General features: G+C 51.3%; 1 protein-coding gene across 2 annotated transcripts; it reads right to left on the bottom strand.

Annotated features, from left to right (window-relative positions):
- Positions 1-22,011: 22,011 nt before the first annotated feature.
- Positions 22,012-84,349, bottom strand: SKI (SKI proto-oncogene). Of its 2 annotated transcripts, XM_080921880.1 has the most exons (7): positions 83,143-84,349; positions 28,538-28,660; positions 28,279-28,394; positions 27,599-27,861; positions 27,193-27,485; positions 25,809-26,039; positions 22,012-25,282 (listed from the first exon to the last, which is right to left on the bottom strand). In XM_080921880.1, the coding sequence occupies exons 1-7, from the start codon at positions 84,109-84,111 to the stop codon at positions 25,094-25,096; spliced, it is 2,184 nt and encodes a 727-aa protein (XP_080778006.1). In that variant the 5' UTR covers positions 84,112-84,349; the 3' UTR covers positions 22,012-25,093. The 2 variants fall into 2 exon arrangements, with proteins under 2 accessions (XP_080778006.1, XP_080778007.1); XM_080921881.1 differs by lacking the exon at positions 28,538-28,660.
- Positions 84,350-103,633: the final 19,284 nt, after the last annotated feature.

Here is a 103,633-nt window from a genome sequence, read left to right on the forward strand (position 1 = left end):
GAACTGACAAGCCTTTGATGCCCCTTAAAAGGCGGCAATGGGGGAGAGCCTCGTACAGCAGGAGACATGTCCCGTGCTGCTCTGAGTCAGGGTCTGCGAATCAACCACGGAGCATGTTTGTACAACAGCCAAAGCTGATTTAAAAATATAACCAAGATCTGGCTAGCACCGAGCTGCCATCGGCCCCGTGTTTCCTCCCAGAGAGGATATGAGAGCTGACAGAGAGCACCAGGGTCATTTACGCTGGCCCTCAAGGCCCAGCATGCTCCGTCTGACCCTCCTCCAAAAAAGATGGAAGGTAGCCAGGCCGTTTTCCCACCCACCGCCCACTACAGAACTCGAAGGTGTCTGCAATTAAATGACCACAGAATAAGGTTCCTGGACCCCAAGAAGCGGCTGAGTCAGTGTGCAAACTCAAAATGGCCCACGCGTTCGGTGTGTGCTTGTGACCCTGCTTTGCCTGCTTCCTGCCTTTCCTCCAGCATCAGAGTGTTCCTGGCTTCAGGCAGCTGTCAGACTCCACCTTCCACTACTGAGATTAAGGTCATTCTTCTGGGCTCCTCGCCTCTGAACAGCTGGTCTCCTGTTTCCAGAGCATAGAAACACCAGGGAGAACTTTAAATTTTTTTTATTTGTTTATTTTTTGAGATAGGATCTAATGTAGTCCAGGCTGGCTGAAGGTTGCTGAGGGTGACCTTGAACTTCAAATCCTCCTGCCTCCTCCCACTGCTAAGTGTAAGGATTACAGACCCATATTACCACACCTGGCTTATATAGCACTAGGCATGGAACCCTGTGTTTATGCATAACAGGCAAGCAGTCTACCAACCGAGCTACATCCCAGGGCCACCATGTGGCTAGGTCAGCTGTCATCTATACGCAAACCCTGGCCTCACAAAGTTCCCCAGCCACCTCAGTACCATGTTCTCAGGGCCGTGAGGTCTCTTGTCTCTTCTGACTTGGCTACCCTTACCAGGCAAATGCTGTCCTCCGGGAATGCTCACCTCAAGACATTGTCCAGGGCTTCTCAGTTCACCCTCCCACAAACCCCCAAATCTCTCATGAGTGTTTGACCCTTTCCATAAGAAAGAATGTGGGAGCCTTGGCCAGGGTCTGTCCCTTCTTTGTCCCCAGCACCTGTGGCAATCCTCTTCCTGCTGTTTGGGTAGCAGCAGGTCCTTAAGTCCCTTGACCAAAAGAGCTGACCTTCAAGGATCTTTTCCAGAAGCATTGCCTGGCCCTGCAAACCAGGAGTGCTGCGGTATCTTGGTTTGCATTTAAGAGCCCAGTAGCATCATGGGAGTGTACTTCTGGCCTGAACCCCTCACCTGGGCAGGGCATCCTTGAGAGGCTTAGGATAGGTAAGAGGAAGAGCAAAGGCCACTCGCTGCCACTCTGGATGAGGAGCCTGGCTGCTGAGCCTTTGTTGGACCACAGAAGGTAGCACTCTTGAGTCCTGAGATAAGAGTCATAAAGACTCGAGCCTTGCCAACAAAGACCAGATCTGGAGCTTCCCCGCCCCCAGTGCTCAGAGAGCTCCAACTCAAATGCTCCTCGGTTCTGTCATGTTGGCACCACATCACCTCTGACCTCAAAGCATACAATTGACCACTCAGACCTATCATGGGGCCCCAACCCCACCTGGTTCTGCCTGTTGGCCTACTACTGCCCAGCTACCGGGAACACCTTGAGGATCTGTGACCCAGCATTTGCCACCCTTTGTGTCAGACTGTTCTTACCACTCCCAACCACACAGAGACACAGCCACTGAGTCACAACTGTCCCGAGCAAACCCTTGGTCTGGCTCTTCCAGAGGGCTCCAAGAGGGCCTAGCTGTGATCATTTGTGTCCCTAGCTTTCTAGTTGGCCTCTAGAAAGATAGGACCATGGGGCTACACCCCCTGTCCCTGGCCAACCGAGCTGGACTGACTGCCACACCTGGGTCATAGCTCATAGCCTTTCCTCTCTCCTGGAAAAGGCTGGGATCTGAGGCCAAGATGCCAAGGAGGAAACAATTTCAGTCAGCTCAGGTAAGCACATAAGATCACTACAGCTTTCAGGTATTACCACCACAGCCTGCCAGGCATGAGGAGAAGCCCCTCACGTTTGCTGGAAGATGATGACTGAACTGGAAGCTGCTCCAGCCCACCCCACCGCCAGCATAGAAACATGGACCCCAGTGGCTCAGCTGAGGATATCAACCATCAGTCAGTGCTGGACAGAAGTTACTGGGGTGGGGGGTAGGGGGTGATGGATTGTAGCCTCTGGGTGTTTAGCAGAAAACCCAGGAGGCTCACAGTTGAGGCTTGTAGGTGGAGAAGCTGAGAAGTTCAGGTAACTGCCTTCCCACTAAGAGTGACCCAAGAGTGATCCTGTTGATGGCTGGTCCAGGACATGCTGGGACTGTATCTTTGAGGACACGCCTGTCCCTCAAACTACACTCTCCTGGTTAGGGTTTCTGTTGCTGTTATGAAATGTCATAACTCTGGGGAGGAAAGGGTCAGCTTACACTTCCTCACCACAGCACCGTTCATCTCTGAAGGAAGTCAGGACAGGAACTCAAATAGGGCAGGAACCTGGAGGCAGGAGCTGATGCAGAGACCATGGAGAGGTGCTGCTTACTAGCTTGGTCATCTTGGCTCACTCAGCCTGCTTTGTCTGCTTTATTTTTCAAGACAGAGTTTCTCTGTGTATTCCTGGCTGACACAGAACTTGCTCTGTAGACCAGGCTAGCCACAAACCCAGAGATCTGCCTGCCTCTGCCTCCTGAGTGCTAGGGACTAAAGGTGTGTGCCACCATGCATGGCCTCAGCCCGCTTTCTTATAGAAAGAACCCAGGACCATTGGCTCAGGGGTGGCACCACCTACAAAGGGCTTTCCTCCACCAATCACCAATTAAGAAAGTGCCCTACAGCTGGGTCTTATGGAGGCATCTTCTCAACTGAGGTTCCCTTCTTCCAGATGACTCTGTCTTATGTCAAGTTGACATAAAACCAGCAGCTTGTACCCACATCCTTTTGGCCTGCACAAAATATTCTGGGTGCTGGGGAGAGACTGGCCCTGGCCACCAGCCGGTGACTCTTGAAACCTCAGCCAGCCTCGTTGATTAGATTTGCCTGAGTCAGACTCAGCAGTCACTGCTGTTATCCGGAGGCCTCAGACAAAAGGCAGGAGTGAGGAAGGAGCTCTCCCCCTTCGCAAAGATCGAGAGAGTGACATGCCACCCTGTAATTTCAGCACAGGACAGGAGAGCCAGGGGTCTGATTTACATAAGATACAGCTCTTGGAGATCCTGCCTGCCTCTTACAACTGGATGCAAGCATCCTTCTGGAGCATCTCATCTGAATACAGAAATTTCCCTTTGTGCTCCCTAAAAAACAGGCGCTTTGGTAGGGTCGAGGAGGCATAAGATCTCAACAACACTAAGCTTAGCATGAATAAGGTCCTGTGCGCACAGGTTGGTGCCTGCCTCACTCCTCTGGCCTTCAGCAGTCTCAGTGCCTGTGGGAAGCTTCCCAGGCCTCGTCACCTGTGTACACAGCAGTGGAGACCAGCAAGTCCACAGCCTGATCCCTGAGTGCGAGGAGCTCTTGACCTCCAGACTCCACTGACGGTGTTGTTACTGCTGAGGTTGGCGCTAGGCCTGGAAGGGCTGGATGGTGGGGAGAAGTGGGGTCCTAGGTGGAGTTCCTGGGCTCTGGGAAAAGTAGGTTTTTCATGTTTTCAAAACCTGGTCTCTGCCTTAATTCATGGCCACCCAAAGCCAGGCCAACACTGTTACAAAGAAGGAAAGGGATTGTAGGTAGGTACACCCACCCCAGCTCCAGGGCTAGGCAGGCAGTAGAGACTGGCCCTGCAGGCACCTTCTGCAGGCTTTCCTGGGAGTGAACATGTTTCCATCCAGGGGCCCCTTGCTGCATTCCTACAGAGACATTCCGGGCATGTTTGGGAATTTCACGACATGACAAAGGGCCCCGTCAGTCCCTGCACGATATGAAGTCGTGTCAGCTGCAAAGGACGGACTTGATTTAATAAGTGTGGCTGCGAATTTGTCCAGCCACACATGAGCATTCCACAGAACAGGGGAAGGGCTCCAGTTACACTTCCCCCCAGAAACTCTAATTGCATGCCTTGTGATGGAAAGAATTCATCTGCCTGCAACTCCACAAGTGAGGGGGCTGAGAGAGACACATCCAGCCACTCAGTAACATATACGGGAAGTTCTGGCAGACGACCTTGGACCTGATTGCACATTGGGTCTCTCACCCACTCACCCAATGCCTGACACATGCTTGGAGACCGTCAGAGCCCCTCCTCCCTCCTCAGCACCAAGGGAAATGGTTCTAATTAAGACTTCCATGATTAGTCATTTAATCAGTCATTAGGCCAACACAGATGGAGTCAATTAATTTTTTTTATATACTTGAAAAGATAGTGGATGACAGGCAGCCCTCTGAGCTTGCTGTAGGTGGCCACTGTGTACCTAACACTGGACTCTTGTCCCCACTAAAGAAGCAGCAAGCACTCATGATAGGGAGATGCTGGAATCCTAGGCTCGGACCTGCCCTGAACCCGGGGCTTCTAATGTGCCACTGGCAAGACTGCCTCACAGCAAGCCTATGAGTAGCCTCAAGCCATAGCACAACAGCACCAGGACCTTTTGGGCAAGAACCCACTGGCTTGGAGCCTGAAACAGTATGGTGCAGAGGTGGCATTGAGCCCTGGACATATTCTGACACTCTAAGGCCCCATGTATCCCACAGCCAACAGATATACCACACCCAGGCCCATAGCCCAGTAGACTCACAGCCTCAGAGGCACCCAGCCAGTGTGTATAGGACTCAGCAAAGGAGGCCACCAGGCTGTTGGGTGGGGAGAAAGCACAGGGAAGTGGTCTCATAGCTCCTCACTGTCCCCTTTCAGTCCCTACTTGCCAGATCACCCAGCCAATTGATGCCCTGACACTACAGACACGGCTCACCCTGGGGCTTATTCCGAATGTGCTTTCGGGCACCCCGTTCCCCTCTGCTTCCCATACAAGCCATGCTGGGGAACTCTGGGGAAAATGCTTTTTAATGATCTCTTAATAGACCCAGACACTCACAAGATGTGGTTGTGACAACACAGGCACCCACCTGGTCACTTCCCCAGCTCTTGGCAGTTCACCTGTGCCCTCCTACCTTCTGTCTGCAGGGCATATGCTTTGTGGCTGATAAAAAGCAACGGACCTTGAATTAGCCCCAGATCGAGGTCTCCATAGCATAGCTGCAGGGAGCATGGGGGTGCTATGACCAGGTCTGTCCCAGGAGGAAGATCAGTACTCCAGAGATAAGGAACTGGGCATCCCTGTGTGAGGCCCTTATGTAGGCACCAGAGTGAAGGCACAAGACAAAGTAGGAGTTAGGTCATGTGATTATGAGGCGCTTGCTGCCTTGGCCCATATGGCCCTCTATCACCCAGCTGCCTACCTGAGCAGTGGGTGTTTCATCCTGCAGGAAGTCCTGGGGAAACAAGGAGAAATGAAGGGATTCCTAGCTCTCTCCTTCCTTTAGGACATTTATTTTTTTAAAGTGTGTGTGGGCATGCGTGTAAACGTGTGAAGTTGCTGGCACAGCCCAAAAGAGGGTGTAAGATCCTCTGGAGCTAGAGTTAGTAGATGGTCATGAGGCACCTGATGTGGATGCTGGGAACCAAGATTCTGGTCCTCTGCAAGAGCAGCAGGTGCATTTAACTGTTGAGCCATCTTTCCAGCTTCCTCTAAAAAGTTTTAAGAACTGAAAATCGAGCCCTCTCCTGTTCAAGAAGGAGTAACAAACTGAAACAGGTGTGAGGGCTGGGTATGAGCAGCTGGTCCGTGGATGTGCCTTAGTCCTGGCTCCTGGTACCCTAATCTCCCCACACAGCAGGCTGTTTCCTGCTGGCCCGTGCTGGTGCTGGGATAATAATCCAGGCAGAAGGAGACACAGGAGAGTAACTTTAACCCCTCACGTGCCACTGTCAAGGGCCTCCTTCCCAGCTGAACACGTATCCCCTCCAAACTAAGTGAATGAACTGGGCTTCCCACCTGGGATAGGGTGCAGGAGGGTGAAGTCATTAAGCCCCTGTTCAATGGTCTGGGAAGCATGCGTCCATGGCTGTCCAGAGTCTCGGATGAGCCCTCTGTTTTCGGGGCCTCACAGGAGTGGCACATGGCCAGCATGGCCTGTGTCCAGAAGGGATCATTGGAATCAGCACCCTGCCTGTGGGAGCACAGATGTCATGGACCAAGCACTCAAACCTCCATTCCTCTCCTTACAGACCCAGAAAACAGCTTCAGCATACGTGTGCATGTGTGCCTGCGTGTATGCATGTGTGCCTGTGTGTGTGACACACAACTCTGGCTGATGGTTCTAATTTGGGAACTGTAGTTTGGAGTCCCAGGGGTTTATAGAAGCCCTGGGGCTCATACCCACTGTAGCCTGGGCTGTATCTTTGAAAAGCTGCCTTTTTGGCATCATGGTTTGTTAGTGTAGGCTGCATTCAACTGTTAAGGACCCTAGGACAGAAGCATCTACTCAGGCTCTTGACCTGGAAGTTCAGATGGGTTATTCAGAGACCTGGAACTTGTACCTTTTCACCCCTGTGGCAACTTCTAGTCTGGGGGACCTTGTGCTCAATGGGCTCAGTCCCTACTTCAGATCCCCTACCTAGGCCAGACTAGGCACCAGGAGGATGGTGAGTATCTGTCTTTATAAGCTGGACTACCACAAGCAAAAACAAACAAACAAACAAACAAAGGGGCAAGCAAGACCCACTGCAGCAGGGCATATGAAACCTGATCTGTAGCCAACCCCTGAAGCTAGGGGTAGAAAGGTGTTGGGGCTCTAGCTGAAGCTCTGTTACCTGTACTCCCTTTTTCTGTTTCCACCCCTCTGTGAGATCTGACCATACAGGCCCACTACACAAGGCCACAGCTGCTTAGCTCTCCAGTGAGCCACAGAGCCCTGAAATGTCCTTCACAAACATACCTTGGTACTGAGGCTAAAAGATGCTGCAGGAAGCAGGAGTGTTTCCCTGTTGACCCAATGGTAGCTAGATCTGAGAACCCTCATGAGGGCCCAGGTGTACCTCAGGTTGTTGGGACAAGGGACAACAGGGGAGGGAGGGCATGGAGGAGGCTCTGCTGAGTGTCTAGTCAACTTGAGACCCACCTCCTGCCATGCCTCAGGCTGACAGCCTCCACGCACCTCTGATGCCTGTGTTCTCCAGCAGAGCCCACACAGTCTTGAAGGGAAAGAGAGGCCTCTTGCCCAGGGGAACAATACTAGTCACCTTGCTCCATAGAGGCCCCATAGGCCCTGGATCTGTGACCTTCTGTAACTTGGAACAGGCTTCTCCAGAGCCGACTCTGTCTGGCTGATGGTAGAATTCTGGGCAAGCATAAGCGTGCCCGTTCAGTGACCTCTGGGGATGAGTATCGGAGCTTCTCTCTTTGCTGAGAAGCACCTGCCCTCAGACTTGTACCCTTGGACCATGTCAGGTGATGGGGCAGTGCCCATGCCTGGACTTCTCTGAAATCTGACACCTGTCCCATCTGCAGGACTCTCAGAGATGAGTTGGTATTGGCTGGGCTCCCTCATCTGGTGCCAGCCCATAGTGATGGGAACATATATTTTTGCTTCCAGCAAACATGGGATATGTGGGATTGGACTTGTCAAAAATAAAAAAAAGAAAGAAGCAGTTGGAAACCAGAGAGAGAGAGAGAGAGAGAGAAAGAGAGAGAGAGAGAGAGAGAGAGAGAGAGAGAGAGAGAGAGAGAGAGAGAGATGAGCACCAGTCAGTCAGGGAAGGGTAGGGAGCCCTAAGGGGTGAAAACAATCAAGGAGAGTCTCCGGGCTGCAGGACTTGGAAAGAGAATCCAGGCAAGTTAGGGCATCTCCTGAGGGGAGGAGATGGAGCTAGGAGCCTGTGAAAAAAAGCAAAGAGTGAGCCCCAAGGCTGGGCATGGTGGCACCCACCTTTTAATCCCAGCACAAGGGAGGCAGAGGCAGGCAGATCTGAGTCTGAATCCAGCCTGGCCTACAGAGGGAGTTCCAAGACAGCCAGGGCCACACAGAGAAACCCTGTCTGGAAAAACTGAAAAGGAAAGATGAGCCTTGGAGCCTTGGTCAGTCAGCGGAGCCGAGGTCAGTGTGCACAGGCCCCAGGACAGAGCCACTTGTGTACAGGGTGGAAAACACCCAGCCAGAGACCTGGAAACACACAGGGTACTTGGCAGAGTTCCCTTAGTAGTTCAGAATAATCAACCTGAACTTAGATGACACCCAACAAGCCCTGAAAGCAAAACCAAGATGGAAGGCACCATCTCGATGTGACTGAATGTCAAGAACATTTCAGTGGGCACAGAAGGACCTCAGTCGGTACTGGGTGTCATCTGAAGGAAGACTGGAAAGGTTCTGAGGGTGCAAGGAGTATCAGCTTAGCACCCTGGAGGCCATAGGCTCTGTCACAGCACCACTGCATAAGTCAGCAATCCAGCAAAAGATACAGAGAAACACAGCCCACGAGTCCATCAAAAACAAAGAAATGACATGAGAGAGAGAGCGAAAGAGACGAGCCACCAAGGAGCAAGGGGACAGCCGCAATTGGACTCCATGCTTACGGGGAAGCTGAGGGGCAGGCAGAAGCCCCAAGTCAACCCAGCAGGAGCCCGAGGAGCTCAGTTCAGCCAAGAACACAGACCCAGCATGTGCAAGGCCTCCCACCACCCCCATACCACACTCGCCCACAGGGATGAAACAGACCCATTCAGAGTGAGGCCTAGGAATGGCTGACCTGAAGGTGGTTTCCGAATCATTGCAGGAACCGAGACGGAGAGGAGACAGACAGGCAGAACAACTCAGGGAGCTAAAGACCCCAGAAGGGGAGAGAAGTGCAGGAAAATGCTAGGAAATGTTTTGTTGTTTTGTCGGCCTACCTTTAACATATTTTTATATCACTATTTTCCTGCCGTATTTTGTACGTCGATACAGTTGTGAGAATGTGAGTACACACCTCAGCCTGAGCGAGGAGGTCAAAGGGCAAGTTTGAGGAGTCAGTCTTCTCTTTCATCATAAAGTCAAAGGGTCTCCAGCCCGTGTAGCAAATGCCTTCACCCACTACCAGCCTTGCTTCTTAGAGGTTCAGATTGCCCAGGCTGGTTTTGAACTCCTAATCCTCTGGCCTTCACCTCACAAAGGCTTGGGATTCAAACTTCCAAATTAGGGCAAGCGTCTCAAATTTTTTTTTTTTTTTGGTGGAAATTTTTATACCACCAAAGTCCCAATCAGAACAAAGCAGGATGGAGCAAGCATTCCTGAGGTCCCAGCGTTCCAGGCCAGGGTGGGCAACACAGACCTCATTTCAAGACAGAGCATTGAAGTCATCTCCGTTGGCAGTATGCTTGCCTAGCATGGACATAGGTTCAATGCTCAGCACCCCACAGACTGGCCATGCTGGTGTACACATGTCACCTCAGCACTCTGGAGGTTGGGAGGGGGGAGTTCAGAACCCATCCTTGGCTATATAGACAGTTCAAAGCCAGCCTGGGGTATATGAGACCCCGGCCCCTGTCTCAGAAAGAATGAGGGGGAAAGTGTTGTATGTGATGTGGGGGGGAGAGTTGGAGAAACTCTTAGAAAAGGTCATGTAGTATGCCAAGCTTACTCAAGAATACCAGCTCAGTTTATGGGCTCCTCCCTGCCCAGTGCTGGCAACTGTCTCCTCAGCTGGGCTGCTAGAAATGTCTCTCAGGATCTCTGTTCTGATCCGCCTACCAAGAGCCCGTGGTGTGCATACCGTTTCCACCTGAAGCTCTCCTTCACTTGGCTACCCAGCACCACAGAATGGCCCTCTTCTCTCAAAACTCTCAGGTCTCCTGGAGACCTGGCCTCAGGCCTGACCGCATGCCCCCCTTCTCTGCCCAGTTAACCACCACCAGCTCTGAGGGCCCCTTACTCAAGACGCCAGCTCCTGCCTGCCTCTGTCTGGCCTCCTCAAAGCCCTAGGGGTCTCTAAAATCTCTCAGAACTCTCAGGGTTCTTGTAACCACCCATCCTTTATTTTTCTTAAAGCTGTCAGCCTGATAGACTCTAGTTATTCCTGCTGCTAAATTATTTATCTCTTCCCCTTTAAGGTGACTCCTGGGGCCCAGTCAAGGCCCGTTTTTCCTACTTAAAATGAAGTCATTTAAAAATCTTTTGTCTTTAATTTTTTATCACCCAAACCAGGAATGTGGTCTTTTAAGTTTGTCAAGGGATCAGAACCCGCTGGCTTAAGCCCTACCTGGACAGGGACCCTCTGCACTGCCCCTAGCTCTGCACTGGCTATAGGCCACCTTGAGCCACTGATGACAGGAAATCAGCTGTGGCGGGTGGAGGGCCAGGGTCAGGGAGGAGGCCCAACGGCTGTAGTTTTGAGGCTCCTCCCCGTCCATAGAGACCCATCCTTCTCAGCACACAGCTCAGCTCCACCATCTGGGATTGAGGCCAGCTGTCTACATGGGGCCAGCCCCCTCACCCCCCCACCCCCAAACCTGCTCCCCTCCCAGTCAGGAAACGAGAGAGGCTCTACAAACGTGATTCAGAGACCTAAACCCAGGATGTGCCAGAGGGCCCCAGATTGCCACGTGTACCGGCCACATTCAGCAGGCCCTTGCCAGGTCCTCCTCAGATGACCCAACCCTGGGCAGCTGGTCCTTCTTTGGGGTGTGTCTCTAAAGCTGGACCAGCCCTCATTGGCTGTTTTCAAAGCCCAAGGGTGTATGGGGCTCGGGCTTCAGTCTGAAGACTGTGTCAGACGAGGTTTGCACCTACCTTGGGAAAACCACAGGGTTCTCGTGGATCCTGTGGGCAGCCGTGAGGGTCCATCTCTCAGACATGGGAGCCAGACGAGAGCGTCTGGATAGGGGTTCCAGAGTCAGGCCTCTCTCCTCCCTGTCTTCCTCTGTCCCTTTACTTCTCCCAGTCAGGAGTCTCCCAGGTGACACTTGCATTTTGTTCATTGGAAGGGTCACATGGATGCCTCACCCTCAAGCCACATTTCTCTCTCTCTCTCTCTCTCTCTCTCTCTCACTCTCTCTCTCTCTCTCTCTCTCTGTGTGTGTGTGTGTGTGTGGACACTAAGGTGTCTGATATCTGGGGTACCAGCATTTGCACCAGAACTATTGGCCTAGGTTCGGGTGGAATAAATACCCAGAGAGGACTACCAGAATACTCAGGTTCTCTCCTTTGCTCCCCACAGGCCTGATGGGACCACAGCAGAGCCATTAACAGCTGCATATCTAGGTGGGTATTTAGATGTGGACCATGAAGGAACCCATCAGTGTTTACAGAGGCAAACAGTGTCTGGGAGGATGGGTCTATGGGTGCTTATGGTGTTCCAGGGAAGGCATGTGCTAAGGTACCCCAAAGGTAGATGGAGGTGTGTGGGTTGCAGGTAGGAGGAACATCACAAGCTACTTCCAGACCTGTATGAAAGGGGGATGAGGTTGTGATAAGAATGTTCCAGAAAGGATAGAGCAGAGTTGGGTAGTGACAGAAGGCTTGGTAAGTGTGGGGGGCAGCGGGGGCGGATATGGGCTTTCCTTACCATCTCAGGAGGGTAGCAGCTGAATTATCAAAGGACCAGATCACAGCGAGGTCATCAGCAGCTGAACCTGAAGGGTGTGGGAACCACCACGTGGCCATGAGTCTCAGACCCTCAGATGCCCCAGTACGGCATCCCTGCATACTGGTATACCTGACCCTCCTGTGGACAATAAGAACTATCTGTGGGCTCTCGGGTCTCAGCCACAGAGCCCAAAGTTTGGGGAAGGAATCATTGTTCCAGGGCTTTTTCAGAGTTGCCGCAGTGTCGAAGATGGGTCTGGGTGTGAGGCCTTTGGGCTAAAGCCCCTGTTGTGAAGTTACCCTCAGTCCTGGGGAAGCAGCCAAGCCTGGGTCCTTCCCACCAAGCTAGAGAGGCCCCAGTCCCAGAGAGCCAAGGAGGCCAAGGCTTTGACTTCATCAGAGCACAGGACAGAAATGAATTCTCTAGATGAAGTTCCCTCCTCTAGAAGGGCCCAGACCTGGGCAGCTGATATAGGTCCAAAGAAGGGTAGAAGATGCTTGTCTGCCTAGCCCCAAAAAATCAGCTCTGTTCCACCATCTCTAAAATCCTGGTGCAAGGCCATTAGGCTGTGAGACCAATCTCACATAGGATCACAGGAAGCCTAAAAAATCAGCCCCTCTCAGCTCTGGCAGGGCCTTGAGGTCAGGGTGAGCCTGGGCCCACCTCTGCTGGTGTCTCTTCTAGAAAGAGCCTGGAACAGGGGGGCAGGGTGGGATGGAACATTCCCACCCACACCTATTGCTGAGTCTTTAGATTGGCCCTGGGGGAAGCCCCTGTAACTTCTGGACAGTGAGAAGAATCTTTCAGCTCCAGGATTGAGGGTACCATACAGGATAAAGCCAGGGAGCAAGAGCTGGAGCTGGCCTGGGGGACAGGATTGGAGCTCACAGCTGAGCAATGTGGTGTCCAGGCCTCCAGTGCAGCCACCAGTCTTGTGCATCTGATCGGGGACAGGCCCCAAGAAAAAGGGTCAGACCAGGCCTATGGCCTGGCTCAGCAGCCATGGCCGTGAGCTCACACTGGCTCCCCAGGCCAGCACCCTTGGCCCAGCCTGGTGCAGCTGCATGTTCCTGGGAACGCCTAGAGATGGGCTGCTTGGGAACACTGTGGCTGCGTCGCTATGTAGGGCTTTCCTCCAGCTGCCAGAGAGGCTGGCTGGCCGGCTGCCGGTGCTTTACTGATGCAGTGTGTCCCCCGCCCCAAGTACCCCAGTCCCAGTTGATGGGCCTCCTAGAGCCAGTTTCTCTGAAGAAACTGACCCAAGGCCAAGCAAATCCCTCTAGCCCCCAGGCCCACTCTCATCCTGTCCAGGAAGGCACAGCCCTTAGCCAGAATGGAGGGTAACCACTTGCTCAGTGGCTGGAATGTCACTCGGCTGGGCTCTGCTGTGCTTGGTGGTGGGAGCCTGCCCCAACCCAGTTTCAGCTGCGGCCACATTCCTGGTGTGAGTCTGGGCCAGCCAAGGAGCTTTTTCCACACTCTGGTGCCAGCCCCAGCGGGCTCAGGGGAGGGAGAGAGGGCTGTTTCTATGGCAACTTCCCTTTTTGTTATTTCTTATTTTCTTTTTTATGGTTTCTCCAACTTTGAAGCTCTCCAGACAGTTTACAGACTGTGGAAAGGAAAAGTGCCTTCCCTCCCCTGCCCCCCCCAGGCCTTCTTTTCCCCCAGTCCCCCAGGCTTTCCCTCCTCTACCCCCCCAGGCCTTCCCTCCTCTGCCCCCCAAGCCTTCCCTTCCCCCATTCCCCCAACCCTTCCCTCCCCTGCCCCCAGGCTTTCTCTCCTCAGCCCTCTAGCCCCCCCCCAAACCTTTTCTCCTCCTAACCCCCCAAGCCTTTTCTCCCCCAGCCCCCGAGGCTTTCTCTCCCCTCCAGTGCCTCAGGACCCCACCAGACATTTCCAGCTTTCAGAGGCCCAGCTATTTCTCAGATATTTAGAGAAAATTAATGTGTTTCCTCCAAAATCAATGTAGTCACGTATTTACAAAAAGACTCAGCCGAGTGGCCTAATTAGCAGCTGGGAGTAGGGGTCTCAGTGGCTCCACCCTGAGGGCTGTCCATTCATCACCTGCCCTCTCTCCCCACACTTGCTTACTTCAGATCCAGGGTGGATCTGAAAAGCCAGCTGCTTTGCCCAAATGCTTGCTAACCACACGCCCAGCCTCAGGATGGCAGCCTGTGGCAGGCAGAGATGACAGGGCTGAGGTACCCAAGAAAGGGTGAAGAGCCTGGACTCTAGTGGACACTAGCCTGAGGGAGACCTCTGCCTGTTCCTCACAGGTGAGTATGTGCTCATGGTCTCTGATGTGACCACCCCTCCATTCCTGGGTCACAGACTGCCCACCACCTTCAAACACCTGCGGATCTTGGCCAAGGGGGACGCCCAGTGGTCCCATGTCCCTGAAGATCACCCAGAAGCTCTAGGCTAGAGACCACTCTTGGCCGTTGAACATAAAGGAGTCAGCAATACCCTCAAGGGAAGGCCATCCTTCCCCGAACGGAGGTTCATGCTGCTTTCCCCCAGGGACCACATTCTCTATTTCTAAACACTCTGAGGGTTGGGCCTGGCCCACGTGAACCCCAGAGCTACTGACTTCAATAAAACTCTAAATACCAACCCCGAGTAGCACCTTTGTGGGGCTCCTTCTTAGCAGGCTCTTGGCCTTAGCACTGAATTGGGTTGGAATCCTATGGGACACAGGTAAGGGCTCAGTGTCCCAGTGCCCTCTTGAGGACCCTCATATCTGCCCCACCAACACTATGCCCAGGCCCATGGAGATTTCTGTGAAGGCAAGGACTGTGGGCAGAACTCAAGCCCAGCATGAGCAGCCTCAAAATCACGTTCCCTGGCACTGTGCAGTGAAGAGGACCTTCTTACCTGGTCACCCCCAGCACTGGTAAGGTAGGGTCACTGGGGGAAAATCTCATAACTGCCACCGAAGAGGCACATTGGCTGCTGAGGAGGCCCAGTTCTGACTTTGTCCCAACCCCCTGGGTCAGCCACAAGCATGTTTTCACCAGGTCACAGGAGGCCTCTGGACCCGCCCTCTACCATTATCTCCCACACTGCCTCTGAGCCTCACTTCCCAAGTCTGCCCTCCAGACACAGTACAGCATTCTGTAGCTTCCTCCTGCTCCTCCTCCTCAAGAGGAAACCACATTTCTGTCAAAAGAAAAACAAAGAAAACGATGTTTCAATTTAGGAAGGAAAATGGCTGGGAGTGAGCAGCCGCAGCTGCCGTTTTCCAGCCAATCCTTAGGCAGCCTCTGGTATTTAATTCCCCAAAAGCCTGCTGAGCTTTCAGTCAGGAAACTTGTAGTCACTGCTCCACGTGGATAGGCGGGGCTTGGGCCACAGTGGCTTCTCTGCTGACATCAGGTTTGTCCTGGCAAGGGAGGCCAGGTGGGGCTGCTTTCCATCACAGAACCTCTGCAGACACCTCGCCACCGACAGTCATCAGCAAACCTACCAGCTGATCAGGGTCTAGTGGTCTAGGCAAGACCCCGGCTTCCTGCTCTAGCTTCCCAAATTGGCCAAAGAGGTTCTGAGGTGACACTGGCTTTTTATCCTTGTCTTAGGACATTAGGGGTAGCCATAACATCCAGACAGACACTGCCTCTTCTGGCTAAGGGTATCTGCACCAGTAACTGCTGGTCTTCTGGGAGCTGTGCTCGCTGGGGCTGGCCTGGCCCTTCACGTGGCCATGACAGGAACAGGTGCAGATGCTCTTGTCTGTAACTCCTCCCCTGCCCAATGCCCTGCTGCCAAGAGGTCCAAGCATATGAAATTTGAACACCCAAAGAAGAGTTCTAGAGCCAGGCCTGGTAATGTGTAATCCCAGCCCTTGAGAGGATCATTGGCCATTCAAGTTCAGTCTTGGTTATGTAGACAGACCCTATCTTAAAACAAGAAGAGCAGAGATGAAATTCAGGATAAAGGAGATGCTCAGTTGGTAATGCACTTGTCTTGCAAGCAGGAGGACCTGAGTTCATTTTCCAGAGCTCACATAAAAAAATAAGCACCTGCTGGGCTGTGGTGGTGCACACCTTTAGTCCCAGCACTCAGGAGGCAGAGTTTGGTCAGCCTGGTCTACAGAATGAGTTCCAGGACAGCCAGAGCTACACAGAGAAGCCCTGTCTCAATCAATCAATCAATCAATCAATAAACAAATAGCTCCCCAAAAGGAAAAGAAAGGGGTGCTGCGGTGGTGCACACTTGTAATCCCAGTCAGCTCTGAAAGGTGGAGATGGGGGAATCTCTGGGGCTCCCTGGCAAGTCAGGCTAGCCTATTCAGCACATTTTAGGCCACTGAGAGATTAATGCCTACAAATGAATGAATTAATAAATAAAACATAGTAGGTGGCATCTGAGGAATAGCACATTAGGAATGATACTCAAGATTTTCCTCTTCCCTCCACACATACATACACATATATATACGTGCACATACACGTACATATGTATGCCTGAACATACATGCACATATGTATACCTGCACATATATGCACACATACAGAGTTCACTGGGGCAGGTCTTGGGTGTAATTTGCTTGAGGTAAATCCTAGGTGAGGAGATTGGGCATCCAGCCTAGCCCAGTGCAAGAGCTGCAGAGCGTACTGCCTACAACCATAGAAGTGATTGCTCTCCAGCCCACAGGCAGTACTGAAGCCCGGGGGTCCCTCACTATCCTGGGCTTGGGTGGGCTCATTTCAAAAGGCGATCAAGGGAACGGTACGGTTTCCAGGTCTCAGGCATTGCCAGCCAGTAACCCTCACTCCAGGTTTGTCCATTCCCTGTGGGATCCCCTCTTCTACAATGGTCAGAACTAGGGTGGAGACCCAACAGGAGCACATGCCCAGGGGGTAACTTCACCCCAGCTGCCCTCTCTGTCTTAGTCTGGGTACCAAGTTTCCATTGGGAAACTTCAGCCTCTGGCCAAGATGAATGAATACAGATCTGGCCACAGCTCCCAGAATGAGGTGGCCTCACTCTGTCCAGAGGCGGGTGCCTAGCACAGTAACAGCCATAACTTCTGTCCTGCCTGGGTAGGCTTCCTTCTGTGGGTGGGAGGGACTAGGTGGTTGGATTTCATTGATTTAGATCGCCGGCAGTGCCTGACAGGAACTGTTCGGAGTCAGCCATCGGCTGACCATAGGTGAGCATGACAGAAATCTCTGAACTGCCTGGAGACCTGGTGGGAGTACCTCCTCTGGGAACTAGTAGGTCTCAGATCTCAAGCCACAACTCCAAACATGCTGACCCCACTTGGGGACTTCAGGGTTGAGAAAGAGAATGAGGTTGGACAAGTTAGAGGGCGTTGACCAGCCTCCCTACTCCAGTCCAGAGTGAAGCTACAACTCCAGACAAAGCCTTTCTCTCCTATGCTACCTTCTAACCTCTGACCCCTCTAGGGAGGAGGCTACTGGGCTGCCTGTCATTCACTTAACAGATAATAAGAAACTGAGTGTCAAGGCAGGGCACTGTCACCTGGGCTTGTGTGAGATACAAAGATAGACTGGGATGGGAGGTGGGAGAGACATTCAAGGAAGGAAGACAGGAGTCAAGGAGACAGAAACTGAGAGAAAGGTAGGAGAAAGACCCAAAAGAAGACCTGCCTGCCCTTCAAGGTCTAGGCATCCAGAGGCACCTCAGAGAGCTGGCTCACCAGGCCACCTGGGACACATCTGGGGTCAACAGAGGACAACATGACCAGGACACAGCCTGGAACCAGGCTGGACTGCCTGATCTGTGCCACCCTCTCCCTGGGCCTGTTTGGCACAGATGGCTATAGCTCCTCCCAGCCTCTCCCACTGGTCAGGCTGGTCACTCAGGATACTACCGGGGAGGCCTCCCCAAGCCCTGTCTACAGCCCGGGCAGGTTGCCTGGTCTTGATGCCAGGCTGGGTGTGAGGCCAGCTGTGTTGCGCCTGGGCCCCTCCCAGCCAGGGCTTCCTGGAGGTTCCAGGGCCAAGCCTGCCAGACCGGTTCCTACAGCCTGGCTAGCCCTGCCAGTTCACTGGGAGCCCTAGATCCTGGATAGCGTTAGGGCAGCCCACAGGCCTATCCTGGCAAGACCACTACAGAGGAGACATTTTTTAGTGGTGGCTGGCAGGCCTGCCCCTTTCTGCTCAGGAAGGGGTTCCTGGGCTATGGCCCAAGGGCCTAGTGTCTTCATGTTGGGGTGAAGGTGGAGTGGGGGTGGGGCTAGACCAACTCAGGACCTCTGGTTCTGTCAGCCCGAAGTGTTCCTAGGATAAACTTCAGGAATCACACCTTAACTCAGTCGCTGCCCCACACTCCCGTCCAAGGACCCAAACACCTCCCAGGACCCCAGCAAACCTCCCTAGAGACCTCAGCAACTGGAGGCACATCTGGTCCTCCGAGAGTTTCATGATTCATGAGACTATTATTTGTGAGTACTTGTAAAGGACCAATTTCCCTGGGGATAGTCAGGTGCTGGGCAAAAGCCCTGCAGGTTTGGCCTGGGGTCTCAGAGCTTGCTTCCAACAAGTGGTCTCTGGCCCTGGGATGGGGACAGGGGTTTGGCTCGGTAGAGCTCTACACACTTCGATCCCAGTGTGGGGGTGTTACACACACTGCCCAGGGGACAGATGGGACTTCATATTCACCGGTCCCATGGCTTGTGCTGGGGTGGATTCTGATGACAGAGTGCACTGCGGTTTCCAGTTGCGGGATCCTGTTGGGCTTTGAGAAGGACATCCACTGGGGCACCAGTGAAGTGACTAGGGACCGAAGCAGAGAGTTGCTTAAGGCGATCAGATCCCTTTTTAGATAACACAAAGGCTGCATCTCGCGGCAGGGCTGGCGAGAACCTTCCAAAAAGGGCGCGCGACCCTTCCGCACAGACTACGAACGCTGGCTCTGAGGCCGATCCTGAGGACTCTGGCCCGGGGTCCCTGGGGCCCGACGCCGCAGGAAGTCGGGTTGCGCGCGGGGCGGCGCCGGGCTGGTCCCGCAGGGCCGAGCTCCCTCCTTGCAGCCGGAAGCCCCGGGCCCAGCCCGTCGGAATCCGCGGCGGGCGGGGGAAGGGAAGCGCACGCGGGCAGCAGGGTGAGGCGGAGGCCCCGCGGCCCGTGGGCGGGGCATGCCCTGCCGGAGCCGCGGGGCCCCAGGCTTTGGGAGCTGCGGGGACTTGGGGTCCAGGAATGATTCCGCAGGCTGGGACCGCGGTCGGATCGCAGGAAGGCCTGCGCGGTCGCGCTTCCTCGCAGCAGAGGCCGCCGGGGTCCGCTCATCCCCGGCCAGCGGGAGCCTAGCAGAGCTGCGGGGACCATGGCCGCCCCCGCCCGACGGAAGGAGCGGGAATGTGGGAAGTTGAAGGGCGCGGCGGTTCCAGGGCGTCTCTGTGCCGCGCCCTTCCCTCCTCCTGGAGGAGTGTTGCGGGCGGCCGCGCGAAGCCAGAAGCCTGTTTGGTGGGTGAACACCGCACTGGAGAGGCCATGGATCCAACCGGGTTTTCTGTCCTTGATGCCCGGGTGGAAGACAACCCCTTGTCTGTCAGACGTTGGGCTGCAAGCTCTGGCCTTACAGCCAGTTGTATCCTGACTGAGGCCACCAAGCATTATAAATGGGGAATTCTAGCGGAGCTGCCCTCAGCCTTTGGGAGCCCTGGTGATCTGGGCCACAAGGGAAACTTGTGGGTAAGGCTGATGGTGGGCAGCTCCTCAGTACAGAATATTTCCACCTCCACTACTTGATCGGACAACTTCCTCAACAACCACCACAGTTTCTCACTGAAGTGGTTACTTCGTAGAAAAAGGAAACAGAGAGATGTGGACTACTTGTCCATACCGAGTAGACAGCAACATGAGGTTGGACCCCAAGATCTTACTGCAGTGATTCATGAACCCTGGCTCAAGTAGGAGCCCCATCCTGTGTCCAAAACCAGAATGTGGCACAGTAAGCACACAGGACCTGAGTCCCACATCCTGGTCTTCCCTGATGTGCCTGACACAGGTCAAATTCTTCTGGCTCTGGGCCTCTCCCCAAGGGAAGGGGATTAGCACAAAGGACTGCCCTAGGGCCTGCCCCTCCCCTTGGTCCGGTCTCCGACATACAGCCTTTCACACACACACACACAGTACACACAAGTACACGGGCTAGAACAGACATACAGGTGTCTCAAGGACAATCTGTACTACCACATTTAAGGTACCTAGATTTGGCTGTCCCCACAGCCATGTCTCTGGACCATCTCATTTTGGTAGTATCAGTGGCAGGCAGGGCTAGGGTGAAGAAGGTTCCCCTTATTTCCCCTCTCTGGTGGGACTCGCCACTTCCTCTGGTTTCTCAAGAACTGGGACAGCTAGCTCCCTCCCAGCTCGCTAGGCATCTGGGGGACATACATTTTCCTTTGATAGCCAGTGTGAACTAGTCCCCTGAGGAGCAGCTGCTGCATTAGGGACCACTTGCAGGAGAGAGATCAGTTGAGGATAGACTCATGTGTTGGGGACAGACCATGGCCATAGGTAATTGAAATCCTCAGGTTCAGGACTGGGTTGACAGAGTGTGAACAATGAACCACCTGGCATTTTGCAAGGGCCATAATGGGGCTCAGAACGCATGGGAAGCCTTGGCTTGCCTATGTATGGGCTTGGGCTAGCAGCTTGGGTCTGGCTACCTTAGCCAGTTCTTTAGCTGTAGAGCCAAGCACATTGGAGAGGTGTCATGGAGCAGATATGGGGGCCTGGGGGGTAAGTCTCTGCTGGAGACTGTGGTAAGGGTTCCCATGTTGAGTTTTCTGTTTTCCTTGGATGTACTGTTTGCCCAAGCCGGCCTTTGTATATGGAGATCAATTTAAGCCAGTGCCTGGACCCAACTTCCTGCCAGTCAAGGCTACTTGGTCCATACCAGGAAGAAGGTCTGTGCCACACCAGCCGGACACCTGGCCCAGTACAGGATGCTATGAAGACGTTAGGCTAGCCAACTCCTCTTGCCTGTGCACACCTGCAGTGGACCACCTGTTCCACAGCTTGGTGCCCCTGAAGTCAACATACCCACCAACCTGGCACAGGCCTGATCACAGATGGTCTTATGCGTCACCAGGACCATGGGGTGGCAGGGATGGATGGGCATCCGGGCTTCAAAAACATGCATCCTCACTCCATCTCCAGGGTCACCTGGCTGGCAGGGGAAAACTCCAGTTTTGGCCATATGCTGGGTGTGAGGAGGTCTGGGAGGCCAGTAAAAAGCCTCCCACGTCCAGCATCTTAAGCCACAACACTGCCTTTGTTTTTGGAGTCTCCTCCATGTAGGTGATGGGCTCTGGGAATTCCCACACCCAGGCCACCAAACACAGGCGCAAAACTCCCACAGAGCACAGTCCTCTTAATTCAGGCTGGCATGGTGGGGCTGGTTCTACCTCATACTAGCCTACAAGAAGTCTGACCCCAGGACAGGCAGAGGCTCTTCAGAGCAGGTGCCAGAAAGGCATAAGGAAGGTGGTATGCCTAGGCCAGGATCTGGGCTGGGCTGCCTAAAGGGAGGAATGATTCTCCTCTAAGGCAGTATTTGAAGACTTAGGATGGTCTGGAGGCATGGAAACATATACAAAGGTATAGGCTTATCACCACAGCAGGAATGAACAGGGCTGGCTAGACCAGCTGTTTCAGAACAACAGGACACGGGTCTTCTTCCCATGGATGAAGCCTGGAATCTGTCTTTCCATAATAGGTGGGTAGGTGGATAGATATAGACAGGTAGATAGAGGCTTGTCTGCTTGGCCTAGGGCCAGCCCACTTGACTCTCTTGTGGTAGGTAGGAGCCAGGAGACAAATAGGCAAAGCTGAGCTGAGGTGGGCAAGGCAGAGTGTGAATACTGGTGACTGAGTAGACATGAAAATGGGGTTGGGGGTCACAGGACAGGGACCCGGACCACCTGGGAGCCGACAGCTCTACTTAGGGAGTCTCCAGGTCTTGGGAAACTTGGAAGCAGGTACCAGCCAAGAAGTGGGGTTTCAAGAGCCGTAGCTGTGTATAAAGGGGGTTTCTCCACCCAGGTCTCCTATTTACCCTTTTCACATTTTTGGAACCCAGGAGTTTTGATCCATCAGACCCTTGTGGAAGCCCTGCCAGGAAGGGCTATGCCCCTACATCTGTCCAGCACTGCTGAGTCCTGTCCAAAAGGTTACTGAGGTCAGAGTTCCTGGTAACACAGCTGAGTGACAGAAAGCCCCAGGTCTATCCTGTGGAGATACCTTTCCCCTTTCCTGAGGACCTGACTGCATGCATGGGGGCTGCAGGCACCCATGGTACTCCCAAAGTCCTTTATTGTACAATGTCATGTTTCCAGGGGGTGGGGGAGGGGGGACAAAAGGACTAACAGGTACACGAAGAAATAGATAAATATGGCAAGCTTTTTCTTTGTTTCCTTTTTTTTTTTAAATCAGGCATTTATAAACAAGAAAGCATACATTAATTACATAAAAATAGTTCTCGAGTAGCAGAGTAAGCCGTCGTATTGTCATTAGCAGCAGCGTAGGACTGAGGGGCGCAGGGGTTTGGGCAGTTATGAAGGTTGAGGTGGGTTTTGATCCCCCCACTTTAATTGATGAGCATGTCATTTGAGACTTCTGACTTAAAGCAAGAGCCCCTCCCCCTCAGCCCTGGGGTAGGCATGTGGGGAGAAACCACAGGGGATAACCTGCGTAGGAACTGGGCGAGTGGGTGCCATGGAGGCCACCACATGGGAAATGCCACAAGACGCTTTTCTGTCCCCTCTGGCAAATGAGCAATATTTTTTTTTCTTCAGTTAAAAACAACCCAGGAAACAAGACAACCAGCAGGTAAGAAAAAGTTTCTGGAAAAGGAGTCACCATATGCATGTATAATACAACGGTATGAAATGGAAAAAAGTATTTACATGTGAGTTGTCTTTACATTGGCTAGTTCTGTATGAAAAGCAGGGTGTCGTGTGTACCAGTTAGCTGCTCACCAATGAGTGAGTTAGCTGCTCACCAGTGACTTATTGCTGTTGGTTTTTCCCTTTGTTAAAAATCTTCCAGGATAGAAACGAGTAAACTGGTCAAGGGTTTAACACACAGGGAGAGTCAACAGCCAACATGATGGAAACCTCTCCTCCCTTTCTCTGAAATGTGCAGCCTTCCTCATAAGGAGACAGGCATGCAGTGCCTGCTGCCCTTAGTCCACCTCAGACCCTGCAGTGAGCAGGGTCACCTTCCACGGCAGCCGCACAAGATGCCCAGTGCTCTGCCAACTACACCCAGGACTGGGGCCCGGGTATCTGGTGAAGCAGCAGGAAGACCTAGACGCCGGGTCCCAGAGGTCCCGGGTCACAGGAGGCAGGGGGAGGAGAGACTGAGGAGGAACAACTAACACGATGACACGCCCTTCCCAGACCCGAGTCATTCTGGCTTATGGAGAAGAGTCCCTACTGCACACACAGCACTTCCTGGGGCCTGTGCGGGACCATGGAGACCAGGGAACTGATGGTGACTAGGGCTGTGGCAAGGAGAGGCTCTGCTGAGAAGAGTAAGTGCCCTGGAGCCAACGGCTCGGAGGGGACCAATCACTGTGAACTCCTACTAGGCAACAGGGACAGCTACACAGAAGCACACCAACACACTTAAAGCTTTGCTCCAACTAAATCATTTAGTTTTCCTTGAAGAAATGACTGAAAAACACAACTCTAGAAAAACAAGGCTGAGACAGCATTCTTCGTGTTGCGTAACAAAACCGACCCTTTAGGAGACACGGTCAATAATGCCCATGGCGGGTCTAGCTATGGAGATGTGAAATCCATGCATACAAGTTTCATAACTGAAAGAGGAAAAAAAGCCAAAGGAAAAACTCCAAATAAACGCTGCGTATACATGATGTCCCTTTTGCATTGCACGTCAGAAGGGGGGTGGGGCCAGCAGCAGCCCAGCCCCCCTCAGTAAACCAAGGGCAAAACCCTGCAGACACCTCGGCAGTCGTCAGGGCTTAGCAGTCTCCAGTTGCAGGCCACAGTCCTTGAGGTCATCTGTACCTGCACAATCCATCTCCACCTCCCCTCACGGCTCACGGCTGCCCTGCTAGGACTAGAGCGGGGGCGGGGAGGGGGGCTTTTGTATGATCTTCTCATGTAAATAAACACAATTGGAGGATGGGTGAGGGGCCTCTTGTCTACTGGGAAGTCATTTTTCAAGCTTGGGCGTAAGAAACCTTATACAATTTGCATAAACAGTTAAGAGTAAACGAGATTATTTGGAATAAATGCAAGTAACGTATTTTGTCGGTGGCAGATTCAGTCGCTACTGAAGACGATATTTTGGGGGTAAGAAGACAAGTCAGGGTTTGCTGTACAAGATGCTGGAAGGCACAGAACCCCCAAGTCCAGTCTCGGCTTTTTCATTGTCTCGTGATTCCCTTGTTCAACCAAGCACCAGAGGGGATGTGTGAGCGCTCGAGCACTTAGGGTTTGAACTGCTCTAGGGACCGGTAAAAACCTCAGTGAACCAGGGAGTAAGGAGTAAGGGAAGATCTGACAAAGTGCAGCTCTAAATGCATGTTTAAATGAACAACAACAAAAAGGAAGAAAAAAAGAAAAAGTGATATAATGCTGTTTTGTTCCAATGCTGCAGCCTCCGTCCACGATGCAGGAGTGATGTCTGCCGCACTGAAAAGGGGTTGCTGTGGTCAAGCAGCGCATGGGTGGCTGGGTGGCGTGTGTGAGAACAACACAACATGACACTGGACCATGGCCACTGCCTAACACAGGTCAGCCCCTCAAGGTATAGGTGGGCAGGGGCACCCAGGGGCCCGAGCAAACTGTGGCTCAGGCCTCCTGGTGCCCGCAGGGCAGGGTTAGTGGTGATGGTGATGGGCGGGGCGGTGGCGGTAAGGCGGGCAGTGTTGGGGCTCATCTCGCACGCGGCGCTCTCCCTGCTCTTCCTGGCAGCAGCAGGAAGACTGGGGTCCTTGTTGCTGAAAAAATAGACTCTGAAGAAAACCCTTGCTGTCCTCTTGTAGCCGCGGGCACAGATGAGCGGTGATGGCTTCCCAGGACGGCGGTGGGTGGGTGGGTGCCACCCCCACCAGAGTGGGTGTCCAGATGGCGTCACGTGTAGGGGCCTTTTACAGTTAGTCATTAAAAAACATGTTGATTTTCTGAATATCAAGTCTCCTTACTGGTTTTAAATAGCTTATAACAAAAGTGTAAATGTTAGAATGTTCTAGCAAGCAGAGGACCAGCTACAAGCCACAGAGCCAGTCTCAACTCTGGTTGCAGCTGGGGGACATGGCTTGCTCACTTGAACTTGGCCAGTAGAAAATTTTGCAGTGGATTCCAAAAGTATGTGGTTACAAACACTCGCTTGGTAATAGGCACAGTAGAGACGTTGTGCTGTGTGGCTGCAGAGGCATGGGTCGGGCCTGCAAAGCCACGCACCCGCCGCCCTCTGCGCACGCATAGAGGTCCACGTGGCAGTGGCAATCACTGCCCAGGCTAGGGATCCAGCTCGGCGTTGCTCTCACCTCCAGAATTCTCGGGCCGTGGCCGAGGCCACAGCTGCTCCTGAAGCTCCTTCACCACCTTCTCCAGGTGCTCACGGGCCTCCCGTTCCCGCAGCAGGTCAGCTCGAAGCTGCTCACGGTCAGCCTCCGCATGCTGCAGCTTTGCTTGCAGGTCCTCAATCTGAAAGGGACACCGAGAGGTCAGTAGTGCCTGACATCAGCACTTACTAACCAAGAGCCCAGCATGGGTGCCATGTCTGTTCCTCTTCCACCTGAAGGCTCACATAAAAGGGCCCCGATACCCACGCCTGGGAGAGCCTCATTTACACCAGAGCAGGAACTGGCTTCACTTCTACCCTGCTCTTCTGAAGTACCTGAGAGGAAACCAAATAGCACTAAAAATATGGAAGACCTTCTTCCTTAAGGGCTCGCTGGAACCCTAAGCTCCTGATCCTAGTTTAGAGCTTGCTTCCCAAGCCAGTAGTAGGGAGAAAAGCCTATATTCTGGGGCCATAATGGTCCTAGTCGGGTGGACTTCCACTCATGGCCATGGACCAGGCCCAGGTCTGCTGGACACACCGCAGAGCCTCCAGGCATGGCACACTATCACCTCAGATCCAGCTGGGAATGGGTAAACTGAGGACCTTAGATTGGTGACAGCAGCTATCTCTGTACATGCAGTGTCACCAGCCAACCCACTGTAGTACCTGGGCTGAGTACTTGGCACGCAGGCGCCCGGCCTCGCAGCCCTTGTCACACACCCGGACCTGCCGTGCCTGCTCCAGCTCTCGCTTCAGGCGCACCCGGGACTCGTTGGCCTCTTTCATCTTCTTCTCATTTTCAGCTCGGAGCCGCTCAATCTCTTTCCTCAAACTGCGCTTGGCCTCTGTGGCTTCTCGCAGTTTCTCCTTCTTGGCCACACGCAAGAATTCTAGCTCCTGGGAGGACACGGAGCCAACAGGTTGAAGGTACCGCCAGCCTGGAATCTCCCACCCATCCTGTCAACCGACAGGCTATTCCCCGGACTGCCAGTGTCCTTCCCTACAAGGCTCAGCTGAGAGCTGTGACTAGCTGTTGTCTGCTCCAGAGCCTCCTCACACCTCCCCCTCCAAGGGTACCTGCCTTGACTCAGTGAAAAGGGAGGACAGCACCAGCACAGTCTCAGGCGCTGCACCTGAGGCCTGGAGCCGCCCCCAGCCAGATGGAGCCATCTACTTTGGTACTTCTCATGTCTTCCCCTACTTGCTGGCATGCTGTATGACCCCTGACCCCAACAAATATTCATGTGGAGAATCACACCTCCACCCAGAGTGGGGGCAAGGAAGGATGAGGGAATGACTAAGATTCACTCTGAGGAGAACTCTGAAATCCTGCAGCCCCGAGGATTGACAGGGTTGTGTTGTGTTAAAGCCCACACATGTGAAGCTGCCCCCAGAACTGCCAGACTCAGGCTGAGGTGTGAATTCAGCTGAGGTTGAGCCTGCAGCAAAGCCTTAATGCTGAGCCTTGGTGGAGAACATCGGCTGAGCTCCTCGCTCTCCCTAGGCTGTCTGAGAACTGGGCTGCCCTTGTGTCAGATAAACAAAACAGCGTGAAAAGAAGGTGCAGGAGGAAAGGCTTCAGTGGAGAAAAGAGGTAAGACAGAGGAGCAACCAGAAAGCATCGAACAGGCATGCACACCTCCTAAGCACGTGTTCCCAGATGCCGTAGCTCTTTCTCCAAGGCCTGCTTGCTAACTCCCTTTTGGAGAGGGCTTCAGAAGCCATCCCTGCACCACTGCTGGGGGATAAACCAACTCCTCACAGGTCGAGAGACAGCACTATAGCCACTCCTCCCTCACACTCTGGCCCTTGTCATGGCTGAGAAAACACTCCAGTTCTTTAGTGAGGCCCACACACAGGGAGAGCTGAGGCTGGGACCACTATGGGAGTCCTCCTGGAAGCACAGAAGGACTCTGGATGTCAAAATGCTTCACAGGGCTGTGCCCTTCAGAGGACTGGGGAAGAACCCCAAGGGTTCTCAAGAGGGCGTGGTCAGCCATGAAGGAGGCTGTCTGCTGTATTTCATGGGCCTCCTTACTGCCCACCTTACCTGATGCAGGCTGCGTTTAGCCTGCAGGGCTGCTGTCAGCTTCTCCTCTTGCTTAACTCGCATTTTGACCACCTCATGCAGGAACTTTTCTTTGGCTTCCTTGGTATCCAGGCCGCCCTCCAGGGCTTGCCGCAGGTGCTCCAACTCTGCTTCCAGCCCACTTGGGGCATCAGCATGGGCTGCAGCATCAGGGGCAGCCACGGGTGGAGCATGCATGCCCGGGGAGCTTAGATCCTTGGCAGAGCTGGACGAGGTAAAGGACGGAGAGGACAGCGAGGACAAGGAGGAGGTGACTGAGGACAGAGAAACCAAAGCATTAGGTACTCTGGGGTACGCTGGCTTGGTCATACCTAATGCACCCCCTTACCCCATCTCCCAAGGGGAGCAGAGTCCGGTCCACACTTACATTCCTCTCTGCTTTCAACTTCAACCTCAGCCTCAGAGTCCTTGTCTTCCTCTACAGCAGCCACAGGTGTTAGCATGTCTGGGGCTCCTGGTGCGTCCATTGTTAGCTTCCGCTTTCGTGGCTGGATACAAGTAGTAAGAGGTTCTGGTGCCCGGGAGACCACGGTGGTGCATGGTGGACTGTTCACAACCTTTTGCTGGGTTGGTGGTGCTAGAGCCACATTGGGGGCCACGGCTGTCTCAAAGCTCTTGTAGGAGTAGAAGCTATAGGAAACAGATGCTTAGCTGGGGTGTATCTGCTTCTCAAATCCCTACTGCAGAGTAGCTTCTCTCCCCACTCTAACTCACGAGGTCAAGATCCAAATGACTGAGAACCACAAATTTCCCTTCAGGTTGGGTTAGTACGGCACACAACTAGGCCCTCATGTTTTCAGAGGTACAATCTTTATGCAAGCCTAGCCAGCTTGAAATTTGCTATTAGTTCCAGACTGGCCTGAAACTCAGAGACTCATTTGCCTCTGCCTCCTGAATGATGGAGGCGAACTCTTAAAACTGTCTACGAACTCAGCATCTTCACCCAAGACTTCAAAGTTTTAGGCAGTTTCTTCTAGGACTAAGGGCACCAACGCTATCGAAACCCGCTAAACCAGAATTCGGTTCTCCTGTCCATTCCCCACTCACCTGTCTCGAATCAAGGCTGGGAGGTGTGGGGAGGTCTCCTTCTCACTTGCAGACACTGCAGGGGACCAGGGCCGGAAAGCAGAAAGGCGCTGGCGAGGGTGAGTGCAGCCAAGGCTCTGTCAAGAAAAATCTATGTAAGTGGCTACGGAAAAACGGGCCACTTTGTGTCCCTGAGGCTGAGTGAGTAGAGCCACAGAGTTGGCTCTAAAAAGGGCCTTGTACCCTCCCCAAAGACCCCAGACAGGTTCCCACATAGCACCTTATTGGAGGAACCAGCCAAGGTCCGCAGCCAAGTGGACTGCTTGTCCTTCTCAGAAGACGCAGGGGACTGTGAGGAAGTGTCGTCTGTTTTGGGTCTTATGGAAGCTGGGGGCTCTGAGACCTGTGATCAATACAAAAGGCCCTGTTGGGATCCCTGGGCCCAGGCAGGGTCTGGTCTTCCTACCAGCCCCATAGCAGCAAGCTCCCCATTGAACCAGCATCATAACTTCACAGCTATGAAGAAGCCCTGGGGACTGAAAATGTACAGAGCCACAAACACAGTGCGCCCTTGGCCCTGTGCAGAAAGGTAAGCCTGATGTGCCTGTTAAGGGACGAGGGTGCCACATGAGATGAGAAATACTGTGCTGCTGTGGGCTATGAAGTGACCTCACTCACAGCTGCAGCAGCCTCTGTGTGGATCTCCACGGTGGTGACCCTAGGTTCTCTGCCTTCAGTCCACACTTCTTCTTTAGAACACAGGTAGGATGCTGGGAGGGCTGGACAGGACCAGTCCCACTGTGGCCATATTAGGAATGGGCTAAATGACCCAGCAGCAGTGACTTTGGACTCAAGTGTGAAGCAACAACCAGCTGTACTAAAAAGCCTGTAGCCTGGGAGGGCTGCCCTCTGGGTGGCCTTTATCACTGCTTCACTAGAAATCATTTCAGTCACCCCTCCCCAGAGGAAGTAAATACTCAATTTGAAGGACCATGACACACCTCACAAAACAGCTTTATCAGGTGTCCCCACACTGCCTTTGCTGTCAGCTTACTGAAGCCACACAGTACGCCAGCTTCTCGGGCACCAGCCGAGGTCTACTTTGACATCCAGTATTAAGTGGAACACACCTGAGCCATCCAGTGACCCTCTACCTAAATTCAACATGTCACATACACCCCGACATTCCACCTGCAGAACAATCACAGTATGGGCCTCTCCCGGAGCAGATAATCCTATAGAAGCTAAGCTTGTCCCCCAGTTAGGGTCTAAGTAGATGACACAGACCTCAAGACAGACATACCAGGGTTTACACCTTGGTCCCATGAACAGCCTCCTTTTTGAGGAGGAGTTACCTTGGATGTAATGGGAAGGATGCAGCCAAAGTGAGCCTCTGACCTCCAGCCAGGGGCGCTCGGGTCTACAAAACAACAGGGCACGTCTCTAGCCTACTTGGGGAAACACCTTATCACAGAACTGGCTTTGCCTTTCTTGAAGAGGCAATGAGAAAGAAGGCAGCCAAGGTTACCAGCTTGATAGGTTTCCTATCATGAAACCTGGAGAGGAGCCTGGAGATCAGCCCCATTGGTGGCCTTTACATTAGGCCCAGGTAGTGTGCAGTGCATGTGCTGGGTCCCCTGGAGTGCTTGTGCCTGGAAGGCTTGCTGCCAGCAGGACAAGTAAGGACCTCTGTACTCAGGGGACTGTGTTAGGGAAGCCACTGGAGGAGGGATGACACTGGTGGTGTTCCCACGGCACTTTCAGAGACAAACCCACTCTCTCCTGGGGTATATAACTGCTCAAGAAAAAAAGACACCAAAACCACCTTTCTAGAGGGAATAACTCTTAGTGTCAGCTGTCACTTAGCAGAGGCTCTGTCAGCAGAGCTCCCTGCAGGGGTAGATATCCAGGATACTGGCTGGGGCAGAAGAACCCACTTCCGGAACTGCAAGGAACCCTCCCACAATGAAGGCAGAAGGGGGGTGTTGCACACCAGGGTGGAGTTTCCTGTCTGTGCAGACACTGGAACAGGTGCAAAAAATGAGCTCTATTTTCTCACAGAGAAAGCCACAAGTCTAGTCTGGGACACCTCTCAGACAGCCTCAAAACTGTGACCCAGCAGAAAATGCAGGAGAATGGGACCACTGGGTGAGCCTACTTCCTGTTCAGAAGGGCCATGGGGGAGTGGGGGGTATGCTAGACTACTGTACTGGGGTCAAAGGCTCCTAAGGCAACCCAGCTGTTCCCCACACTGGATGGGGAAGCCCCTGGAGCTAGGGGAGGAGCCTTAAGGCAACTGGGACAACTCTCCCGAGTTCTCATAGAAAGTCCAAGGGCAACCGAAACTCTTCCAGCACAAGGAAGTGTTAGTGCTAGACAGTGCCAGGAATCCCTTCAATACCAAGCTAGCTGCACACTCGAGGGTGGAGCTGAAGGGCATTTGTTAAGCAGCAGGACCCTGAAGAAGGGTCACCTGGCAGAAGGTGCATAGAGAACATCAGGCCTGGGATATCACCGTCCACAGCAATGGATACTAGGGGTCCTAGGAGTCAGGTTAGGAACAAAACTGTACCTTAGTGAGTTCCCTCTAGGAGAATCAGTGAGGTCCAATCAGTTACCTTTGGTTCCTGACCTTTCTTAGGGCCTCAAAACCAGCCCAGTGTCTACAAGGCAGGAGGGGAGCTCTGGGCCCACATGCTACAGCCAGGACCTAACAGGTTGACAAGAAAGAGGCAACTCTGCCCCCAAAAGTCCAATACCAAAAGCTATTATCAGGCTGTATCAGGGAGGAGCCAGCTGAGCTGGCCACTGCAATGTCCTGTGGCCACTTCCTCTCTGGGGCTTCAGACAGTGGTGTTTATTTCCCCCGAATTCCAGGGGCAAAGACACTGAGAACAGGTGTCACTGAGCGTGACCTCTGACCTGTGCAGGAAGGGCAGGGCCAGGCGGGGCTGTGGATAGTATGCAGATCACAAAGCAGGTGAAGAACCAGCTGTGTATGCCCTGCCCACCCCACCCCACCTTCCACTGTGGAGTCTGTGTACTCTGACCTATGGGGAACCTAAGAATTCGTTGCCTCCACCTCCAAACTTCTACCTCAGAGAGAGAACTTGAGACATGTATGCTGCCTGCCCAAGGACAGAAACAGGGCAGGGCCGTATGGGCCTGTGGGTAACAGTGCGGCCTGGTGTCCCGATGAGCTGTGGCCAATGTGGCTGCTGTGTCTAGCACTTGCCTCTACCTCAGACAGTACAGAGAACTGCCAGGCAGTGCCTCAGGGATTTGTGGCCATTGGGAGCCGTAAGCACAAGCTGGGGGCTTGAGCCAGACAAAGAGTGTGCCCTGTGGATGTCTGTGCCCAGTAAGCAAAGACAATAGTAGCGGGAGAAGCCCTCACAAGGCACAGCACTTGCCCAAGGCAGTGGTGCTTTTGGCTAATACTGTGGAGGCAGTGGGTTTGGGGTTCTAAGAGAGGCCTGCACATTGCTAACATGGTAACTAGATACCCACAGAAGAAACTGAGAACCCCTAGGGGCCCCGGCAGAGCATCTGCTCACCTCATACACTATGGAATCCTGACCGTGTCGACTCATTCCCAGGCCTGAGAGAACAAGCTCACTGCCATTCTTCATCCCAAGATAACCCTGACTGTTTAGAACTTCTTCAGTCAGAGTCAGGGTGATGGGGACACATGCACTTTTAACACCAGCACTGGAAAGGCAGAGGCAGGCAGACAGGTATCTGGGAGTCCAAGGCCAGAGTAGTCTACATAGCAAGTTCCTGGACAGCCAGAGCTACATAATAAAGAGACCCTGTCCCCAACACAAAACTTTAAAAAAAAAAAAAAAAAAGAGTCTGCCTCAGAAACTGTCCCCATGTCCTGCACTGTCATCCTTCCAGACACATCCAGTTTCTTGTCCTTGATTATATGTTCATGCATCTGTGTGTGTGTGTGTGTGTGTGTGTGTGTGTGTGTGTGTGTGTGTGTGTGTGTGCGCGTGCGCGCGCGGCCATGTGGTGGTGGTGGTGGTGGTGGTGATCATCTCAAATGCTGGCTGATGGCACCACGTAAGCTCAGGGTCACATCAGGTTGTGATCAAAACATGCAGCTAACTTCCTATAGTGCTCTGATCATCACCCCAGACGCCAACCATCTTTAAGTGACCACCATACGGCCACGGGAGAATAGTGATTCTGCTTACGTCCCTGGCTGTGCAGACAGTACCCATACCACAGGGCAGAGCCCAGGCAGGCTTCCTAGTGACAGAGGCAGGAAAGGCCAACAGAAGGAACAAGTGTCAGGAAATGAAGCTGGCCTGATTCCAGCCAGGCTCTCAGCCTATCTAGTGCCAGGGTTTCTTGTCACTTAGGCCCTTAAACACACAAATACGACAGGATGGATTATGAGGGAACACCCAAACTCAACAGCTGCCAACAGCAGTAAGGCAGGCTGGGCCCCACTCTCTGTGCCATGCAAAGGGCATTCCGAAGAAGTCTATGATGTCTCAGTGCCTCACTCCTGAGCATTCCCTGTGAAATACGGGCCAAGCCTGAGGACTAAACAGCAACAATGGGAAGGAACTTGGAATTTGGCTTGTGTTAGGAACCGTTTTCCCAGGTGTGAACCAGCTCTGCTGCGGGGACATTATGTAATAACCACCTGTTTAGAAGCTCTCAGAAATACTGACTATGCATGCCTTGAGTCTAGAGAGATGGCTCAGTGGGCAAAAGCTCTGGCTGTTCTTCCAGAAGACTTGGATTTGGTTCCCAGCACCCATAAGGTGACTCACAACCATCTCTAACTCCAGTTTCAGTTTGCCATCTTCTGGCCTTCATGGGTACCAGTTGTACATATGGTATTGATTGATACATACATACATACATACATACATACATACATACATACATACATATAGCTCAGCGGTTAAGAGCATTCACTGCTTTTGCAGAAGACTTAGGTTTTATTCTCAGGACCCACAGAGTCGGTAGCAACTATCTACCTGTAACTCAGATTCCTCTTCTGACTTCTTCCAGCACCAGGAATGCACACGGTATGTGGACATATGGGTAGGCAAAGCATTCAAACACATAAAACAAACTATATTGGGGGGGTGTTATGTGCATAGTTTTTTGTTGTGTTTTTTTTTCCCCCCAAACTGGGTTTCTCTGTATAGCCTTGGCTGCCCTGGAACTCACTGACCCCCTGCCTCTGCCTCCGGCTTGCTGAGGTTAAAGGTGAGCTACACCAGCACTTGGCTATGAATGTTTAGTCTGCACGCATGTGTATTATGTATGTATCTGTTGGAGCCTCTGCAACTGGAGTTATGGACAGTTGCAAACCACATGTGGGTACTGAAAACAGAATCCAGGTCTTCTGCAAGAGCGAAAGAGGTGTTCTTAATCCTTAAGCAATCTTTCCAGGTCCCTTCCCAAACTGGAAAGGTGGGAGGAAATGAGGAAGAGTGGGAGCGAGGGAAAGTGAGCTGCATCTCTCAAGACTCTGGCTCACGATGGACAAAGTGCTAACTGTTCTCTCCCAGACTCTAGAGCCAGATACAAGGAGATGCCAACACCCCAGAGCAAAAGGAGGTTTCACCTTGTCTGCCCTGGTAGGAGCTGCCACACATATAAAAGATTCACCAGATGCCAAGACCCAACTAAGTATCATGGCACAGGTAGTCTCTGCCTGAGGGTATCATGGCCTGGCAGTTTACACACAGACAGACAGGCCCAGCTGACAGTCTGCTAGGTGCATGAAGACCTTCAGGGGTTAAATTAGCAATCTACCCGTGATGGTCCCTCTGGTTGAGACCTTCTGCCAGTGTGATGTTCATGACTACCACAAACCTCCTGTCCACTAGGGTTTGCCATCTATACAAAAACAGTCTATACCCAGACCCAAAGAGAGTCCATGTGTGAGTCCATGATCTCCTCAGTGTGGGGCAAACCTTTAACAGGGTATTTTGGTGTTACCTCAATTCTGGAACCAGAGATGATGACATCAAGCAATCTTACCAAAGTCGGGGGGCAATACACTTGGGTTGGAACCTCCATGGTATACCAGGGTTTCCTTGGAAGTCACACAACAACAAGGTCACATAGCTTGTTAGACAGGGCTAACCTATGTTTGTGTCCAAGAACATGCAGTTCCTGCAAATTCCAGGTAAGTTGCCTTGGTCCACAACACTTTCCTTACAGAAAGTGGTAAGGCTAATCCAGGCATGCTTTATGAACAAGCCCCTCCTAGGCCTGAAAGGTTTGCAAGGTCTGGTGGGGTGAGCCTTGGGAAACTCTAGTTTTGACCCTGACATGGACCCCAAGGATAATATCAAATGGCAACACCAGAAAACAGCTCTCAGGATAGGTAACACCATTTGTGTCTGGCACGACTCAGCAAAGAGCCACTGGGAAGGTGGCAAACACAGGAATACCCTCATCCTTTGATGGATGTTTCTGAAGCATGTGCTTGGAGAGGAAGATGGTGGGCAGCAGCTGGGGTGACACACCAGGGCCATCAGCCCCACAAAGGTCCCAGGGACAGTAAGTAAGATGCTATGTCTTACCCAACATCCTACCCAGAGGTCGAGGTTCTGGGCATAGTTCACATGCACCTGAGGTTCATGCACCTAAAGACAGAGCCAGAATGGAGTCTGTGTGCCAAGGAAACTACAAGTGCCCACAGGGCAGATGGCTTATAGTCAGTCTCCGTTCTGAGCATGTGAATGTTCAAACACTAATGTCTATCTACAGACCTCTCACATGTATTGAAATAAGGGTCCAGTGTAGAGCTCTCTCAACAATGATGCTTCGACCTCTTTGATAGTTCATGTTGTGGTGACCCTGAACAATACAATTATTTTCATTACTTCATAACCTTTATTTTGCTACTGTTTCAGGGTAGGTCTGTGTAGCAGCCAAGCTTAGTGCCAACTATTTCCAAATGTTTGCACTTTGCCTGAAGGGTTACCTGCTGAGCTCTCAGACGCTAAGTCCCACAGCGTGGCTTCAGTCAAAGGACACTCTGTGGCAAACACAGCCTAGGCAGCATGTCTATTTTCCTCCTATTCCAGGTAGCTATAGAAGGCTGCTGAGAAAGTCTGGGCAGCTGAAGCCAGCCACAGCCTAACCACCCCTGAATGAGAAGGGCCAGCCTTGCACACAGGGACAATGCCTGTTCTTAAGGAGAGAACGCAATAGACCCTCTAGCCAAGAACCTAGCCAACTGGACAAGTATTTTTCCTGCTAAGTCACAGCCCTGGGTCTTGCCAGTCTCATGAAGGTTCTGGGGAGGGCTAGCCCCGGGTAGTACCCTCATGTGTGGACAGTCACACAGGGAGGGGCTCACACTGTCCTCATCAGTTTGGCTCCAGGCTTACAGCAGGACCTTATTGGCTTGAACACATATCCTGCAGATCACCGTGTAAGATCCACAGAGAACACGTTTCATCCGCCTTGTGTGCCTATGGCTATCCTGCACATGTGTACATGAAAATTTCTCCAAATTAACCTACTTCCAGCAAGCACTGAAGATGTTCTGCCTGGTTAAAGGAGAAGCCAGACACAACAAGATACCATCTCATGCCCACCAGGACGGCCAGGATGAAGACCACAGCCAACAGGCAGGAGACAGGATGTGTCGGTATAAAGCCCTGTGTTTGTTCCCCAGCACCAAACCCCAAAACACTTCAGAAACCAATAAAGAAACAAGAGGCGCCAAATGACTAGCAATCTCATGCTTGAACTTGTCCTGTACTGCTTCGAGGCGCTGCCATGGAGAGTCCCAGGTCTACACGGAATCTGCACTGTTTCTCACAAATGTCTCAGGATGCACAGTCAAGTGGTACACGTTCCTACATGCATGGCTTTGAAGACCTGGACAATACAAGTATTAGCAATGATGTAGAGACGTGTGCTGCTGGTGGGAATGAGACGTCAAAGCCGTACAACAGCCACACACACACACACACACACACACACACACACACACACACACATACACCCCACACGCACGCACACACCCCCAAATCACATGACCCAGCAATCCCACTCCAGCTCTGTCTCCCAGGACCACGGATGGGAAACAGAATCCACTACAGATGCACAGGCATGTTCACGGCACCAATGTTTGAAACAGCCAAGAAATAGGAACAAAAATAGATGAACAAACAGTGGTGTGTCCACAGCCCGGGACCCCACTCAGCCCTCAAGGAAACCACGACGCACATGACCTTTGAAAACATCTTGCTAAAACTAGCTAAAAGCTAGTTACAGGGGGGGGGAGGAACCAAACCAAAACACCCTTTATATTTCATATTCCATGATTCTCTTCGCACAAAAATGTCTCTGACAGCAACATCCAGAGATGACTTAGATCAGGGGTGGCTGGAGGGCTGGGGTGGGGGCATCTACAGAATGACAGCTAATGACACCAGAGTTCATGTCAGAGTGATGAAAATGTTCTAAATTAGAGAGTGGTGGTGGCATACGGTTAAAGCCACAACTTCGTGAGAGATGATGCTGTAATTTTTTTAAAAAGGTGCTAAAAAAATGGCAATGACTCTTTGGTGTAAAACCAAAGCCTGAGGCTGAGGTTTACAGAATTGCAGTCTTCAGAGTTCAACACAGGTGTGGCAATGGAGAACAGCACAGGTGCCTCAGAGGCTGCTACACGAGAACATACCACAGTCTAGGTCCACCAAGGGTGCCTTATAGACTAGACTAGAATATTCAGAATGAACATCCAGGCAAGTTAATAACTGCAGCTCTCTTTGCAAGGTCTTTAAAGCACAACGCTCGAGAGAGGACCCTCAGAGCAGGTGGCCTGAGCTCTCATGAGCATCCAGTCCTTGTCATGAGGCATGTGTACACCACAGGGTACTGGGTGCCATGCCATAAAGAGGGCATCCCAGCACTGTTGTGAAGCAAGTGAAGACTAGACCCCAGGGTGGACTCCTGTCCTACCACAAGCATCCGCCTTCTGTAGACAAAGCCTTGAGGGCAGAGCTATGTTCATACATACCATAAATAAAATGGCTGTCCAGGGGCTCCAGGTATGCCACGTGTCCCTCTTGTAAGGGGTTGTCCAATACCCACCTCTCACAGCTCAAATTCCACCATCCTGGGTAGCAAACTCACTCTTAGCACCCACAGCAACCAGAGACAAGAACAGACCCATTAACAGAGACCACCATTGCTCACATCATGGCTCAAGGACAGAACTATGCCACTGTCTGCTCTTCATTCAAACCTGACTGCCATGCCCCAGTGTTCCAAGAACCCCTCTCCAGTCAGCTTTCTCCCAGGACAGCCTTTTCTCCTTTCTGCCCTACCTGAACACCAGACCAGCACCCTAGGGACCCCACACTGCACCACCACTGGAACTTCTGTGGCCCACCATGTATTATGAACCACAAGAAAACTCCAACCTGGAACCAGCATAGGGAAGTCTTAGAAAGTTATAGACGTTCTTGACACACAGGCAAACATAGACCTAAGGATGATTTAGTACTTTGAAGCAGCCCAGGTTGGCCAGGGATTCATGTATACCACCATATCTAGCTCACTTAGAAACCTTATTAAAAACCCCTATTTCCTAGTAATGGTTCAACTTAAATTTGTTCTTTTCATTTTTAAAGTATTTCTTTTTAATTATGTATATATTTATATCTATATGTTTATATCTATATGGTGACTATGTACATGGGGGTGCAAGTGCCCAAAGAAGCCAGAAGTGTCTAATGTTTTGGTGCTGGGAACCAAACCTGGGTCCTCTGTAAAAGCAGCAAGCATCTTAACCACCGAGCCATGTCTCCAGTCCTCCTTTTCCCATATAAGGTAGAATTCACAATAGACTTCAAACCAGTAATTCCTTCAAATTCACCCAAAGGTTCTGTTATAAGAATATTTTCATTTGAAAATTCTTCCCATCAACCTCTGAGATTTCCCAATCTCACAATGAAGGTACGGAACTGTCACGTATGTACACGTGGCCATGGTTTCCACATGTATGTAATGACTACTGAGCGGAAGGCACACAGGGTCAAGACTACTATCAGGGGTGTGGGGTTTCTGGGGACAGCTGCACATCTTGTAACAACCTCACCCTCTGTCACTTGCAGGAGGCCCTTCATAAAATCAGCGCAACTGTCATCTACCTTGTGATTTTCTCTTGTCTAGAGGGTAAAACAGATGGAAACTATTCATAGTATGCTACTTTGAACAAGGAAGATACTGGACTTTCAAAATAGTCCGTTCTTAAAATTCTACATCCTGTTATCAACTGCCCCAATAGTCATTTCATATCCTGGCTGTCTGGAAGCTGCACTGGGGGTGGGGGTGAGAGTAAAACTGCAAAAGCAACCCAACATGCTGGGCTCTCCTAAGGTCTTCAACATGCATCACACCTCAGAATGTCAAATGGTGTCCTTTACCTCAGAGATCCATTCCACAGTCAGCATAGACACACACTGCTTGCTCCAAATCCATGACACTAACAGGACCACAGTGACCCACTCCGAACTTGGGTCCTCTATAAGAGCAGCAAGCATTCCTAACCTCCGACTTGTCTCTCCAGGCTTCTTCTCTCCTCTCTTAAAGCAGAATTTACCACAAGCCTTCAAAGCAGCAACACCTTCAAGTTGGAATCACTAATTCACCCAAAGGTTCTGTGAGAATCTTTTAAATGTTTATTTGGAAAATTTTTCACCGGAATCTCAAAGGGAACACAAGCCTCACCATGCCTGGGATACAGGACAGACTCAAGATGTGCACACAAAAAGGGAAGCCCTAATCACTGAGCGGCTCAACAGAGGAGCACTAGATAGGAACACGGGAAAAGAACAAAAAAAATTTCCAGAAAGACTGGGCATGTCAACAGAAAACATTAGTTTTCCAGGTAATATCCTGATGTAAAGAGAGGAAACGGAGTAAGCCACGGACACAGCAGCAGAGAGTGATGTCCACGTGCAGAGGACCCATGATTTCAGAGGAAAATGGGGCAAGCCCTAGGCTTAAGATATGGTGTCTCCTGGCTCTTCCCTTCCGAAGTAGGTCAGTGGGTCTTCAACAGCCTCCCAGGCCGGCATTACAAGACTCCCTTGCCATTGCCAGTCTGCAGCTCAATGGTTCTGACTACCCTATATTGGACACTGCCACAGATTTACTCTAATGTAATGAGGAGAAACTGATCGGTGTCAGACACAGAAGCAAAAGGTCCTTATCCTTGTTCCACTTAGAGTCCTAAGTCCGCGCTGAGCCCTAAGCCTGCTCCAACTAGGTTCGAGATCATTGCTGTATCTTACAGGCCCTATCAACATCTGCTCCTCTATGGCTGGGACCTGCCTGACTCTTGCCACTGCATAGTCCAGAGTCCTTCCTTTCCTTATACTTCAGACAAGACTCCTGTCGGACAGCCAACTGGGGCTGTGGAGATGACTCAGTGGGTAAAGCGCTTGCTGTTCATGAACAAGGACCTGACTTTGGATTCCTAACACCTACACAAGCTGAGCGTGGTACTGAGCATCCGTAAACCCGAAGCTGTAGGGTGGAGACAGGTGGATCCTGGAAGCTCACTGGACAGCTAGTCTAGTGGGGGTGAGCTCTAGGTTTAAAAAGTCAGGTGTTGTGGAGCATACCCACATGACCAAGGGCCGCCTGGAGTAGCCTTAGTATTAGGAGGCCAGACTGCAGCCAGGGAACCTCAGAGAACAGTGGCCCATGGCTGGCAGGGGCAGCCCAGAGTTCCAAATGCTCACAGCCAACCCACAGACCCCAGTCTAGCCACAGCAGGTCCCTAATGAGCATTCAGTGAGTAGAGAATCATCATGTCCCATTCATCTTTCATAGGGCAGACCAGAGCCAGAACAATGTAGCCACTCAACTTATAGTGAGTGAGCCCTTGGCTCCTTTAGGCAAAACTACTAAGACATGGGCAACCCCGAGCCGGATACTATACTTACAGCAAATGCTTTCTACAGAGCTAGGATCTCCACAGCAGGGCTTGTTAAGGTCATTTACTGTCCTCTACAGGCAAACCCTATGTTGCCTCACTCTGGAACTGGCTGTTTGAGCTTTGGGTCTTTTCTGGAGAGTCCGCAGCTCTAGAAGCTGCAAAGCTATTTCTGTCATTGCCATCAGTATTTTACACATCATAAGTCACATTCTCATCATGCTCAAATTAACCTACTTTCTCACTTCTGTGCTACCAAGGAGGCAGACTGGATTTCTAAGACAACCCAACCCCCAAATGAAGCAAAAGCACCAGTTTCAAATACTGACTTTTTTTTTAAGTAGGTCATTTCTCTATTTGCTCCAATACTGTTCACAACTGAAATGGAGTCAGCAAGAGCCTGTCTTCTCCCTCCTGGGAGGACCCACTGAACAATCCTTCCCCTCCTAGATTCCCACTGAGCATCTGTGAGCCGCTCAGTTCTCTAAAAGGAGCCCTGGGAGTTGGGTATGACAATAAGCTCCTTCCATGAACCTGTGCCTGTTAAAATGGCAAGAACCCACCCTTGGGATGGGATTCCTTCCATGGGTTGGTTAGGGAGATAGGTAGGGAATGGCCAAGTCCTAGTGTGCCGGCCAAGCCTGCAGAGAAGAGCTAGGGCCCAAGACCCCAAACTGAAAGCAGTAGTTGAACATACGTCCTGGTCTTATAAGGATACAGCTCAAGGGCTCACTCTGGAACTGCACTAATGCCTCCTCACAAACCTGTTTCAGAAGCAAAGAATAATGAAGTTCCCAAACAGATATGGATGTTCCCTAGATGACAACTAGAAAGTAACTGTTAAAAACGTAAGATGCAAAGACCAGAGTACTGAAGACAGCCAGCTACTGGTACACCAGCAGTCTATGATGTGGGCGTGCCCCAGCCTGGGAGCTCTGCTCCGGGTGGGGGCAGGGCAAAAGGCCTATTCTTTCCCAGCGTCCCTCAGCTGCTCCCAGCAGACATTCCATCAAGATGACTCTCGCTAAGGGCGGGGCAGCCTGTAATGGCTGCTTGGCCAGCTGCCACCCCTTCACCAGAGATTGATAAAGATAAACAGGCCTTCCCATCTAGGGGTGGAGGAATGGCTGAAGGCTGCAGTGAAGACGACACGAAGTGAGGGAGGTGCATGCTGCTGCAGGCACTGTTCTCTGAAGATGGGCTCACTAGAACCAGAACCATGCTTAGCTAAGAGTTTCTCCGGGCCAGCAAGGGGGCTTGACTTCCACCTCCCAAACTTCCTACAGCTCAGCAACAAGCACAGAGTAGGGCAAACGGGCCTCAAGGCCTAACCAACTTGGTCCCAAACAGCCCATTCAGGCCTTCCTCTCTCCAACATCTGGAAGTAGCAGACTGGTTTTGATCCATCTCATGTAACCAGAAACATATACAACATGCATCACTGAGGAACAGTGGCCTGAGAAAGGACCAGGATGACCCAAGTCCTTCTCTAACTTTTAAGTGTCAAGACTAAGCCCAGCTCAGTCAATACCCAGACTGAGCCTCAATGTGTGAGGCCAGTGGTTCTGTGAGCTACATCTTGAAGCCAGCTGTCTCCTGCCACTTACAAGCCAGCCCCAGCCCTTCTCCCAGGAACCCATCTCTAAGCTCACAGACTCTGTCCCAGCATGCACTCTCACTGTAACAGACAGGGTTAGTGACAGGGAAGAACCTCCACTTTGCACAGTCCCCTGGATCTCCTGAGGTGTGGGGGGGGGGACACTGCTGAGTTGGGAGATGGGAGGGAACATCTCAAACCCCAGTGAGCAATGATGTCTGCCCCTCCCTCACAGCCAAGACTCCCCCACTTCTGCAGGGGTGTGGAATGGACAGCAATGCACAGCCCAGGTTGGCCAGCCAGTGAATACCGTGACAGGAAAGCTAGACAGCAGCTGGCAGAAAAAAGACAGCTAGCCTGGTTAGTCCCAAAGCCACAGGAATTATGGCTATGCTGGAGAAAGAGCTTGCTCGGGACCACATGCAGGCCCCTCTAGGACCCATGGCTTCTGGCTTTCCTGCCACATTCCAGGAACTAGAGTTCATGTGAGCCAAGGAGCAGAGAAGCAAGCAAAACCACAGCATCTTATGGCTCAGAAGGGGTCCTAGTCTGTGTGCCGATGGACTCTTCAGGACAAGACCTCACTTCAGAGGATACCTACTTCTGTTCCTTGGCCCCCGAAATTCCCTTACTGCTCAAGGGAAGGGCAACTGTAGCCTACCAGGTTTCCATACAAAGTACAGACTATGCTTAACTTCCCTATCTTTCTCAAAACAAATCCCAGGTAGATGCTGGTGATTGGTTTAGTGACATGTGGGACACAGAGTCCAGCAGAGGTGACAGGAGAGTATCCTGTGGGTATTAAAGGTTAGCTCTGAGTCAGACTTGCTGTCACCTCACAATCCCCTGAGGCCAAACTCAGAGAGTGGGGCCTTCCTACATAGCTGCCTGCTTTGTGGGCAGCACTCACAGAGGTTGTGGGCCTGATGTGAGAACAGGATCTAAGGCGAAACTGTCGGCACCTACCGAGGGTCTTCCTCCCTCCCTCCCACCCACCTCAGCAGTCACCAGGGCCACTTGGATGGTGTGGTGACCCTCTCATGGACTAGTGACAGCCCTACCTCCAGACTCAGCATAGATTTAGGAAGTGAGGAAAGAGCCACTGTCATCACAGTGGTGAGAACATACAGGAGGAATACATGGGGTACGCATCCACGCATGTACAGTCACGTGTGTACAGAAATGAACACATGCATACACAGACAGACAGGAACAACTGAAGGCGACTGTGCATTATTCCCACAGGAGAAAGCTGCTTTTACAAATGCAGCTGACCCTAAAAGTGAGACTGACTGAATCTGCACCTGTAAAGCACTGAGCCACGGGTGATGGCAGGCGACCCTCAGGGCTGAAGAGGTGGCACTCCGAGAGGATAGGTTTTAAGAATGGCGGTTTTGAGCCCAGCCTTGACTACTCAAGTGAGGACTCCAGGGACCCTGTCTCCAGAATCGTGTTTTCTGTTTTGCTTTTGCAAAGCTGGGGTTCAATCTAGGGCCTCACACACACACTTTGCCCTGCACTTTTTCCTTTTCATAATTAATTAACTAATAAATTAATTGTTTATTTTTGGTGGGGGAGGCTGCATTTGAGGCAGCTCTCACTATGTAGACCTGGCTGTGCTAGAATGCACCGAAATCTACCTGCCTCCGCCTTCCAAGAGCTGGGATTAAAGATATGTGCCATCACACCTGGCTTTTTATAATTTTTAAAATTAGACAGGTAGTAGTGACATACACCCTCAATTGCAACAGTCTTGAGGCAGAGGCAGGTGGATCTCCAAGCTCAGGCCTAGCTTGGTTTACAAAGTGAGTTCCAGGGTCACGAGGGTCACACAGAGAAACCCCGTCTCAAGCCCCACTCCTGTAGATTTTTCCTTTATATTTTCAATACTTTCTTCTCTGGTCTCCTAACATTATCTTCTCTGGTTCTGCTCTGTCTCAAACTGTCACCAAATGTCTTCTCTTCTGACGCTACACTCTTCTGTCTTCCAGAACCTCCTCAGTGCCACCCCGGAGTCCTAATCCCAACTCTCAGCCTCTGATGGCTTTTATATCCTCTCCCAGAACTCTAAGAGGCACTTAACACTGAAGGGCAGAGGGTCCTTTAAAGGAACAGGCATATAAAATAAATCCTACTACACACTCCCATCTCAAATGAGATTTACTCGTTTTATGTTATGTTGTGTGTGTTTAGCCTGCATGAATATCTACTGTCTGTGAACCACGTACACGCCTGCTGCAGTGGTCAGAAGATGGCTTCAGATCACCTGAAACTGGAGTTAGGAATGGTTGTTGGAGCTGGGAGTTGAACCCCAGTCCTCTTCAAGAGCAGTAAATGCTCTTAACCACTAGTCACATCTGTAGCCCTTTACAGAAGCAGCGTTACAACAGTCTGAGGGCTGAGGACCAGTGTCTCCACCTTGAGGAAGGTCCAGCTATCCAGGAAAGTCATTTATTAAGGATATAGCTAAAGACCCTGTAAGAAGGAACCTGGGTGGGCAGCTCTCAAAAAGACGTGGCCTGACCTCTGCACTGGCGGTCCCATGAGAATACATGGCAAGGTCTACTGCCCAGCAAGCCCGTCTCGCTGGCAAGATGCTCCTGTGGATAGAGACAGCTTGAGGGGGAAATGTCAGCTGAAAGACTTTCTTGTAGGGCCAGACCCAGACCTTTGACAACACACATCCAGATGAGGTAGACCCTTGTCCAAAGCCCAGCACCATGTACACAGGTTCTATACCACTCACACTGATGCCCCCTTCCTAGAGTGAAATGTTTGGAGATTTTCCTTTCCCTCTAAATTGGAAATTTTCTTGCCCAGAGAAAACATATGGCCACATTTCCTGTCCAGGGCCAACACCTTCCTGTCTTCAAAGACTAAATAAAAACACCCTGATGGGGCCTTGCCTCTCTCTCTGCACCGGAAGCAAGCGGAACAGGGTAGGGCTGGAGTCTGCACGGCCATGCAAGGAGCCCTGCGGCCTGGAGCGTAGACCAATTACCACAGCCCTAGGCATCTACAGAACCTCCTGAAGCAGATGGGTTGGGGGTGGGGGGCACTGTTCTAACACCTGCCCCAGACACAAGCTTGGTGCCTGGGTCTGAGAAGAGAACAGGCCTCTGCAACTGCCTTTAGTTTAGTGGTGGGCACCTTGTAAGGAAAAGATGACGGGGCACCAATGAATGAAAGTAAAAGTCACGGGGCACCAATGTTGTGAAAAGATGACGTCCCAGGTTCTGGCACCAATGCTAGGAGAAGAATGAAGAGAGTGGGGGGCATATGGCCCATGGAGGTGCGGCGAGGCCTGGGGGCAAGGGAGATGCCTCTGGGAGGGTCCATGTTGGGACTCAACTCTAGAACAGCCATTACACATATTCATACTGCCTGCCATCCAAAGCCACTGTGTGCTGAGCATCCATGGCATGGGGGTCCAGCAAGAGCCAGAGGGGGTTGAGGTCTCACCTCATAAGCATTTCAACATCTTCAAGGCCAGACTTCTTCAAACAGACTGTAGGATAAACAAACCATGAAGGCCCACAACACCTGTCCCAGGCGACTTTCCAGACTTACTCAGGTCCTGCCCTTCTGCCCATTTAAATTACAAATAAAAATAGTCTGATTTATCATAAAAATGGCCCAAGCCTTTCTACACTGGCGCCTGAGAAACAAGTCGTTAGAACTACTATACAGACTGGTCCCTCGCCAGGGCCTTAGTGTGGGTCTGTGGCCAAAGATACACACGATCCGTCCAAAGCGGATGGCTGTGTCCACTCACCTCTCCCAAGTCTCACTGGGTCAATGGGGACAGTGGGCACACCAGCATCTGCCCAATTCAATGTAAAGTACACAAATCTCTTTCAGAAGATCTTTACTTGACAAAGAGAAGCAAAGCCCCACACTTCTGTCAAAACAGGACAAGCATAAAACCACTGTCACAGGCTACCTAGGCCCAAGGGGGAGGGTAGTCTTCCAGAGTCCCCTGTGAACCCACAGCCAGGGTTAGTGAGGCTTCTGTGTCTGGACCTGCATTTATGGAACCCAAAGCTGCCAGCCTTCTTTAGAAAGAGTTGCACTCCCAAGATGGGGGATGGAGGGTAAAAAGCCCATAGACCTAAGCCCCTGTGCCAGTGGGAAGTCTCTCTCAGTCTCAGTCTCTCTCTCTCTCTCACACACACACACACACACACACACACACACACACACACACACAGCATTTAGCCTGGACCCGAGCAACAGGCCTGTGGACAGCAGTTCTCAAGTCCCTTTCCTGCCTCCCCAGGAAGAAAGAACAGCTAGTACCACCCACACCCAGTCTGCTTTGCTTCCTCGGCCTCCTCCCTCCCTCCCCCCAACTGACGCCCACGTTGTTTTTTCTCCATAGAAACAGACACAATACAGGGCAATGGGCCTCAGGACTGAGCAGCTCAGAGCTGTTGTGGCAGCTGTTCAGCTTCTTTTTTAAAATATATATTTAAAACATGCACTGGTGTTTTGCCTGCATATATGCCTGTAAATGGTGGGCATGCAGTGCCTGTGGCGGATAGACGGCAGTTAGAGCCCCTTAGATTGGAGTTATAAACTGTTGTTAGCCACCATATGGGTGTTGGGATACAAACGCAGGTCCCACTGGAAGAGCAGCCTGCGTTCTTAACCTTCAAGACGTTTCTCCAGTTCCTCAACTTTTTGCTGGTGGGGTATCAAGTCAGGACCCTAACCCCACACTGGGTTGAATACCATGTGTGTCTCCATCTTCAGGACACATTCATAGAAAGCCATGAATGTGTCCTGAAGATGGAGATGCCTAGGCCAGGCCCTTTAAGGGTGCTCTATCACACCCAGAAAGAGAAGGCCACTAGGCATTCCAGAACAGCAATGGATTGTCCAAGTAAACTGGGAAACTTGTTCTGAAACACACACACACACACACACACACACACACACACACACACTCCAAAGAGGCCTAGTCGTGCAGGCTGAGATTCAAAGTTACTGCCCTTGGGATGGGCAGTTCCTCTGCTCAGATGATGATATGCACGCCATGGTCATCCCCTGGAGCGGGGTGGGGGGGGGGCGGGGGGGGGTGGGGGGGTGGCGTTTTACTGTTGTCCCTGACGGGCTGACAGCACTGCTGGCTAGCAATAAGACTAATAAGACTCAATCTGCTGTAAACAGACTCATTTGAAACATTCAGAGTGGTCTTGCTTAGGTTTGCAAACCAACAAGGACCAGTACAGGTTCCAATTCTCCCTCACACGGCATCTGCAAGGGTCCAAAATTAGTTGAGAGAATCTGGGAGCTAAGCTGTCGTGTGCCTGGTATGAGAGAGAGAGAAAAAGACACCTGCCCAAGTGCCCAAGTCACCTCCTTGTCTCCCCTTTCCTGCTTTCTTTTGCTTGTCCCTCCCCCAAAGCTGGAGTATGGTCATAGGAAAGGAGACACTTCCTGTGTCCCCCCCCCCCCACACTCCACCCCCTAACTCCCCAGAATCCTTGGAAATCCCAAAGAGAGGCAAATTAAAAATCAAGGAGAGAACCATCAGGAACTGGGCTGGGAAGGAAGTGGAGGTAAGAAAGGATCAGATAGACAGACAGAAGGGACATACATCACAGATAAAAGGTGGCCTCTGCCAAGAAGGCAAGAAGGGTTCTCTCCCAAAGCATTTTCTATCCTGGTTTCTCTCCCTTGAGGAATAAATATACCAGGCTACCAACTTCCCTTAAGAAGCCTAGAGATAGAAAGGCTGGGGCAGGGTTTTTTGTTTTTGTTGTTGTTTTGTATGATGGAGAAATCCTTCCTCTAAGGCACACCAGAGGCCACAGGTTTCCAAAGTGATCATTGCAGTCAAGGCAAAGATCACAAAGCGGGGTACCTTTTGGGGCTGGCTAGTCACTGACTACTCACTGCCCAAAGACTGGCTACATCTTCCCTATGTAGCTCGTGGTGGAAGAATGAACCAGGGCTGCCACTGGTGGGGCAGAGAGCACACCCACCACTCTGCATTACACACACACACACACACACACACACACACACCACTCGCACAGGCTCCTCAAGCTCAAGCCTCCAGAACCATCGGAAAAAAAGTTCTCAGCTGCTTCTAACAGAGCTTTCCTCATCTGAGTCAGGAGTAAGTTCAATGGCCAAGACACCTGACTCCACAGTATGCTGGTCTGCAGGGCAACTCAAGGGGTTCAGCAAAGCCAGAAGCAATGTTTCTTATTTTCCCTTTCCAACTCTCATTGGGGTGGGGAGAAATTTCTGGAAGGCTGATAGGCAGAGGTCATCCTGGCTCAAAATGAATGAGCTCCTATCAAGAGGACTTGGCTACTTTATTAGACTTTTCTTGTTGCTGTGACAAAGACACCCTAATAAAGCAACTTCAGAGGTTACCTGCCCCCTGTCCCCTTTTCCCCTAGAAAGGCCTGGGAATGTCTCTTGTGTACTGCCCATGGCCGGCACTCACCCGTAAGCCTCAGAGACAAACCCAGGTGAAGAGTAGCAAGAGATTTTAAGTTCTTACTCCAAAGTCAGTTCAGACCATAGGCAAGCAATCTACATGTGACAGCCCTGGACACACAGGCTAAAGAGTAGATTTCAACAGACTAGGAGGCTGTCCCACGGAACCCAACGGTAAAGTACACTGCTCTGAAGGCTCAGAGCTCTTCGGGATCCTAACTCCAGGCTTTTCCAAGATGGCAAATGACAGACTGGCCTTCTGACAATGTAGGACAGCTCAAGTTTATCTGAGGCCTTTACCCCAAGATCCTTCCCCTTAGTTCACTTTCCTTCTAATATACTCGGGGACTGAGCAGAAGGATGCAGGATGCTTTCCTGTCTGCTAAGATTTCCTGAGAAGAAAGCGCCTTCAGTTGGGTCTGGAACCACAGATTTGATCTTACATCTCATAAAAGCTCCTAGTCTGCCCCCAAGGCCTACTTCAGTGCTAACCCCACCCCATTACTAAGGACAGGAGGAATGGCTGACCCAGCAGCACACCTTGCTCACATTAGTGATGCCCAATTACTTCCCTCACAACACAGCCATGTGATATTGCCTCCCCTACAAAGACTTCCTCCAGCCTAGACAAAGAGACAGCTGGGGTAGCCACTTCAGGCCTTGCTGGAGCTCCTGATGGCAAGACCGCTGCCAGCCCCACCAAACGTTTCTTCCTCTAGACTTTATTTACCCAACCAAGAAACAAGCACCCATCTGGCCCAGGAAGGCCCCAAGTGTACACTCGAGTGGCTGTTTCCTAATCCCACCAGGCTCAGCAATCACTGCTTCCTAAAAACCATCTTGGAGGCCACCTGACAGTGGTGACAGAGGTCCCAGGGCCCAAACAGATCAAATTTAGATTTATTTAGTAGGCCTTCTTGAAATATGCAGTCCTGGGACAAGAATCCTATCAACACACCCAATCCTCATAGGAGACAGCTCACGGCTGAGAAACTCACTGCAAATACAGTAGGGGTTACTGGGACTCAAAAACCAAAAGGAAGCCATCCAGGGACCACCCCGGCCATTAAGACAGAAGCACCTTACATCTTCAGGGGACAGTGAGGACATGAACAGAAATTCAGTTTTGAGTATGAGGCATGCAATCCAAGTCCCCAAGCATGATGGGTAAGCATTCTACCACTGAGCTATGACTCTGACTCGCAAGCTGTTAAAAGGTATAAAGGTGGGCTGTTGGATGAGGTAGTGGTTAAAGGCATTTGCTGGCAAGCCTAACAACCTAAATTCAATACCCAGAACCCAGATGGCAGAGAACAGACTCCCATAGCCTGTCCTTGACCTCTGCTGACCTGTACTTTCAAAGTTTTCCTGGATTACCTCTCTGGAGCATTTTCAGACCACATGAAATAAACAAATGTAACTAAAGAGTTTTTCAAGTTTTGAGACTTATTTACCTTTTTTAAAAAAATGTGTGTTTTGCTACATACATGTATGTATGTATGTATGTATGTATGTATGTATGTATGTATGTGCAGAGGCCAGAAGAAGGCACTGGATCTCCTGGAACTAGAGTTAGGGATGAGCCTCCATGTGGTGCTGGGAACTAAATCCAGGTCCTTTGCAAGAGCAAAAATTGTTCTTAATCACCTACACATCTCTCCAACTCAACTTGGAATAAGTTTTAAATCACAAAAGGAAAGGAGGTAGCTTCAGAGGGCACCACACTCAGGTGTTCTAGCAGGTGACGCCTCTCCAAGACTTTCTCAGTAGGACAAATGGGCCCATCTGGGTAAAGGCATGTCCATGAGTACCACGATCTTCTTACAAAACTAAAAGGTTCAGACAAGCATATTTGCAGGGTCTAAAAATACTCCAGGGAGGTCGTCCAAGAAAACTTTCAAAGTACAGTGATCCACCCTAGGACTAGGTCTGTGGGCCTAGGACAAGAGCAGCTGAAGGTTCAGTTCTTGGACTACCTAGGATGTGGCTTGTGGGTTGCCTGGGGTAGTCCTCCTCTTAAGCACTTGGTCCTAGTCCTTCTAATATCTCACATCTCAAATAAATTCTGATTACTGATTCTCTGAGAGTGGGGCAGCCTGGTTGTGCAGGGTAATTCCTTCCTCAGGACAGAGCATGTGCCTGTCAGACTATGAGCAAGGCGTCTGCCCTAGCTCACCACAGGTTCTTCAGTGCAGATTTCACAGCCTAGTATCTCCTCTCTAGGAAGGGTGGGGGAGAGGGGGAGATACCTTGAAAGAGCAAAAGGAAACAACATAGACCTACAGTACTGAAAAACAACCTAGGCTCAGCCCCAGCCTCCCTGCAAGCTCCCCCTGGCTTGCTCAGCCTGCTTTCTTATAGAACCCAGGTCTACCAGCCCAGGGATGGCATCACCCACAATGGGTTGGGCCCTCCCCCCTTGATCACTAGTTGAGAAAATGCCTTACAGCTGGATCTCATGAATTTCCTCAACAGAGGCTCCTTTCTCTGTGATAACTCCAGCTTGTGTCAGGTTGACACAAAACCAGCTGGTACACCATCTACTCCAGGCCACCTGCCCCAGGACACTGCTCTGAATCTTCAGGGGCTCAAAGGTCCTTTGAGAGCAGACCAAAGCCATCATTCCCCAAGTCAAGCATGATCACTTGAGGGCCTTCTCACAAGTGTAGAGAAAGGGAATAGGGCTCACAAGCCAAGCCTCCCCTGTCATGACCCAAGTGGGATGAGGTACAGACTACAGAGTTACTAAGGAAGATCGTTACAGAAACCAGAGGACAGCCAAGATACTAGACAACTGGGATCCTGTGCTCGGCTCACAGTGAGTCAGAAATGGGACAGATGTTATCATGCACCAATCACAGACAGTGGAGAGCTGGATCAGCCACATGAAGAGCTGACTGCCTCATGTCTGAGAGGATCCTCACAGCTTCTCACTTGGGTACTCCCCATCACCATCTCTGTTCTCCTGGGGTTCAGCAATGGGGTCATGGCAATCCTGAGGCTTCTTCAAGTTTGACAGACAGACTACCATGAGACCGGCTAGCACAATGACCCATCATGCCTTGAGAGCCCAACCTGGAATCTCACTTCTATAACACGCTAGAACAGCAGCTCTCACCTTCCTAACCCTGCAGTTCCTCAATACAGTTCCTTATGCTGTGGTGACCCAACAGTAAATTCTTTGTTGCTACTTCATAACTGTAATTTTGCTACACACAATATACATTTATATATACACACATTATAAATCATAATGTAAATTCTGTATTTTCCAATGCCAGCCCCTGTGAAAGGGTTATTCAATCCCCAGGTCGAGAGCCACTGTGCTACAGGAAGATCTAAAACTAGTCACCACCAAAACAGCTGGCTGCGGCAGGAATGAACCCAAGAGCTTCCAGGAGGACTGACCGTCATCTACACAGCAAAATATGCTTGGCTATGATCTGAGAAACTGGACCTCAGGATGCTGCAAATGCTGAGTGTGCGGGAGTCGGTGTCCAGCTTCCAAGTCTACATACAATTGATCTCCCTAAACCTGACAAGAAAGTGAGCAAAGCCACAAAATTGCTCAGTCGTAGGATGGGGTCTGGCGGCAAGACCTTGGTACACACCATGAGCACAAGAGAAATGGGGAGCCTATGGTGGGACATGACCTACCATGGTGTCCACTGGCAGCAGCTTCCGAACCAGAGCTATCTCCTCATTTTCCAGGGGGCTTTAACACTGTCGCAAAGATCCCTCAGAACTGAAGAGTAGGAAAGGTTCATCTTGAAAGGGAAAAGCATTTACCATCCCATGGACCTTGGCCATCCCTTTCCCAGTTCCTCTACAAGATTCCGTGGGGGTTGTCAGATTCACATGATTTTTGGGTCAACAATACCTCCAAGACCTGAAACGGTTAAAAATTCAAAGACTTTTATGTGTTTTTATTTACTCAATAAAAATCTGCAAAGAAGGAAATGGGCAACGATGAAACAACTCAAAGAACAAATCCAGCCTCCCCACAAAAATGCCAGACTTGGCAAACATCAGTTAGCATGGCGGCACAAACCTGCCAAGAGATAGCAAGCAGGAGGGTCAGCAGTTCAAGGCCATCCTCTGTTACACCTAGAATTGTAGGCCAGCCTTGGGTTAAAGGAAACCCTGGGGGTAGGGTGAGGTGGGGGAAAAACAAACAAACAAACAAACAATAAACAGGGCAGGGAAATGGGAGATCGGGAAGAAAGGTCAGAAAGTATTTTTCCCAACCACACAACTCCCAGGTAGAACGTGTACTTATTCATAGATGGCCTTGGGTTAACCTATCAGCCTCCAGCACTAAGTGTTGGTGCTCACTGTGACCATGTCCCAAAGCTACCACAGGACAGAATATGCTAGCCCTTCCCTTCATAGGGCTCAAACTGCAGCACCATGGTCCCCAAGACTTTCCACAGACAGTTTCTCTGTGTAACCCAGGCTGTCCTGGAACTCACTCTGTAGACCAGGCTGGCCTCAAACTTAGAGATCCACCTGCTTCTGCCTCCACAGTGCTGGGATTAAAGGCATGCAGCCCCACGCCTGGCAACCTCAGGTTCTTTATAGAAAAGTTACCACAACTCCCTTACTGGCCCACTGTAGGCGCCTACCAAAAGCCAAGAAAAGGTCATGGGTCAAGATCCTACCTCTAGGATCACATCCTTAAAATAACTACTGTCCATGACTTAGGGACCCAGTTCTTCTCTTGCCCTAGGTTCTGGGCAAGACCATGTTAAGGGCTACTGTAACTTACACCCACACAAAGTCTCACAAAGGGTTGAGACTTCCCATTTTCAGGCAGATGAAAGAAAGAGCAAAGAGCTACTTCACAGCCTTTTACTGCCTTCTCTGCCTGAGCAAGCCTTCCCCAGGCTGAGAGAGCACTGAGGTTCCCAGGCAGGCCTTGGAAGAGATCCACTTCCTATGAGGCCCACCCACTAAAGAATTAAAGCTAGTGGGACAGATCTCTCCCCCACCCCCTACCCTCCCTTCCTCTTTCTCTCCCCCCCCCCCACACACTGCCCTCCCTCTCTCCCCATCTCTCTCAGCAATCCACTGACCTGAGGATTGTGGGCAAGGCCTAGAGGCCCCAGCCAGTTCCTGCTGCTAAAATGGGCAGAGCTGAAGTCAGACACTCCAGTGCACCCCTGGGGCCAGCTGAAGAACCCTCTTCATCTGTCACCAGGACAAAAGGCCAAATGGTTTCAGGGGTCACCTCAGGAAGAGTGCCTACGACATTTGCACTCTGAATTGGTGGCAGCCTAACAAATGTCTGTGCTTTCAGGTGTCCTCCTGGTTATTTAATTACTTTTACTACCACCACGGCAGTTTCGTTTAACAGGCCCCCAGGAGCCTCAGGGCAGCAGGACACAAAGAAGACCCAGACACAATACTTCCACGACGCAAGGAAAAGGCTCTGGTCACGATAGAACATTTCCCTTAAGGGCAATATTTGTGATGCCACACGTAAGAAGCTCGGGACAAGTCACTCTTCGTTCCAGTTGCTCCAAGAACAGCCATGCCCAGTGGATAGAGCGAGCAAAGGCAGCCTTGCTAAGACTGATGACTCTCACTTCTACAATCGGACTCAGACGTCTTAGAAGGTGGTACAGCCTCCAGCACCTCCACCTCTGCTGTTAGTGTTCAGTAGTTTGCTCAAGTTTTTAAACACCCCCCCCCCACACACACACACACTCATACACACTCACACGGAAGTCAGTCTTCCCAGAATGCTGGTGAGTACCTACAGACATCAGCCTTGGTCAGAGGTACCTCTCTCTACCCATTGCACCATCTTGCTGAACCATTTGCTTATTTTTAACATCAGTTCTAGGCTACTGCAACACTTAACCTTGGTGGCTTAAGAGTCAGACCATTCAGTGGATTTTTAATCCTCAGAAGGCTCAGCCCTGTCAAAGGTCCGTTCCCCATGGTCTGTGCAAAGGGCAAAGGGTCGTGAGAACTTAAGATGCACAATAAAAATCAGGGCAGTGACCTTTTGAACCGGACTCTTTACAGGGTGAAGGCCTGCAGAGAACAGTGGCTGGGGCACTCGGGGCCTCAACCTCTCTCCAGAGTTTGGCTGCCTCTGCACCTGCCCAGGAGGGAGGACGGGAAGTAGGAGGGAGGCAAGTCCTCTCCCCAGAGAAGGACCAGAGCAAACAGATGCTTTCCTCCTAGTCCCAGGGTTGTTGCTTGTTTTGTGGACCAGGTGTGTCTTAAAAACCACTCTCTGGAAACACTGCCAGACCTCCCTAGGGTGCCAGCCTCTAGAGCCATCAGCACATATGTTTTCAGAAACTGCCATGTCCCTCAGTAACTGGCCTGGATATCAGGGAAGGGGGCCAGGAACGGAAAAGGACACTCAATGGACAAAGGCTTCTGCAGGGAAAGAGCAGACCAACCTAAAAGCTAGCAGCAGGGCCCATGCTTGGCAGGTGAAGATGAAGAGTTTGGGCCTAGGCCAAGGTAGCCTTTAGTGCCAGCCTTCAGGAATCTGAGTTAGAGGCCAACCTAGTCTACATAGTGAGTTTCAAGTCAGCCAAGGCTACTTAGGAAATGTTTGTCTTATGAAAATATGAGGAGGAGGAAGAGGAGGAGGTGACAATGAAATAACTTCTGGGGATGAAGAAATGACTTTTAAGGGAGCTTCCTGTTCTTTCAAGACTCAGTTCTCAGTACCCTTACTGGGTGGCTCACAACACCTATAGTCCCTCACACACAGGACACACACATACAATAAGACCCCCCACCAAAATTAACATTCATTGAATAATAAGTATAATTGAAGGAAGAAAAAAGGCAGAACCTCTGGAGACAATCCCATGGAGATCCCTGCCTCTGGTGATGAGGCTCCCTCCTGCAGCACCCACCAGAGCTGTTTGCACCCTCATGCCTATACCTTTGCAGACCTCCTGTGTCCCTGCATGTCCTCATGGGGGTGCTTTTGCAGTTAAGTTTATGCTTGGGCCAGACAGTGTGGTCTTGATATCTCGTCACTGCTAGGTTTCCCCACGGTGGCTTAAGAGTACAACCCCAAAAGGCAAGCTGTCCACGTTAAGATTTGGAGTTCTCACCATCTGTGAGTCTGCCCAGGGTTCTTCCACTCTGTGGGTCTCCCTTGGGGGTTCTGGGAGACGCTAGTTACACCATCCTGATGCTAGGGGCTGGAATAGCCCTGGGATGGTGCGGTCTCAGATGCAGCCCTAGTAACCTGAGCGGCCTCTGCTGGTCCCTGGAGGGTGGGAGGTGTGGCCACAGGCTTTGTTCTGTTTATGGGAGGTCAGGCGGCCACTTGGGGGAGGGAGGGCTGTGGCCCCTGGGGGCTGCCATCTGGCAATTGTAAAAGGGGCAATCCACATTTTTGGAAGGGGGATGGTAGGGAACAAATTGCAGACCAGTCAGGAGGGCCCTCCACCCCTGTGCCTCCCAGGCAGACACCTCCATGCCCTTTCTTCCAGTGTCTGTGCCCAAGGTGAAAAGTTCAGGCTGTCCAGTCCCAGAGGGGATGAAGGTGGTGCAGTCCTGTTTCACCTCCTGTTCCTTGAAGGCCAGGGTGGGTCAGCCTCTGGAAGTTATAGCCAGTACTTGTGATAGCATGGAGCAGATGAATTCACACCCACCCGCTCTGAACTCAGTGATCCAGACCTCCGGCCTCCTTGGGCTGTAGTGAGGATGTGCAGGGCCCGCTGGGTTGAGCACATACCACCATTTGTGGGTCCTTCAGAGACTCACCTCCTCAACAATCAGCCCGCCCTCCTTGCTTGCCTTGCTTCCCAGAAGTCTGTAGGAAACTGTCTCTGATCCCGTTGTAAGCACGTACTGTAGTTCAAAATGCCCTCCCACCTCCACCATCTGTTTCTCTTTCCGAATGACAGGAACGTAGCACCGGCTAGCCTTCATATCCCTCCCCCTTTAACAGGACAGGGTCTCACTATGTAGCCCTCCCATCATGGAACTTGCTATGAAGACCAGGCATGTACCACCACACCCTGTAATCCCAGAGATTATTTCCACCACCAAACCACGGCACAGCTCGTGGGCAATGGCTCCCTTCTTCCACTCCTCTCGATGGTGACAAACCTGATCATGTCACAAGAAGCACATGCTCCTAAGACTCTTTAACAAAGACACCCCAACCCCAGCTCATGGATCAACTCTATTTCAAGGAATGACTCAGGCAAACTGCCTCAGAGGCGTTAGCTGGCCTGTGTGAGACCTCGCTGGACCCACCTCTAACTGTGCTGCCTCTCATGGCTGGAAACTCAGTATTATCCCAAGCAGACTCCTTTGGCTTATCTTGTCTAACCACCGACAATCAAACCCTTCCCTTCTGTACCTAATTGAAGAAAGAAATCAAAACACACAGGGCCGCACAGCCCGTTCTCGTCCTCTCTCTGTTGTGGTCTCTCCCTCGTCTGTGCCAGGTCCCTTACCCTACAGCCCTCAGGAGCCCAGAGGAAGCTGAAAAATGATGTAAAATTCTCCATACTGCCGGAGAGGGGAATACAATCTACAAACCAGGCAAGACCTACCACAAGCCCCGAACAATCCACGGCTGCCCTGTAGTAAGCTGCACTGTTTACAAAGTGAGGCGCAAAAATCCCCTATGCACTAGCGATGTAGCTCCCACACATCCGTGGAGCCAGGACATAGGCTGCAAAGTCCCCTTGGGGGCTGTATGTCCTGTGGTCACCTATTCAGAAGGGTGCACACCTCTTGTTCATCAAGGAATAAATAGGCTGCCATACACACAGCATCGTATTCTACACTAAGGTGTGTTCTGTGGGCCACACCTAGCTAGACAGAGCATCCAGCTGACTCCAAGGACAGCACAGATAAGACAGGAGACAGGCAGGGCCTGAGAGCAAAGTCAGCTCGAAGTACCATGAGCTTCATGGGACAGAGATTCCAAGAGAGCTGCTGAGCTTGGAGGTATACAACTTTAATCCTAATACTCTAAAGGCAGAGATGAACAGATAGATTTCCGTGAATTTAGAGGGCAAGCCTGGTCTACATAGTGAATGAATTTCAGTAAAGCCAGGGGAGAAAAGACATACCCCCCAAAAAAGAGGTGGAAGGGAAGGAAGAAGGGGAGAGGAATATAGTTTAAAAAAAAAAAGCTGTAAAAATAGCTTAGTCAGGAACCCCACAACACCAAGGACTACGCCTGATAACCAACAGAACCTAGGACATCACTCACTTGGGATAACCAGACCCATGTATGACTAGAACCTACAACACCCACTGGACAGGACATAAGCAGAGACCGAGAACCATGTCCTGCTCTGAGCATCTTCAGGGCGGCTGGAGACTGCTGGACAAGATACTATCTTGATCTGCCCTGCAGCTAAAGGATCCTGACCCTTGACCCAGAGTTACCTTCTGTGAGAGGCTAAGATATGTCGCACGGGTGAGCAGCATGGAGCGAGGAGCTTCAGACCGCAGATGGCCCTCAGCATAATAAAATATAACTTTAGTTATGGCCACTATGTGTCTCTACCGTCTTCAGTAGAGATCCTAAGAGTGAGAGGCTTCCACAGAGGACCACAACAGGTACAGGAGTGATCCAGCTGCAAGGCCTTCAATTAGGGTCCAAGTAGCACAAGGTCCATAATAGCCCAGGGTAACAGAACCTGACTTAGATCCTTACAGCCTCGATGAGCTCCAGCCCCCCACCACAGATGGCCCCAGACTCAACTAGGAAATGGAACCAAACTGCTTCTCTGAAAGGTTTGCAGGCAACTTAGGGTGTGTGTGTTATTGGAGAACAAACTCATTGACACTGAACAGTGTTCTAGAGCAGTCTGGAAGCAGAAAGGCCACATCAACCCCTCACTTCTGAACGCTCAGGTCACTAGCGTTCCCTGACAGTCAACCACAAGCCCTGGCCACAGAAGCAGTTTAAGTAGAACTGCGTATTCAGCACTTTGTTAGAACAAGATCGTTCTGGTACTAAAGCTGCTGCCCCTAAAGCTTGAGTGCCCTCAAAACGCTTCATAAAACATCACTACCCTCAGGCCTAGACAAATCCTGAAGCCCTTTTACTCTGAAAAGGGCTGTGATGAATGTAGTATGTGAATACAGAAGTCCATCCCCAATGACACGCCATGGGTGGGCCGGGCCTTCCTGCAGCCTATACAGCACAGATGTACCCCTGCTTCACCCTGAAAGGGACTGGGGTGCCTGGAATTATCTGCAAACAATTTTTTAAAATCTATTTCATCTCTGCTCAAGCAGAATTTCGAATGGCCCTCGGTGATCACCCTCCCTGGCCGTCGGCCCCTCCACCATCAGCATCGCCTGCTTTAGCAGATGTTGCTGGACCCCGTGCTTGTTTAAAAGACAGCAGAGCGCTGCCTCAATGTAGTTGTTAGGCTGAATAGTCAAAATCATGGCACTTTGTTCATAATCAATCTCGACTAAAACTGAAAAGGCAGTAATGAAGATGTTAACAAAACGAATTTAATGCAGCCAAAATTATTGCAAAAGGAAAACATCCACTCAGAATGGATGTGCCAGTCAGCGCAATTCAGGCCCTTTTTTTTTCTTTTTGAAACCTGCTACTGCAGAGCCTGGCTTGCCTACCTTTGCCACGTTACATGAACATACCCAAGGGCCTATCTTTCCAAACCCTCAGGTTATTTCTGGGTTCTATAGTCTTTAGTCCTAGAGTAACCAGCCAACTTTCTCAAAACATTGTTAGGCCTAGAGAGCGGCTGCAGATGTCTGAACCAGGCGTGATGTCAGCAATGAGAAAGGAATGCTGACTAGAGAGCTGAAAGTCACACCCGGATGAGGTGACAACCACACTGGGATGACAACAGCTAATGGGGCTGTAGGGCCTGTCACCCTCTCACCTCAACAGTCTGCTCCGGGCGGGGAGGGGGGAGGGGGGCAATAAACTAGAACAAGGAATTCAACTGGCAGGGCTCAGAGGACACCAGGTTACGCTGGAGTTGAAGGTCCCAGAGATCAGCGGCATCATGGGACCGAGCACAAAGTGAGCCATCAGGGTCCCAGGTCTGCAGTGTACTCTTGAATTCAACAAAACCCAGTTCAGTGTGTACAGGCATTGTGGAGGGCCCAGGGCTCACACTGGCTGAAGTGCTCTATCCCCAAGCAGAAAACAGAAAACTCAAGTTCACAGGGTCTTGTTCCTCTGGAAGGTCTCCATGGTAACGGGAAGAACAGTACTAAGCCCACACTCAGACTCACCTGAAACAAAACTCATGAAGCCCAAACCAAAAAGACCCAAGTACCTCCAAATATTTGCATTCCAAGACAAACTCAAGAGGATTTATAGAAGGAAGAGATGTTCTGCATGCAAATAGGTAAATTTAAAATCCTAGCATCCAAGAAGAAGGAGGTCGTAAGCTGTAATGAGAAAAACAGTCCAGAGCCAGCAGAGTGGCCAAGAGGCAGACAGCACTGAACTGTGCTTCTGGCTGAGTTCTGTCTAAGTGCCAGTGAGTGACTAAGAGTAAATCTCCAAAATTCAAACTTCTGGAGATGAAATTAGCACCAGAGGACGGCAGAAAAGGAGCCCCGAGATTCTGTGCCCATAGCAACAGAACCACTCAACCAACAGAGGAGGCTCTAAAAGACAAGCATTGCTCTAACACAGCCCAACGAACAGCCAACTGCCAGTGCACAGAAAATACAATCTGTAGAAACAGGATCCAAAAACTTTCCAGACTTAACCTATCTTATAAATCCCAAACATACAACCTGAGGAGCACTCACAGAGGAAGTCATGCTCAGAGCTCTTGTTGGCTCAGAGCAGGCTGTAAGGAGGAGTTGGGTACCAGGGACGAGAGGAGGTGAGAGGAGGCAAGTTGTCAGATACACAAAAAGACCAAGTCTGCAGGTTCTCCTGGGTGCACAGTCCACTTGCTAAAATAACCAACCTCAAGGCGCAAGACAAAAAGCCTTAAACAGTCAAAGGGATCTGGATCAGACAAAATATGCTATCTGACCATAGGGAATTCAGTTAGCAATTAGTAACAAGTATCACTGGAAACCTCAAATACCTAGAAACTAAACCACACACTCTCAGCAGCCCACATACAAAACAGGGGACCAGAAGAGCACTTGTCTAATGCTGCACTGAGGGACCAACGTGACTCAGTGTTCAACTTAAAAAACTGAAAAAAGGTCAGGTTCAACCCAAAGTCAGACAAAGAAACAATAGCAAAGTTAAAAATGTGAACGGAGGAAGCAGAAAAATTAAAGACAGTCGATAAAAGCAAAGACCTTTGGGGAGATCCTTGGTGGCGATAGAATTTAGGACAGGCTGGCAAGACAGGGAGAGATTAGCACAAGAGTAAAAGCTGTATCCACTCCACAGTGGTCAAAGCAGAATCAGTGCGCAGTGAGCTCCAGGTCAGTGAGAAATTATCTCAAAAGACAAGGTAGGTAGGTGTGCGTGTGTGTGTGTGCGCACGTATGAGAGTGTGTGCGAGTGTGTGAAGTCCAAGTGTGGCAACTCTTGTTGTGACCACATTACCATCTACTATATATACTTAACCCTCCCATAAGAACAGGAAGCCTGCAGAAGCTCTACGTTTTCTGAAAGAACACAGAAGATGCTGCCTGCAACCAGAAACTAAGACGCCCAGCTGGGAAACTAGCCACAAGGTCAAATGAAAAATTAGGGGAGAATGGAAGGAATGAGTATCTCCGGCAGGGAGAATGTCTGTGGGGTACAAATGTGGGTGTGGTTAAGATCCCACCAAGGAAATCAGCAGAGAACAGAGCCCAGGCCAAGCAAACGACCAAGGTAATAAACACCTCAAAGATGCTGCAATAACAGTAAGACATTCACAGTGGCACCAGAGTCACTGGATCCAGGGAAATGCAAGTGATCGTCAAGTACAGTAAGAATTGGGAGTGAACAGTGTGGCTGCAGGAGCTGAGTTGTGAGGGTTTGGCCACCCCACAAATCCCCAAGATGCTCAGCTCACCCAAAGCTGCAAGCATCTGGGTGTAGTGGTCCACGCCTGCAATCTCCAAGGGAAATAACTGCACATGCAAGGCCTTGTCCTCTAAAAATGAACAAGAGATAAGTGGACTCAAACTGTACCAACAGGGGAATAAGTTAAAAATGGACACACATATCCGAAAACAGAATGCTAGAGGAGCCATGGATAAGTCCCATTGATATATTCCACAGTGTTTCAAAATGTCTCAAAAAATAAAATGTTACACTAAAAACCATATGACAAAACTCCATTACTATATGGATGCACTTTGCACAGAGCAGGAGGGAGGCAAACTCCTGCAATGGTAGTGGTGAAAGGTCTTGGTGAATTTGGGAGTCACAGGGGCACATGGGGTCCAGGTACTAGATGGTTGTCTCATGCTATTCACTGCTTGATTCATTCCGTGTGTGGTGCATAGTGGGTACACGTTGCAAGAGCTGAAGATGAGGCTCAGTAAGTGTAGTGCTTGCCTAACATGCATGAGACCCTGGGTTGAGCCCCATTATCATACTAACCAGTATATTGGGCTGTGCCTGTAATGCCAGGTAGCAGCAACAGACTCGTAAGTTCTAGCACAGAATCATGAGTTCTAGGTCAGTCTATATTCAGAATTCAAGAACAGCCTGAGTATAGCAGACACCATGAGTTAATAAATAAATGAACTGCAGATTCTTACATGGTAATTACACTTCAAAAACCCACTTGAAGTAATTATGCAGCCATTCCTCAAGCTGGACCCTTCGTGGACAGATTTTTACTTGTTCTGTAGCTTTAATCACTTTCCACAGGTTAAGACCCTGTAACATAGCAACAGAAGGCCAACATTTCCTCTATAAACAGTAATGACAAATATATTCTTTCCCACCTTAATACATTTCAGGACAGCAAGGCAGCATACTGCCGCAGTCACATCTTTCTGTGATCACTGTGAAGGGCAAATCAGTATGTGTGACTCTGGGGACATGTGCTCTGACTCACAGCTCCTAGTCTGCTGTGGTATAACGAAAACAGCCACAGACAGCACAGGGGGAGCAGGCAGCGCCTGGGCTTCTGAAATCTGTTTACCTAAGCAGGAAGGGCTACTGTGGCCCACACTGCTGCAGTTACCATTACCACATTTCCTGGAGACTCGTCAGAAATACACAATTTTTCAGGTCCTACCTCCAATAATGACAAGACAACAACAAAATCAGAAACATTTCACCTGAAGTTACCTTGTGACTTCAAAGCTCACACTTGCACCTTTGGTCCAGAAAACCATCAAAATAAACTGATCCAGACCCAGAATGACCCTCGGAATTCTGCCTGCTAGAGGCTGCACTAGGCCTTGGGTACTCAGCTCTGCACCCAAGAATTCAGAGGTAAGCACTTTCCCGCTGTGTCAGGACTCGGTTCCATCATCCGAAAACAAGAAGAAAGAAAAAAGGAACCCAAATTTCCCTGTGACCCATGCTAAATGGCAGCTCCTGGTTCTCATCACGGAGCTGTGCTGGGGATGGGATCTCACAAAGCCCAAGTGCCTGACCGTTGCCATTTTTCTTAATCCTGTATCATAAACAACAGCATCTACCGCTTAGATCTGCTCTGGAGACTGTACGTCTTAAGAGCCTCGGTGGGCCCACTGGAGTCATTCCTCAAAACACCATCAAGAAAGACTGTATATGCTACCAACACTGATGTCAGGATATACAGAAGTCCAGATAATCTGAGCACTTCTGCTTAAAGTCACAAATAAACGGTATGAATGTGTTTTCCATTTTACAGCTCCAACTCCTCCTCCAATACTCCAATACCTTGGCCAGTGAGAGAGCTCAGGCACCTGTTGGCAGGCATGTCAGACAAGCAAATTACTCCCAGTCCAACCAACCCTGAATGCAAAATTAAATATCCAGCTATGGGCCAAGCATGGCAGGACCAGTGTTCCTGAGGCAGAGGCAGGTGGATCTCTGTGAATTCAAGGCCAGCCTGGGGGGAAAACCCAGGCTCCTACTTGCACAGCATGCTGTGGTCACTCAGACTCCAGGAGCACCACATCAGAAGAGACACAGATACACACAGAAAAGGCATGAGAACAGCAACTAGCAGCAGACAGGAGGATGCAGGCCATCCATAAAGTTACCATACCACACAAAGAGAACTGCTCAAAGGCTGGGGATAGCACTGCACAACAGAGGAGGTAGCCAGACTTCTGAGAGAACCTAGTTTATGTAAAAAGTAGAGACAATTGACTCCAGGAACACACCACACAAAGTAGAGAGGAAATGAGGTCAGACATGCAACTTCAGGGCAGACATTGGCCCAGACAGGAAGTGAGGTCAGGCAAAAGAATGGCCCAGACAGGAAGTGAGGTGAAGACAGACTACCCTGAAACCGAGGTTTTGGGGAAGTGGTCCTCTGAGTCCACGGTGGTTTATTTAGGTGGTAAAAACTGATTAGGAGAAGAAATTTAGTTGGAAGGGGGACAGGAGGCGGGCCCTGAAGGATTGTTTACACTTTCCTGGTCCCTCCGTCTTGCTTCCTGGCCGCTCATGGTCAGTGGCATCCCTCTGCCGTGCTACTTCTGCGTTGTTTCAGGTTTATCAAAGACTCTGAAACCATGGGCGGAAGTAAACCTGTAAACTATTTTTGTCACCTCACTGAAAAGCTGTGGTTTTGTGGTGACTGCCTGGGACTGCCCAGTAGCTGTATGATTGGGAGTAATGGACTAGCCCCTACATGCTACATGCCCCTTCGGTCACTTCCTGCTTTTGAGTTTGCTGTGCCAAGTACAGGTCTTCTGTTTATATTTTACCATTAGCCACAGAATCTTACGTGCCCTAGTTCCTTGGTGTCGATGGTCAAGTCATGACGTTCACGACTCTGTTTGGTGCTACTTGGCCACAGGCAAGCTGGTCTACCCCCCCCCCCCCCGCTTCCCGTCCTATCAAGGTCTCACTGTGTGGGTCTGGCTGGCCTCACACCCTGCCAGGTCAGCACTTGCCACTGAGCGAGGTGCTGCTAACCCTGCTCAGCTGTGTAGACTGGGCTCATTACTTGCCTCATACATCTGCTGCCACTGAACGTAATTACGTTGGGATGAATATGCCCCTCTGTATTTCAAAGTGCCAGCACATCTTGGTGACTCCATCATTTGCTTTTGATGTCATTTTGTCCTAACCTCATTCCCTACTCTGGATACTGACGTTCTGTCCTGACTTCATTTCCTGCCTGGGACACTCTGAGTTCTAAGTACAGTACTTTGAAACCTGGTTCCAGAACCCACAAGCCACACAGCAAAGGAGCCACAGTCAGACACTACAGGAGGTTCTAAGGGCTTTGCTATTCTGCCAGCAAACTCCCAAGTGACCCAGGCACAACTGATCACTGCAGTGATCGAGAGTCACCGCCCCCTGCAATCAATCTCACTCAGATCCAGGAGCAGAAGCAGAGCGGCACTGAGTCCGTCAGGGCACAGGATGAGTGATGGATGGCCATGAGCTGTGCTCATGCCGAAAAGATTCAACTGGAAGAAAAAGTCTAGTAAACACCCAGATAAGATCCTGAGCGGTAGAGCTCGGTGATTCCTGGAATGGGGTGACAGCGTCACACAGCTGCTTACTTCAGAAACAAACTGGAGGCCATAGCTGGGCTGAGGTCTCCGAAATGCCTGCCTGTCTACTACCCCCAACAGGAGGATTCGGGCTAGGGCCACGGCCCACAAAGCCAGGCTGCAGCCCCTCTGCCGCAGCCTTCCACCCTCCTCAGCATCGTGTCTGAGGATAACAAAGCAATGTGTTAAACCTGCATCAATCAGTGCTGTGTCGGTTCTCTCCACAGCAAGAGCCCACCTGGAACACACACGGTTACAACCACAGCTAACATACATGGTAACAACCACAGCTAATACACACGGTAACAACCACCGATAACTAAGCACTAGAAACTACAGCTAGGGCAACCTGAGTGCCTGCCACAACACATGTTCACACACCCAGATCCACTCCCACCAAATTCAAGTTTCTGGGACTTCGTCCATTCCTACAGCCTGGCTCAGTGTGGTCACCTCCAGCTATTAGGGCAAGACCATAGTCATAGTAAGATGGCTGCCCATGGTTTTTCGGTTTCTGTTTGGTCTTAATTCTTTTTAGTTGTTTGGGGGTGGTGTGGGAGAACCTCTCTCTGTAGCTCAGGCTGACCTTGAACTCACTTCAATCTTTGGAGCACTGGGATTATAGGTGTGAACCATCATGCTTGGCTCAATTTTAATTTTGTTTCGAAAAGTTTTTTGAGGCCATGCGGGTATGGTGGGTGGCACATGCCTTTAATCTCAACACTCGGGAGGCAGAGGCTCAAGCCTGGCACAGTGTTGCTCAGAGCCTGAAGCAGGCAGGTGTCTGGTCTCAGGACAGACGGAGTTACATGGCGACACCCTGTGTCAAAGACAATAAAAAAGCAGAGGCTCAAGACTCCTGTGTCCTTTGGAGCTTCCTGGTTTCTTCAGTAATGCCCTTTATTCAGTGTGGCAGTTGGTGCTAGAGCCAGCAATGGCAACCTTTGTCTGGGTGATGTGGTCAGTGTGGCACACACCACAAACTGAAGCAGAGTCAACCAAATCACATCATAAAATAATGTAAAACTTCGGCCTTTCCTCTCCCCTTCTTCCAATTCTGACCTCTTCTGGGGAGCTGGAGCCACCAAACGCTCTAAGACCAGAGGATCTGAGCATGAGCACCAGCTGGGCCCTGGAGGAGGAGCCCAGACTGTACAGGGAAGGTCCAAGAGCACCCAAACCATGTTGAATGGATGCTTTCTCTCTCTCTCTTTAGAGAACACGTATCACTGAGTTGTCTGATTCTGTCTAGTGTTGTATTGTGCAGCTCCAAGTGATGAACCCTTGACACACAATAAAATGAGTAACTCACTGGTCAGGGTCTACAAGCTCTCTGCTAGGAGTCCTACAGAAGCCAGTGGACCCCCAACCATGCTCCTGACTTAGGAAGCAGAAATACACTCACAACTTTCTTAGCTTTCCTAGAGGAACGAAGAGCAAGCCGAATTTATACTTAAAACACTTTTCAAACTTTTAATGCAAGAAAAATTTAATCGTGTTGTTACTGTGACAACACTGTGGAGAAAGAGACCACACATGCTGTAGTGTGCAAGTGGCAGTCAGGGGACAAACTTGCAGAAGACGGTGCTCTCTGCCCCGTTGTGGGGTCCAGAAACTGAACTCAGGTTGTCAGCTTGGTGACAAGCACCTTTGCCACTTTACCCGATGAGCCATCATGAAAGCTCCAAGTGACATAAATTTTATTTTAAAAACTAAATAAATTATCTTGGATAGCAAAGTTGATAGTAAGAACTATGGGTAGTTGTCTGTGGTCATCCTGGGCTGGAGAGATGGCTCGGTAGTCAGAGTGTTTGCTGCTCTGGCAGAAGACCAGACCTCGATTCCGAACACCCACATCAACCAGCTTATAAACACCTGTATCTCCAGCTCTAGGGAACCCAACACCTCCCCTGGTCTCCTCGGTCACATGGCAGTAATGCATATATACACAGAGACACAAATTCACACATAACTTTTTTTAAAAATCTGAAAAAGGGGGGTGGGTTTTGAAATCCACAGCACCCAAGCACCCTTCTCACATCCGTTTACCCCCATCCACACGCACCTTCCTCAAGACCCCAGGGTACCCTGTGTGGTGTGCAGAGACACACCAGAGAAGAGGAGGACTCCTGTCTGCATGGGTGGACACTTCGGAGACAGTATTAGAAAGGTAAGTCATAGCTTGGCCATACCGATAGACAAGGCACAGGGGAAGCACAGAGAGAGGAAGCCCATGGTTCTCACCAACAAGACAACTCGGAAGACAACCAACACAAGCAGACCAGGTATTTCCCAGAAGATTCTGCAGGAGGCGGCCATTTGATGCAACCCAAACTTAGTGGTGGAGACTTGGGAATCTGTGGGATAACTGAGCTTCACCAGTAATGCAACGGCCTATCATTAGCGACCATGGGCGGCAGCACCGGTGCAAGGGCTCCACTGGAAGGTCAGTGGGGCTGAGCCTCAAACAGTGGAATCTGGCAGTCACCCAGTTAAAAGAAAGCAAACAACACGTTGTGGGCCAAGACGGTATATGGGGCAGCGGGGACCGTGTGTGGGCTAGTTCTCTAGAAATAGCAAAACAACCGGTAACCAGGGACAGACAACACAGACAGCAAAATGGCCACCATATGGTAACAGAAAGATGGGGTAACCAACACAGCAGAAAGCTATGCCTCAAAGGCTGCAGCATAACTGGGCCAGGCGGGATCACAACAAGGGCCCCGCACCCACTGGAGCAAAGTTCATGAGGACAGGAGACCAAGGGCTGAAAGTCTTCTCCTTGGTTACTTAGTAACCACGGATGGGAAAGGCTCCCTAAGTCGAGTACAAACACCCATAACACCTCAAGTGCTATCAAGTCCCTAATTACCTGGCTTAGCAAGGCTCAGGAGCAATGTGATGGCCAGAGTAGGGCTACTCAGCCACCACTGCCTGAACATCCTCACCACTGTCACCCAAAAACTAAAAAAAAGGAAAAGGGGGAAGGCGCAGAGAATGGTAGCACACACCTTTGATCTCATTGCTCAGGAGGCAATAGGTAGGTTTCTGAGTTCAAGACCATCCTGGTCTACGCAGTGAAGCCCTGTCTTTCAAAGCAACTACAAAATGATCCTCTAGGACAGTGGTTCTCAACCTGTGAGTTGTGACCTTTTTGACAAAAGTATTTACATGGTGATTCATAACAGCAAAATTACAGTTATGAAGTAGAAACAAAAATAATGTGATGGTTGGGGGTCAGCACAGCATGAGGAACTGTATTAAAGGGTCCCAGCATTAGGAAGGTTGAGAACCACAGCATTAAGGAACCAAGTGAGGCAGAGCACAGGCAAACAGAGGCCCACCACCCAGTTTTCCTAACAGTTTGAAGATTCTTCAAAACAATGTCTTAAACCAAAGACAGGCAAACTTACGAACAGGACAGTCCCCTCCCCCTGGCCTCAGAGGCAGCACACATAGAACAGCAGAAATATCAGGACGGAGAGGAACCCTAGCATGACCCTTGCCACATGAGCCACGTTCAGAAAACCATATTCATGGTTTCTTCTCTGAATCAGGCAGAGGCAACAGATCTAGAATAACATCCAACTGCAAAAATCCCAAAATCTCAACTTTAACAAACCCCAGCTGAAGTCAGAACTAAATTCCGGCCCAGCAAGAGATGAACAGACACTGTACTGGAACCTGCACAGACGGGGCAGGAGGGTGGGACACCAGAGCCCACTTAGGAACTTGATGTGGGGCTCTTCCCACTGGTTCCTCTCTCTCAGATCTCAGCCAGGGCAGAAACAGACCTGTGCTGTCCACACTGCCTTCCTGGACAAAAGTTTTTCCAGAAAACTCCCCAAGATCAAGCAAATATCATTCGTTCCGAGGTCATATCTATACCACGGTCAGCCTGGAAATGCCTAGACAGTCCCTGCTCTGAAACTAATGGGTACCGTGTGAACTCAGAGACATGACTTCCTTTACCAGACGCAGCAGGCAGCTGCAACTACCCACAGTCACCTAGGCCTCAGAGCTCACATTATCTTCAACCTGAGTCTCCCAGACCAGCAGGTGTCCCACCAAGATCCCAATCAGATGAGCCTAACAAAAGGCAAACACTTAGGAAGGCCCTGGCAATCAATACCAATCAGGCCCGGTGTAGGCACAAATGGGCAGACAGGAGGGATCCTGGCCTGGTAGCTTTCTGGAAGGCCCAGTGGACTGTGTCTCCTGGTGCCTCAGAATCGGCACTGACAAGGTGCCTGGCTGGTGACTTGTGCTCGGGTCACTGTGGCTTCTGAGACTGTGTAAAGAACACAGCTGGCTCGCCCCAAAAAAGGGCCAAGAGCACTGAAAGTCCTCAAGGCGCTGCCTCCCTGTCTGTTCGTAGGGTGTTCTAGTGCTTCTATTCAGAAATTCATGACCCGGGACCACAGACTGATCCCAAACCCAGCCATGCCTTTGGCTCTCACACCCCTGACCACTACACAGATCTGCCTCTCTCTAAATTCCAAGAAACCGACACTTAAGCCAAAGGCACAAAATGCAGCTGCACTACTCCTCACAGGAAAGGAGAAGGTGAGAACCTCAGCTCCACAACACCAAGAAATGACTTTCACTTCATCATGGGCCAATCACCAGTGGGGCTGGTGAAAAACTGGCTGGATGGTCTGCCAACTCTCCCTTTTTTTAAAGCCAAACACAAAGAACCACCTTCCCTGCGGCTACAGGTCAAAGGCTACTTACTAGCCCCAGCTCTAGGCACCAGGGTTGCCTTTGGAATCCCACAAGTACCACCACCCCCACTACTAGCAGGGGATCCTGACATAATCTGCAAAACAAAAGGCAAGGGCCCAGTTTTCAAGACCCCGCCCCTGGCCTATCCCCCACTAGCCTCCCTCATTAACATTCAACAATTTCGACCAAGCCTGAGGAAACTGTCCGGGTCACCTCGGCCACACTGCCAGGCTGACCAGGCCGAGAGACACTTACAAACCAATGCTGAGAAGGGCACCTGGCCTGGCAAAGTAATCAGTCAGGACACTGAGGCCCCAGAGGATACTCCCAGGTTCTGGACCAGCTGCTACCTGCTCCAGGAAAGAAACAAAGGGGCTCGTATGGGATGTGCAGGAGCTACTGTGGCTCACAGCAGACTCTCTGCAGTGTGAGGCACTGCAGCCCAACAGTAGACACAACCTAGCAGGGCAACCCATCACCAGTCACCCACAGGCTCCCTACAAACACCAAACCAGTCTAGCATGGCCCAAGAAGAGGCCAAGACGGAGCAATCCTGATGAGGTGAGAAGTATATAGAGGCACAGGAGACTTCGGCAGCGAGGGGCAGGCTCTGGCCAGTTCTTTCCCAAAGGCAAACTGGACAGATGAACGGGAAGGTGAGACAACACATCTCAATTCAGAGGTGAGGCCCTAAACTCCTCTTCCATTTCTTTTTTCATGTACTTATTTATTTATTTCTCTTACAACTTTATTTTTAAAAAAGAGGGATACATATACAGATTTATAAGGGATTTTGGCATAACACTATATAAATATATTTGTCAGTACTTAATTCTTTTAGAGGTTTGATAGCATGCATTGAAATCGGACTAGTTACCATAAACATGAAGTACATGTAGGACAGAACATGACATGGAAACAGTTTTCTTGGTGAGTATAGATTAAGCATAATGATCGTTGAACACCAAAAATTGTTACAACACTATATTTTTAGCTCTTGGATTATTAATAATTTAAGGTCCAGGTGTACCTACCACACTCTGAGAGTCCTAAGAAGGACCGAGGCTTTCATTTTTTGGCCTTTGTTTTTCTTGAGCACCATATGGCCTGTGAGTTGTTTCTGGGGTGTTCAGAGCTTTCTGGGGTTAGTATCCAACTATCAGTGACTGCATAACCCAGATGTCCTTCAGTAGATGAATGGATACAAAAATTGTGGTATATTTACACAATGGAGTACTACTCAGCTATTAGAAACAATGACTATGAAATTCCTAAGAAAACATGCATCTAGAGAATATCATCCTGAGTGAGGTAACCCAGTCACAAAAGAACAGACATATCCTCTTCCATTTCTTAGAAAACGGAGGTTGAGCCAGGGTGGTCCCTACCAAGAAGGAATGAATGACCTGTGTATAGTGATGAATGTGCATCAGAACATCATCTTCTTTCTTCAGAATGCAGCAAGACAGGCCCTTATAGCCTGAAGCATCTCCTTCTGTAGCTACAGGCTGAGTACATAGGAAGTGCTCCATAGAGCGGCACCTACTTTTAGGCCTACCTGCCACTGCTTGTTATTCAAGGCCATGTCCCCAACCTGTCACAGGACAGGCTACTACCAGCTCCACATCTAACAGGAAAGCTTTCCATATTCCCTGCCATCCCCAGGCACAGCCCTCACAGGCACTGAGGATACAGTTCAGAGATGATCCCATCTGCTAGTACAAAAAGGACAACTGGAAGGCCACTAGACAACCCGTGGTTTGTGGTTCAGCCATAGGCAAAACAATAGAAAGTAATACAAAATAGGTGAAAACTGAAACTGAACAAAACAGACAAGTGGGGGTTGTCTAGGGATGAAGAGCACGGACTGTTCCTGTAGAGGAAGGAGCTCATTTTCCAGGACCCACATCAGATGGCCCACAACCAACTGCCTGAAACTCTAGTTCTAAGGGATCCAAGCCAACACCCTCTTCTGGTCTCCATGGTCACCCACATATGTAGCATATTCACTCTCTCTCTCTCTCTCTCTCTCTCTCTCTCTCTCTCTCTCTCTCTCTCTCACTCACACACACACACACACACACACACACAGAGTAATATTCATAAAAACAAGAGGCCACCTCAGTCACATGGACAAAGGGACTAGGGACACATGACAGGCTGCTGCTGAACATCACCAGCTACCACAGAGGTGCAGATCAAACCACCGAGAAAGGAAAGAAAGGAGGCAGGCAGGCAGGCAGGTAGATTGGTTGATACATATGAATAAACCCTGAAGATGCTGTGCTCAGTGAACAAACCAGAAAGCAAATCCTAACTTGCTGTACTAAAGGTTCCTAGAGTCACTGGGCTGACAGAAGCTGACTTTCAATGGGAAGTGGGTTGGGGCTAAAAGGAGAAGTCAGTGTTTAACAGGACACAACCTCAGTACAGGACAACTGAAGAAGTCAACTAGAGGACAGTGGTGGCAACGTGCTTGATGCCCACAACTGCCTACCTACAAAGGTAAGGTGGTGCTGCCCGCCCACTGTATGCCTTTAATCCCAGTATTGTGGGAGGGCAGCCTGGGCTACAGCATAAGTTCCAAGACAGCCAGGGCTACACAGAGAAACATATCTCCAAAACCAAAACAAGACAGATGTGCCAAGCATGGCAGCACACACCTAGAACCACACACTGAGATGTAAGAGGAGGACTGGAAATAAAATGGCTGCAGCTATAGAACAAGTTCAAGGCCAGGGACCAGAGTAAGGCCAGCAGGTTTGGCAGCGATAAACTTTTCCTGATGGGCCATCTCATGGTCTCTCTCTTTTTTTTCTTTTTAAACTGCACATAATACTTTTAGGCCTTGTCCTACATGCATTGTAGAAGAGCCATCGTGACGACACAGAACACCACCATCGGGAAGTGCAGTGTGTGATCCCATGGCCGAGCTCAGCAGTAGAACGAGCCAGTGTTCAGTCTCTAGAACGAGGAAGAAATGCAGTATTACACCCTGGCACTTCCCACCCATGTGCCATTTTGTTCCCACCTCCAGCTCGTGAGGGTAGAGGGTGGTTGGTCACTTTAGCGCCAGCAATGTTGTTCTTAAGGCACTCCTGTCTCACCGGTAGACGCAATGTCACTGCTGTGTGGCTTTGTTGTGTCCCTGTTCTTGTGTTTATGTGTATTTGGGGTCTTGAGACAAGAATACAGAATTTAGTTGGGTGTGTCTTCATGTAGCTTGGGCATGAGCTGCAGGTAAAACTGGGGCAGGCCCAGGGTGGAATGGATAAGTACTCCCCCCAACCCCATCCCCGTCCCACTGGAGTGCACAGGGTCTCTGAGTTCCTTACACTCTGGACGGGGGGAGGGAGAACGGTCAAGAAGCTCTGCTCTTCAGAATCTCCAAATCTTTATAAGCTGAAGTGGAAAGCAATGGAGGCGGAGGAGGGGGGCAACCTTGGGAGACTTGCATTTGCTACCTGAAGGAGTTCCCATGCCAATGGCCATCCAGAGCACGCAACATACTGCAGGGTCTGCGTACAGGCAACAAAGTTCAAGCTACAGAACTCCTGCTCTAGGGAGAGTTGTACAGGGCTTCGTTTCAAGCACTGAGGCGAGAGGCCAAAGGAAGATCATCCATCCCAGTGGAGAAGAAGGGACCTAGGACATGCTGAAGAACCTCCACCCTTTACCTTTAAGTGTGAAGGACAGGGCCCTGCGCTTCTTCCTGGCATATTACTACTATGGTCTGCTGCGGGAACATGAGTGGCCCCAACTAGATAATGTGCCCCTCACATGTCCTTCTTATACTACTATAGTAGTCTACCACCTTGCTAACAAAGAAAAAGAACTTCACCTCTATATAACACCTGCATTTCTTTCTGCACTGGACAGTCATTTTGAGCTAAAGACACTCCCATCTTAAAATCCGTAGACTTCGTACTATGGGTCTTGATGGAGTTGGAAGTCCTGCCCATGGGCCAGCTCTGCATGTCCTCTCTCTTCCCCAGAAGGAGCATCTTCTCAGGTTCAGGAGCCAGGTGCCCCCTTCTCCAGTTCCTCCTCACTCACTGACACTGGCTTTTGGAAATTATCACAGACACGCGATAGCCAGAAGGACTCGAACCTGAGGACAGACGGCAGCGGTGCTTCATGTTGCAGGGCCACCCTGGTGTGTCTTGGCCCACCATCCTCAGCCCACACTCTCTACAGAGAAAAAGATCACTTTCTCCATTCAGAGTCAGTTAAATTACCCAACCCCCCCCCAACCCAATCCAAATTAAGTATTTAGACAGACCTCAAGTCCGTGCCTCAGTAACAGGCCACTCGAACAAAAGTGGTCCCACAAGGTAATAATGGAGCTCAAAACTCCCTACCACCTAGTATTCCTCCCTCCTTCCCACACCCTCTTTTCCTCCTTCCAGCCACAGAGACAGAGCCTTGATATGTAGCCCAAGCCAGCTTCAAAGCTGCCGGCCTCATGCCTCAGCTTCCTGGATGCTGAGCAAGGCTCCAGGCCTCTGCCATCATCAGCTCCATCTAGCTACATTTTTACTACACTTTATGCTTGCTTAGATACACTGAGATGCTGGAGAACTCATCCACGACTCTCTCACTGCCTCCACAATTCAGTACAAGTAAACCTTGCACAGGCCTGTAGCAGGCACACTGGGCCATAACCGAATCCAAGAACACGATCAGCTACACTGCTTGAATCTATGTAAGCACACTTCTTACAAAACAATGTGCTCCGGGGAATACATCTGCATATCGGGCAACATAGTAAATCTGGGGATTATCTGAAAGATATTGTAGACCAGAGAGGAAACCCTCTTTTCCCCACAACAGAAATGAATTTCATAGCAACAGGCAAATTAGAGTAAATTCTAAATCTGACCAAAAGAACCATTCACAACTACCCACTACACCATCCTGGTAGGGTAGGTAGGAGGGACTCGAACCACAGTAATCCTAGGCATGACCAGACTATATCTGGACCCAGGTGTCAGGCAAACCTCTCCCCAGCTCAGCAGAATCTGAGCAAAGGCTCCTGGTCTGAAGGCTTTGCCTCTCTTAAATGAGAGAGTAAACAGCAAGACTCTGAGAACAGTGTCTAGGGATGGCCAACTGCATCAGATACCTCATTTAACAGGATGGATGCCCACCCACATAGCTCCTGACTTCCAGCCCAGGCACCCAGCTGTTCTTGGGTAGGATGCATGCGCTCCATCAGGCACCAGACCCAAGCTGGAGCTTCTCCCCATCATCCACCAGGGAAGCCCAGGGAGTCACCCTGCCAGCCTGTGCCAGGAAAACAGGGAGTATGACCTAACTAACTGAGCTGTGGGGAGACAACGTACAAGGTCCACCTTGTTTTCACAGTTTAAAGAGCTTCATAAATCGAGACAAACCCACTAGGGTCAGGCAAGCTGGGCGACACTTATTGCATAGAAGGATGTTTAAAAAAAAAATCACAGTTTTGATAGTTCTGCAAAAAAAAACTTAGCAAATTTACAACAAAACTGTCAAGTAATTAAAGCAAGGCACTTCACACATGAACTTAAACTGCTAATTAAAATCCCCTCGCTTAATTGACTACATTTGCATATCATTCAACTTGGGAGTATAATTCTTTTAATGGTTTGGGCAACACCGTTGTAACACCAGGAAGCAGGAGGCAGCAGGTGAAGCAGGAAAAGAAAAAAAAGACAGCCAACACCATCAAACACCAGGTGGCAGCCCCAGCAGTGTGACAGGGAAGGTCACCACAAGCATCCAGAAAAGACTTCACCTCAGAGCATTATACCAGCTGTAGGGATCCAGGCATCTCCAACCAGAAAGAGCCAAGAAAGAGCCAAATGAGCCACGATAGGTTCTCAAGTAACACACCCCAGAACAGAGGACACCACAGCAACGGGAAGGGGTAGCAGGACTTCCTGAGGCTGCACTTCGGCCTGGCCCATGGATGCACAAGTTCTCACACACCTCACTTAGTTCCTGAGTAAACCCTTAACATCACTCATGGAACAAGGGTCTGTACGCAGGTCCTTATGGTGTGGCCCAGCTGTCCCTCACCTGCCAGCCTGGTCCACCTCCTGCTAGAACAAGGTCGAAATTCAGACCCTGCATTCACCTTCAACAAACAAGCCCGCCAGCTGGTGTGGTGGTACATACCTGTAATCTCAACTCAAAAGACAAGGCAGAGGATCACAAGTCCACAACTGCCTGGACCAAATAGCAAGATCCTGCCCCTCCTCCCAAAAGAGCAAGGAAGGCCTCTTCTCTTCCAGAGGAAGGTGCCCTGATATTTGCCCTTCGAGCTGTCATCTTCAGGTGCCAGGGATGGATAAGATGGAAGAAGGAGGGCACCCGAGCCCAACAACCTAACAACTGGGTTACAGGACAGGGTTCTGAAACCAAGACTGGCTTGTGTAGCATGAGAGGTCCGGAGGTGCCAGTCCTTCAGGATGGCAGGGTGTGGCACCACATCCCAGTCACTGGCCCAATGCCACCTGGTCAACTATAGAACCACAAGGTGCCAGAGGGACTGCAGGCCAGTGGCGAGGGCACAGGACACACAGAAGGAAAGCACAGACTAATTGCCTTGTTCTCTCCTCACAGGCCCACCAACTTCAGTATTTCTCTGGAGTGTACACTACTTTGGGTTACTAAATAAACTGAAAGGGGAGGAGAAGGGTCTCTGAGAGAGTTCTACATCGTCTACCCACAACTTCTCAGAGATGGGACCAAGATACGACACTCCCAGGCTACACCAGGAAGGGACCATCGTCAACAGACTGTGCGGACACTGGGACAGCAGTGTTGTCCTGCAGGCAAATCAGTTTCCCTAAGTGCCCAACTCCTGCAGGTCACACACCTTCTAGGGCTGAAGATGTTCATGAATGAGGGCCTCACACTTCCTGGAGGCCTGGCTCACCGTATCTACACCTCGAGGAAGGCCACCCCAGCAAGGCAACTGAGACTTCCTCAGCCTCATCTCTAAAGACAGACAGCAAGGTCCAGAGAGAAGGTGAGGCAGGCTAAGCACTTGTTGCCCAAACGTGAGACCTGAGTGCAGAGCCTCCGCACCCATGCTCACAGCACCTGTAACCCCAGCACTGGGTGGAAGAGATATAAGCAGACCCCTGTGCCCACTAGCCAGCTAGCTAGTCTGGCCAAAGCAGCAAACTCCAGATTCAGAGATAATCTCAAAACGTGGTGGGGAAAGACAGGACACCAAACATCAACTTCTGGCTGCACACGCAGGGCATGCGGATTCATGTGCACACATACACTGTGCACACACCAAAATAAAAAAAAAAAAAACGAACAGGCGCTAAGAACCTCTGTCGACTAGCAAAGGGCCACATCCCACAGTCAAAACAAAAACAGTCCAATGTTACTTTCAGTGTGGAACCAGCGAGCTCTGCTGGCAGCCGCCCACTCCAGCCTTCCCAGCATCGAGGCCAGCAACGCCTACCATAGGCTGAGGGGTCTGCAAGGGCAACCGCCACTTCCTCCTCCCTCTGGTTACTTCCAGGCTTACTTGTAGACAGAGGACACTACACTTGGAAACAATCTGTCCGCTGACAATGGTTTTTCCTCACGTGATGGAATGAGTTGATACCAACAGGGACTATCAGGGAAGAGTGCACAGGACCATCAAATCACACATAACAGAATCAGGGAGGTACCACATGACACCAGCTGTATCTGAGGCCACAACTCCTCACTAAACTGGAAAACCCACTCTGGGAAATTTCAATGTGAGATCTCTCGAGCGAGTGCACGAGCACGCACAAGCACACACACACACACACCCTCCCCAATACTGTCACCTGTCACATGGTGGATGGCCCTTCCTCACACCCAAACTCAGGAGAAGTCAGGAAGGGGAAGGGTCACATCAGAGCCCAATTATCACCCTAGCCCTCAGGTCAGCTCCACTTGCCAGCACACCATCGCCTCCACCAGGTCCTAGTGTAAAGCCAGTTCCCAACACCCATGCCAGGCCAAAGCCTTTCCCGGAAACTAGCTAACACAGTGGGAGCTACAGGAAGCTGTTTCCAACAAGAGCTGCTTCTTTCACAGGGACCAGCGGACGTTCCAGAGGAAGCCACAGTCGGCTAAGAGAGGGCTGGGAAGAACATCAATGCTCACAGCTCCAGCCAAGGGAAACATTCTAGGGCTTTCCAAGTGGAAGCAGGGTGCAGGTATCCCCCATGTCATGTGTGCCTTCTTCAGAGTACTCGGTGAAGTGGATGGATAAGCAGAGAACCGTCCAACCTTCCCTCCCTTCCCCTCTGCAGCCATGGAGATCTGGGCACTCAGGCGCGCCTGCAGTGACTGCTTGCTTCCACTGAATCATCCCTCCACCCCCACTACCCAGAGACCCAGCTGTGATCAGCCCCCACTCATTCCCAGAAGCCAGAAAGCAAAGCACGCCATACCAGCACAGACAGCAGACGGCTCCCACAGTGCACCAGAGCCTGGGTGGGTATGGTGTGGCACCTCATCCCCTGTTACGGCAGATCTTGGGTGACTCTGGGCTCTTGCCAAGATCCCTTTAGCTGTTTCCACACAAACAGGTCAGTGACTCAAAGGAGTGCACAGGCAAGCATAGCCAAATGGTAGTGTCGCTGTCACCAGGTGCACATGTCCCTAGAGGGCCACAGGCTCCTGCCCCGACTTTACTGTCATTTCCACGTCCATATCGTGGTTCTCCATTTCAGAAATGAGGATGCTAGCAGCTCTGAGTCTAGAACCCAGGGATCTCTATGCCTCAACACAAAAGGCTTGGCGGCAGGGCCTTATGTGCAGAGAGGGCAGCTCTATGAGCAATTGTTTACTAGGCTATGGCCCTGGTGACATGGTGCTTCCAGAAAGTGATCCAGGATAACCTCTCAAAGTGCCTCAAAAGGCAGCAAGATCATTGATGCACAAAGGGACCAGACTCCACAGGGTCACAAGAGAAGGTGGGAAACACGCTTGATGGAGTGTGTAAGCAAGTTAGCATGATAGGACCCATGAGGCGTCATCAGTGGCTACAGCGGACCAAAGCCTGTTCCTGACCACACAGGGCAACAGGGGGAAAACACCCCTCAGCCAATGATCCCAAGCCCCCATCTGCAAAACATCTAGCTCCCAAACCCACAATTCTTTCCCCTTCGCTGGCAGCCAGGGAGAAGGTAAGAGAGGCTCCCCTGGCTGTCCAGCTCTCCTAGATCTCACAGAAGTAATCTAGCCTGTGTTTTGATTCAAAACAAAGAAACTTTTAAAAAACATTTCAGTTGAAACTTGCATAATTTTTCTAAAGGAGAAACCTTCCCTCAACTTTCGCAATCCTTAGAAAGAGACTCTGTTGCAGAATCCAGTCCCAGCCATGGCCACCTCACCTCCCGCCAGACAGCAGGGCAGGCAAGCCCCTCAACCGCAGCCTCCCTTCTGGGGCTGCAAAGACAGCAGCTCAGACCTGGGGTGTTGTGGGGAGGCTCTGCTCCAGGGCAGGGCTGGGTTCACACTTGGCCCAGACTTCCTCACCCTCTACATCCTGTCTGCCCTTAAACACTTCAGACAGACATTACACAAACCAGCTGCAGGGAAGGTTGAGAAACGGCTGAGAGTCAATGACCTTACTCTTGGAAGCTTCTTGATGACCAGGGCATTCAGTGGGCATCCGGGGACAAGAGTGAGGGCTACTCAATGACCCTGCTTGCTCCAGATGGTGAGAGACCCAAACAGCTCCCAGGAGCCCCAGAAGGTAGCAAGATCGATAGACAAATAGGCTGACAGGCTATGCTATGAGAACGTGGCCCTCTCAGAAGTGGGTCTGCACCTACACTCATTAACCCCTCCACGAACAGCTGGCTATGGTGTCCTAGAGCCCACTCTCAAACTGTTGTCCCACTCTCTGACGACCTACTAGCCTTGGAACCACCACCTGACGGCCATCCTAGATCCAAAGAGCCCCCTTCTTTCACTTCTGGACCAGGGCCTGACCTCGGGGACTGGTACCCCATATTCTTGGCCCAAGCATATGAAGGGGGAAAAATCAATACCAACTCTAAGAAAGCCCAGCACAGGATATATCTCAAGGAACACTCTTCAAAAATAAGCCAGTGGACAAAGGGCAGCTGAACTTTTGAAGAAAACCAGACCTGCAGGTGTCGAGGAGACAGGTCCCAGCATATTAGCACTGTCCTCTCCTAAGGCAATCTTTATGGAAGGAAGAACCACAACTGGGCAGTGATACACAAATGTGATCCCACCACTCAGGAGGCAAGACCCTCTCCCAAGAAAACCAAAAGAGCAAACCACAACTGAGAGGACTCCTGAACCCAGCATACCTCAGTTGTGCACCCTAAAGCCACAGCCATGTCCCAAACATACCCAGGGCTCCATGCTCCCTAAAGCTGAGCATCTGACTAAGTGTGGAGTTAGGAAACATGGTGTCAGTCCTAATGTTCACTCCAAGAAATCCCAACAGTCCACATCAAGTGGTGTCAGCCGAAAGTCCTGAGAACCCAGAACAGAGATGTCGTAACCTACCATAGATAACCCAAGGTCCTCCACACCAAAGCCCACTTCTCAGACCCACAGGAGGGACCCTGCTCTAGCCGGAAGGAGACACCAAAGCACCTATGGCCAGCCTGGAAAGGCAGCTGCTCTCGACTACAATCTTCCCATGGGACATCAGCCACATTCCACCAGGTACACAAAGCGGCTCAAAGGCCACTCACGGTCCAGTTTCCTTTCTATGTAGATGCCCTGAACTCTGGGAAGTCAAACAGCTATCAGACAACCCAAGACGGAAGGGAAGGCCCAGAGGCCCTCATCCCTCTGTGCTCTGCCCGCCCCATCCCAAAAATGATCTTCAGACAGGTTCCATATAACATTAGTACTAATTTACTTCAGAAAAACAAGGCATGGGGTGGGGGGGCTTAAGCGACTTGGTTCAAGCTCACATAGCCAGTGAGGAAGAGAGTGGGAATGTGATCCCACAGCCAAACTGGTTCTCTACATATCCACTAGGAAAGTAGCCAAAGGTCCCTCAAAAGGACCCACTCACTGAGCACCCAGGCAGCCTGCATTTTCTTCAAGGCTTTACCAGCAGAAGTGGACATTTCCTGTCTCCTCGTTAGGAAGGTACTGCAGAAGACCACCAGCCTTCACACTGTCATGGTCCACGTGCCAAAGCCTGGGGTACAGCAGTCCTGCACCCCCATACACACTCAGCTGACCACAGGAACCACAGCTCTACTTCAACCAGGCCAATCCCACCTGATCCAAGCAGACAAGTATCATGAGAGCATCAAGGACCCAGGAAAACCACTGACCTCTGCACCTTCCAACCATGGGCTCCAGAACCTACCACTCTCCACAAAGTACTCAGTTCACCCCTAGTTCAAAACTGCCCAAGGCCTTGCCAAGAGCTGCATGCCCTGCAGTTCCAGCGTACTCTCTGTCCCTGGTGCCCTCCTCCTCAGTAGATCAAAAATGTTAAAATAAACCATGAAGGACGCAAAGGAGTCCTAACATCCAGTGAACAAGAGCAGACACTCCAGCCACTCCTTAGGACAACAGAAGTCTGGGCAGCTATGGGTCTGCACCCAGACTGACCTCCCCTTCCTGGGTGTTACCTATGATTCAGAGAGATAAACGCCATTCCGTGGGGACAAAAAGAGGACAGTCCAGCCTGAACCCAGGGCAGAGCTAACCCAGAAGCTGGGAGCACCTCACAAAGAGGAAAGAATCTACCAGTCCCTTGTCGTGTAAGCACTCAGAAGCTGGTCAGACCCAAGCTGGTGCCACGGCTGCTAGAGAGGAGTTGGAGATACAGAGCACCTGAGAAACTTCCCTTTGCTAGTGAAGTGTCAGAGAACTCCTGGGGTTGGCTGACAGGGAAGAGCTTCGAGATAGGAGCCATGGCGGAAATGACCCAAGCACATGACCATAGCTCAGAGCTCCGTCCTGCCTTCTAACCCCACAGTGCCTGCATGGGCATCTGAACCGTATCCTCTGAGCCTTAAGAATCACATTCCCAGCACCACAGGACTTGTAAGAAGAGAAGACAGGAGACTTCCACTCTGCAGCGGCTGGGACAAAGGGGACCCATGCTAAGCCTAGACAGAAAGACCACAAACACACAGGACCCAGACAAACACAAACACAGACACACCCAACTCAGACGAGACTTTCAGTCTGCTCCCAAGATAAGAGGCATGAAAGTGTCTCAGAAGCAATGGCCTCTCCAGTCTGTGGTCCCAGCAAGTCCACCGGTCACCATACATGTGACAACCTCAGGTTACACAAGGGTGCAACCATCCTAGACAGAAAGGTCTCCATTGGCACCATACATGTGACAACCTCAGGTTACACAAGGGTGCAACCATCCTAGACAGAAAGGTCTCCATTGGCGGGACCCTACAAGCCAAGTCCATTTGGAAAGACCAGCAGGCAACATCTCCCACCGGGTGCACTGTCCTGGCTGAGGCAAGGGTGCCATAGAACACAGGGCAGAAGCACTCTCCTCAGCCCCCAGAGAATGAGGCGACCATCCTTCTTCAGAGCCCCTCCCCCCACAACTCTGACACTCTGCTGGAGGGGCGCCCAGAGAAAACCGGGCTGCAGCATCTATTCACAGATTTAGAAAAAAAAAAAGTTTGATGCAATAGCTGAATTAATTAGGTCTCCCAAGAATAGCTGAGCCAATGCAGCATTCTGTGTGTGCAATTTAATAAGCCTGGATATTTAAAAGTTAAAGATACTTAGGATGCATATGCAAAGAAACTTCCTGTGGACTCCAGTGAATGATTTAGGTACCAAGTGGCCCAGGAAATGCCCAAGCAGATCTCACAAAGCTTTCTTTGACTCACATACAACACAGCCTGGGCTGACGGCCTCCACACCAAGCACAAGAGCAACAGAAGGAAATGGGTGAGTCCAAACAAACTGCAGACCATCAGCAAGTCCGGCAGGCCGCTGACCACGCCAAAGTGGCCCTCAACGTGCACAAACAGGAGACTCCAGGGGCTGCAAGTGCCAAGTCTCTGCCAAGACAGCTAGCTAGCAGTCACTTGAGCTGCCCATACCCCGCGATTTAAAGACAAATCAGGAGAGTTGGTAAATCTGCATGGATAATAAGCTGAGGACCACAGGAAGGCATCCGGGTCATCAGAGAGAAAGGGTGCAAACTTCCATTCTTACAGGGACACCTCTGTCAAGGTCCCATGAAGATACGGGCCAGAAAGTCACAGCCTCTAGAATCCAGGCTCTCTAACCTCCCAGAGCTTGAGGTAGCCTCTTTCTCAGACACTCAGAACTTAGTATGGTCAGGGATTATGAACCCCGAAAGGGCTTTCCCATTCACTCTACTGAATAGGTGCAGCGTTCAGACAGCACGAAGGCGGCCTTATGGCCTTTTCCACAAGAGACCGACAAGCCCCCTACTTTTCTGAAATCAAAACCCAAGGCCAGATAAGGTCGAACCATAAGCCCCAGCCTTAGAACCCAGGGTCCCCAGAGCAGAAGGACCCCACCCACCCACCTTGGGCGTAGCTTGCCAACCACAAGACCCGGGGACACTTACCCGGGGCACCCTCCGCTTGTACTTGTTGGCATAGTCGAACTTCTCCTTCACGTCGTCCAGGCAGCGGCCAAGGCGGGCCTGCTCCTCCTTGCCCGTATAGTCCTGGCTCAGCAGGATGTAGGCCCGCCAGTTGGCTGAGTCGAAGCCCCAGTGGCAGGTCCGGTTCTCCAGGGCCTTGTGCGAGTGTACAACGAACTTGTGCGGCGGGTACATGAGGCGGCAGTCGAGGCACTGGATGCAGGCGGCGCTAGGACTGCTGTACAGCTCCGGCACCAGCAGTCCTTTGCACTTGCCGAAGCACTCGTGGTACACGCGGACGCTGCGTTCGCTGAGCTCCAGGCCCAGCGCCAGGCTGGCCGCCAACTCCTTCTTGCAAGGCGGCGGGTAGGCGCCGCCGTAGAGCAGCGCGTTGCACAGGCGCTCCGCGTCCGTCTTGGTGATGAGCCCGCAGGAGGGCGCGGAGAAGGGCAGGATGCCCATGACTTTGAGGATCTCCAGCTGGTCGGCCGTGCAACGCGAGCAGTAGATGTGCAGCTCATCGCACACCGAGTTGATCTGCTGCAGTGAGAAGTCGCGCAGCACCGAGTTGAGGATCTGTGGCAGGCACAGACGCTTCTCGCCTCCCACCACGAAACAAGAGATGGTCTCCCCTTCCAGCACGGTCTCACAGCGCTCGGTGGAGCGGTCCGACGGCATGAAGAAGGGCCCGGGAAGCACGGGCGGCGGCGGCTGGATGGCAGGCAGGTGCAGCACGGGCGGCGGCTCCGCGGCAGTGGGCACCGGCGCCGGCACTGTGGCCGCACCCGCCTCCTTGGCGCTCTCCTTCTTGTAGGCCTCCTGCGCCCAGCGCGCCGAGAAAGCGGCCGGGCCGCCAAGCGAGCTCATGGAGCTCAGGTGGAACTGCTCCAGCGTCTTCTGCAGCCCCGGGTGCGGCTGGAAGCCGCCCCGGCCGGCCGCTGCAGCTTCCATGGTGCGATCGGGCTCCCCCGGCCGCTCCCGCTCCCGTGCGCCCGGGCCCCCACGGCCTCCGCCGCCGCCCCGCGCACCCCGCCGCCGCCCGCGACCGCGGCCACGACCGCCCCCCGTCGCCGGCTCACGGCCGATCACGGCCCCGGACTCGGCCTCGCCCGGGGGCGCGAAGGCGAAGGCGGGCGGGGCGAAGGGGTCCCGCCGCTGGAGCCCGCCGCCGCCCGGGCCCGGCGCCACATCCACGCGCCCCGCGCCGCGCCCGCCGCCGCCCGGGCCCCCCGCGCGCCCCCCGCGCGCCCCCCGGGCTCTAGGCGCCGGGCATGCCCCGGCGCGCGCCGCCAACGCCAACGCCAACGCTCGCGGGCCCGGGGCTCGAGGGGGGCGCGCGGGCAGGTGCCGGCGCCGCGAGGCGCGAATCGCCGCGGCGGCCGAGGCCGAGGGGCCCGGGAGGAGCGGGGGCGCGGGCGCGGGGCCCGCCGGGCCGTCCTCGCGCGGCGCGCCGCCGCTGCCCCGCTCCTCCCACCGCGCGGCGCCCGCTCGGCTCGTCCCGGCGGTGCTGACCGGCCGCGTCGCGCCCGCCGCCGGCCCCTGGCGGCCTGCCCGCCCGCGCGGCCGCCTGCCGGCTCCGGGCCGCCCGCTGATCCGCGCGCGCGGCTCCCGGGACGGCGGAGGCGCCTCTGGCCCGCGGCCTCAGAGCGCCGTGGCGGCGCGGGGCTCTGCGCGCTCGGCGCACATCTTTCCGGCGGCTCGCTCCGGCTCGGACTGAGCGCCGGGAGCTGAGCTCACGCCGCCGCGCGCCGCCCCGCCCCGTACCGCCCCGCCCCGCCCGCTCCAGCCCCGCCTCCCGCGTTGTTTGTTGCTGTGCGTCCGCCTCAGTCGGAGTGCGGGCCAAGAATGTGACCAGCTCCGGGCGGGCTCTTCCAAGAACGCGCGCTCCCCCTCCCGGGCTCAGTGGCGCTCGGCTACGCCCGGACCGGACTCGGCCAGGCTCGGCTTTGTCCGCCCACAGCTCGACTCCGCTCGGGTCCCCCGTACCGGAGCTCGGCCCCTCTCGGCACTGCTCGGCCCCGCTCGGCCCTACTCGGTCCCGACTCGGCCGCGCTCGGCCCCACTCGGTTCCACTCGGCCCCGCCTTGTGGAGGCCACTGGAGGCGGCCACAGCGGAGGCGCCTGGGGCCCCCCTTCCGGCCGAGGCCGCTTCCTGCGCGGCTGGGAAGACTCCGGTCCTGCAGCCACCACGGTCTTGGGGCCCCTGAAACCCACAAGGTCCCTGCCACAACCACAGGCCAGCTGAGTGACGGTCCGCAGTAGATCTGTGCCGCTGCCGCCCTACATCCCGGGGTCCTCATTCTACGGAGACACTATGGTAACCTTCAGTCCCCACACTGCTGGACGTCGTGCTCCACGAGACACCCATAACAAGGACACCACAAAACAAAACCCAGATGCCCTCCCTCTTAGCAAGGATGCCACAAAACATTCGGGTTCTGATACAAGAACGTATCAAAGCACCCTAGGGTCTCCACACAACCGAAGTTCCTGTCTCCATATGATAGGGCCAACACAACACGCATTCCAGGTTACCTAAAGGACACCACAGGACACTCACGCCAGGTTACTCTTATGATGAGAAGATAGCACAAAAACCCAGGTGCCTACACATAACTCACAAAGAACCACCCGGGGTCTCCAGTGCAGAAGGACTGCCCGAAGTACGTACTTCTGGGTTTCCATGTGTAGTGAGGATACCCACCTGATATACAAGAACGACACAGAATTGCAGAGCCCAGGAGCTCACGGTCTGACCTAGGGATGCCGAGATGCATAGGAGGCACAGCTGCGGAAGGTCCCCGTGTCACTGGCAGGCTACGAGGACTGCCCCATGAACTGTGTTCCAACCTCTAACCAGTAATCTGGGTACCGGCAACATTGTCTACTAGACCCTGTTCTGTGAGGTGGGAACTTTGGGATGTAATCCTGCATTGAAGAAGCTGTGCCTAGTAGCTATTGACCCTCCTTGAGCCCGCCATTAGCCAATAGCTTGGACAGCAGATCTCTGTGATTCTCGGGTTGGCAGCTGCTATGACCCTTACCCTGCAGCCTCCGGGACTGGGAACCAAGTATCCATCTGCATATGAGGTATCTAGGTTAATGCCCAAGTCGGACCATACTGCCTGGCCCTCCATATTATTGGCTATGCAATGGGATCAAAGTAGGACAGTCTTGGAGAGAGATACCCAAAGCAGGCAACAAGTAACAGAGGGACTGACACAGGGAACCAGAGCCTGAAGAAGTGGAACAATTTTCCCTAAAAGACCAGGGCCTCAAACCAGCCTGGGCACAGGCCTTTCCTGATTGGTAAAGTAAGAGGACCATACCCCGGGCATCCTGGGTTGTCTTCAGCTTGTGACAAATTTCTTGCCTCCTGGGTAAGACCAGAACAGATGCAAACCAACACCCTTAGACACAGCGCTTACCTGGGGGCTGGCCAGGTATCTCTGTGCAAGCCTCAGTTGCCCCTACCTCGAGGCAGGCCTTGATACTTGAAGCCAGGTTTGATATCCCACAGTGCCCAGAGGGACCATCCTTCCTTGTGAGCACAACTCGGGCTCCCAGTTTACTCTTCAGACTTCGTTCACAGTGAGGAGGGAGTTTCCACTCTCGGTTGTCTCTTCTGTCCATACCTATGACAATGGCCGCGGACTGGCAAGATAGCTCAGCACGTAAACGGTTGCCCTCAAGCCTGACAGTCTGAGGAAGGAAAGAGAAAAACGGCTCCCATAACTCTGACTTCCTTACATGCGGGGCCCCATGAGCCTCACCACGACTTAAAAGCCTCTTTTTTTCCAGTGTAGTAAAATAAACAGTTGTTTTTGTTTTGTTTTTGTTAAAAGACAGCTGATGGTTTCACTAAGGGAATATTTAAAAGACAAACGAGACTTGGTTGTATCCCTGTAGATAGCTCTGTCTGCCCACATGCAGACTCCATACAAATTAATGTTGCATTTGAGAGAGTGACTTTCTTGCGTGAGATTATATTCCATCCAATCCAGGCAAATTGTAATCCAAAGGTGACTTAGACAGCCCTTGAATGGTCCTCGAATGCCAAAACACATTTTTATTCCAGCACTTGGGAGGAGAGTCAAATAGATCTCTTGAGTTCCAGCCTAGCCCAGCCTACACAGTGAGACCCATCTCTAAACAAACAAATGAGGAAGTTGTGATCTTTATCTTAGTGGGGCCCTGGGCACCAGTCTGGGTGGCCAGTGCTTTCAAAGATGCTAAATGCATCCTGTAGCTATCTTGAGACAAGACCCAAGCCAGAGACTAACACTGACTCCTAGATGCAGAACCCAGAGAAGTAGCCATGGCCAGGTGCATCATAAAGGTACTTGTTCCTAAAGGGCATACAAGAAGGAAGAGCAGGATAAAGAGCCCTAGAAAACAAGAATCTCAGGCTGGCTTCCGTAGCTTTCCACCTCAATGGACTCAAAGGTTTCCCCTCCATCTAAGATGACTGAGTTACTGAAGCAGCCTGACCCTCAGGGTCAGGGCAGCTGTGACAGACAGACCTACAGCAGGGCTCCATGTGCTCCCTGAGCTCAGTGGAGGTTTTCCACCTGCTGGCTTCCTTCCTTCAACCCCTCCCACAGCTGTTCTGGCCCATGACACAGTCACTCTGTGGGCTAGGCCTCCATGTGGGCAAATGGAGCATCTAGGCCATAGGCCCAGTCATGCCAGGTAAAGAATTGGAGGCTTGGTGCCTTCCTAGAGGACCTTCAGCATTTGGGGAGAAGCAGGGACCCAACTTCACCAGGTCCACTTAGCTCATGGCTCGGGCCTTGCAGTGCTGATGTGCTCTGACAACTGGTCAAATGCTCGTCCCTGTTCCATCTGTGCATACGTGCTGATCTCCCTGGTCAGGCATCAGCTAGAGCCTGGGGCTGGTGGGAAAGGAGAATTACCTGTGTATGAAAACGCTGTAGTGAAACTCATTACTTTATATGCTAACTTAAAAATTAAGGACTATCAAGAGAAAGAAGGAAAGGAACCATGTGGTGTGTTAGGTGATAAATTGTGACCTCCCATCATCTATAAACACGAGTTTGCACAAACATGGCCATCACTCCTGGCTTTGTCCACTGGAGAAGGGACTTTGAGCATCAGTCTCTGAGCATCAGAGAACAATACAAGGGACAAACCTTGGCTTCTGCATTCGTCTCCTGAAAAGACCCCGAGCCTGGAGAGGAACACTGAGAAGCAGGTGAACCTGGGACAGGTGAGAAAGAAGACCCCCTCAAGAAGGAAAGCATGAGCTGGGAACACAGAGGGAATTTGGGAGAGCTCCCCTTAGCCATATCAGATGGTGTGATGCTTAACAGGGATGGGTAGTAATCACAGAGTAAGTTAAGAAACCACAAATTCATACACAGTTTTTAAAGATTTGCTTATTATTTTATACATATGTGAGTGCACTGTCACTGTCTTCAGACACACTAGAAGAGGGCATCAGATCCCATTACAGGTGGTTGTGAGCCACCATATGGTTGCTTGGAGTTGAACTCAGGACCTCTGGTAGAGCAGTCTCTGCTCTTAGCCACTGAGCCCTCTCTCTAGCCCAAGTTCATACACATTTAATATTTACTAAAATATAATAGTTAAAGGCCAAATGAGAACCATTTGCATATTTAAAAGCATTTCCCCCCAAGACTGCTTATTTGTTACAAAGGGAAAAGACTAATTTCCCAGTAGAGATTCTGGAAGCTACTATTTTAACTGAGCCACCAGAATGAATCCTGTAAGTAATAATAAGAAATAGCTGCCCCACCTCTGTATTGTGAGCAAATCCTGCACACATTTCGGCCACAATCTCCAAGACCCACAGCCTGCATCTAACTACGGCAAGTTGCCGGCAATGAGACATTCACACATAGATCTGGGCCCTTTCCCAGGAGTCTCAGCAGGAGCCTTTATGAGCATCAGGGCCACTGCAGGCAGGGAAAGACCAGGCTTGCTGAAGGCCAACCAGGACAGAGACAATGACATTTCAGTCTACCATGTGCTCCTGACCAGGTTGACCTATCTTGTCACAACAAAAGGCATTCCTGGGACAAGCAGGGAGCCCTGGATTGTGTTTCAGTCCCAACATGACCTGCTTTGGATGGCTCTGTTAGGGTATTACAAAAAAATCGTCCTTGGGGTATGGAGAATTGCCATGTTATCCACTGAGTGTCAGAGTGATGGGCTCCTGGGTTACTCCGGCAGTATTCTTGTGAGTCTGAGATTGTGTCGGAGTACCAACCTTATTGTGTGAGGCAGACTGAGTTCTCCATCTCTGCTGAATATGTATGCATGACAGAGCAGGCTAGCAAGGCTAGAGGAAGTCCTCTTGTGGGTCCTGTGGGGAAAGACAGGGTGCCAGAGTTACAGCCCAACCAAGGCAGTACAAGGCCCCCTTCTCAGTCCAAGCACAAATACAAAAAAAAAAAAAAAAAAAAAAATATGCCAGGAGAAAAATGAGCTTCTTAAACATTCAAAATGTACAAGGAGAAGTAGAGATCAGCACGGGACCCACTCAAGTCACAGTTGTAAGAATGAAGGCTAGGCTGTCAGCATGGGTTCTGGGAGAGATTCCCATCCACCAAGGGAGAGGGATTAAGGCCAGGGTGGGACGGAGTGAGGTCAAGTGTCCATTCTGAAACAGTAGACTGGGACTGGGCTTCTGTCAAGACAAGGACTAAGTAAGGGCTGTCCGGTCTGAGGACAATCAGCTCAGACCAACAAAGAGACTAGAAGAATCAAAGAAAATATGGAACCAAACAGGATGTGTCTAGTCATCTCAAATGGGGCAGAGAGCTTGTTGGAAGATATAAGAGAGATTTCCTTGGATCCAGAGAAAACTTGAGAGATTAAAAAGAAAAGAAACAGAGAAAGAAAGAAACAAAGGAAGAAACAAAGAAAGCAAAGTGAATACTAACTTCAGGGGGAAAAAACAAAGAGAAAAATACAAGCAGAGTTTACTACTTGGTTCAGCCATAAATAATATTCACATAGTTATAGTGATAGAAACGACTTAAGAAATTATGGGATTGCTCGTTTGAGAAGAGAAAAGAGAAAGCAAGGCTTTCGGGGAGCACTGGGTAAGTGTGGTGGCTCACACTTTAATCCCAACACTCAGGAGGCAGGTGAAATCTGCTCTACAAAAGGGAGTTCTAGGACAGCCATGGTTACCCAGAAAAACTTCCTCAAACAAACCAAATCAAACCAAAAACAAAAAACAAAAAAATCCCACAAATACATGAACAAACAGACTCATCCTCAGTCATATCTTACCAGCTAAACACAGGACAGAAAGAGACTCTTAATTTAGAAATACAGAGAGTGGTAAGGCAAAATGTTTGAGAAGATTGAAGGAGGCTGATTTAGGAACCTGGAAGACACAGGGGGAAAGGTCTAAAAGAGTCTTACAGTACGTTTCATAACTATCCCAACTTTGGAGGCTTTTAGAAATATTTTATTCTTGTGTGCACGTGGATGTCAGAGATCACTCTCAGGAGTCTGTTTCCACAGTATGAGTCTCAGGGGTCAAACTCAGGTCATCAGGCTTGGCAGCAAGCACCTTTAACCAGTCAGCCATCTCTTTGGCTGTTTTTGGACCCTTTATGTATGTTTATTTCATTCGTAAAAAAATAAATAAATAGTCTGGAGATCCAGTTCAATGGCAGAGTGCTTGCCTATCTTGTATGAAGCCCTGTGTTCAATCCCCAGCACCACCTAGAACAAAAAATTAGGCTGAGTGTAGTGAATTCTTTTAATGCTACTCAGGAGCCAAAGGCGTGCAGATCTCTGTGAGTTCGATGCCAGCCAGGGTTACACAGTGAGACCCTCTCTTTAAAAAAAAATGTTGGGACAATACTATACCTTTGTAACCCAAGTATTTGGAAAGTAGAGCCAGAGAACTCGAAGTTTGAAGCCAGCATGGGCTACATGAGACTCTGTATCAAAAAGCCAAAAATTAAAAGATAGAAACATTAAATTAAAAGGAAATAAAAATAATTAAAGAAGGACCCTAACCCTAAGCTGTAAGTAATACAATAGCTCAAAGGCTAAAGGTGCTTGCTGCCAAGGCTGAGGACCTGAGTTTAAAACTGAACACTCGCTGGGCAAGGTGGCACACACCTTTAATCTCAGCACTCAGGAGGCAGAGGCAGGTAGAACTTGGTGAGTTTAAGGCTAGCCAAGTCTACAAAGCAAGTCCAGGACAGCCAGTGCTCTGTTACACAGAGAAACCCTGTCTGGAAAAAAACAAAACGAGAACAGGGGAGGGGGAGGGACAGAGATAGACAGACAGACACACACACACAGAGACTCACATGGTGGAAAGAGTGCCAATTACGAAAAGCATGACCTCTGTGCGTGCTCCTACACATATGCACGTGCCCATGCACACACATAAAATAAATAAATGCAACTTAGTAAAAACAAACAAAAAAATTTAAGAAGGAAAATGAGATTGCATCCCCACATAAAAGAGCCACTTCAGTTTGGAGCAAGAGGAAACACAAAACACACTGTGAAGAAGTCATCTGCTAAAGTACGAAGCTGGGACCTGTTTGTGTCCTAGCTGCTTGCAAAGTAGAGACAGGAGAACTGAGAGCGCAGGAGCTCCATGGGGCCATAGAGCGAGTGAGCGAGATCCTGTCTCATAACAAAAGGTGGAAGGAGGATTTGGGGTGCAGCGTGGTGGTAGTGTTTCCCGGGCATGCAAGGTTCTGGGATTGATCCCCAGAAGCGGGGTGGGGGGTGGGGGGGGGCCAGGAAGAAGGAATAAAATGGAAATAATAATTTTCTAATCGGTTTTAGGTTATTTATTTTACGTGTGTGTGTGTGTGTATGTGTGTGTGTATGTGTGTGTATGTGTGTGTATGTGTGTGTGTATGTGTGTGTGTGTATGTGTGTGTATGTGTGTGTGTATGTGTGTGTATGTGTGTGTATATGTGTGTAAGTGTGTGTGTATGTGTGTGTATGTGTGTGTGTATGTGTGTGTATGTGTGTGTGTGTGTATGTGTATGTGTATATGTGTGTGTGTATGTATGTGTGTGTGTGTGTGTGTGTGTGTGTGTGTGTGTGTGTTTTGTCTGAATCACTGTTTTTACATCATGTCTATGCCTGGTGCCTGCTGAGTTCAGAAAAGGGCGTCAGGTCCTGTGGGACTGGAGTTAACAGACAACTGTGTGTGCTCAGAATAGAACCCCGGTCCTCTGCGACAGCAACAGGAGGCACTCTTCATCGAGTAGCGAACTCTCTAGCCTCCATGAAATGCTTTAAACAGAAATCAGTCACCATCAATGTTCCTGGACAAAACTGACACGGCACTTTGATTTTATTTGCCCGTGTGGTGCTAGGGAATCAGACTCAAGGTGTGGCCTGTTAGCCAGGCATTGAGCATTGAGGAATGACCCGGTCTGGTACTTAGAAACTTCATAGCTTTCATCTTACAAAAAAACAAGAAAGTGGGTTTGGTAGAGCTAAGGAGCCATTGGTTGTTTTAGATTTTCTTCCATGGGTAAATCTGTATTTTCCTGGTTTTGTTTTTAAAGAAAAAGATACTTTTGGTTTTGTTGACCTTCTCTGTTGTTTTTTTTCTAGACCATTCTATCCAGGAGGACCGTCCCCCCAGAATAGGAATTACTGTAGGGCCAGCCACATTGTCTATATAGGGTCACTTGTTCTGGGTGATCTTAGGTATATGCCTGTTTCCCCTGGGATTATCCCAAAGCCAGAGCAAGCTTGGGGTCATTTTGTAGATCCCAGAATCCCACGGGCTATTTGATCTGCCTCCAACACACAGGAAGTGAGAACCAGAGGGCTTGTCCTCGAGTTTTATCTATAGGCACTTGTGATCTGTGGAAACTAGAGGGTGAGCCCAGCATGCCACAGCAGGGCTAGTCCTGTAGTAGCTGACCACCTCAGTCAGCACTAGGCTCAGCTCCTACTCCCTTCCACTTTCAGCAGTGCCTTCCACCTCCTCAGCATCCTACAGGTAGAAGAAAGAAAAGCGGAGCCTCTTTCCTATGTCAAACAAGGGTGCCTGTTTGCCTACATCACTGCCAACCTAGAGATGGCAACCATGGGGACACCACCCACTGAGGTCCAGCAAAGTACATGGTCAATCTCGGGACCTAGGCTGGGACGGCAGGGTGAGCTTCTCTTGTGGAAGACTCCTATACAACCCACTTGCCCAACACAGAGTTATAAAGCTGAAGGTGCAGCACTGGGAACAAGAGGGCTCCCATCCTGAGCAGCTTGGACCCTGGAGCTGATGATGTATTCAAAGCCTGTGGATGGCCAGCGTGACATTCCACCAAGGGCCAGGCTAGAGGAGCTGTGCCCCAAGCCTGGAAAAGAGCATATATGGAGGCCCTATCCTACAGTCACACCAGAGCCTCCTGGACCCTGTCCCTTGAAGCATGCTGTGCTGTTCTGGAATGTGCACCTAGCTGGCAGTTGCCTGCCTTGGGCTCCAGACACACAGAGCTGATCACAGCACAGCCGCCTCATGCCCATGGCCTGAAGCATTCTGCCAGGCCTGAGCCCTAAGGCTAAAGCTGTGGTCCCAAGTGGCTAAAGGGTTCATGTGTAAAACATGAGGGCCGAAGGCCCAGGGCTGCAGGGCAGAGGAGGCAGGGGTCATGGCAGCCCCAGTACATCCCTCATCCCTATCATCCTCTGGGCTCCCTTTGCTGTTGCATTGCCTGACACATGGGCAACGGTGGCACTGTCCCTGTCAGATAAAGGTTTAGTTACTTCTCCAACAGTTAAGGCCACTTCTCAATGTCTCTCCCAGGGCCCAAAGCTACAGTGTTGTTGGCAATCATGGTAGAACTTCACGTGCCACAAGATCAGGAGTCTTGGTGGCACATTTATTTCACCTTGAGGCTCAGAGGGTAGTGTTATTTGTCTATACAGCACTAAGCATTTGAGGACATTAATTGGTAAGGGACTGAACAGTCAACACCTATAGGTGTTGGCCTACAGGGCTCACACACCATCACCAAGAGACTACAGGGCAGAGGATATTTTCAGGGTCAGACTCTAGGGGTCTTGAGGGGCCCCCTACAGCAGATTCTCACCCAGACTCTTACCCATAAAATATACCTGCCATGCCTCCCAGCACTTGGGGAAGCCTTGAGTTCTTTCTCTTATGTAGGAGGCCAGGCTTCAGGCCCAGACAAAGTACGGGAGCCCCAACATCTTCCTCTCTTCCTTCTCCCCTTAGTGGGTCAGTCCCACCACCTTTCCAGTTTCCCCTTGCAGGGATATATATCAGGGCCTCAAACACTCCCCATAGCTGCTTACCTCTCAAGATTTGGCCTCTTAACACATAACTATCCAGGCTGATGAGCCAGGTCCCTCCCCTCACTCTGCCTCTAGTTGTTAGGCTTTGCTGGCTTCCTAGGCCATGAGCAGATAAGAGATTCTCACTATGTCTTAGGGAGTAGTTCAATATCCTAGTAGAAGTTGCTAGAGTAAGGTAGTTGTTCATTCCTGCTCTGGAAGAGGGCTCCTGTGTGACTAATACCTCTCTAAGCCTACTGATCGTCCTGGTCCCAAGGAAGCATCAGTGGCCCCTAACATAGCCTCTTTGAGGCATCCTTCATCTTGGGACCTAAAATCTCTCCAGAGGATGATCACCGAGATGCTGCCCTGACCACATCTCAGGTATACATGTGGGCTGTAGACCAGCTCGCTATAGGAGGCAGGGATGCTGCGCCTGCCCCAAAGAGGCAGAGGAAACAGTAAGAGAGAAGTGGGCTGAGCCACTATCAGCCTTGGAATCCAGTCCCACCAGAGCCTCTCTGTGTCCTGGTTTAGGACCCTGTGGGTGGAGGAGGGTCGGGAGGCAGAGGATGGCTAGGGTTAGGAAAGAATTCTGCTGCCTGCTACCCCTCCACACCCTCTGGAGCTTCTCCAGGGAAGGTCCTGGGTAACTTAGGAGGAACCCTTTCCTCTGAATCACGGTCCTTCTGGCACCAGGCTGGTGGGGGCAGCAGGGAAGACTTGGGTCTGTGACTGCTTGGAGATCAACCATCACATCTACCCGACACACCCTACATCCCAGGCCAGACAGAATACAAGCGCCTCATTCCATTCAAGCTCTGGGGGCCCTTCTTGCCTCCACAGACTCAGCTTGTAGCTTTGCTGCCCTTGCACCCCATGGGTTGGTGTAGCATCCTCCTCCCCGTACAGGCCCCAGGCCCCTCTCTCCTGGAAACAGGGCCTCCTCGTAAATCTGAGCCACACTTGGTTCCTGAGCAGGACCCCTCCCGCCAGCCCGCCCTCTGCCGTCATTTCTGGCAGGCCCTTGCAGTGAGCTCACGAGTTACATAAGGCATTCGAGCTATTTCTTGGGGGAACAGCTCCCCCTTTGTGGGGCTCCATTTACCCTCCTCAGCCACCAACTGCCAAGCCAAGGGAGGTTTGGGCATAAAAAAGCAGACCCTGTTCAGGGAAGGGGATGCCCCTACTCCTGCCTAAGTTGCTATCAGAAAACAGTGCTGTTTGCATGAAAGACACACAAGCCCAGATGCCCAGGACGTGGCACCTCAGGCAGCTTGGAGTAGAGGTGCAGAAGAAGGAAGGAAGGAGGGAGGAGGCGGTGGGGGGGGGAGTAAGAGTTTGAGAGGGGTGAGGAAGGAAGCCGCACTCTGAGCTTCCAGGGCAGTAGATAGCCACCCACCATAGGACAGACTTTTGTCTCTGCCACTCCTCCCTGAAGGTTCTTGGGTCATCTCAGGGCTACTAAGTAGTCTTGGGGCCTCAAGCTCAGTGTTACCTAGTCAGCAACTAGATTCTACTCTGGCCAGTCCTCTGGAACTTTGGTAAGGGGCTGCTTCAGGAGGAGCCCTCAGGTGCTAAGTCTATGTGCTGATTCCTGTGGCCCAGCCCAGGGATGCGGAGAATCCTCCCAGGCTTGCCCCTTCAACCCCACAGCTGCGTTTCTGTGGCCTGGGACTTGAGAGAACCTGTAAGGACACACAGCAGGCCCCCCCTCCCCCCCCCCCCCCGCTCTCCCACCCCGGGGAATCGGGGCACAGCTATGAAGACATGCAAACAGTTTGCACTGGATATTTCTGAATGCTGGGCCCTATCCCAGCTTGTTCCAGAGGGAAATCCTGGCTCATGCAAGGAGGGGGTGTTTTTCTCTTTTCCTTGCTGCAACAGGGCAGGAAAAGGGCACCTGGGCCCATGCCAATAAGCTCTCTCTCTCTATCTGCCCCCAACCCTGCAGAGTCTGCCTGAGGCCAGAGTTCAGCCTGAATGAGCAGGAAGCTGAGCTCCTCCAGCAGGCTGGCCACTTCCCCTTTCTGAGGAAGGGACACCCCGGTGGAGCAGCTTCTTATGTCCCAACAGAGGCCATATGCCTGCAGATGTCCCCAGCTGGGAGACTGTCTCATACCATATCCTGAGTGGGGACAATCTCCTAATAGTACCAGGGACATCTAGATCACAAGCCTGGTGGGGGAAGTACCATGGCCCCTCTCATCAGCCTCCAGGATGGAGTCTCTGTCCTCGTGAGCAAAAAGAACTTGTATTCCTTTCTCTTTTCAGACTCTGATTCTTGGAACTTACACCCTCTTGGGTTTGCTATTTTTACCCACCCTGAGCCTTCCGGTCTCCATGGCGACGCCTCCAAACAGCAGATTCCAGGCGGCAATGACGTCACCTTTCCCTTTCCTGCCGCCCAGGCCTCTAGGCGCTGCTGCTTGGGGCCCAGGGGCTGCAAGGCTTCCCTGGGCCCCGCTCTGTGCCCCCTCAGAGCTGCCCCAAGCCAAAACTCCAAGGTCTGTGGACCACAGCTGGACCTCTCTACTTCCTGCTGGCCCAATAGTTGGGCCCCTGGGGGAGAGCATCTATCCTTCTCCATGCCCCTTGGAGTGGTTCTGCCAGAGCCCCTTGGCAGAGGGCACCAACCCAGGGGAGGTGACCCAGAAGCAGCCGCCCTCCCACTCTGGGCTCTCTGCCATGCCGGCTGCCCTGTTCTACTGAGCTGCCGCAGGCCCTAGTGGCTGGAGAGGAAGGGGCTGGCCGGCGCCAGCCTGCAGTCTGTCTGGCCTGGGAAGCTCCCCATGGCCCCTGCATCAGAAGCCAGTTCCCAAGAGAGGCTGCTACCTCAGCAGGGGGCTGAGGAGCCCACAAACTTGTGGGAAGCTAGAGTGGGAAGCTGGCCTGCCAGGAGCTTGCAGGGATGCACATGTACCCACAACCCCCTTAAGTGAGGGGGAAAAACAGGTCACCCTGCAGGGCCCCATCCCACCCCTAAGCCCTGGTCAGGCTGCTGATAGGTTCAAGTCCTTCCTCACAGCCCAGGTCTCCCACAGTCAGCCTGCCTCTGTCAGGGGCTCCCAGCTGGAGCCCTCTCAGGCCAGACTGAGAACAGGGACCCCTGTGATCCAGATAGGGTAAGAAGATATACCTCTTGCCTTCTCTGCTCCCTGTAGGAAGGGAAAGAACATCATGTCTTTCTATGGCTTTGACATTCACTGAAAGAACCAAGAAGTCTTTCCTGCGCCTGGGGGCTGTGGATGTGTAGGCTGAGTGCTGGCCTATCCTAGAAGCCCTGGTTTCATCCCCAGCACCTTGTAAAGCGGGTTTGGTGGCATGAGCCTAATACTCTCAGCTCTCAGAAGGTAGAGACGGGAAGATCAGAGGCTCAAGATTGTCCTTGGCTATATAATGAGTTTTAAGCCAGTCTGAGCTACACAGGACCCTCTTTCTCAAAAAAAGAAAGAAAAAGGAAAAGAAAAAGAAAGAAAGAAAGTCTCCTGACAGAACGGACAATTCAAGAACTCTGCATTCCTTCCTGCACCCAGGGGTGCTTTGTCAGGAGTCAGACAGAAAGATAGCTAACATGGCTGTAAGATTCACTGAGTGTAAGAGGCCTAGTGTGGGTCCCACTCTACCCTGCTGAGTCGTGGTAGGAAAATACAATCCTTAGGGAGCTGGCGAGGGACTGAAAGAAAGTGGTTCCTCGGGCTCACATTCCTGCCTGATTCCAGGTATGAAGTCCTATCTCGTCTCCATCTGACATTGACAGGCACAGCCACAGGTCTGGGCAGGAGGCAGACAGGTGGGTGGCGGTCTCCAGAGCCCCACATAGACCTAGTCACCAGCCAGGTGTGTGTTCAGCGGGCGGGTCTTTCCAGCCAGCCTGGTGCGCTCGGGGCCCTGTCCTAAGGCAGTATCCCAGGTGAAGTGCTGGGAAAGAGACCTCTTGAGACAGACTTCGAGAGCCAGTGAGAGTATCTGAGCCAGGTGGCTCGACTCTCAGAAGTGGAAAAGGCCAGTGTGGGGGAGGAGCTGCGGCTTGTCTGAGAGACTGCCCACTCCGACCTCTCTCTAGACGTCAGGCAGGAAGGAGGCCTGGGACACCTGGGGAGTGGGGAGCAGAACAGGGGGCTTCATATCGAGGGTGTCAGATGAACAGCTTCCAGGATGAAATAGAGGGTCACGCTTCGTCAGCCCTGTGGGTAACCTGTCAGTTTGGGGCTTTTATGCAAGGACTCCTGGGTCATACTGCCTTGTTCAATTCTTCTTTACCATAGGCATGCAGCAGCCTAACGGAAGCCCTAGTCCAAGTACTGGCTAGACTGCTCCACCTGAGTCAGGGTCTTGGGGAGATATTGATCCTTTGGGTAGACCCTAGACAAGGTCAGAATGTGGAATTAGAAAAAATGTGGTGATGGGTTTGGAGTGGAAGGCTCACTCCTAGGTTCATCTGACCCATGCTCCAACATGGGGGAAGAGTGGGAATTCTGGGCAGGTAAAATAGCAAATACAAAGACCCTGAGGTAGGGGAGAATTTGGTCCCCATATGGCTCATGCAGGTGAATGGAAGGCAGGGTGGTCAAGAAGAAAATCTGAGTTGGTTAGTCAGTTCATATGGTTTTACTCCCTGGAAGACCTGGGTCTGAGTGGGTGCCATATTGGACTTCCTCTCTTCTCCAAACCATAGCCTTAATGGACAGGCTGAGTAGAGAGAGTGGGAGTCAGGTCCCCATGTCCCAGTTACTGGGGCTTCCCAGGTACTTGAACCAACACATCTGTCAGGAAAACTAAGGAGAAATTACGTGTGTGAGGCAGACAAGGCTGTTTTTCTTGAACATTTTGTTCCGAGCTCTGTCCCTAACCTGGCATAAGGCTAGAATGGGCAGCTAAGGGGAAGACAGCCTTCATCTGGCCAGCTCAAGCCCCTCTGGGGCCCCTGGCTGGCTCCTCCCACTTTGCCCATGGAGCCACTGCCCACAGACCTGCAGGATCTGCAGAACAGAGGGTGGAGGTTCAGCAAATGGGCACCTAAGCAACCCAAAGAGGAGGACAGAGGCTGAAGGATCTTGGGCAAACTCCCTTGCCTCACGACCAACAGTTCAGGGTCTTTCGAGGCTTCAGGCTTGGCATCTGCCTCCACCCAGCACCTTTCAGAGACTTGTCCACTTGCAGGCTCAGTGCCGCTCTGCAGGCTCCCATCACCATGAGTAATATTTAACTTGGAAGGGCTCTGGGACAACTGCAGGGGAGAAGTTAATAACAAGTTTGGATTGCAATCTGCTTGCCAGGAGAGGAGGGAGGAGAGGCATGAGGAGAGGACAGAGTTGAGGGGAAGAAAGGAGGGCAGGAAGCAGGGCATAGTGACGGTTCCACACGCCTTCAAGCCAGGGAATTCAGGACTGTGGTCTGAGTGTAGCCAACAGCCAGGGTCACAAGATCATGTTACCTCAGAAGTAAGAACTGTAAGGCTAACTAGTGGTTAGACACACACTGGACACATGGGTGAACCTACCAAGCCTGAGCTTCCCCTGAAGAAAACCACCTTGGATTAAAGAGAAGTCTGGGAAGCTTGTTCTGGACAAAGACCACCACCACTATTGCCACCACTACCGCCACTGCCACCACCATCACCCACCCACACACACACATACTCACACAAACACACACACAACACACCACACACATACACACCACAACCCCCAACACACATGCCACCTCCAACACACACACACCACAACCCCCAACACACACACCACACCCATACACACATACACACCACAACCCCCAACACACATGCCACCTCCAACACACACACACCACAATCCCCAACACACACACCACACCCATACACACACCACAACCCTCAACACACACACTACCTCCAACACACACACACACATACCACCCCTAACACATACACACCACCCTCTAACTCACATGCCACCTCCAACACACACACACCTCACACACACCACACATACACTACACACACACACCACCTTCCAAAACACCTAACACACACACCAACCCACATGCACCCCTCCCTCTAACCCTGAGGCTTCAACCCAAGGTTGGAAAATCCATGAGTCTGGGGTAAGAATGAGTTTTCATGATGAGGGTTGGGGGTTGGGGAGAATAAGACTAGAGCTAGCACAGACTTTCTCCACACAAAGGCTGCTGGCTGCAGGGGGCCGGCGCATTCAGGGTTGATCCCCCCCCCCCCCCCCCGCAGACCTGGGCTGTACAGTGCAAGACTAGGCTACGGCTTTGAGCCTTCACTTATCACAGGAAACAGTACGGATATTCCTTGGGGAAAACCTGCTGCGTTAGTGTTTCTGGCACCTGCCTGGCATAATGAACCCCCAAAACGCAGAAGAGGAGAGAGAGTTGGAGGCCAGGCTGCCATCACATGACTACAGGGAGAAACCGGGCTAGGGGTCAGGAGTGCCAGGCTTTTCTGACTTCAGCCAAACTCCCATAGAGACCCAGGAGCCCTCTCCTGGCATGGGGCGCTTTCTTATTCAGAAAAGAAGAGAGGCCCAGATCACTTTCCAGCCTTCATAATTCTTCAGCAGCTAATGCTGAAGGCTCTTCCCGAAAGAACCCGGGGCAGGCTGCCCTAGGTCTCCGGACCACTTGGGCCTGGACCAGCAGCTTGGTAAGGTCTGGCTTGAGCCCCCATCCTGGGCCATTCTCACTTCTATTCCAGAGTGTGGCAAACTATGGGTTTTGGGTTTTTGTTTGTTTGATTTTTCGAGACAGAGTCTCTCTGTGTAGCCCTGGCTCTCCTGGAACTCACTCTGTACACCAGGGTGTCCTTGAACTCGTTGGGATCCACCTCCTGCCTCTGTCTCACAGGTGCTGAGATTAAAGGCATGTGCCACCATGATCAGCCCTCAACCTATGTGTTTGAATGACACTGTTTTTCACCAATGTGAACTTTCACAGAGAAAAGAATCCCCCCCACGCCCCTCATCCCTGATACTTGGGACCATTTGTGATTTGTCACTGTTGGGTACATCCTCAGGTACATGCAGCAACTTTACACAGGCCTGGAACACTCTGAGACACTCCCAGAGCCTCCGAGTCACAAAGTCATGCCCACAGGAAGGTGCCTCGTGACTCTTTTACCATTCCTGGTCTCTGCAACGGTTTGCTCCTGAAAGTTGAACTCTTCTTTCTTCAACCCCACAGCTCCAGATGAATTTTTCTTGGTCACAGCTTCCCAATTCTTGAAGCAGAACTTCCCCTGGGCTTGAAAAGGGTTGGACAAATGAGGCCTTCACATATTATTTCTCAGGGGGAAAGAAAACCAGCTTTTACCACCAGATAGATCACGCAGATGTGGAAGAAACAGAGCCTAGGGAAGGTGGGCTGCAGGTCTCCTTCTGTGACTCTGAACAGAGTCCTCCACACATCAGTGTGGCATTTCTGGGGATAGGGAGACACCCCAGACTCACAGCATCCATATAGCTAATAAACCTACACTGATGACCACTGCACTCAGGTGGGAGCCCCTCATCTTTCCAGTCTGTAGAGAGCACTGATCTTCCAGTAGGTGGCACTTAGTGCCAGCTTTGAAATATGTCCGGGCCAACACGAGTTTCGCTCAACATGCAAAACACACTGTATTCTCAAAACCTAGAGTGAGCAAAAGCAAGCATAGTAATTTGTGAGGGTTGCTTCTGTGCCAGGGACAATGTTCAATTGAGCACCATAATTGCCGTTCTTTACCTACCTCTTTTTGTCTTTCCATGGGTGGCTGTGTTAAATGTAATGTGACTTATCTGCGTTTTCTATTCCTAACTGTGCAGGTGTCTTGGGAGCACTTCTGACTGGGAAGTGTCCGAGCAAGAAGAGGCTGGATTCAGGGGTTGCAACTAGAGGAAATTAGTGCAGCGAGGTCTTAGGTGTGATGAACTGCCCCCTCGAGGTCCGCAGAGATCTACCCGGAAGACAGGAGGAGGACGAGCTGCAGATGCAGCTCTTGAGGAAGGGCGGGGCATGGGAGAGGCGGGACATGGGAGGAGACAGGTGCCAGAGGCTCTGGGAGGGCAGCAGATGGTCGAAGGTAGGCATTGAGTACAGGACGCAGGAGGTTGACTAGGGTGCAAAACCTGGCCAGCCAACAGAAGGCAGCAGCGGGTGACTGGCAGATAGAGGCTGGCCAAGGCTGCCCTGCTCAGTGCCTCGTTCCTGCTGGGTGTTCCCAGGCCATTCTAGTTGCTGGTCCAAAAAAGGCTGAGCAATAAGAACAAGGCAGTGGATAGATCTTCCACACCTGCCGAATGCCCACCAACTCTGCGCAGTGCGCAGACTCCTAAGAGGAGGCAAGGCCTCTTGAAGTCCTGGGTATGCAGAATTTCTAAGTCTCAGTTCATTTGGCTTAGGGCTCTTACCTGGTGCTTCCACCTCCTGCACCCAGGTGGACTTACTGAGTAGAGTAAAGAAACTATTTTGGGAACCGATTGTCTCCAGTAACTGTCCTAGAGAGGAACAGGGTCCTTCCAAAGAGGACCAAGGGTAGCCTGTGAGAGTTCATTCAGTATGTGCCAGGATAGCAGGCTACGGCCAGAACCCAACACCGGATCACAGCACTGGCAGAGTCAACGGCATGCCAAGCACCCAGGCTTGGAGACTCCGAAGGACACCAGCCTGTGACCTGGCTGCAGAGGTGGTGGACTGTGAACATTAGGGATTGCTTAGCTTGGCTGTCTGTGGGAGGTGATAAGAGGCGGCTAGGCACAGGAGAAGAGTTGAGTCATCTCCCCACAAGTTTCTGGGGTCTTCCACAACCTGGGAGGCAGCTCAGAAAGCACTTGAGGAGTCCAGATGCCAAGATTCAACCACATAGGCTACCTAACCTTGCGGTTAGAATTTCTATTGCTATGATAAAACCCATGTCCAAAAGCAACTGGGGGAGGGAGGATTATTTCACTTTATGACTAGGAGTCCATCATCCTTGGAAGTCACAGTAGGAACACAGAGATAAAAACCAAAGCAGAGGGGCTGGAGGAATGGCTCAGTGGTTAAGAGCGCCGACTGTTCTTCCAGAGGTCCTGAGTTCAAATTCCAGCAACCACACGGTGGCTCACAACCATCTACAATGTGATCTGATGCCCTCTTCTGGTGTGTTTACTACATAAAATAAATAAATATTTTTTAAAAACTGAAGCAGAAGTTACAGAGGTAC

The sequence above is a fragment of the Micromys minutus genome (assembly GCF_963924665.1).
Source record: "Micromys minutus genome assembly, chromosome: 9".
NCBI classification, from domain to species: domain Eukaryota; kingdom Metazoa; phylum Chordata; class Mammalia; order Rodentia; family Muridae; genus Micromys; species Micromys minutus.

Excerpts from the sequence above, each read along its gene's own strand:
- SKI (XM_080921880.1), bottom strand. The coding sequence starts at position 84,111 with ATGGAAGCTGCAGCGGCCGGCCGGGGCGGCTTCCAGCCGCACCCGGGG. Across the intron at positions 27,862-28,278 it reads CCAGCCTTGATTCGAGACAG|CTTCTACTCCTACAAGAGCT; the intron begins GTGAGTGGGGAA and ends TGTTTCCTATAG. Across the intron at positions 25,283-25,808 it reads GTGCCAAGTACTCAGCCCAG|ATTGAGGACCTGCAAGCAAA; the intron begins GTACTACAGTGG and ends TGTCCCTTTCAG.